The 133,390-nt window shown below is 42.9% G+C and overlaps 5 protein-coding genes across 10 annotated transcripts; 3 read left to right on the top strand and 2 right to left on the bottom strand.

The window, feature by feature from the left end:
• Nucleotides 1-5,129: 5,129 nt before the first annotated feature.
• SPMIP11 (sperm microtubule inner protein 11) lies at nucleotides 5,130-18,143 on the bottom strand (the record flags this gene model as incomplete). The annotated part of the gene is made up of 4 exons (XM_083352441.1): nucleotides 5,130-5,323; nucleotides 9,819-9,963; nucleotides 11,005-11,145; nucleotides 18,059-18,143. 4 exons carry the CDS (start codon nucleotides 18,141-18,143, stop codon nucleotides 5,275-5,277), a joined length of 420 nt encoding a protein of 139 aa, XP_083208567.1. The 3' UTR covers nucleotides 5,130-5,274.
• Nucleotides 18,144-19,550: 1,407 nt separating this feature from the next.
• On the top strand, nucleotides 19,551-32,406 carry CCNT1 (cyclin T1; the record flags this gene model as incomplete). Of its 4 annotated transcripts, none has more annotated exons than XM_083352434.1 (9): nucleotides 19,551-19,795; nucleotides 20,763-20,844; nucleotides 21,633-21,761; nucleotides 22,508-22,568; nucleotides 23,705-23,767; nucleotides 24,554-24,599; nucleotides 27,533-27,696; nucleotides 27,958-28,028; nucleotides 29,012-32,406. In XM_083352434.1, 9 exons carry the CDS (start codon nucleotides 19,551-19,553, stop codon nucleotides 30,374-30,376), a joined length of 2,226 nt encoding a protein of 741 aa, XP_083208560.1. The 4 variants fall into 4 exon arrangements, with proteins under 4 accessions (XP_083208560.1, XP_083208563.1, XP_083208561.1 ...); XM_083352435.1 differs by having other exon boundaries at nucleotides 19,652-19,795; nucleotides 20,714-20,844; XM_083352437.1 differs by lacking the exons at nucleotides 27,533-27,696; nucleotides 27,958-28,028; nucleotides 29,012-32,406 and having other exon boundaries at nucleotides 19,618-19,795; nucleotides 24,554-24,603.
• A 4,434-nt stretch (nucleotides 32,407-36,840) lies between these two features.
• KANSL2 (KAT8 regulatory NSL complex subunit 2) lies at nucleotides 36,841-54,298 on the top strand. 2 transcript variants are annotated; one of them, XM_083352440.1, is made up of 10 exons: nucleotides 36,841-37,161; nucleotides 38,040-38,298; nucleotides 42,373-42,551; nucleotides 43,844-43,958; nucleotides 45,017-45,180; nucleotides 46,207-46,373; nucleotides 46,747-46,843; nucleotides 50,355-50,608; nucleotides 52,829-53,059; nucleotides 53,668-54,298. In XM_083352440.1, the coding sequence occupies exons 2-10, from the start codon at nucleotides 38,048-38,050 to the stop codon at nucleotides 53,764-53,766; spliced, it is 1,557 nt and encodes a 518-aa protein (XP_083208566.1). In that variant the 5' UTR covers nucleotides 36,841-37,161; nucleotides 38,040-38,047; the 3' UTR covers nucleotides 53,767-54,298. The 2 variants fall into 2 exon arrangements, with proteins under 2 accessions (XP_083208566.1, XP_083208565.1); XM_083352439.1 differs by lacking the exon at nucleotides 36,841-37,161 and having other exon boundaries at nucleotides 37,746-38,298.
• A 5,049-nt stretch (nucleotides 54,299-59,347) lies between these two features.
• Nucleotides 59,348-112,348, top strand: NCKAP5L (NCK associated protein 5 like). The gene is made up of 13 exons (XM_083356167.1): nucleotides 59,348-59,475; nucleotides 95,467-95,536; nucleotides 96,042-96,146; nucleotides 97,177-97,245; nucleotides 97,339-97,377; nucleotides 100,172-100,285; nucleotides 100,745-100,858; nucleotides 103,665-105,766; nucleotides 106,554-106,716; nucleotides 106,813-106,891; nucleotides 108,212-108,529; nucleotides 109,445-109,584; nucleotides 110,759-112,348. The coding sequence occupies exons 3-13, from the start codon at nucleotides 96,048-96,050 to the stop codon at nucleotides 110,993-110,995; spliced, it is 3,474 nt and encodes a 1,157-aa protein (XP_083212293.1). The 5' UTR covers nucleotides 59,348-59,475; nucleotides 95,467-95,536; nucleotides 96,042-96,047; the 3' UTR covers nucleotides 110,996-112,348.
• Nucleotides 112,349-114,485: 2,137 nt separating this feature from the next.
• Nucleotides 114,486-132,002, bottom strand: TMBIM6 (transmembrane BAX inhibitor motif containing 6). 2 transcript variants are annotated; one of them, XM_083354449.1, is made up of 10 exons: nucleotides 131,863-132,002; nucleotides 123,548-123,648; nucleotides 121,478-121,586; nucleotides 119,930-120,050; nucleotides 119,320-119,368; nucleotides 118,971-119,068; nucleotides 118,779-118,858; nucleotides 117,522-117,622; nucleotides 117,091-117,163; nucleotides 114,486-115,971 (listed from the first exon to the last, which is right to left on the bottom strand). In XM_083354449.1, the coding sequence occupies exons 2-10, from the start codon at nucleotides 123,601-123,603 to the stop codon at nucleotides 115,948-115,950; spliced, it is 711 nt and encodes a 236-aa protein (XP_083210575.1). In that variant the 5' UTR covers nucleotides 123,604-123,648; nucleotides 131,863-132,002; the 3' UTR covers nucleotides 114,486-115,947. The 2 variants fall into 2 exon arrangements, with proteins under 2 accessions (XP_083210575.1, XP_083210576.1); XM_083354450.1 differs by lacking the exon at nucleotides 131,863-132,002 and adding an exon at nucleotides 123,764-123,921.
• Between the last annotated feature and the right edge of the window lie 1,388 nt (nucleotides 132,003-133,390).

The raw sequence follows: 133,390 nt of genomic DNA, 5'->3' as shown, positions 1-133,390 counted from the left end.
TTTAAGGCAGTTATTTAACAGTGAGTACAGGTGAAAAATTAAATAGTTTGTGATAATTTGCTAATTGGAACAGCTGGCTTTCAATCTTTGCTGACATCAAAGGCTGAATTAACTGGTCCTGTATGGAGAAGAAGCTCACCAAAGCAGGAAGGTATGTTAGACATGTGACCTCCATCACATTATCTCAGATGTACACACTAGCTTCATGCTAAGACCTAGAGTGACTTGTTAACTTTTAGCTGAACATGTTTGTGAACCAAGGGTATTTTTGGCTTGCAATCTGTAATTTAAGACTTAGTGCTATATGTGAAGCCAGACAATTTTAGTTTATTCAAAAACTGATTAAGGAAGTTAAGATTTAATTTAATATGTGATCCCATCCACACCTGGTTTCTTGTTTTTCACATATATCCTACTTGGAGACATACAGGAACTCAATCCCTAACCACATATTGCATTCATACATAAGCCTTTCACCCATTACCATCCATGGGATATGTTTGCACCACACACCTACCTTAGTTATTGAATTAGCCCTCGCGGTACACTGGATTATTAACCAATTGGGTTAGGTTAGCACCACATGCTGTCACAAAACTTGATTATGTGATATAGGAATATAGCCAGCCGTACCAAAAGGCTGAAAAATAGCTTTTATCTGTTGGCTATTAGGCTTTTAAATGAGACATAATCTTATGCAGAATTGACTTGGGAGGCCGGTGTGTGGTGTAGTTGGTTCACATGGTGTGGTAGGATGGAGGGTTTGTTGTCACTGTGTGTTGGGGGGAGAGAGCAGGGGGGGGGAGGCTCAGCTAATCTCAATGTACACATGTTGTACTTTGACAATAAAGGTTTATTATTATTATTATTATTATTATTATTATTATCAAATTGCTGTTGACTCTTAGCAGCAACATAGATTTTCTCCATGATGATATATCCTCAAACTTTATATCTTCCAATATTGAGCCTCAAAATTAAGGTTAAAATGAGCAAAGCTTAAAGTGCAACTGCACCTGTTACATCTTTACCCACCTTGGTTGTGCTCAGTGTAAATACAGCCATTGTGATTAAGCTGTAGAATGATATTTTATGACAATAGTGAAGACTTTCAAAAACTGACTGCAGCTGCAGCAACAGCAAGGATTCTTTAAAATCCTGACTATTCACAGAACATAATTTTCCATTTTATAACTTATTAACCTTTAAAACATTACAATTAATGCTTGATTATTAACAATGGGGTATAACTTACTAGTACATAGTGCCAGGATTTATGTCTTGCTACAATTTCTAGGTCCTAAATATTGCTGTATACAAATCCTGACTTCCCTGACTCTTTAATTTAGCAGTATCTAGATAGCTGCTGGTTTCCCATTCTCTTAGCCATTCTTCAGTGTGGGTCCTTAAATTTTAAATTTTAAACCAAATTTTAAACCCGCTCGGGGTTTGTGTGAAAGCCCTAATAAGCAGGCATATACATAGAATGAAGGCTACTGCTAAGCTTGTAAGCCGCCCTGAGTCTTCGGAGAAGGGCGGGATATAAATGGAATTAAAATAAATAAAATAAATAAAAATAAATTATTCGTCTGAGTTGCAATTTTCAAGCATTCCAACTATCCTAAACCCTGAAAGGGTTTAATATGCTGGTTTCATAATGTCCAAATGGAAGAAGTGCACACTTTTTTGCAGTGCAGTACTGATGGTCACAAATATGTCTTTTTTAGTTAACATTTGCTCCTAAATATCACCATTAAATCTAGCTGTCATTCTAGTCATAGCCAACAGTGTCCATTAAACCCAGTTATTTAAAGTTGTTTATAATAAAGATGTCAGTCAAAAAACACACATAGCATCTATTTAGACCATGATAAAATATTGAGTTGTGAAGGAATGTCTCCACTCCACTCTTAGACATTTGAAAGAAGTCCCAAGTACATGACGAATGTAATATCTATATAGAATATTTATGTAACAAGCTAGTGTAGGAGCATGGCTGAATCCATAGGATGAAGGATTGGAGGCCTCAAACCCCACAGACAAGCTCTGGGTCTAAATGTCCTAATTCTACATCCTGCTTGGTTGTTATCTTTTTCTCATGTCCTCCCCACTAATCCTAATGTATGAATTAGTGATCATACAGCCTATACTCTGATTGGAAAATAACAGGAAAATATAGTAGATAAAAAAGAGAAATTCCACAGTATCCTATCTTCAGCCTATAATGTTGAAGCTGAGCTGAGTGAATGCATATTGCTGTATTGGAGATTGGCTGGCAACAAAGGTGGAAAATTGTGATAGCAAATTGGTGTTAATTAATATTTTCTGTAATGGAAATTCAGAAAGACCCATCGGTGGGAATGTTACCTGTATTTTAAAATCTTTCAATTCCCTATTCCACATTCTATAACTTAACCTTTGTCCTTTGATATTAAACTAAATCACACTTTGTTTTCACTGAAAGCAACATGAAAAGTCATTAACACACCAGTACTTTCTGTACCTATGTAGCAATATCCGCTCTGGAGGGCTTAAACTTTTTCAGGGTGCAGAACCTGCTAATTCAAAAATAACTAAATCCTGGAACCATTAATTAAAAAGCAAACTTCCCTGTTTCCCCGAAAATGAGACCTACTCCAAAAATGAGACCTATCTTGATTTTTGGGGTTGGGCCTAATATAAATCCTACCCCCAAAATAAGCCCTACTTAAAAACCCCGCCCACTCCATCCCACAATAGGTTTTTTGGCAGGCCAGATTGTGTGCCTCCCCACCCCACCATCTTGTCTGCTGCCGGTGCTGCCACTGCGAGATGGCCTGAACATTAAGACAACCAGGGCCAGAGGCAAGTAGAGGCTGCCTCTTTTCTATCCCTGCCCTGGATTGGGGAATCCAGTGGGCAGGCGGGCATGGGGACTGGCCGGGGCCTCAACCATCAGCTTCTCTTTCACCCTCACCCAAGGTCAGGTTGGCTGTTGCGGGAGGCTCGTCCCGCATATGCGACAGAGCTGGAGGATGCGGCTGGGCCACGCTTCCCGTGACGGCTAACCTGACCTTCGGCAAGCTGGATTGCTTCAGCTGTGAGGAGCCTGGCCTAAGGTTTCCATCGCCCAGGCTTCTTTAAGCTGATGGGAACTGCGGCCCACCGCAGCTGAAGAGTTTAGCTGAGCCACAAAATTGAACACACCTGCAAAGCAGTGGTGTGCTCCAAGCAAAGAAGCTGTGTGAGCTTTGAGGGTGCGAGTGTATTTCCATGGCTCATGTGCAGAATTCACACTGTGCCTTCCCACTGGTGTTCAAGGAGGCTAAATACAAATCACTTTTTTGAAAAAGAGAGATTACAATATTGATGATGAATGTAAATGAAAAGGCAGTTTCCAAAGCCTTCTTCTCTCACCAAGGGAAACCTGAGTCACCTGTGGGGCAGGGCGCCGGCCGGGCTGGGCCTTGTGGTGAAAAAGTAAGACATCCCCCGAAAATAAGCCCTAATGGGTCTTTTGGACCAAAAATAAATATAAGACTTGTTTTCAGGGAAACACAGTTGTAGTGATAAAAACGTGGTTGTATTCAAGTGAATTCCCACCCACCACCTTTAATCTCTTATGGAAACCCTATCAACTTTTTATAGAATACTGTTTGAAAAACCCTGATCTACTCAGCCTTAGCTGACTACTTGTGGGGTTGGTTCTGGTAGACCTTGAAAGGGAGATTACCAAGATATTATATGGTTGTTGGATTGATTGGGAAAATAATCCAAAAGAAGGTAGGGACAAATAATGTCTATATTGTTGCCAAGACAATGAAATGGATGAGTTGATGAAGTCATCAGGAACTGAGCTTGATTCAAATGAGTATTTGGGATTGGGTGATATTATCTGTGATATTATGGGGAGAATTGATAATTTTGAGCATGGTTACCTGCTCATTAAAATACAATGAATATTGTTGTTGTTGTTAGCTGTGAAGTCATGTCTGACCCATCGCGACCCCATGGACAACGTTCCTCCAGGCCTTCCTGTCCTCTACCATCTTCTGGAGTCCATTTAAGCTCACGCCTACTGCTTCAGTGACTCCATCCAGCCACCTCATTCTCTGTCGTCACCTTCTTCTATTGCCCTCAATCTTTCCCAGCATTAGGCTCTTCTCCAGTGAGTCCTTCCTTCTCATTAGGTGGCCAAAGTATTTGAGTTTTAGCTTCAGGATCTGGCCTTCTAAAGAGCAGTCAGGGTTGATCTCCTCTAGGACTGACCGGTTTGATCGCCTTGCAGTCCAAGGGACTCGCAGGAGTCTTCTCCAGCACCATAGTTCAAAGGCCTCAATTCTTTGGCGCTCAGCCTTTCTTATGGTCCAACTTTCACTGCCATACATTGCAAACAATGAATATAGGACCCATCTAATACCTCTATTCTGCCAGGTAGAGACTGTACCTTTAGTCCAAGGGTGTCAAACTGGCGGCCCACAGGCAACACACATAGGCTACACCCACCCTGGTTCTGTAAAGGCAAAAAAACATCATGATGTCACGATACATCACGTGATGCGATCAGGTTTGACATCCGTGCTTTAGTCAATAGTGCAGATTAGGGCTTCTGAGCTAAAAGACTTTTAAACATTAATGAGCAGAACATGCAAACACAGCCATTAGAAGGCAAGGGCAATGTGAGACTGCAATTTGACTATCTAAAGATGGTCTCCCCGCGAAATGATTTTACACCCAAGTTTACTTTTCTTGTTAATACCAAATGGACTTAGTAGTCATGGGGAAGCAAGTGTCTGGCTGTCAGCAGGTTGGCTCAACAGAGTAAACCAGAAATAAGCAAAGCAGAGAGAATGGTCTGATCTTTTTGAAACCTTTTAAAACTCGCCATCCACATTTCTACCTTAAAACGTTTGATGGGGCCTTAAAACGGTTTTCCTGTACCATTTTTTTTTGTTTTTCTATTAAAATGTTTTAACCCTGCCATCAATATTTAAGTGTATGCATTTTAAGCCACTGAGAATCATCACCCTACGATGGGGGCATAAGTTTGATAAATGATAAGTAAATAATAAGGATCATTGCTGTAATGAGTGATGTGCTACTGTGTAAATGAAAATGTCTTCTAATGCAGGACTGAGGCTGGATTGTTTTCTGCTCTAGTTTATTGAAACACCAAAAAAAGGTCTCCTTCTCCCTTTCACAGGAGAGACAGAGAGAGAACAAACTTGTCAATTCCACATTATTTATCCAGTCAAGGGGCTCTCCTGCTTCTTTTTAGGCTTCAGGAACCTTCACTCAGAACAGGCTGAAGAGAGGATCAGTGACTGCCATGTAGTCTATAAACCTACAGCCGAAAAATAAATGGAACTGTTAATTCCCTTTTCCTGTTCTTAGTTTAGAATCCTCAAAGTGCAAGTTTCACAGAACGAAATATAACAGTGCCAAGAGAATTTGTTCTGTAGAATATCTCTGTACTTGTATTTTTTTTTTTTAAAACTTAACACTGAGCAATGAAAATCATATTTGGGCTAATAAAAAGGAAGACAGTATCCCACAAGTCAATCCCATCCAAAGAGGACAAGTGATTTCATAGGCAGGGCATCCTTGTAGTGGGTCATAAGAATGAATGACCACAGTTTAATAAGGAAGGATGAATGACCACAACACAGAGGTAGGTGCCGGAGCACCCGTAACTTCGAAAAGGGGTCATAAGTAGGTTCTGGGAGGAGGATCCGTCATAACTTCAAATGATAACTAAGCAAGGACTACCTACCTGTACACAATTACAGAATACACTTAAATTGTAGGCTAGAATAACTACATCAACTACATGAGACTGTCCCAGAATTAAAGGGCTTCCAATCATTTGCAGTAAAGCTGAGAGAATAACCTTGCTTTCATGCTTTTAAAAGGAAACTAGACTTCTTGCCTCGTAACTGCAAAGCTAGAACTCTCACAAAACCAACATTGCTTATGTACATACTTACAACTAGTTGACAAGATTCATATGAGCGTTTGTACTTTGGTAAACAAAGAGAAGTGCTGATTTAAATGTACTATATTTTGCTATTGCTTAAGGCGAATATTGGATGATATAACACCTCGGCTCCTGATTCCTTAAACCTACATTCACAAACCCGAGCCGCCAACCTCACCGCAAGGACGAAGCGCTTCCTCGCAGGCGCGGTACCTCTTTAAGGGCTCACGGGTGTCATGTGATTTCCTAACCCTCGCCGCTGCCCCAACTCGGACCGCTCCGACTTGCTGAGCCGCTGGAGTCGGATCCGGACGAAAGGTGCCCGGTGCCAGCAGCTGTTCGTTCATTTGCTACGGTAAGACATACTGGACCGTATTCCGCTTCTCCGGAGTAGATATTTACCCCCTTAAGATACCTTGCATGGACAGCTGATGAGACGGGAGTCATGAGGTCTCAGAAACAATGCCACCCCCTCCATTTTTGCAGAGCCTCTAGCTCACCGTAGCATGATGAAAAGTGCACGTGTATGTCTACGTACACACGCACGAGAATATCGTGACGGGAAACCAGATTTGCAAGCTATTCGGCATGACCTATGCCCCCTGGCGGTCCTTCCGCGCAGGTGCGCTTAATGGCCGTTTTTTGACGGTCCGATTTAACAAAACAAAATTGTTGCCGGTTTTGGCTGCTTAGAAGGAGTACTTTTGAATTTCTTGGTTGTGAGAAGAATCGGGCATAATTATAGGGGTTGGGAATAGCTGATCTGACGTGCTTCTTTTCCCCCCCAATCTCCCTTCCTTGAATTCAGACATACAGCCCCTGGCTACAATCCAGGAAAAATGCTGCCTTGTATACATTTTCCCACTTAGGCTGTGTTCATACATGCTGAGTAATGAATTGATTGTACGATACAGTATATTAAGCTAAATTTGGTCAATTTTAACTTTTGCTAGGGTTTGGTGGAGGTTTTTTGGTCATTTGCCATGTTGTGCAAACCCAGACTTTTTCATTAGTTTATGGTCTTATCTAAACTTGGAAAATGGGTTAAATAGATTATGTGAATGTAGGTTTAAGGAATCAAGCGGTTATATCATCCAACATTAGCCTTAAGCAATAGCAAAATATAGTACATTTAAATCAGTATTGCTCTTTGTTTACCAAAGTACAAATGCTCATATAAATCTTTTTCAACTAGTTGTAAGTATGTATATAAACAATGTTGGTTTTGTGAGAGTTCTAGCTTTGCAGTTACGAGGCAAGAAGTCTAGTTTCCTTTTAAAAGCATGAAAGCAAGGTTATTCTCTCAGCTTTCCTGCAAAAGATTGGAAGCCCTTTAATTCTGGGACAGTCTCATGTAGTTGATGTAGTTATTCTAGCCTACAATTTAAGTGTATTCTGTAGTTGTGTACAGGTAGTCCTTGCTTAGTTATCATTTGAAGTTATTTTATTTTTTTTATTTTATTTTAATTCCATTTATATCCCGCCCTTCTCCGAAGACTCAGAGCGGCTTACAAGCTTAGCAGTAGCCTTCATTCTATGTATATGCCTGCTTATTAGGGCTTTCACACCCCCGCCAAGCGGCATTATTACAAAGTCAGCTTAATTGCCCCCAACAATCTGGGTCCTCATTTTACCTACCTCGGAAGGATGGAAGGCTGAGTCAACCTTGAGCCTGGTGGGACGCGAACCTGCACTAATTGCAGGCAGCTGGTGTTACTTAAGGAGGCATCAGCCCACTGCTCCACCAAGGCTCTAAGTTGGATCCTCCTCCCAGAACCTACTTTGAAGTTATGGGTGCTCCGGCACCTACCTCTGTGTTGTGGTCATTCATCCTTCCTTATTAAACTGTGGTCATTCATTCTTATGACCGACTACAAGGATGCTGCAGCATCTGCCCTGCCTACCTTCCTCCCCTTATTGTGCCTTGCTAGGTCCCTGCAGAACCTGCGCCTGTTTTCTCTCCTCACTGAGTCCACTCAGGTCTTGGACCTTTCCCCCAGTTTCTGTCACCCATCACATACTTACCTTTTGAAGATCTCCGCACCTCACGTTGGGGAAGGAAGGCAGGCCATTCCGTCCCTCAACGTCACTGGACCATGTTTGAAAAGTAAGTGCACGAAAAGTGATGGTGGGTGGGGAGGAAGATATGGGGCCCAGCAGAGGGGGAAACAGGCCAAAGGCCTACAGGGACCTGGTGGAGGTGGGGAAAGTCCTGTGGGGATCTGGAGGAGTGGGATAGTAGGGCTGTGGTGACCCCGAGGGATGGAAGCGTCTCTAGGAGTGGGGCAGGCCTGAGGCAGGCAGGCCTGCTCCTGCACTAGGCCTCCCAGGGCCTCCCCCTCTCCTGAGACACTCTGCTTAATGACCACAAGGGAGAGTAGGGAGTGGGGCTCATCTAGTGAGGTGAACTTTCTTAACAACCATCACAACAGGTGGCCATAATGAGCAGGGTCCATTAGTCCTAGGTCAAGGAATACCTGTATCTTTTGAGAATAAATGTTTATGGTATCTTCTAAAGCAGGGGTCTGCAACCTGTGAGCCGCAGCCCAGTGTGGGCCATCGGGCTGCAGGAATGGTTGGTGAGTGTACGCACTGCCACCAGTGTCACGCGGGTACTAGCGGCCCGTTTGCAGATGTGCCGGAGGGGCTAGTGCCGCCACCATGCGTGCACCTGCTTGTGCATGTGCGCACGCACACATTTCCCTGCTCCTCCCTTTCCCTCCGGGCCGCCAACCCGGAACGGTTGGGGAGCTCTATTCTAAAGCATAAGCTCACAGATAAACCGGTCACAATTCCTCTTTTTCTCATTTTTAACTGGCGGACAGTCTAATAGGGATAAGAGAAAGATATTTAGTCAGAGGGCTATTAGGCTAAGAAAAGCATTTCACGGATATGCAGTCAATGAATTGCCTACTGTATATAAGACTTCTTGTTGCAGCACAAGAAGCATTTAGTCCCAAAGATGCTTTTTCAAAAGGCAGGTGGACTTTCTAGGGTTTTTTTCCTTGAAAACCAAAATAAACCAAGAAAGCACCTTTGGGACAACTATGACCTGGATGATTGAAAATTTCCATAGATAAGAAGCATTTAGTTACTCCTGCATGTGTGACAGGATAAGCAGCAGTCTGAATCTGGTCTCTTCTCAGTACATATCTCTTAATTTGAGCATCTCGGTCCAACTAAAGGCAAATCTGAAATTGCTACTTCGGTGCAGAAAGTTATTGTCCTTTTAATTACATATACTTGCTAATTTCACTTTGCCACTACATTACCAGTTTGGAACAACTTACACTGACTTTGGATACATTTGTCTCAATTGTAATTTTTACCCAAATAGAAACGATATGGGTTTTTTTGGCCTTTCTTACCTATTTGGTCTTTTACCCTACCTTTGTCGATAATTCACTCTCTAAACATAACCATAGCACTGAAAATGGGCCTTCATGCTTCTGATAAAAATAGATTTACCATCACAAGAAATATATTACTTGTTAAAAAAAAACCTGCACAACACACATAAACGACACCCCCCCCTCCCCCAAGTCTGGAGGTGAAGATTTTTCTAGTCTTTGTGCAACTGTTTAATTGGGAGGGAAAACCTAGTCTTTCTTCCTAGTGAATTAAAACAAGATGCACGGCTCAGTATGTTCAAGTTATCTCTTTCCTGTCTGCTCGCTGATAAACTTAAGCTTACCAGTACCATGGCCTTGACTCTTAACTAGATGTCTCTAAAAAATGTGTGAAGAGCAATAATAAATCACATATTATACTGAAACAGTTTCAGATGAAGGGAAGGAAGTTAAGATTGCCCATTTTAGACTAGATGGAAGAACTAATTCTTTGCTGTTCACTGGACGCTTACTTGGTCATGGGACTCCGCATCAGTGGGTGCCTTGGCACCTTTATCCAAGGTAATGTGTCTTCTGGCTTGATTGATGAATTCTTGGGCTGCCACCAACCAATATCTTGCCCACAAGTCAGTGGTACCCTGTATTCTTGATTGGGGTCTACAAAAGAGATTAAGCCTTCTGATTGCTTGGAAAAGGCCTAAACACTGTAGGCAAGGCAAGGTAGGATCTCTAAACAAAACTGCCTTTGACCAAGCATGGGTTTATTTATTTAAAGCAGCCTTCTCCCTCCTCCTATTTCTTATTTAACTACTTTATTCCCTGGAAACCCAGGGCTGTTCTTTCCTGTATTCTGCCAGACTTGCTAGACCTAGTATGGCATCATTAATACTTTCCTAGTATTAATGGTGATCGTTTCATTTTTTTCAAATAGTTGGCTAAGAATTAGTATTCAACCTGGTATCTATGGGTAGCTTTAAAAGATGAGAGCGGCTGGTTGGCCTTTTCTGGTTTGGAAGCTAAGAATAGTCAGGTTAGTATTTGGATAAGAAACTACCAGAAAATAGGAGTAGTATGGAGGGAAATGGTGGTAAACAATTTTCATTTCTCTGCTATGAATACGTCATGAAGTCACCAGGAATTGAGCTCAGCTCAAAGAAGACTTATTTCTAGGCTATTGCAGCTGATTGTTAAATTAATTATTTAATGATCAATTAATTGGAAATGAATGTCAATGTGAAGGTTTTTGCCTCTTTCCCACATTGCACAAATAGCTGGCAGTGAATACAGAAGGACTGAGCTACAAGAAGGACTTTTGGGACTTGCTCTCCTCATCCACTACAGGAAACCCAGGGACCATCTGGTTTTCTTCTGGTTCAGTCTACATTGTCTCCTATCATGCTCTTGAACTATGTTGTCTCTGTCCACACTGTTGCTCTTAACCCAAAAGACTTGAAGTATATTGTAAATTGTGAGTAGGGTCACCCCTCTGCAATGTATTCCCTGGGGGAACAGGGAACCAGCAGCCTTACAGATATTATGGGGTTCTTTCAACCATGGCCAATAAGCTGCACGATTACAAATGATACCAGTTGTGATTAAACTTCTGACGAATCATAGGTTCCTCTGTTCCTGCTGTGAGTATTTCTGCATTTACTGAAACTTTGATTTAAACCTGACTCTTGGTGCTTCTTCACCTACATTTCTTGAGCCTCTTCTGTTTGATAGCCTCTTGATATTTCTGATGGCTACCCTGGTGTTCAGTGTCGTCATTGTATCCAAATTGTCCTATGGGTGGGAGCTTTGGGTAGAAAAGTTCCAATTTTGGAGGGATTGTTCCCACTGGAGATGGACAGAAAAAAATGTCACTCCATAAGAAAGCTATTCCCAGACAAGATTCAGAGCAAATTATACAAATATATATATTTTTTACTATTCATACCCGTGTTTTCCCCAAAATAAGACTGACCCTGAAAATAAGCCCTAGCTTTATTTTTGGGGATGAGTCTAATATAAGTCCTACCCCAAAAATAAGTATGGGGAGGATCGGCATGGCCAGCACAAGAGGCAGTGAGCGCGTGGGGAACGATGGTGTCTGACAGCACCCGCCGGCCCCTTGGCGCAGTGCAGGTAAATCCGAGGGCAGAGGCAGAGGTGGGGGGAAGGCAGGTGATGCTGACATGCTGCACGGCTACCTGGCTCACGGGAGGCTCACAGAAGGCTTGCACAGTAGCATCGGCAGCAGGCGGAGGCACAGGGGGAAGCGGGTGATCCCGCCCTGGGACGCAGTGGGTGGCACATCAGGATCGCCTGCCTCCCACCATGCCTCTGCCTCCGCCTGCTGTCAGTGCCGCTGTGCAAGCCTCCCGTGAGCCAGGCAGCCACGCAGCACATCTGGATTGCTTGCCTTTCCCCCCCCCCAATTTCTCTGTCTGGTTCCAGTGCATACTTTTTGCCCAGAGGGAGACTGGAAGCTTCGTCTGCTTGCAAATTGCTCCATTTCAAAACGCCCCATTTGCAGGTAGATGAAGTTTCCAGTCTCTGTCATTTCTCCATCTGGGCGGAAAGTACATCTGCCCTGGGAAGCCCTGTAAGCCATTGTGGCCACGGGCAAGCAGATAGTGGGCGAGCGCAGGCGGGCAGCTGCAAAATAAGACATCTCCTGAAAATAAGATCTAATGGGTCTTTTGGTCCCCCCAAAAATATATTAGGCCGTGTTATTTTCAGGGTAACATGGTAATACTTCAACAATGTTGAAGTTGCAGTATATAATACAGGTAGTCCTCGAGTTATGAATGCAATGGAATCTGCCCATTCCATTCATAACTCAGTAAATTCAAGGGAGTGAATCTTGTACCTCGAATGAGATCACTCCCTGCTCATTAAGACCCACACGGCTCGGTAAGTGCACATGAAGTATCTCAGGGTTGAGAAGGCCATGGGGGTGTGTGCTAGTGACGGAACAGGCCCCCAAGGTCTCCCCGACCCACTAAGATACCTCATGCTTCCCCCTCCTTTCTTGCCGCACCTGACTCACTCACCTTGAAAAGATCCATCTCCTCTCTGCCATGGTGCCTGCTTTTGAGGGACAGGAGAGTCAATGGAAGCTCCTAGGTGCCGCAATATTGCACACATTCAGGCACCAATCCTCTTTTGCAGCAAATGGATGCCTGAAATCTCGCACTGTTTGCAGTGTCTGCCTCCTACTCCCCCCACCTCTGGAGCCACATGGCCGCTGCCCCCAGAATGAAGGCCAGGGGAGGCTTGTGTGTGCCTCCGGAGGTTGGTTCCAGGCCTCAGAGGCCTCTTCTCGGTCACTGCCGCCCGGAACGGAGGAGAGGAGTTGGGGGCAGGAGCAGGAAACAGGCACTGCAAACACCTTTTGCATAGAGAATAAAAGTTTCTGAATTCTGTGATTTGGCACAACTTCAAACACTTACATGAGATCACAGACTCCAGAAACTTTCATTATCGGCATAAAAAGCATTTTCAAGCCATCTCTCCTCTCCCTCAAAGGGAAAGAAACCGTGGCAGAGAGGATTTTTGCAAGGTGAATCTGGCACGGTAGGAAGGGAGGGCAAAGTAGTTGTGGGGAGCGGGGGGGAATAGGGTGAATGTTGCAGAGCCTCTGCGTTGGTTGTTCGTATGGGCGAACGATTGCCATGGTGCTGCATGATTCGTGATTTGTGGACTAGCTCATAAGCACTAGGGGGTGCTTGTCACATAACTTTAAATGGGCATTAAGTGAACCCTCATAACTCAGGGATTACCTGTACCCAGGGCTTTTTTTCTCATAGAACTCTCAGAATAGTGTTCTGGCACCTTTTTTTTGCAAAAAAAAAAGCCGCCTCTGAAAGCATATTGCAGGGCTAGGCAGTCTTGGCCCTTTTTTATGACTCGTGGACTTCAACTCCCAGAAATCCTGAGTCAGCTATGCTGAGGGGAAAGGGAGAGGTTTCCAAGCTGAGCCATGCTGGCTCATGAATTCTGGGAGTTGAAGTCCTTGAGTCATAAAAGAGCCTACACTAGAGGAGGACATTAAAATTATTTACAGGGTTACTTCTTTAGGAACTAAACTTTTAGAGTCTAAAACAGCTAACTAAAAAAAGCCAGCAGGAAAGAACCTCACATTTTTCATCTGCTTCTGTCTTTTGGAAGGTAAAATTAGATAACAAAATAATCTATTTCCTATGTTAACATCTCTACAATGAAATCAATAAAGGTAACAGGAAAGAAATGAGAAACATTTTTCTCAATGTAATATGTTTAATTTAGCTGATGCTAGGAAAAAAATAATATCTTTTGTACATACTCTTGAAAACTATTTTGAATCTAACCATCTATTACAAGTAAACCACTTTAAATTAAACAATTCTTAAGAATGAAATATTCTTAATTTGGACTTTACTTTTACTGTTTGGACTGTTGTGTGTTTTGAAAAATAGATTATTTAGAATCTAGTTATGTTGCACTTCAGTCTTTAAATAATTAACCTAGTATATACATAACAATATATGATGTTTTCCATGGTGAGCTTAACATCAATAACAACATTTATTTTAAAAGGCTAAAATAATTTCTAGTGGTATTATCTGTACATTAAAATTTTGTTTAGTTACAATCTTTCACTTTTCACATTCTGGAAAAGCAGTGGTCATGTATCCTAGCAAAAGATGTTACATATGTGCATAAGCGTAGTCAGTACCATATGCCTTTTTAAAAATATCAGACATACAAAGAAAAAAAAATAAGTCCAAAATATCTGTATTACATCCAGAAATGCCAACTTTGCAACCAATATTTCTCACCCATAACTATGGCACCCTAAGGATACCTGCATACATGCAAATACTTCTCTGGGATCAGTAACGCAGCAGGGATTGCTTTTTCCTTCCAGTAACAGATTGCTGGGAAAAATACCAAACATGGCCTTAAGAATTCCAACGTTTGTTACAAATTTTTCTGGATGTGGTTAGAAAGAGGCCTAGAAATGCCAGCACAAATACATCACACTTGCTGAATGTGCACACACAACTAATTACAATCTTCAATTATATGTGATATATCCAGGGCTTTTTTCCCCATAGAACGCTCAGAACGGCGTTCCGGCACCTTTTTTTGCACACACACACAAAAAAAGCTGAAGGAAACTGTTCCAGAGAGCCAAATTCTCCTCAGGCAGCCAGGTTGCAGAGCAGCAGAATGCATTGCAGTGACAGGCCTTCAGATGGCTCAAATCGAAGGAAATGCGATCTGTACAGGCTAATTTAAAAGTGGGAGGGTAAGAAGGGCTGAGTGTGAACAGGTTGCTTAGCAACTTGCTTAAACAGTCTCTGTAACTTCCAGCTCCTTGTGCCTTGCCTTTTTTAAGCTGGGAAGTTGAAAAAAGGCTAAAAAGAAGGCAATAGAGTGCTATCAAGGAAAATGCCAGCAGACGTTTAGGGAACCTTTATTTTTCATACACTGTTCAAATTTTGTTTTAAAGCCATGGTGATACACAATCAAATGTAGTCCTTTTTTTAATCCCAAAGCATCTGTTCGTTAAATACAGTATAACAAAGTTTTGGATGATGGAATTATTTTTTATCTAAGGATAATTAATGATAACAGCTCTTAAATCTGTTATTTTGTTTTATTTTTCCACAAAAATTTGTATAATTTGCATTTGCATTCATTTACAAATAGAATATGTTGTTAAAATGTATTGGTGTTGAAATAATTAGTGCACACATATACCAAAAACCATTTTATTGCATTTGGCAATTGTACTAAAAAAACAATTTCATTGTCAACCAATATAATTCATTTAATTTGAAATCAAGTGAAAAATTGATTTAAATTATTTTATCAAAACAAATTAATGGCAATTCTTTTATAAGAAGTTGCCTCAAACAAAATGAGTTTGACATGCCTGCTCTAGATAGTTGAATGCTCCAAAATAAATTGTAGACCAGGCCTGTACATGCAGCCTACCAAGGACCCTTGGACAGAGCACAGACTTTTTTTTTTTAAAAAGTAATAAAATCACCACCACTGCCCTGAAAGTCATGTTGCCTAGTGCCTCCATGGCTTACCATGACCACGAACTCCAACACTGTAGATGCTCCTCTAGTCACCAAATCATTGATTAGCCCACCAGCATTCCTTTGCAGACCACAAGATTTTTAATTTATCAGTGTGGGCCTTTCCCTTCTACAAGTTGCACAGACCTCTTCTAGATTTTCCTCTTGCCTTTCCCAGTTAACTCTTTGGTCTGTCACTGAGCAAGAATTGACTTTGTAGGGAAGCATATTATCATTTGATGTATATTTAACATATGTTCTACCTTTATTTACCCATTATATAATATTTGTATGCAATCCACATAGCGAGGTTTGGGGCAACTTACAATATTTTTAAAATCATAAGATTAAAACATAAAAGCAGGGCTTTTTTCTCATAGAACGCTCAGAATGGCGTTCTGGCACCCTTTTTTGCACACACACAAAAAGAAGCTTTTGCACAAGCTATACTACTCCCTCTATTGGCTTTCAAAAGCCTATTGGCTTTCGAAAGCCAATAGGAATTGCTGCTGAGCGTGCCAAAAGACCTGGCTGGCAAACGTTGCACCGGCAAATTGTCTGCAGCGAACGCGAGTTGGCAGGAACTTTGCATCCCTCCCTGCTGCCCAACTACACCATCTCAACTAGGTAAGAGAGGACAAGGAGTGGGAGGTGGGTTCTGTGGAGTCCATGTGTACTCCTTCCTTGTGCTCACCTGTGTCAGCCAGGCTGGTGGCCTACCTGGTGCTGGACCTGTGCCACTGTCACCTCGCCCTGCATGCCTAAGTGGCCACCCTGCATCGCCTGGTCTGCCCCGCCTCCGCCGCCTGCCCCGCGCAGCCCCGCCATATAGAGCGGGCCTCGCTGCTCCCACAGCACCAGCCGCGCCGGCCCCAGGGGGCAGCCCGCCACCAACACCCCTCACACCCGTGACCGCAGCAGTGCCCCCCCGCCCCCCTGCACCCACCAAGATGAGAGTTCTGGCACCTTTTTTTTTTTAGAAAAAAAGCACTGCCTGTACCATTTCTTAAAGTAAGAATATTAATAAGAGACTGGAAAATCTGTTTATACCACTACTCAGATTACTGTTAACTTTTTAAAGGCATTTTTAAATGTTAATTTATAAAATAAAGACCACAGTATCATTATGGCAGTAACAACTTTTGGAATGCATATAACAGAAATAGAGCTGTACTAGTTAATATTCATATTTTAGTCTGAAGCCTAATCTAGATATTTACTCTTCAGATGTTTCTGGATGCAATATTCCAGATTGCAGTGGCGGAAAATACACCTGAAAAATTTCCTGTGTGCAACTGCAATTTTGAGGCAAACTCATGAGTTGAGGGGAAATACTGGTTAAAATCCTTTTCCCTTTCCCCTAGACTTCCAGTTGCAGGATTTTAAAAACTATAATTATTTAGTCATGCTGTTCCACATGTACATAAAATAGTAATATTCAAATTGGGGGTTAATTAACATGATCCACTATAGATTAGCCACTTTTATTGCTGGTCCATGTAGTATCAATTTCATTGAATAAAGCCACTTGTCTGACAGACTTATAATCTAAAATTTCACATTTTTTTCTGAGATGTATATAGAATAGAATATCCTTATTGTCATTGTGTAACTCACAACTAAAGTGCTGTCCACAGTCCACACTAAACACAGATAAAAATCACAAATAAGAACACACATTATATACACACATCTTTCACATTCTATTCACCATTTCACTGCCCCTAATATTGCACTTCAATGTTGCACTATAGCAGGGGTGTCAAACTCAGTTTCATTGAGGGCCACATCAGCATTGCGGTTGCCCTCAAGGGGCCGGGTGGGTATGGCCTGGATGGGCGTGGCCTACTAGGTGGGCATAGCTAGAGTGCATATGGCCTGGGTGGGCGTGGCCAGCTCTACATCGTTAGCATCAAGGGTGCCTATGGGGGCCTGGACAGGAGTGGGACAGATCTGAGGGTCTCTGGCAGAAGGAGGGTCTCTGGGCCAGGGCCAAGGCAGTGGGGGCCGTTCCCTCACTGTTTCCAGGATGGCTTCGCGGGCCACATGAAACCACTTCGCGGACCGGATCCGGCCCCTGGGCCTTGTGTTTGACATGTCTGCACTATAGTATACTGTTATATATAATATGGTTACAGCTCTGGGAAAAATATTTTTCACCCTATCTGTCTTTTTGTTTTCCTGTACCGTTTGCCAGATGCTAATAATTCAAAAAAAAGAATGTCTGGGATGAGTCTTTAAGAATATTTTGAGCTTTCCTAAGACAACGGGAACTGTACAGTTCGTCTGGGGGGGGAGGAGAGGGCAGCCAATAATCCTCTGGGCAATGGTAATGATCCTCCTTTTTACACCAGTACAAATGTGGAAGGTAGCTATAGTTACTAGCAATAGCAACATATTCACAATTAAAAACTGAAATCTGTGTTGAAGAATGAAACTCATCCACTTTCTCGTTCACTAAAAATATCAGTGCACAGATGTATGTATAAGTGTGTGTGTGTACATGTAGTATTAAATAGTAGAACTGTGGTTCTGGGAATTAATGATACATTGTCTGATCTGAATGTAATAATTTTGTAAACGATGGTTATATTGCTTTAAATTTTGAAGGGTGCACAGGTATGCATGCAGAATAACAGCTCTTAATAAATCCTAAGACAAACTTTCTAACTTTATTTAGATAATGTCCTTACCTGGCACGTCATATTTTGGTAATGATAGTTTTTTATCACGAAAGGGATCCTGAGGACCTAGAAAAGTTAATCCAAAGAAAGCCATTACCTGAGCTTTGTTTTAGTACTTAGATTCAACTGTATCCAACTGCAATGTTCTATTTCCTGGCATCTGAAGCATGTTTGCTTTGTTACCATGGTGATATACTGCTGAACTTAGTACATTACCTAAGCAAGCAGTTCGTGATGCCTTAAGGCAATATAATCTGATATAATTTAAGAAATTATGTATTTTGGAACTCCATTCCCCATTGTTGTGTCATCAACTTGCACTTATTTGCATACAGCATCAAAGGATGAACAAAAATACTCCCAGCTGATTTAAGGTTGATCATATTTGTTTTGCTTGCCAGTTGGCAACACCTAACCAGCCTTGGCTGATCTCAGAAAAGTTAAGCAAGGTTGGGCCTGGTCAGTCACTGGAAGAAAGGTTACCAAGAAATTCTGAGTCTGCGGGCAAGACTAAGCATCTTGGAAAAAGACAGTAGCAACTAGTTTCATAATGTTTCACGTTCTGTCTTGAGGGAATCTTTATTTGACTGTATTAAATATCCAATAACCTGAAAGCTGAATCCAGTCAGCTTGTGCAGGAGTCTCTGGAGCAAGTCAATGCTAGGTAAAGGTAAAGGTTCCCCCGCACATGCGTGCTAGTCGTTTCTGACTCTAGGGGCCGGTGCTCATCTCCGTTTCACAGCCGAAGTGGCAGCGCTTGTCCGAAGATGTCTCCGTGGTCATGTGGCCGGCATGACTAAATGCCAAAGGCGCACAGAACGCTGTTACCTTCCCACCGTAGTGGTCCCTATTTTTCTGCTTGCATTTTCACATGCTTTCGAACTGCTAGGTTGGCAGAAGCTGGGACGAGTAATAGGCGCTCACTGTTACGCGGCACTCGGGATTCGACCCGCCAAACTGCCGACCTTCTGATCGACAAGCTCAGTGTCCTAACCCACTGAGCCACCGTGTCCCTTAAGTCAATGCTACCAACTGCCAAAATCTAATCAAAGTTTGTCCAAACCAGCTCAAATCTAGGATTCTGCTGTATGCAGCCATCTTCTGATTCTATCACAGCAACAATGGCTGCCAAATCTCATTGAAATCTGGGTCTTTATGTCCACTGAGTTTTAAAACTCTTTTTAAGAGCCCAAAGGTTACAAAATAATAATAGGTGAGCTCATCCAGAAAATGTTATGGGGCTAGTTATTGAGCAAAGCATAGAGAATAGGGAAGTGGGGGACAGAAAACAAAAACTGGCTGAATATTATAACGACGAAGGGTTTTTTTTTTCTTTTTTTTCCTCGCCAAACCAATAGCCGTCAACGACGAAGAAAAGACTGATCGCCTACAAACGAACTGGGCAAGCCAAAACCGGAAGCTCGGTATGCAGACTCCACCCCCTGCTGTGTGCTGGGAAGGAAGTGCGCGCGCGGCGGCGGATTTAGACGCGATCACGTGAATGTTGGCCGGTGTGTGCGTGTGCGTGCCTTCTCCAGCGCATGCGCTGTTGTCGACGGCGGCGGCGACGGCCATCATGGCGGTATCTAGCGCGGCGGCTGCGGGAGGTGGAAGACGCTGGTATTTCACCCGAGAGCAGCTCGCTCGGAGTCCGTCCTGGCGCTTAGGACTCGACCCGGACAAGGAGTTATCGTACCGGCAGCAGGCAGCTAACCTGCTTCAGGATATGGGCCAGCGCCTCAATGTGTATCCCTTCGGCAACTAGGCCGCGCCTCAGTAGGGATTGGGCTGGGTTAGGGTTACGGAAAGAGGACTAGGCCCGCCGGAGATTCTCGTAAACACCTTGGGTGCCTGTTAGGTTTAAGCTTACCGGGAACGGGGGGAATCGAAGTGTTAAGAGAGACAGGTATCGCGGTCGTCGCTCTGTAGGCAGGGAAGTGCTTATATGGCTGGAGCGCCTTAGGCCGAAGGAGCTTGACTTGGAAGTGCTTAAACAGAGAGGTTTGCTCGGTGGTTGTGGAATGTTAAACGCACATGTTGTGTGCAGGGTTTTGGGATGTTGTTACGGTTTAGGTTGAAGGAGAGGCTCTGAAGTGGGTCTTAATTGATGTGCAAAAAGCGCAAGAGACCAGTTAGTAACACGTTACTACCAGGCATTTGTCTGCGTGTTGCATTATTTAGATAACGTAATTTTGAAATTTGATGTGTGAGGTGGGAGGAAAAAGTGAGCCATCTTTCCCCCGTGTGTTTGGTTTGAACACTCATATTAATTTGCTTTTGAGCCTCATTTTTTTTCCAGCCGTATTGGTATTTTAACAGTTTGGCTGAACAAATTTTGAAGTCTGTAATGCAAAGCTTAGTTCAACTTTTTAAATTTAGGAAGCTTAATGTGAAAATATTTGCAGGGTTTATATTTATATATATAATATAATATTGTAACTGTAACGTACGGTCTTAAAATATTTACGTAGAGTCAGAGTCTCTGTGTAAATCCAGAAGATGGTAGAGGACAGGAAGGCCTGGAGGAATGTTGTCCATGGGTCCGACAGGAGCAACTAACAACAACATGTATAGTTTTACTCAAAAATCAGTTCTATTCTTGGTTTAGTTTAAGAAAGTCAACTTTTATAATACTTAGCTTTCACATAACCTTTCCTTAAGAAGAATCGTGCACTATTAAATTTTAACATCTTCCTTAATGATGAACCATTAGTTCTCAACTGACTATTAATACTGCAATTGTTTATATGCATCGATTCTACATGGTTCAGTCCTTTACCCACTTTCATAGAAATGTAAGTATGTTAACAGTTTGTGTTTCTCAGCTGGAGTTCTGAATGGATTTATTGTGTGTGTGTGTGTGTGTAATATGGAAGCAGTAGAACTTTTAATAGTTGAACAAATATTCTGTGAAGTCTTCAGAAATGGATTCCATCAAATTTATGCTTAGCTCTACATGCTTACAAGCGATAATGAGGTTCTTTATTTTAAAAAAAGAGGCTTTCAAGGAAACAATTATAAACAATGCTACTTTAGAATATAACAATAACAATGGGCAAACAATATGTGACAAATTTTCAGGCATTACTGATAAAATGCTAGAGCACTGACACTTTAATTGGATGCCTGACAAATTTACTTTCTGAGGAAACATCTTAAACTCTCAGCTGAGAATGATTGGTTTATGGTTTCCGATAAATAGTTCGTAATAAACCTGCATATTCTGACTTCAGACTTTAGCTGGATTTGTGCAAATGTTGTTACTAAGATTTATTTTGTAAGATTTTATGTTCTTTAAGATTATATTTTGTGATCCTCATTCAGTAATCAACATATGCTCACAAAATTATGCTCACAGTGCATTTTTATAACTTGTCCTAATAACTTTCCTAAGGAGAAAAAAAAAGTTTGCAGACCAAAAAGGTGCTAATTTAAATTCAGAGTGATGAAACATTCCTAATTCAGCTGTTTTTCACCCTTGGTTCTAACATATATGTTTCTTTTCCTTTGCACATTTGAGAGTAGTGTGATTTGCTATTTGAAAGATGGTATGGTATATTTAATACATTTCTTCTCCATAAAGGCTGTGGCACCAGCTGCCCTTTTCCTGGCAGCCAAGGTGGAAGAGCAACCTCGAAAATTAGAGCATGTCATCAAGGTTACACATGCCTGTCTACATCCTCTGGAAGCTGCTCCTGATACACGGAGTGAGGTAAGTAGTTAAACTTCTGTGAAAGATGTACTGTGCACAATAAATCACGCAGAAAGAACAAATCCTGGCAGTGCAAATCCACCATGCTTCATTTTATTGAGAATGCTACAGCCACCTTGAAATACAATTGAATAATTTTCAGAATAAGAGTATTTAACAGTTGAATACAGAAAAAAGAGTTACTGCTCTTGGTGCATAGTACAGAAAGCTCTTGGTTTTGTAAGCCAAATTGCTCGTCTGTCCTGTGTGTTCTGGTCAGTGTGTTGAGGAAAGCTTGGTGTGTAGCACAGCTTGCATTGAGGAATGGATGTTGCCTGCCAGGATCATACTCTTATGGTGATATAGAAGTTGATTTGTGAAATCCAGTTATTTTTACTGTTCAAATAAAAAGATTGTTAAGCACATTGTTTCAGTTCTTATACCACAGCCCTTCCTCACAGGACCAGCACATCTAACCTTGCCAACAAGGGGGAAGCTTTATTTTAAAGCTAAATTGTAACAAAAAGGCAATTTTGAGCATGTGCTACAAGACAGTTTCAACAGTAGCAGTATGCAGTCAGCAACTTGTGTGTGTGCATTCAGTGCTCTTTCCCCTGGAAATGGGACATTTGTGCGCATTTTCTCCAGCAGAGATGTAATAAAGATTCCCCCTTGATGTTTTTGCCTCCTCAAGAGAGTGTTAGAAATATGCAGGCTTAATACAGAGTGCCTCATCACAAGTAACCTGCCTGTCCTCTCAACCCCAGGCTTACCTGCAACAAGCCCAAGACCTGGTCATTCTAGAGAGCATAATACTGCAGACCCTGGGTAAGTTTTCCAAGCGGACGGGCTGCTTCATGAATCTCAGACCCAGGAATGTTCCGCAGAATGGAGAGACTCTAACCCAACCCCAGTCTTCTTCACAGCTGACCAATATGGGAAGCCATCAGTCCAGGCGACGGTCCTTGTCATAATGGCCAGTTTATGACTTGTTTATGTTTTGAGTGAATATATTAATACAACTATGTGTGCAAACAGGATTTTGTTTTAACAGGATTTATATCCTTTAGGTTCCAGGCATTGTACTCTGGATTGAAGTCTTAGCAGCTTGAGAGTCTAATGTTTCAACTGTATCACTATATCAGATAATCCAGGATAGGAAATGAATACCCTGATAAATTATTATACATTATTAATGTTAAGCTTTTGCTGCATCTTAAATGTAATTATTTGAAAGGTTTTTAGCAGTTAAAATGGTATTTTTTGCACCTTTGATAGTTGATAAGCTTGCCATTATAAAATGGTAAATATGTATTCCTACTGTTTGCTGTTATATGCAAAATGCATTTCTATTACTGTTGAGCAAGACATTCTGACTTTGTCTATATAACATGTAAGCATGTTAATCCTAGCTGTGAACTGTAATGTATGAAACAGGTTAAAGATATTTTGTCATAGATGCTTAACAACTGTGTTGGCCAGTATGGACATAATTTATAAACTTGTATCCTGTTAATTTGCAGGAAGAAAGAATATTAGTTTCTTTGTATATTTTCCTTTAACAAGAGTAAAAGCTCTTCTAAGAACAAACTTAAAATTGATTAAAAATTATTCTAAGAGTAAAGCACTTGCTTGGGTTATTAAAGTGAGCAGAAAAACAAGTAGTTGCTAGAATTTTATCCTATAATTCAGAATTCAGGATCAATTTTAGAATAATTGAATGTGTGTCAGTATTTTTACCAGGAAATTTAATACTGCAGAAACTTGCAATATCTGTTGCATTCTTGTGCTAGATAATTGATGTATTTGAGCCCAGGAGATGTCCTGTATGCATCTAAGCACAGAGCGGTATTAATTGACTGGAGGAACAATCTACTTTGCCTCCCAGGATCAGAGATATGCATGGTATGTAGAATTACAAGCAAGTTATATCCACGTTCTAAACATTTCCTTTTTTCTTCTAGGATTTGAAATCACCATAGATCATCCTCATACTCATGTGGTGAAGTGCACACAGCTAGTTCGAGGTATGTTCCAAATGTGTGATTTTTGCTTAGACAACATACATGTAGAAATGGTTGTTTACTAGCTCAGAAATTATTTCTATGAATATATTTCCTCGGTAAAGAACGTCATGTTAAAAAGAAAATAGAAGAGACTGTTACTGTACTAAATGCATGACTTTTGCATGTCTAGAGGATCAAAGAGTTTCAAAATGAAAATACCAATGTCAGCCTTTGTAGCCGAAAGGTTATACTCAAGCTGTGCACAGCATTCTGTACAGAATGCTTTGCAGTTGTCTTCCCATGTATGGGCATGCACAGGTGTTTTGCTGGTAATTTAATGGGAGGATTGCCTATGCTTGCACATTTATAAGGAGGCAATCCAAGTAGCAATTTTAATGCTTTGAAGCAGGCTTTGCTCTTTTTTAGAAACATCCTTTTTGAATGCTTTGGACAGCTGTAATAATAATACACATCTTAAAGACTATACAGTATATGGTGCTCACAGCTTCCTCTGACCAGAACTGCAAAGAATATATTTTCTGTCCTTTTGAAAAACAGTACCATTTCCATGTCTAAATAATATTTTGAGAAGTCCAACATGACTCCTTATCCAAGGCCAGAAAAAGCTGGAAATCTTTTTCCTGTCCTCACATGACAGGATCTTGCCCGTTGTAATAATTCCCCTATTCAATAACCCCAGAGTTTCCACAAAAAGTTCCCCAATCTTAGTTGTAGAATCAGAGAAAATCGATAATATGCTACACCTTTAAGTATTGGCAAATTTAACTTGTGACTTTTCTCTTTCAGCCAGCAAGGATCTAGCACAAACTTCCTACTTCATGGCTACCAACAGGTAGATGTTGAGAATTCAGATTTTTGTTTTATTTGGAAATGTTTTTGTTAAATTATTGCAAAAAAAATTGAAACAATATGCCACATTTAGAGTGCATTCTTTGATATCAGAACAGTAGATTTCTTTAAAATTGTTTTTTAGTTTGAATTTCAGAACAGGAATGTACAAAATATTATAAATGAGCACACATACTGCTAGTCCATCTATGACCAATTCTCTATTGTGACTATAATGGGGAGAAATAGTTTTTTTTTTAAATTTTGTTTTTTTTAAATAGTCCGTCCTGCTTGCCTAAAAAAAATCCTTATTTCTTGTAAATGAGATTTTGAGCTACCAGTTATTAAGGAATTAATTACCGGTTTGTAGAATATATTATCATGGTTTAATTAAGCATGCTTTGCTATGCAAACAAAGACTATAGATTCATGAATTAATTTATCAAGTACAAGCACCTAAATTGGTGCTTATTTATTTTCACCAGCGATAGTTTTCTGTATTGTTCAATCCTGTGGAGGAATATTAAATCTCATGTTCATTTCTCTTTCTAGTCTTCAAAATTAGAAAATAAAGACAGTGAATCCAAAAAATCCAATGCAAAATGGGTTTGATCTTGATTAGACTATTATAGCTTTTTTTTTTAAAGAGAAGCACATCTTCAGTGCTTTTTCCAGATATGGTAGCCTATTTCCTATGGCACATATTAGTAAAGTTTAGTTCTTGACTTACAATGGCAGTTGGAATTGAAGTATCCCATCGCTAAGTGATGCAATCATAAATTGCACTCCTGGTTCCCATTGTTAACTGAATCTCATGGTTGTTATATGAGGCAAATTCTTGCTTGCTTCCTACAAACAAAGTCAGTGGGGAAGCCAACTGAAAGTTGTAATCCTAGGCCATCAGGCAGCTAAGTAGTTGCTGCCAAGTGGGGGGGAGGGACTAAGGAAGTGAGTGAAGGATGCTATATGGGCCAGGGTGTGACATGCTAAACAAGAGTCATGGGTCAGGGAGGTCATGAGAGATTGTGAGAATGGAGGTGTGAGTGTGGAAGGGACTTTGACCTTCCCTGCAGGCTTCCCCAGTGACTTTAGGGAAGCCAGCAGAAAAGGTTTCAAATGTAATCATGGGGTGCTTGACAATTGATCGTAAGTTTGAACAAGTTGTCAAGCATCCAGATTGTGATCACGTGACCATGGGGGGGGGTATTAAGATGGCTGGAACTTTTGAGGTCAGGTTGTAGCCATCATTCATCTGTTGTAACCTGGAAGGGTTGCCCTGGTCTTAGCTCAAGATCTGGCTGTACGTACATATTTGTGGCTGGTGTATTTGCATGAGCATGTTTGGATTAAATGTTTCTACTTAGAAGTTAGAGAATGACGATTAAAAATGATAAGTAAAGCTATTTTTGAAAGAACCATCCAGAATTTTTTAATAGCAAATTGTTACCTTAAGTTATATATTTTTTTATCTTATATTTTTTAAACCTTTTGAGTATTTGTATTTAATCACTGGGATATTTGTACCCCTTTTAGATTTTGTTGGATCAGCTACTGCTGAATTTAGCAATACTAGCTGTATTTTATGCACATTTGTAAAGAAGTGCCTAAACACTGGTTCTGGCTAAGAAGTGAACAAACCTAAAGTATTTTTAATTACGCTACACAGAGGATTAAAAGAAAGTAAGGATCTCATTGTTTATTTTAAAAAATAGTTAAGAGAAAACTTTTAACATGTATGGTGCCTCATGAAATGCAAGAGGCCAAAGAGGTCCATTGTCCTTCCTGCTGTAAATTGAAAGGACTTAGTTCTGTTTCTGATTGCTTGCTGCCTAACAGTTAATATATTGATGCATAGAACAGTAATAATATACAACAATATAAAATCTGTCTTTTCCAGTTAATAACAAAATGTAGGTCCGGTGGATGCATTGTATGCAAGATATGCAATCTGATTACTAGTTAGCAGTGTTAGAAAGTTGTTTTTTATAGGAGGAAGGCTTTGGGCTATCATTATGGATGGGCTTTAGAACTTGTATACTCCATCCCAGGCTCCTTGCAAATTTTCATCATAGCAAGTAGTATGAATAGATACTGATCTGTAATTTAAATATTTTTGGAGGGGCTTCTTTTTGCCCAATACTCATCATTTGCACATTTTTGCCATGCACACATTAATCTCCTGAAGGATTTTATGGATTATAAATGTCATGTGAACATTGCCAGGTCCTGCCAGCATATTTTGCCTCATGATATTTCTGAGTCCAGTTCCTTGTAGGTCAGACATGTCAAACTTGCGAAGTCATGTGACATCGTGCAACATATTGGGACGGTTATGCCATTGCCAGCAATGGTGTGGGCGCAGCTTCCACATGACACGTCCGGCCTGCAGGCCGGCACTTTTACACCCCTGTTGTAGGTTGTTGGGAAATCTTTGTTTGAATCTTGTTGGAATAGGAACTAGTGGAAATACACAAACACCTGTTTTAGTTGATTTAGGGCTTGAGTTGGATTTAAAATCAGCTGTACTTAGTAGTCTGATTCAAAATTTGCTGTTGTCGGTGATCAGTTTAACTACTAAAAGAGGGATTTGTTGTAAAGAGCAAATTGTTCAGATTTTTTTCCTAGGGTTATATTCGAGTATTGTTGTACAACCCAATTTGTAACTTTGGAGTTCATTCCATTGCATTTCATGAAGATCATGTAGGTGTCCTGGAGCTCCAGGCTGACAGAAGCTCTTGGAAAACCTTGTGGGAAAAGGCTGAATTAGAATTATTGTGCAAGGCAAGCTTGACCTTGCAGGATAATAATAAAAAAAATTAAAGCTGAGGGATGCCTAATTCCTGCAGTGTCTGTCCAGCGGGCGGTTGTATGTGCGGCTGCTGTTCAAGCTTGGGAGCTTACAGCTTTCTGTTTCTCTCCCCCTGCTGGTGATGTCAGCCTTCACCTAACAACCTTCAGCCTGCAGTACACCCCTCCCGTTGTGGCCTGCGTCTGCATCCACTTGGCCTGTAAGTGGTCCAACTGGGAGATCCCAGTCTCCACGGACGGGAAGCACTGGTGGGAGTACGTTGATGCCACTGTAACTCTGGAACTCTTGGATGGTAAGTTTGGAGCAAGGTCAAATACGTTCTATGCCCAATAAGAGGTACTCCATTAACTTACTATTTTATTTCTGACTTCTTTATCAAGGTTTCTAGCATGACCGTAAAGAAATGGGATGAATTTTGTAAACTGAACCCGTACTATTAGGCTTTGGACTGCTCTGTTTTTTGCTGACAAGGATGGACATTGAAATATGCTCCTGTAGAATTTGCTGTAGTACTATGCTGCTTACAAGCTTTATTCTTGTGTTTGTGTTACAGAATTAACTCATGAATTCCTTCAAATCCTTGAGAAAACTCCTAATCGACTGAAACGAATCAGGAATTGGCGGGTAAGATGCTTTGCCCACTTTGTGCTTCTCTTTGATGAGAATGTTGAAAGAAAACTGTTGCTTGGAGAGTACTAAGCTACAGCCAGGAAACCTCTGCCTCTTTCATGTTTATAGCTTTATAACTGGGATTAACCCAGATATACATTCATAAACATCTTGAGGCACCTATCAATTTCCAGTACAAATTTAAAAATTCACCGCATTGTCTGGGATCATTTCAAGTATAGAGCTCTGGCTTTCAGAAATCAACTATCGTATTTCACTACAAGATATCTGTGTTCCACATGAGCTCAGAACCAGTGTAAGGAAAAAAGTACCTATGATGGCTAGTTTCCACCCAAGGCTATGCAAAAAAAGAAAAAAAAAAGAAAAAAAATCCACAAAAAGAATCTTCATCTACTAAACATAGAGCGGGAGAGCAATAAAATTTTGGAGAGCTATGGGAATAAAAGAGTTTAGGAAAAAGAAAGCAAACAGAGAGAAATAGCCAGAAAGAGGAAAACCCATGAAATGCTATTAAGTAATTATTTTTCTGTAATAGTGATGTGGGATGATTCCAACATTTTGTGATAGGCCACACAGCCCACAACATTTACATTGTGGTACAAACCACGATGCTAGGGAAGTATTCTATAAGAGCAGTGGATCGAAAAAGGATTTTGAGAACACCAAAACTTTATTTAAAATACTGAGGAATAGAGGGTTTTAGAAGGAAGATTTTGAGGACGAACATCATAGTACAGAATCAGCCTTCTGAACTGATAAAGTAGATATGACAGTTCTTATTATTTGTTAATGGCATTTTTCTAAAATAACAACTGTCTTTTCATCATGGTGTGTCTTATCAATAACGTGCATTAAAAATGAACTCTGTATGGTACTTCAGCAAAACATGGCAGTGCACGCCTATACAGTATTCCTTTCTAGGGATATTGTAGGGCTGAAAGAGATTAGTTTACCAGTTTTGAATGCTTTCATTTTAGGCCTGTCAAGCAGCCAACAAATCGAAGACGGATGACCAAAGTGAGGATGGTGGCCTCTCGGAACAGACAATCCTCAGCATGATCTCTAGAAGTGCATCAGACACGACTATTGCAGGCCTGATGAGCATGTCAACGTCTTCAACCACTGGAGTTGCTGCTTCCCTTCCAGCCACAGGAGGAGATTCTCCAGGGGAACTAGGTAGCACAGATCTTTCATCAGACAGCTGGATGGCTCAGCATTCTTTGCATAAACTAGAGACCAGCCACAGAGCTAATGACATTTCTGCCAATCCCGATCATCTACATCACGATAGCGGCAGTGGTGGCTCTTTTGTTAAGCAAAACATCAAAAGTGTGCCACTCGCAAAAGTTTCATTAAAGGAATACCGGGCCAAACATGCTGAGGAGTTGGCTGCACAGAAACGCCAGCTAGAGAACATGGAGGCAAACGTGCGTTCTCAATATGCTTATGCTGCTCAGAACTTGCTTGTACAGCAGCAACGTGAACGGGATGTGCAGCAGGAGAACAACTCTTCTCCAATTATCCTGAAAATTCCTCTAGGCAACAATTCAGATGGTTCTGAACGGCTTCCTACCGAAAAAGCTGATAAGCCCCCATCTACGCTTAGAGTCCGGTTGCCTGCCCCAGGAGACAAGCCTATTGCTTCTTCCAAACAAGATGATATAAAAGTGCGCATTAAGGTGCCGGCTCCCATGGAACGACACAGCCTGTCTGATGAAAACAGTGGCAAGAGCAGGGGAGAGCACAAGGAAAAGCATAAGATCCATTCTAACCACCACCACCATCATAACCATCATTCTCACAAACACTCGCACGGGCAACCTGTCGTCAACGCCAAGCGTCCAGGGGATCCCAAGCATGCAAACCCAACTGGCATTGTGTCACACAAGGGTTATGTCTCAAATTGTTCCTCCCGTAAGAGACCCCTTTCTGAGGAGACAGCGGGTACAGTTCACGAACACCAGCCCAAAATCAGTAAGGGTTCTAAGGGGCCTGCTGTGCCCTTTCCGTTCCCTCAGCATTCTGGCCACAGCCTGGAAGCAGCTGGTCTATCTTTTGCGCAGGCTAACAAAGCCAGAGGGGCTCATGGAAAACTGGACAAGAGCACTGCTGGGGCCAATGGGCATAACATGAACCAATCCATTGACTATCAAGATACAGTGAACATGCTGCACTCCCTGCTCAGTGCCCAGGGCATGCAACCCACCCAGTCATCCAATTTTGACTTTGTGCATCATTATGGTGAATATTTGAACCCCAGGGCTGCTGCAAGTGTTGATAAGCCACGGCCACCCCCACTCCCATCAGAACCTCCCCCTCCTTTACCACCACTCCCAAAGTGATAGTTTTAACTACTGAGGTTCTACAAAAAAATGCTCATAGTAATCTCCACTGCCTTGTGTGAATGCCCTTTCCCCTTTTTAAAAGAAAACATTTTTATTATTAGTAGGAGAACATAAGTCCTTGAAACTGTGAAAAGATACTCTCTTCTTTTTCCATGTGCATCCCCACCCCCTTTTCAGTTCTTCTGGGTGGTGAAATTTTTCCTATTAAGGCCAGCTGTCAACTTCAGAGATGAGGGTGGGCTTGAATGTCATCCACCCGATAGGAAATGGCGCAGGACTATTTAAATTGATCGTCTCTCTCCTTTTCTTAAAAAAGAGGATTTTAAAAAATAATTTAAAATAAGTTATATGTTAAGTGTTTATTTTATTTTTCTAAGGTGGATAAAGGAAGGGAGTTATAGCAGAAATGGAAATGGAAAAGGGCATGTGAGTTCTGTCTACTTGCAGTCGTTAATGTGTCTTGTCCCATCGAAGTTGCCTCCACCTAAACAAAGGCAGTGAAGGTTGAGAGACACATGTACTGAATATAAGTAAAGTAGAAAATGGAAGTGGTAAAGCAGTTTTTTTTTTCCAGTTTCTCCTTACTTAGATTTGTGATTCTTCATCATTAAGTAAATGGAGACAAGATACAAACCTAAATTTCCAAAGAGTGGTGGATTTGGAAATGTTAGTTAAGTTGCTAACTTTTTTCAGTCCTTCCTCCTGATCAAGGATAATTTAGGAGTGAACTTCACTTCCTTCTTGACCACACTGCTTCTTTAGTGGTGCCGTTACTATGTTTGCCATTTCAGTCTTTGTTTCAGTATTTGTCTCGCTGGAAAACAAATAGCTAACATGACTTAACCATTAAAAAATTTCATGGAACTATATTTCAGTGATGGGCAGAACTGCATGCTAGTGCACAAACTTGAGAGTGCCTTCAAAAAAAAACAATGTTGCATTAGTATAGTTGGGAAAATGTGTGTTTCAGCAGAGCAGGAGGAAGTGGAAGAGGCTGACAGCCTATGAACGTTAGAGCAGTAATCGTGATTCTGGGATGCTTTATATTATATCTTAAATACATTATGGAATATGAGATTTTCACATTTTGTCAAAAAGGATAAAAAGATACAAAGATGACAAATGAATCAGGCAAATTTGGAGAACAGAGCAAAGATTGCAAGCCTGCGGTCGGTCTTCCAGATGTTATACTTCCCAGTATCCATTGCAATTTTTCATGATAGTATGGGCTCCTGGAAATTACAGCTTGCCAATATCTAGAAGGTCTATAAGAGAGAAGAAAATTGAATGAAAGTAGGGTGAAGATCTCCTGTGAATATAAAGATATTGATACAAAAATAGCCAGTTTGAAGGTCCCCTGAATTGGTTTATAAATGTTGGTGTAACGTTCTGAACTTGTAGCATACTACTACTGGTATGCTAAAAATGGGGCTAGCATTTAAACATGGACATATATTATGTTTCTGTAGATCAGATAAGAATATTTTAATTCTACGAAATCAGCCTTGGTTTCTAATCCAGCATTTGGACGAAGTATTTGGAGTGAGTGGTCTTAAATCTCAACTTTCTTTTTAGTCTTTTAATATAGTCCCCTTGTTCCACGAGTCATTTCAGGATATTCCTACTGTTGTGAAGTGAATTCCAAATTGAAATATGAGGGACTGTGTGACTTAAAAAGGGTTTGTTATTCAAAACGGATTACCCTAGTATATATCAACAGAGGCCCAATCCAGTATGTTCAATAGAGTACGAGCTGTGGCCTCTGTAATGTCATGTGAGTGAAGTTAATTGCTGCTGGTTTCAGATGATGCATCATGTTTAAAATAAAGACACTCATCTGCTTGTTTTTGCCAAAGTATTTTCTCTGAATTTGGAATAATTATTTTCCCACCACCTTTGGATTTCTGAAGCAATGGTGTCTATTGATGCAAACTTTGGCCTAGTTTTGTGTAATGTTTCAGAAACTTTCTAATCCCTGGCTCATTTTTATTACTATTCCACGTTTCAATAAATGTACTGTCTCCGCATTTAGTTTGTTCCTTGTGAAATTTCTTGCTAATATTTGAATTTATTAGGAAAAGTCTATACAAAGGTATTTGGGACAGTAACAGCAGTATTCTGAATCTATAAATCTCATTTATTTCCTAGTTATTTACACTGAGATATAAAAGCAAACAATAGCAATTACAATAGCAAACAATAGCAATTATTTAAAAACAAACCACAACGGATATGAACAAAAGAAAGTAAAGAGCCAAGTAGGAAAGGAAAAATAACTTTGTGGCATGATAAAAAACATAGACCGAATTTAGTAGACTCAGATGTTCATATTTTCAGATTTTAGATCATAATTTGTCAGTTGAAAACTGCAGGTTATCTTGCTGTTACAACAGTAATCCTTCATTTACTGTGCTTACTAGAAGTTCCTTATCCATGGAAATGAATGTGGCAGTTACATAAGAGTAATGTATCCTAAACTGTCTAAATCAGGGCTTTTCAACCAGTGGTACGGGTACTAGCTGTGGTACATTGGCACCTGGCAGGTGGTACGCAACCATCCTAGAAGCGCAGATCAGCTGGAATGTTGCAGCATCTCCAAGGTCTTGTGATTTACATTCAAATGCTTGGCAACTGATTCATATTTATGACGGTCACATTGTCCCAAGGTCATGGGAAGTGATCAAAACCTGCTGTAACCACCCAGCAGACGGAGAATAAAAACCAAACACCACCCACCCCTCCCCCATTGCCAATCCTCAACAGAAATGCTCACAACAATGAAAACCTCGGACAGGAGGAAGAGCGCTGCTGGGCGGGCAGGCAGGTGTCTTGCTCGGCTGTGGCTTGGGGGGCACTTTTTTCAGCGCCATTCTAACTTCAAACAGTCACTAGGGCCTGTTGTAAGTTGAGGACTACCTGTACTTCACTTTTTTCCTTTTTGGGGGGGTCATCAAGTTTTTGATACCTTGCTGGGTGACTGGTGGTACTCGCATGTTCCCATATCCTAAAAGTGGTACTCATAAAATTTTCCCCAAATTTCACAATACTCTGACTCTGTCTTATCTTTAATTATCATTGTTAAATCTATTCATTTTTGCGCATTCCATTATATTCCTGATCACCTCTTCTTCTGGACGAGCTTTCAGTACCTTCCAGTTTTGTGCAAACACAATCCTAGCTGCAGTGGTTATATAAATAATCAAGTATGTTCTCTTTGCTATATTTCTCTGGTAAAATACCCAACAGGAATATTTCTGGTCTTAATTCTATACGTTGTATTATCTTTTCTATCCATGATTTGATTATGTTCTAATAGGTTTTAGCTTCTGCACACGTCCACCACATATGATAGAAAGAGCCTGGTATTTGATGGCATTTCCAACATTCCATAGATCTGTCCTTAAACATTTTAGCTAGTTTTTCTGGAGACATATGCCATCTGTAGAACATCTTGTACATATTTTCTTTATACGCTGTTGCCATTGTCAGTTTATAGTTTCTTTCCCACAATTGCTGCCATCTATCTAATTCAATCGTATATCCAAAATTTCTTGACCATTTTATCATTGACTCCTTAACTTGCTCCTCCTCTAATTCCCTATATAATAAGTAGCTATACATTTTTTAATCCATTTTTCTTCAGTTGCCGTATTTCATCTAACTCTGTTCTCCCCAAATTAAAACCATCTATTTTAGCATCTTTTTCATATCTAGATTGTATTTGCGTTCTCATGTACCAATCCATCTTTACTCCTTTTATCCTAAAAGTGGTACAATGGGTGAAAAGGTTGAAAAGCCCTGGTCTAAATCAGAGGTCCCCAACCTTTTGGGCACCAGGGATGGTTCTATGTAGTTTTTTTCGCGCACCATAGGATGCATGGTTTTGTGTGCTGCCTGCATCCCACAGATGGGGCTTTGCTTGTTTGTGCTGACCAGTTGCTGGTATGCCGCGGCCTGGTACTGGTCCATAGACCGGGGGTTGGGGACCCCTGGTTCATCTCTTGGTTCTTATGCTTAAAAAGAAGCTATTGTTTTGATCAGCTGACATTTTATAGGCTTGCTTGAAATATCACATTCAGTAATCCATGGTTTGTATATTGTATGGGTATGCACCTGCATGTGTCAACTACAATACTTAGAGTTATAAATACAGTATGTAAATTTATAATGGACTTGCAAAACCATAATTATGTGTATGCAGAAAGAAAAGGTCAGGGGAGCTTTCTCGGTCACACACATAATATGAAAAAGCAGCAGCAGATTTTGAGAATAGTACCAACTTCTTTCTGCATTTGCAGTTGAGCAACTGTCTGTTTAGTCCTAAAATAAAATGCAGAGTCCATGTAACTCATACTGGACTGCAAGGAAAGAAAGTTTTCCTAGCCTGGCACTGTCTACGTTTTGATCTGCATTCTTGGAATTCCCATGTTGGTTATACTGGCTGGCCATTTTCAAAATTGCATTCTGGTTTTTTAAAGGGATTTGACTGAACAATGACTTTTACAAAACACTTAAGTTCCTCTCTATCTACCTTGAATTTTCAGCAGGCATTATCCATGCCTTTAAAATATACATCCAATTCTGTCAAACCTTCCTGGTGGTGTTGACATTTTCAAGGCAAAATGCTGCACATACTTCAGGCAACTGAACAGGGACTGGGCTCCTGTCTTTCTAGCCAAGTGTTCTGACTTGTCATTGCTTGCATAGCAGAACACTGCCTTTGAAGATGTTAGCTACAGTTGCTGGTGAAATATTAGGAAATCTGTTTTCTCGATTATGGTCACTAAAACCTGAAGCCCAACAGATACCAAGCCATGAAAGCCTACAACTAGTATACCATACATTAACTTCAAAAGTTAATGGTATAGCTTGGATTTCAAGGTAACTGAATTTATTCTGCTTATCATTTTCTGGTGTTCTTTGCTCTCACCTGAGCTGCAAAATGCATAGCCGCAATTCATTGTTTTCCTAAACTTCTGAACTCTGGTAATTCAGACTATGATTTATAGTTAATGAACTACCAAGATTTGTACAGGTCAGCAATGTAAAGGATAGGATAATACCTAGACATAGTCTGCAATTTTTAATGCAGAGTAATGCCACTTGGGGGTGGTAATGTGCATTACAGGTTGTTCCCAACTTATGACAATTGGGACCTGGAATTGCGGTCAATAAGCAATACAGTCATTAAATGAGTCATGTGAGTGGACCCACTTTTACAACCATTTTAACCAAGGTCATTAAGAGAATCCAGCTTCCCCAATTAACTTTGCTTGTTGGAATTCAGCTGGGAAGGCTGCAAATTGCAATCACATGACTGCAAGATGTTGTAACCCTCCTAAATATGGGCTGGTTACCAGGTGCCCAAATTGTAATTGGCTGGGGATGGTGTGACAGTTGTAACTTGGTTGAAGGTACTTTTTCTGAGGTCTTGTAACTTTGAACCATCATTAACCAAACTCATAAATTAAGCATTATTTGCATATGGTTCAGTATGTAGTTTTGATTAGTGAATATTTGGAACTAACAAGGACCAAACACTGGTGATCTGCAAAAATTGTCAAAAGGATACTTTGCACTAGAAGGTATATCTGCAGAAAGGGTACTTTGGAAAAAATGTGTTTCCCAAGTTTTAAAAAACTAACTGGCTTCAGGAATCCAGCCAAAACTCTTCAAAGAACGGAAGGATGGAATAATTAAGCTTTCAATCCTGTACAATTAAAGAAGAAAGCTATTGTAAATCTTAATTACTGCAACTCCAAATTCCCCTCACTGCATTTTGAAAATACTGTCAAGATATGTTTCTTTTAATCCCTTATCCTTTTCTCCAGTGGTTTTCATACTATGTGAGACCACATAACCAAGTTAAAGTTGTGCTGGCAAAGCTAGGCACAGCACTCCAAATATCAACAGTTGTTGGCTGAAGAACTTTGCATTTTTAACTTATGGAAAAGAGTAACAAGTGAAAGTGAATGAAGGGATTGATACATTTCTATTATTTGCATGCAGGCAAATTAATCTCGTATTGATATGCCCCAACTGTGGCCCCTGCTGTTTGAAGATTAAGAAGGGATGATAGTATGGTAACAAATAATTGAAAGGCATTGAAAAATTTAAGGAACTGAATGCCACCTGACTTTAGGAGGTGCAAGGAAATAAAGGGAGTTTTACAAGAACACTTGGTAAATCTATTCTCTATTATCATGTCATACAGAGTATGGAATAATGGGCTTAAATTATAGGAAGCGGATTTCAATTAAATACCATAAACTTGTCAATATTAAGAATGGCGTGACAGAGAAACAAAGGTTCCTCTTTTAAAAGAAATGTTTTGAGTTTGTCCTGGCAAAGCCATGGAGATTCCATTAATTTATCTTACACGTGTTTCAGCAGTTCCAGCTCCATGAGATGGAATCCTCGCTTCCTGTACTTTAAATTCTGTCCCGCTCGAGTAGAATACCAAACTTAAGTTGTTTAAAGCTGGTCTATTTCACATTAACCCTCAAAGTAGCTTACGCCATAAAACAGTCAAGATATTTTAAATCGGGATCATTAAAAAAAAAAAAACCTTTAAAAGCCCGACGCCCTTCGGACTCTCTCCAACGCTTTCCTAACTGAGGAAATCCAGAGCAGTTCTGACCGCCTTCTTCCGCCCCACCCCCTCCACCGGCTCGAATGACATTTCCTTTACCCAATCCCGTTCCGGGCTACGTCATCTCCGGATTGGCTGGCGATAGCGAGCTCGAGGCCCTGGTGGTGGGAGCCGGAGCGCGAGGAGGAAGGTAAGATGGCGGCGGCGGCTGCTGCTGCTGCGCTGAGCAAAAAAAAAAAAAAAAAAAAAAGTGAGGGCGGATTTGGGGCTTTTTTTCCCCCCTCTTCCTTCTCTCCTCACCCCCCCCAAAGCTGGCTTTTCCTCTCGCTCTTGCCAAACGGCTCCGCGGGAAAAGAAGCAGTAGGCGTGGGGGGAATGGTATACGGCAGAGGGACCGGAGTGCCTTCAGGGGGAGAAGGGAGAAGTGCCTTCCCGTTTGGGTTGGGGAAGGCTTCGCCCCCGCGTGTCTGAATTAAGCGAAGCTCTCGAAGCGCAAAGAACAGAAGGCGGCGGCGGCGGAGGAGGAGGAGGAGGAGGGACTTTTAATCCCTTTTAGGGTAAAGAGGGAACGTGTTTTGTGTGAACTTTAAAACGATAGTCTTGGGAAGACTCTCCATCGTTTCTCCCCAGCATTCCACGATCCTCGACATTGTATAAAGAGCTCCTGTCTGGTATTTAGTCGCAGGAGCCGCAGCTGCTGAAGCGGTTAAAAAGGGAGGGTGGGGGTTAAATGCGGGGTGGTGGTGGTGGAGGGAACAAGGAAATGCCTAGCCGCCAATTGAAGAAATGGGACGGGAGAAGAGGAAAAAGGTCGCAAGAGTCTGTTTACATTTCTTGCCTTTTCGGGTTCTGGTCCGGGTAGCGTCCAGTAAATCCACGGATTGCCGGTAGCTGTGTAAGTCTTGAAATACAGAATCTGGCGTGATTCAAGGTTTGATCAAGCTGAAAGCTTGATAGTCAGAAGGAAAATGAAATAACCTTGGGGGGAGGGAACAAAGGGATTTTATAGTAGCAGAAGTGACTTTTTTTTTTACTTATGTCAAATCTGTAGTAACATGTTCCTTACAGGCACTGGCATGAATAGAATTCGCATTCATGTTTTGCCTTCAAGTCGGGGGCAGCTCACTCCTGTGCCAAGGCCGCAAGAAACCTTGTCCTGTGCCTTTGCTCACCGTCCATGCTCTCAGCCTCGTTTGGAAGGACTCGAGTTCTGCATCAAGCATATCCTTGAAGACAGGAATGCACCCTTCAAGCAGTGCAGCTATATTTCCACTAAGAATGGCAGGAGGTGCCCAAATGCAGCTCCCAAGCCAGAGAAGAAAGATGGGTATGCATTCTGTATGTTCATATTATCTATAGAGATGAGCTGAAATTTTGTCTTCTCTCTTCCTCAGCCTTTGGAGCAGATCATGCCACTTTATATATCATAGGTCTAATGAAAATAATAAGAGTACCGTATGCACAGAATAATTGTGGAATATCTTAAAGTTACATTCATGCAATTATATCATCCTGTGTCAAGACTATATGCCAACCATTTGTATTGTGTTCGCAGATTTTTTTTTTTGCAGAACATTAACCGAAAAGAGTTGCATGCTAAAATATACAAAAAAGATTTCAGATTCAATCTGGTATCTCCAAGGAAATTTGAGGAAGGATGAAGGTAGGGAATGCTCTTGAAAAACAATGCCAGTCAGGAAATATGGTACCTAAATAGATGAGCAATGTCTGTATTTCACATGAGGCAGCTTTCTTTGTTCTAAAGCAAGGATCCTCAAGCTTTGCAGTGGGGGGGAGGAGAGATGGGATGGTTACGCACAAGCGGCAGATGAGCGTGTTTGCGTGGCCCAGTTCCAAATGGATCATGGTCCAGGGGTTGGGGACCTCTGCTCTAAAGAACATTTTCATGTTTTAGAGTTCTTAATTCCAGAGCCTCTGCTGCTTAAAAATAAGGAGTTGTCACATGCCCATGTATAATTTTGAGGTGGTTGGACAGTTGTACACGCTTCCTCCCAAAACATCCAAAGTCAAGTTTGTCTTGTAGACCTAGCTCAGTGCTAATCACAGGCTTAAAGATTGGTACAAATTTAATGGTTAACTGATTAAATGTTCTATGTTGTATACTATTCATTTTAAATAAACTAGTGTTATTCCTAAAGAAATATTTCTATCCAAGTTCTAAATTATTAAACATTTAAAACTTTAGTCTTTGTTTTTCAAAGCCTTTGGGTTGATGTGTAGAACTACTGTACAGAGTTCTTTGAGAAATGCAGTGAAAGTTACAAAACTAATTGAAGCCTGGTAAATGAAGAGATTAAAAATAATTAGAAATAATAAAAAAAACATTACAAAGGAATTTAAACTGACTGTTTTCACTTGCTGGCTACAAGAAGGAAGAAAGGAAAAATATGATGATAGTTTCAAAATTCTCTTAGTATAGCCAAATCAATGACTCATTCTAGAGATGTCTGTTTCCCGACATGGCTCAACTTAAAAGGTTGAGAGTTAAATTGACATTCTTTAAAAAGTTCTTTGAAAAATCTAAATGCAGTCCTAAAGCATTGTTTAGAATACAATTATATAGACTTAGATGAAATTTTTGCACTTGTGTGGGAACAAACACCAAGGGACTTCCAAGTTGAAAGGATTAGCTTGTGACATCACAGTTGCCTGGGGGACACACAGTTGGGAGCTCCTTTCACATTCCTGGCTGGAGCAAAGGATGAGAGGACTCACCCCACCCAATGGCACCACTTAGCACTCGGGTTTCAAACACAGGCTTGCTAACCTCAAACCCAGTGTCCTAATCATGAGAGCCCTCATGCACCTAGATGAAATAATAATTAGAAAAGGTATAGAGCATTTATTTAAATTATTAGGTTAAATTTATATCCTGCATTTTGTACAGAAATTTAAAACAGCATACAAAATTCTATTTTTGCCAACAAGAATCATGTTTGGTAGGTTGGGCCAAAAAAACTCTGGAATGTGATTGTTCCATGGCTGAGAATTAAAGCAAAGCGTATGCTCTGGATTATGGAATAAAGAATGATGGATGTCATTTACTTGTGCCAGTTTCACTTATTTCACAGCAAATTGGGATTCTTTGGGGAAAAATGGAGAGATCCCAATACTTCTGGCTGTGTCTGAAATTTGTTTAGCTTTAAATTCTGAGTCATAAGCCTTTGTTTATGCATTCTCCTTTGCCCTTTACTCTCCACAATCATGAGGAATAAACGAGAAACGTATATTTCCATTTTAAGTAATGGTTAAAAACATTTCATTAAATCACTGTTTGTTTGAAACTTGCTCATTTAAAAGTTTTGCTAGTCTAATCCAATGTTAGCAATAATGGAATGGATTCTTGGGTCATGTAACAACAACACGAACAAGGTCCTATTAGTGGAATGTAGACACCTTGATAAATGTTTGTGATGGTGTATGTGATTCTCAGACATTGTTGAAATCTGGTTCCTGTCAGTGCACACCTGTGTTGACCATTGTTGAAGGAAAATGGGAATCCCAGTCAATAGTGTCTGGAAAGCCACAAACATCTCAAGTTCAAGTAGCACACGTTAAATATGAAAGTACTGTATAGATTTCTAAGTTTACAGCTTTCTTAGAAGAGACTAGGCCTGAAGACTTCAATATTATAGACCTTTAAGTATAATGTGTGTTTTTTTGAGAACTAGAGCATGTTAATAATCCAAACTGAAGACCTTTAGATGTATTGGGATCATTATAGAAGTATAGACCCAAGACATTTAAAGGGCATCCACTTAGGGAAGGCTACTTATAAGAAGAGTGTATATTTTTTTTTGTTTTGAAGGAATTATGTTTAGCAATTTGGAAAGCACTGTTTGTTGTTCCTTTTCTAATTTGTACCATATAGCGGTTCCCTTCATTTTGGTTCCTTTTTTCCCAGATGCTTAAGGACAACATCAGAATTGCCTGCTTCAATGTTTAATCATAATTCTACATTTCACACACTCTTATGAGTGCTTTGTTTAAATTTGAACTCCCAATGCACTAGTCTCATTATGGAATCCTTGCCTTTGGCCTACAAGGAAAAAGACTCCTTACGTTTTGCTTGCTGACAACTTTAAAGGATGTTAAATGCTTTAGAGCAGTGGTCATCAACCTTTCCACCTTGGTGACCCGGCCGGGGGGGGGGGAGTGAGTGGGAGGTGCACGTGCACAGCTCCATTGATGTGAGCAGTTGGCACACCCACTCCAGTTGCATGAATGGAGCTTCACACATGAGTGGAGGGCACTTCCGTTCACACACGAAGCTCCAGTCCTGTGAGTGGAGGGTGCTGACGTGCGAAGCTCCATTCTCGAGAATGGAGTTTTGCACCTCTGTTCGTGCGAGTGGAACTGTGTGTGTGCACTTGCCTGCTGGACTTGCGCAAGTGGAGCTTCTCGCGCACACTTGCCATTGTTGTGCAGCCTGGTTTCGAACAGGCTACAGCCCGGGGGTTGGGGACCCCTGCTTTAGAATGAAGTGGTGGCTTCCACTGAAATTCCATCAGTTCTCATGAAAGCCTTGAGAACACATGCAGACTTGAGTTAGGAAGTAAGATTAGCAGATGCCTCTACCAGACGTCTCCCTGCCCCCAAAGGAAAGAAAAGGTTTTCCCGATCATGGTCCTAAGTTGTGAGAGCTGTAAATTGAGTAACCAATATGACTGGTCCAATTTTATGACCTTTTTGTAGCAGTTGTTAAGCAAATGCTGTAGTCATTAAGTGAATCGGTGGTTTGCTGTGGCCAGTTTTGCCAAAAATGTGAAATAAATGATTTTGGCAAAAGTGATGTAAAACATGGTCACATGACTGGAATGCTACAATCAGCCATAAATGTTCATGTGACCGTGGGGGGCCTCGGCTGTCAGAACTTTGGAACTGGGACGTAGGTACCCCAAGGAGATCCTTGTAACTTCAAATGGTCACAAATCAAGGACTAGCAATAAAAGCCATATATTACTGCTATGAAAGTACAATAGTATTCCTATTGCAATAGTACTGCACCATAGTATAAAAGACTGTACTTTAATGTAAAAATCTTTTTCTGTTAAAAGGAAATGGGTAGTAGGGAATCTGTTAGACAGCTATAAATGATTTGGGAAGAACTTAGATTGATTTCATCAAGGGGAAGAAAACAGATGAAACTGAGATAAAGGCAGTCTAGCCCAGTAGGAGAAGGAAGCAAAGAAATTAGGACTGAGATGAGCATGTCAGCAGGAGAGATTAGGGCTACAACACTCAAACTGAGCAACTTCCAGGTATACTCACTTTTATTGATTCCTACATGTTGCTTTAAACTGTATGGAAGCCAGGTGTTTCTTTGTTAGATATTTTGAAAATTACAATGCATAACTTATTATTTCGCCTCTCTACCTAGTGTGTCATTCTGTGCTGAACATGCTCGCAGAAATGTGTTGGCCTTGCAGGCTCAGATGAAGAAGTCTAATCCTAGTCCCGTGAGAGAGTCTCTTCTCTGTCAGCTGAGTTCCTATGCGAAGACGGAGCAGGGCTCTCAAACTGTAGAAAATAACCGTAGTGAGGGCAACAGGATATTGGGTAAGCAGAAGAGATGATAATGTTATCTTGGGTATTTTTTATTCTTTTAAAATTAGATGCAAAGGTTGAATTTTATGTAGCTCGGTCATATTCTAACAAACCTCTTTCAATATGTAGTTTAAAACAGAGGTCCCCAACCTTTTGGGCACCAGGAACCGGTTCCATGGAGAAAGGTTTTTCCGTGGACCAGAGAGTGCGTGGTTTTGTGTGTTGCCTGTATCCCATGGATGGTGCTTTGCTTGTTTGTGTGGACTGGTTGCTGGCATGCCGCAGCCTAGTACCGGTCCATGGACCAGGGGTTGGGGACTCCTGGTTTAAAACAAAGCAATCCAGACAAAAAAATGGAAACAGATAATGTTCAGTTTCACTCAGTACTAGGTTAAAATGCTTTTAATTACATGAGTTTATTTCCCTTTACTGATTTTTAATAATAGGTTCAGCTTAAATATCTTGGGAAGCCCCAGATTTATATTTTAGCAAGGGGCATTGACTCTGCATTCAGAAGTCATAGAATATACATATTTTGTTGTTTTGTTTACACTGTTTAATTTATTGCTGTAGAGGGAAGTTACATTTAACATATACATTTACTGATGAATCCTATAAATTATGTGGACCATTTGCAGAGTAATATGAACACTAGGTATGTCCTGTATCAGAAGATGGCATCCTGTGCTTTGGTTTGTTTTTACAGAGATCTCAGTCCTAATTTGAGAGCTCTCTGCAACTAGCCAAACTCAGTTTTCTGAAAAGAATTTGCTGTCCCTGTAGGTAGTTGGATGAAGAATGGAAGAAATTTAAAATATTAAGTTGATAATGGATGCAGCATATACTGCATAGTTAAAAATTAAATGTGGAGGTGATTTGGAATTTGTTAACTGTCTTTGTGGCTTATACTTTAAAAAACCTCAACCGCATAAGAATCTATTCCCTCTGCCAAATAAGATGACCAAATAAATATGTTGGTGATGGTAGTAGGATTTTCCTTACCAAATCAAGGTTAAATTATAGATGTATTGGTCTGACATTTAGGCCCAGAAGTAAATGGAAAAGTGAAGTTTTCCAATGATGCTCTAGTGATTAGTTTTAATGCAGTTTAAGATTAAATTAGTAATTTATGGATATTCTTTTGTTCTGATTGATGGTCATGCTTATATCAGCATATAGAAGTGCGTGTTCACGTGAAACTTTCACTCCGGTAGCTCTGTTTTAGTTTATATTGATGACATTACACTAATTTTACTAAAGGATGTAGACTGTCAACATATTTTTCTTCTCTTTTATTTTTCCAGATGAAGACAGCTGGAGTGATGGAGAGCAGGAGCCTTTTACTGTGGATCAGACATGGAGAGGTGATCCTGATAGTGAAGCAGATAGCATTGATAGTGACCAAGAAGATCCTTTAAAGTAAGTGTCTTGAGTGAGATGTGAACTATGGCTGCAGAGATGTGCAGTAGAGATAGAGTTCATTTCCCAAAAAAATTATTTGAGCATCTATTGAATATGAGTTTTCAAAGACAGAGTTATTGCTTTAGCATGATCCTTACTCCCCCAGAACAATTTAGGTCATTCTTCCCAGCATCAATCTTGACTAGTTCTCTTTTTAGGAGCACCCGAATAATTGATGTTGGGGTATATAGATGGGAAGCTTCTGGGCCTTCAAATGTTCTTAAACTACTAAGTGCAGTATCCCCTATCATTTGACCTACTGACTGATGGTTGAAAGTTGTGGTTAATAGCATGTAGAGGACCTAAGTTTCATCACTCCTACTTTGTCCATAAAAAACCAGCCTGTACTCATAAATACACATTTTGAATATGTTCACCATTACCAATAAAAGCAAATTAATGCTGACCATTAATCTACATCTAAATGTTTTGTTTGGCCTGTCCCTGTTTTCTGGGTCACTTATGAAAAGTATATTAGTCCATAACTTCTTCATTTATGACTTTATTTTTGGCCCCAATAAAGTTTAAAATATTTCCATGTGTCTTGTGGAGTTATTCCACATATGTAATTTGCCATATGTTCTGGTGTGCAACTAAACAGCAACTGGGTAATGTATCAACTACATTTTACACTAACTGAAAATTATAAGCAGTTGTTGAGAGTATGCCTTGTAGAATGCATTTTTGAAGGCTGTCATCTCATATTTTCTCATCCTTTAAAGTGTGTGAAAATATTTCAGATAGTTACTTGTACCTAGGACAGCAACGTGAGCTGTAGAGGTGTAGCCCCGTAAGCGCTTGAGGGAACTCCAGGAGATATTGTGTTGAACTTCCTCAAGTTAGCCTTTTGGTTTCAAAATGTTTTGCATTAAATATTCCCTGTTGAAGGTCACAGGTCTTGCTGATTGATTTCTTTGCTTTTAAATAGCTTACTTTTGTTACCTGACACTGCTTTAGGTGATTCTCCATGTTAATGATTAGAGAGGATGAGTTGTGATTGGATCCTGTTTGTGCAGACATGCTGGTGTGTATACGGCTGAGGAGGTGGCACTGATCATGCGAGAAAAACTGATCCGGCTACAGTCTCTGTATATTGATCAGTTCAAACGGCTTCAGCACCTTCTGAAAGAGAAGAAGCGCCGGTATTTGCACAGCCGGAAGGTGGAACATGAAGCCATAGGTAAATGGCTACAACTCTGAACATAAGCTGAAGACATCACAAAATCTGGTGTGAAATTAATTAGAGCAGCCATCAGAAGCAGTTTACCAAGAGCTTAGAGACTACTTTTTTGTAGATATATCTTGATTTTTCTTGCCTGTTAATATTTACTTGAAGTGGTACTTGTTAAGGATAATGTTCAGATTAATTAGTCCTCTTCAGGATTTGAGCATCATCTGTTCCTAAAAATAGAACTGCATTGTAGCCATGAGTGAGAGAGAGCTTCATATACCACATGTCTGAATTCAGAGATCTGTTGTAATCATTAAGATAATATATGGCTCCTATAATTAATGAAAATGTCATTATTTCATGATTTTTGGAAGAGGAAGCGTTTGCATAAATATAACTAGTCAGTTATCCTATGAGACTAGCTAAGGAAATATTTAATTGTTTCAAGTTATTTTAATTAGTTCTAACAAAGTCTTCCATGACCATAGCGCTGGAAGATGGTGTTTCCGCTAGATTGCAGCTTGGTTCTTTTTATCTTTTTAAAATCTCATGAAGTGCTACAGTTATTCTCAAGAGTAGTAGAACCTTACAGACATCGTAGTTTTGCAGAACAGGGATGGGCAGCATTTCGAGGGTTGTGGGACTCAAGGCAGCCTTCCAATCTGACCAATTCCCAACCTCAAAATTCTTCCAAAATGGGCTAGCGTTAGATCCCAAAGGAGCTATTTTAGGCCTTAAGGTTAAGAGGGGTAGGGGGTGGAGAGAGTGTGTAATGGAAGTAGGAAACCTAAAATTGAAAATCATACTTCTGAAATACAACAATACAAAGTGGGCTGGAGGAAAGCTTCAGGCTGCTCATCCCTGCAGTAGAATTATGGTGATCGTTTTGTATTTCTTCTCTGAAGCAACAATCAAATCTGTAACAACTGAGCTAAAGCAGTTTCTCTCCCAAAGCAGAAACTCACAGAAGAACTCTTTTGAGTAGAAAGGTATAGTACTTTAATTCCCTGAGGATGCATTGTTAATGTCTTCCAGGTAGCAGTCTCCTGACAGGCCCAGAGGGTCTTCTGTCTAAAGAACGTGAAAACTTGAAGCGGTTGAAATATTTGAGGCGTTACCGACAACGCTATGGTGTGGAGGCTCTTTTACATCGGCAGCTGAAGGAACGCAGAATGCTCGCTACAGAGGGTGCTGGACAGCAGGTAATTGAGTGACTTGCTTCTCCGTTTGGTCCAGTGGTGGTAGAAAGTGTGTGCCTGATTGTTTTATGAAAGCAAAGTATAAAAATGGAAGTTACTCTGATTTCCAGGTATGTGCAAGCTCTGTGCCATGTGCAGAATTCAAAACCAAGCGTTTTCAAGGTAACATCCATTTGGGAAGAGTAACATTCCTTCACGATGAGGCGCTTTTTAGCGTGCTTTCTATGCTATGAATAAATTCAGTCTGTTGTGTGATTATGAAAACACATAAGCAGTTGGCGTGTATATTTCAGAAGCTGATGTATGACTGAAATAATTCCTGTTAAAACAGTGGCTTCTCTAAAAGATTGTCTTGTGTTTGGTTTGTATCCTCCAGGCACACACTACCCGTTCTAGCCAGAGGTGTTTGGCCTTTGTAGAAGATGTTCGATGTTCCAACCAGTCTCTCCCAATGACAAGACATTGCCTTATTCGTATCCTTTTTCTCTCCAGTGTTAGTATTAATGTTGTTGTTAGCTGCGAAGTCGTGTCCGACCCATCGTGACCCCGTGGACAACGTTCCTCCAGGCCTTCCTGTCCTCTACCATCTTCTGGAGTCCATTTAAGCTCACGCCTACTGCTTCAGTGACTCCATCCAGCCACCTCATTCTCTGTCGTCCCCTTCTTCTCTTGCCCTCAATCTTTCCCAGCATTAGGCTCTTCTCCAGTGAGTCCTTCCTTCTCATTAGGTGGCCAAAGTATTTGAGTTTTAGCTTCAGGATCTGGCCTTCTAAAGAGCAGTCAGGGTTGATCTCCTCTAGGACTGACCGGTTTGATCGCTTTGCAGTCCAAGGGACTCACAAGAGTCTTCTCCAGCACCACAGTTCAAAGGCCTCAATTCTTCGGTGCTCAGCCTTTCTTATGGTACAACTTTCACTGCCATACATTGCAACTGGGAAGACCATAGTATTAATACTTGTCACAATTAGACCTTTGCATTTTTTAAACTTAATGTCTTAATTTTTTTAACAAAATAATCTTTAATCTTAAAAATAAAACATTTAAAAAATTAAAAGTACAAATTAAGAGGAAAAAAATCATTTTATGTTTATGAATAGTCACTGGTTTACCAATGTATTCACTAAGATACAAGTTGTCTTAAGATAGTATCTATTCTGATTACAGAATCTCTGCCTTAGTAACACACGTTGCTGCATCCTTTAATTGGTAGAAAATGTCTTCTCCAGAGCAGATCGCACATTTATGACACATCATTCCTCTGATGTTTGGAATATTTCTTAATATCATTTTTTTGCCACCATCCAGGTTTGATACAAACTCAGTTCCTGATAAACAGTCAAATTCTAAAGCTTTGATATGTGATCTTTGGTGCTGGATGGGGTTTTATTGCCCCAGAGAGACCCACTGCACAACCTGGGGATCCTACTACACTCTTGGCTCTGCTCAAGGAGCAGAGGACAGCCATGGCTAGGAGAACCTTTGTACAGTTTCACGTGCACCAACTGTGCCCCTTCCTGGACCGTGAGGCTGCACTCATTGTCACTCACGCCCTGGTAACCTCCAGAATGGATCATTGCAACGTGCTGTACCTGGGGCTGGTCTTGAAGAGCACCTAGGAGCTTCACCTGGTGCAGAATGTGGCTGTGTGGACAGTTATTTATGTGTTTATTAATCAAATTTATATAGCTGACCATTTCCCAAGTGACTTATACAATGTTAGTGTATATCTCTAGGATGGCACATGTTGCTCTTCTGTTCCATGAGCTACATTGCCTGTCAGTTTGCTTGATGCAATTCAAGATGCTGGTTTTGATCTTTAAATTTCTATATGGCATGGGACCGGGCTTTTTGAGGGCCATCTCTTCCTGGTTACATTTACCCATCCCAGGTCAAGCAGAACAGGTATGTTCTGGGTTCTTTCTCTTAAGGAGTTCCATCTGGTGGGAATCAGGAAACATGTCTTTGCTGTGCCCCCACAGCCCCCCCCCACCATTCTTTGGAACTTCGTTCCCCTTGTGTTCAAATTAGCTCCATCCTTGCTAGCCTTTTGGAAAACCCAAATGTAGTTCTTCCATCAACGCTGAGAATCCCATACTAAACCTGCAAGTGGCTATATTAGGCTAAGTGACTGTCCTCCCACTCTCTTGGATTTTCATGTCTTTAATATTTATTTTTATTTATATTTAATGTTTCTTGAATTGTTATATGGTTTTAATTGGTATGATGTTGTCAGATGGGCAGCTATATAAATTTGGCAAATAATAACAATATAACAAACGTTTAAATGTAAGATTTAAAGATGTTCCCATAAGTCTACTATACATTAATATATTACCCCCAAAAGTCACTAAATGGTCATATGACCATTTCACATTTCTTAGACCTCCAGCATAAAAAATACATTCTTTGAGGAGTTCAATGCATTCTACATGCAATTTCATGATGACTCGGTCTTAATCCCAAAATCCCTGTACAGTATACCATTTTAACATTTTAGGGACCTCAAGTAACTACTGTGGCTTTTTGGGAATTTCCAGTTCTTTAGTCCATGTTTGAATTGTCCCAGAAATGTCCACTTTAAAAATATTCTGATAGAGATATATTTTAGGTGTTATTTCTGTAATGTATTCTATCAAGCAATGAAGCAACTCAGATGACCGTGAGGCAGCCAAAACATCTGGTCCATATTGACCTGTTAGAACATCCTTAAGCTGAAGATATCTCCAATGTTGCCAATAGGGAAGACCAAATTTAAGTTGGGAAAATCCTTAAAATTGTCATTATATAATACAAAGGTACTTCAGTACTGTACTCAACTGTTTAAGAATTCATTGAATTTGGTACTCAATGCATTTTGAAGCAAAAATCTTGTCCTGGTACTCATCTTTCTCCAGCTACTCGATGTGCAAGGTAAAACTTGCTAGCACCAGCTGATTTGTGACTCGCGATGGAAATAAAGGGTCAAGGTAAGTCATGTGGTTTGCTTGGTATTCATTGTTTTTAAGTACTCGTTGTGCCTCCCGGAACGAATTATCAGACGAATATCAAGGTACCACTGTAACTGATCTAAAGCCATAATCCCAGCTTCCACCAAACTCATCAGTAAAATGATTTTCCACCAATTCTTAAAGTAGATTTTTTTTGCCCAAAGTGTAAGGTATTCATGAGTATTATCAAAACTCAGTTTATGTCCCAATATGGCCCAAAGATTTCTCACCGCTCAGTTTAACACTCTTGTGCTTTTCTTGGCCCTGAATCAAGGCTGGTGGCTTCTTGTAGCCTCTGGTTTCAAACAGGAGCCCAAAGAAGTGACTTCCGATGGTCTGTTGGCTGTTCCATAGCTTCAGCATTAAACTGGAACAGTCAATTCAGTTGGAAGCAACAATAAAACCTCACTAAATTACAGTCAAGCCAGAGCCTGAAATAAAACCAAGTTGTTTGGATCACTTCAGTCACGTGTGTGAATGTATATGAAAAAGGGCTCTTCTAAAAGGCTTAATGTTAACTTTTAAGCCAGCAAAAAGTAATATTTAGAATTCACTGTTCTAGTCGGAAGCTTGTGGACTGAGCTCAGTTGTGTTGTAAATTTAAATTTTTTTGCAGGAAATTACATTTTCAGTTACCTATTCATGTATAAATGTTGATAGTAAAAAATTCAACATGTCTGTGCACTTTAGACACCCATTTTTATTTTGAAGTTATAGAACAGAATCAGTCCATTAATATAGAACAATACCCCAGTTCTAAATCAAAGTTGATTTTTATTATTGGTTACCGGATTACATTTATGTATACAGAGCTCATATTTAACTCCAATATTTTCTCTCTCAAGATTCTCCAAGGAAAAAAAGTATTAAAGTTCCCCTTTATTTCCCTAGTTTATTTATAGTACATTTCCAAGGTCGGATGACTTACCTAAAGGTCTGCTTTTTACACCTACTATGTATTGCAAATTTTGCCAAATTTCCTTGACTTCATCTTCAGATATTTGCCAGGACACCAATCAGCTCCTATTTAAATTGTGCCAAGGGTCAGAAGATGCACCCTGCAGCAAACCAGTGCCTGTAAACCTTTCTGAAAATCCCTGCTGCCCGCTCCACCTACAGCTACCACCTCAGATGTATATTCCTGAACAGGTACTGTGTGTTCCTGAAGAACTGGACACCGCCTCCACGGATCTCTACTTGAGTGCAGCTGAACTTCGCCCCACAGAGAGTTTGCCACTGGAGTTCAGTGATGTAAGTATCTTATGAGGCACTGCAGAGAATTTTTGGGCATGAGGCTATATATATCAAGGGATATAGAGAAAATGTGAATACTTATTTATATCAAACTTAATGATATGAGAGAGACTGAAAGCAAGAGAGATGTAGACAAGAAAAGTAAGATAATCAAGAGTTACAGAATGAAATTGTCATTTTTCTATTCATCCAGTGTGTAAAACACCAACAGGAAAAGAAGACTACACTCTCAATGTGTAACATGGCTTTTCTGAATATATGGTTCAGTTCTTAGTGATTTCCCATAGGCAGTGAGAGTTAATGTTTCTAATGATACTGTACAATAACAGGTTGGCCACTTACTGTGTGAAAGCCCTAATAAGCAGGCATATACATAGAATGAAGGCTACTGCTAAGCTTGTAAGCCGCCCTGAGTCTTCGGAGAAGGGCGGGATATAAATGGAATTAAAATAAAATAATAAAATAAAATACTATTGTATCACATTTCCTATCCCCTTTATAATTCTTTAAAGTGATTCGACTCGTAATAGTATTCAGTTGGAAAGGGCTGAAGAGGGGTATTTTAGAATATCTTTGGAAAATGAGATTTATTAAAATTCGCATCTTGGAATTCTTAAAACTATTCATGAAGAGTGCATTTTTATTACAGGTAGTCCTCGACTTACCACAGTTGAGCCCAAAATTTATGTTGCTTATGTTGTTCATTTAGGTGAATTTTGCCCCATTTTATGACCTTTCTTGCCATGGTTGTTAAGTGAATCATTGCACTTAGTACATGGTTGTAAATCTGGCTTCCCATTGACTTTGTCAGTAAGTAGCAGAAAGTGATCACATGACCCTGGGACACTGCAATTATTATACATATGAGTCTTGCCAAGCTTCTGAATTTTCATCACGTGACCATGGGAATGCTGCAACGGTTGTGTGATAAACGGTCATAAGTCACTTTTTTCACTTCTGTTCAATGCTTCAATCACTGAATGAACTGTTGTAAGTGGAGGACTGCCTGTAGTTTAATAGAGTGCTTCATATTTGTCCTAATAGGAAGACATTTATCATCTGCCCAATCATTTTAAAATATCTTCCTAGATCAGGCATGTCAAACTGCTGGGCTGTGGGCCGGATGCATCACACCGAAACAGCGCCCACCCCATTGCTGGCAATGGGGAAAAAGTCACGAAATATCGCGCAACATCATGTGACATCGCAAGTTTGACATACCTGTCCTAGATAAAAGCCACATGTCTTTTTGAGGCAATCTTCTGGAGTACCTTTTTTTTAATTAAAATCCATTTCATTATAAAGTGCTGTCTAATCAGTAAATGCACCTGGCATCTGAGTACTTTGAAAGCCTTGCTCAACAAACTGACTGCTCTGGATCTATAAATACCCCTTTTAATTTCATCTCACTTTTTTTAATAGGGAAACAGAGGCATACCCTCTTAAGACAGCAAGCCTACCCAGCAAACCTACCTGTATTAACAGACTACAGGTAGTCCTTCATTTACAATCACAATAGAACCCAAAATTTCTGTTGCTAAGCAAGGCAATTGTTAAGTGATTAATTTTGCACTATTTTGCAACCATTTTGCCAGAGTTAAGTGAATCACTACTGGAATAGTTAACTGAATCATACGATTATTAAGCAAATCTGTTTTCCCCCATTGACTTTGCTTGTTGAAAGCTGGCTGGGAATGTTACAGATCCTGGGACAGTGCAACTGTCATAAAACACGTGCTAGTTGCCTAGCATCCAAATTTTGATCATCTGACCATGGGGATGCTGCAATGATCATAAGTGTGAAAACTGATCATAAGTCGCTTTTTTCAGTGCTGTTGTAACTTTGAATAGTTGCTAAACGAATGGTTGTAAGTCGAGGACTACCTGTATAGGATTATTTAGATAAGGATCCCACAGTATCTTTATCCAAAGTTTAGAACTAGCACCTGCTGTATTAATAGGTTGTCATTTCTTACAGGGGAAGCCTACTTCTATCATTTTAGTGTCTTATCATTTTAGAAATTCTAGATGAATTTCAGTCAGACTGCTTAAAAATCAAATTATTTCATCCTTTTTAATTGAAAAGTTTTGGGGCTTATTCTTATGCCTTCCTATGGTGTATGTACATACAAAAATTGATTGGGAGGGAGAAAAAAACCCGAGCGGCATGCAGTGTTCCCCCAACCCCAAATGGGCTTCTTCGTTATTCTCTGATAGGATTTGGATGTTGTCGGGGACGGCATGCAGTGTCCCCCTTCTCCTCTGCTTGCTGATGCTTCCGCTGCCCTCGAGAGCCAGCTGAGCAAAAACATGGCTGAAGCTCCCATAATTGTCTGCTCAGATGAAGAATCTATTCGACAAGGATTTCCAACACAGGCAGGAAGGGGAGGTTTCCCCAGACAAATTACACCTCTTACATCAGAACCTCCACAGGAACGATCAGCGCAGGTACTGTGCTAGCTTTGGAGGATCTCTTCTGGTGGGCTGCTTTTGTTTTACGAGTAGCTACCTCGTCGCTAAGTGTTACTGTTAGAACAGATTATTCTATAAAGGCCTCCTTGAAAAAAAGCCAGCAAGCATTTTCATATACACAGGTGGATCATTAAAGAGAACAAGGAGCCGGTTTTGTTTGCCAAGGGGATTAGCCATCTGCTCGCTGCATGGGTTGGGGGAAAGTTTGAGGAAAGGATCATTACCTCCCTTCCCCGCTCCCTCTCCCCCCCCAAAAAAAACAGCACAGCATAGTTAGTAGCATGGGGAGGGTTAGCAACTAGCAGGTGGTGGAAGCCTTTGAATTGCCAGTGTTTCAGTTGGTAAACAAGCAATTTCTCTTCAAATGTCTACTCAGCTGCTTTATTTGTTGACTTGCTTAGAGCATAGACAAATTTTGCAAACAGATTGTATGTCTGTGAATCCTTATTTTCATAACATCCACAAAGAAAAAAAACCATCGATATCTGGTTGAATTCTTTTTTAGTTGGTTAATGTTATTAATATGATTGCAATTTGTATTATCATTATGAAAATTACAGGATCAATTATCTTATCTCTATTAGAATACACATCATCCTGTGACAAGTGGATCAAGGCTGGAGGAGAGTAAGAAAGAGGAACCCTCAACCAATGGGAATTCAGAACCAGCTGCTATCAACTGAGAGAAAAGATTGTCTGATAAAGCATCTGCTGCTCTTGAACTCCTTTTGGCTTCCAGTGTTTTGCCATCTCTTATTAAATCTTGCCCAGATTTAATGTCTCATCTGGAAAACCACGTGAGAGGCAGCTTTAGCATGTTTGAGTGACTTTTTTCAATCTCGTTCAGGGAATGCCTTTTGATTTCCGGTATAAATGGAGAGAAAACATAGGAAATCTTAATGTTCAATTAATACAAAAAGCAAAAGCCTCTGCCTTATACATAGTCATAGGCCCTGATAAGAGGAAACGGCTTAGAGTATTTTCCATAGTTGAATTATTGGGAGTGTATTTGAAGTCACAGGCTGAGCCATGCTAAAAGCAGAACTTTTTATTATCTGTACTGTACACTAGCCTGTTGATGTATAAATGTGCACATAGCTGGGTTTTTTCTCTTTTCCTTTAGCACTGAAGCTCGTATAGGCAATTTTCCATTTCTACATTGTAATGTGTACAAATCCCTTGTAGTATGAAAATAAAAATACTGGATACATTTTACAGCTTGCTCTTCTAATCTTGCAAAGTAATTAGTTCCTTTGCCGAGCACTCTAGGGAAAAGAAATTGAAGAGCCAATTTAAAAATGATCCGTTTCCTGAGTAGAAACAGGAAACAGACAGCAAACAAAATACTGCGTATCTTGCAGTATCAGAGGAAGACAAAACTAGTTTCTTTGTTCTCTTTTGATGCAAACTTGAAACACGTCAAATCTTGCCAATATTACTTACACGCTCCTTTTCGTTACATCCAATATTGGGAAACCTTTAGGTTGTGATGAAGGGCACGGATGGAAAATCAGCAAAGTTTCCCCAAAGTATTGATTCTGTGCCTTAACATCCAAAAGCTTATATTTGTTCCTCTGCCTTCAAGTGGAAGCTAATGTTACAAACTGTGAAAATCTTTGATTACTTTTTCCCGAATGAATACTGTGCAAAATCGTTCACATTCAGACTGTCTACCGGTAGTTCTCAACTTACAAGCACAATTGAGATGGGAATGCATTGCTAAGCTCCATTGCCAAGTGATGCAGTTGCAGTGTCACATGACCGCCTCACTTAGCAATAGTAAGAAAGCCATGTTTGGCAGCAGCTGTCTCTGCAAAAGGGGGTTGGGTATGCTTGGTCAGCTGCAGTAGCAGAAAGAAAGCAGAAAGGAGGGGCAAAAAAGGGCGTAGATGGGAGGGAGATAGGCAGATGGGAGATAGATATGGGGAATTGAAACACCCCTGCTATTTTAAGTGTGGATAGGCTGCCAAGTGCCCAAATTTTGATCATGTGACTGAAGGGGCTGCAATGGTCCTAACTTCAGGTGCCATTCACTGCTGCTGTAACTAAATAGTAACTGAACAAATAGTCATAACTACCTATAGCTTGCAATGAGCTCTTTTGGAAATGTTCCAAGTTCAAAAACACTCTTCCCAGCTCAACATATTTCCAGGGTGGTTTAAGCAGCCAGTTTCAGCAGAGGTGACTGAAATTTGAAATGAGGGAAATTTGAAGCATTTTTCATAGTGCTATAGTCACTCCCTAGCATTAGGTCCTTGTCCAAAGAAACATGCTTATGTTTGCTTTGTAAGTTATCATCACTGCCTCAGTAGATAGCTGCCATGTATACATACAGTACACACCCTATCCATTCTGTATGGTACATTATTATTTCCAAAGCATTCCTAAATGCTGCTTCACCTTTAACTGCATGTATAGCTTTATATATTTCTAATTCCTTTGAGAAAAACTAATGTGTTTGCTTAGCAACATGTTTGTTCTTTGTGATCAGTACTGTCATTCAGCAATGTCTGACTTGTAGCTAGATGCCGAAATTTTGGTGGACTGTCTTTTCACCAACATATTAATGAACTTTGGTCAGGTGAGAGGAACTCTGTTTAAACATGCAATGGCAAACCACCGATTTTGGCAAAGATTTTGGCAAGTATCAATAAAGTATAATAGTACCATTATACTCCTTGCAGACAGCTGGCCATTTGCATTCTTTTAGAGCAGACATGTCAAACTCGCGACGTCACATGAAGTCGCGAGACGTATCCGGACTGTTGCCATTGCTGGCAATGGGGTGGGCGTAGCTTCCGGATGACGCGTCTGGCCCATGGGCTGGCAGTTTGACACCCCTGTTTTAGAGAGTTGTTGATGCCACCTGGAGGCTTACCTGTGTCATCAGGATCACCTGAGTATTAGAAATAGGTGTAGAACTTTCTTGGAATTGTTGAAAAGACTGTGTTGTAGACTGAAGATAGATGATATATCCCTCCCACTCTGATGTAGATATGACATCATCTATCTACAATCTACAACAGCCCTTTCAACAGTTCCAAGAAGGCTGCACAACACAATGTCAAACTCGCTGGGTCAAGTGATGTGTCGGGACGTATGGTGACTTTTTTGCATTGCGGGACCTGGAGTGGGCGCGGCCTCTACATGATGCAACTGGCCTGCGGGCTGGCAGCTTCACACCCCTGCTCCACACCCATTTGCACTACTCAGGTGACCCTGAGGCACAGATAAGCCTCCAGGTGGCATCAATGACTTTCTAAAAGAATGCAAATGACCAACTGACTACAAGGAGTATATAACCCTTCCATTCCCCACCATTCAGTCAGAGCTGAAGAAGTTTCTTGGATGAGAAGCAAAATGTCTTCAAAGAAAAACAAGAAAGTCCAGTTGCCTCATGAAAAAGGATCTTTGGGATAACTATGACCTAGATGACTGAGAATCTCCATAGACTATGCCTTTAAGGTGAATCAGCAGGGGTGCAAAGACTGTGCCCACTTTTACAGGTAGGACTTTTAACAAGAGTTCAATTTGTAGGAATCAGACAGCAGCTTTACAGTATTTGTGTTTAATGAAAACTTCAATATGTTGACTGCCATGTAGTGGTCATCTGGATTTTTGCATTCCAGGTATGATAGTGTTCCAATAACGTAGGGGTTGCCACAAAGAAGAGGGAGTCAAACTATTCTCCAAAGCACCTAAGGGCAGGACAAGAAGGAATGGATGAGTAGGAAGTCAGCATCCCCCTTGGAGAAGGAAATATTTGGGGGATATTTTAAAAAAGGCAGAATATTATATTTCCCCAAAGAAATAATAGAAAATCTTAGACAGAAACCAACCCCCTCTCCCTGCCCAAAGCAGAAACCACCTCTGTAGAAATGCATATTTGATCATCCTATTCAGAAAGACTGGGACCAGGAACCTTGGAGCTGATGGGATTAGAAAGACAAAGACCCCTAAAAATCTAGATCCCCCACATAAAATCTAGACGTGACCTTTAGGACATAATAGGATTAACTTACCACCACTAGAATACCAAAAGGGCATAGTGAACCACAGGTCAAAGTTCATTGCACAGGAAGAGCCTCCAATACAATGCCACAGGAACAACTCCAAACACAAAGCCCAAAGAAGGTATAAAAACCCACCACTCCAGCTCCATTTTGTCAGCCACCTCAGAAACACATGCTGTGTCACTGAAGTTTCTGGAAACTCAATAAACTGGATCTTCTTTCCTAAAGCAGTCTCCACTTTCTTATTCCCAGCTTGGACTGGACCTGAAGATTTTTCTTTCAACAGATGGAAACTAATCAAGAGAGAAGCAACTTAGAACTAAGAAGAAATAGATGTGTGTTTTGAATATTAGATTCTGTTATGAATTGAGATAAGGGAAACTTTGATTACCTAAAAGCCTGTTAATTATAAATATCAAATGTTAAATTGGAATATTGATGGGAAACTAAAAATTGGGGAAAGATCAATAACAGGACATTGATTATCTATTAAGATTGAATGTAAAAGTAATTGATATGTAATTTAAGGTAAAAATTATTGATAAATGTAATAATGATGTTTTTACTTAGTTGATATAATAAGAACTGTATTAGCTTAGATAGGAGATAGGAGATATTAAGGGAAAAAGAGGAAATATTTGATGCTGTAACTTGAGATTTGTACTAAAGATTTTTGTATGTTATTGAACTATTGATTAAATACTTTTTAAATACTTAAATACTTAAAATTGGAAAATTAATAAAATATTATTTTTTAAAAAAGAACTAAGAAGAAATTTCCTGACAGAACAATCAGTGGAACAACTTGCCTCCAGAAGTTGTGAATGCTCCAACACTGGACGTTTTTAAGAAGAAATTGGACAACCATTTGTCTGAAATGGTATAGGGCAGTGATGGCGAAGCTTTTAGAGTATAGGGCAGTGATGGCGAAGCTTTTAGAGACTGAGTGCCCAAACTGTAACCCAAAACCCACTTATATATCTTCGGGTGCCAGGTGGGCGTGGCCGTGGTGGTAACGGCAGACTGGGTGGGACTAAAAAGTTCAATCAAATCAATTCTAACTTTGCAAGATCTTTTTTTTCCCTGCAAGAAGTTGAAATTGAACCTTTTTTTTTTGCATATGGCGGCGGAGGCCTAAAGCAACAAGGTTTTATAAAACCCAGCTGAAGGCCTAGGACTGGGACGAGGGCACGTGTGGCCACAGAGAGGGCTCTGCGTGCCACCTGTGGCATGTGTGCCATAGGTTCACCACCATGGGCATAGGGTTTCCTGCCTGAGCAGGGGGCTGGACTAGAAGACCTCCAAGGTCCCTTCCAGCTCCTATTCTATTCTATTCTATTCTATTCTATTATTCTATTCTATTCTATTCTATTCTATTCTATTCTATTCTATTCTATTCTATTCTATTGTCATGGATGTTTTTGCTCTGACATCTATTCTATTCTATTCCACCTAGCAAAGACTCAACAGGGCCCTCTTAATTATGCTGCACTCTTAACCTCAGTGGGAAAAAGCTATAGTCTCATTTCCTTAAAAAGGAAATATCTAATCACAGCCTGAAAAGTGAATCATGAGATCTTGCTGCAGTGTCTTTTATGAGAACAAGTCAGAGCTGGTCATGGTTTAGGACTCAATATATTGAACTAGGATAGATACATTTGCAAAATCATGTTAAACCTAGGTTAGCATTAGCATGTTGTGTGAATATCGACCATAACTCAGAGAAAAAATTGCAAACCTACATTGAAAAGACCCATGTGGTCTCTAGAATCTCAGCTCTTTTCTTTTAACCTTGTAACAGTTCATCCCAAAACTTGGTACTCAAGTCCCTTATTACTATATTAACAGTATGGCAGTTTAAAGAATGAAAAGATTGGCGGCCCAAGAAATTAAGAAATCTCCAGAGAAGGCTCCTCCCTGGGAGGGAAAAACAGATTCAAGCTGAGCATAATAGCAGTAAACTGAAAAGCTAACCAGCACCTCAGCCCCTTGCTTGTCCCTTCCAACGTGTCAAGACTCTCTCCTCTCACAGCAATGCCGTCGCCGGCGCTGTCGCTACCGCCATCGTGGCGCTACTGGCCCTTTACTAGGCCTGGAGCAGCCGGAGGAGCGGTGATGTTGGTGCTGCCGCTCAATGAGAAACATCTGGCGCCAAGTAAGCTTGGACCAGGCACCCATTGGCTGTCGCGGGTCAGCATGCAGGGAGGAGTCCCGCCGTTTTAGAGCCATGACATCACTTTCTTCAGAAGCGGCCTTTGGAAGCGAGAAACCCGGGAGAGATCGCCGCGGTGGCTGCGGGAAACGCCGCGAGGCGCCTGCGGAGAGATCTCCGCTGTTTCGGTGGCACTAAGCCCCGTTTGCCACCAGTAGTACCGCAGGGTGAGTTGCGATGGAGAGGCGTCCGCTCCCTTCGCTGCTCTGCGGCTCCTTCCGGAGCTTCCCCTCCCACCGGGGCTCTCTCCTGTAGGCCGATTGCGTTGCCGGGGGATGGGGCGGGGAACCCGATGTTCACCCGCTGCGCCAGATCCTCACTGTCTCGCGCTGGGGGCCGCCCCCGAGCGCCGAGCTTGTCCCTGGCACTCCGGTTGAGTTGCAGCGCAGGGGCCGAAGCCGGAAGGGGGGGGGTTGAGCTGCTTGATTAATTTGAAGTGAAGGAAATACAGTCTCTCCATCCAGGAATTACTCTAAAGTAGGGACGCGGTGGCTCAGTGGGTTAGGACACTGAGCTTGTTGATCAGAAGGTCGGCAGTTTGGCGGGTTGAATCCTGAGTGCCGTAACAGAGTGAGCGCCTGTTACTCGTCCCAGCTTCTGCTAACCTAGCAGTTCGAAAGCACGTAAAAATGCAAGTAGAAAAATAAGGACCACTATGGTGGGAAGGTAACAGCGTTCTGTGCGCCTTTGGCGTCTAGTCATGCTGGCCACATGACCACGGAGACGTCCTCGGACAAGCGTTGGCTCTTCGGCTTTGAAACGGAGATGAGCACCGGCCCCTAGAGTCGGAAACGACTAGCACGCATGTGCAGGGGAACCTTTACCTTTACCTTTTTAGGGAAGGCTAGTTTGTAATTATGGGCCTTGTAGGAATCCAATCAGCTGAGTTATTGTGGCAAGCCACGAGTGCAGAGTTGGGGCTAATGCAGATGCAGCAGAACCGGTGGATACATTCACAACGATACGTTTGTCTGCGGTTGACTCGGTCCAGTTGCTTGGATTCGCAAGATATACTGAACGGTAAACTCACGCGCTGGGTGAGCACTCCACGCAAAATTAACACGTGGTTGGTTAGCTGGAGTTCAGCGTGTTGTGCGAATGCAATTTCTGCAAGGTTTAAGTGGCGCTCTCGCTGGAAGTCGTTTTGCGTATCTGCTTAGAAAGCAGTCCTCCTGGATGGGTTTGTTTGAATAATGTCGCATTCAGCCATGATTTTAAACCGTGGCTTGTGGATAAGCAACAATTGGCTGCGTTCGCTCACGGCGCTAAGCTTTAAGAAGGCTTCGGCTTAGCGATGATCCCAGTGGTGGAGTTCAGAGGGACTTGATTCCGTAGAGGCGGCACATAAGACAGACGAGCAGCTAAATGTTGCGATCTATGGGACTGCCTTAATAATAAGTTGGAAGGGACCTTGGAGGTCATCTAGCCCAACCCCCTGCTCAGGCAGGAAACCCTATACCATTTCAGACAAATGGCTGGCCAGTCTCTTCTTAAAAACTTCCAGTGTTGGAGCATTCACTGCTTCTGGAGGCAGGTTGTTCCACTGGTTAATTGTTCTAACTGTCAGGAAGTTTCTCCTTAGTTCTAGGTTGCTTCTCTCCTTGACTAGTTTCCATCCGTTGCTTCTTGTCCTGCTTTCAGGTGCTTTGGAGAGTAGCTTGACTCCCTTTTCTTTGTGGCAGCCCCTGAGATATTGGAACACTGCTATCATGTCACCCCTCACCCTTCTCTTCATTAAACTACACATACCCAATTCCAGCAACCATTCCCTATATGTTTTAGCCTCCAGTCCCCCAATCATCTTTGTTGCTCTTCTCTGTACTCTTTCTAGAGTGTCGACATCTTTTTTACATCGTGGTGACCAAAACTGGATGCAGTATTCCAGGTGTGGCCTTACCAAGGCATTGTAAAGTGGTATTAGTAGTTCACGTGATCTTGATTCTATCCCTCTGTTAATGCAGCCTAGCACTGTGTTGGCTTTTTTGGCAGCTGCAGCACACTGCTGGCTCATATTGAAGTGAATGTCCACTAGGACTCCGAGATCTCTCTCACAGTTGCTACTATTGAGCAAGGTACCACCTATACCAGGGGTCAGCAACCTGAAACAGTGAAAGAGCCACTCGGAACCAGTTCCCTCACAAAAGGAAAAACTGGGAGCCGCAAAAAATGTGTGCACATGCACATACATGCGCACATGCGCAGAACAGGGTTTGAAGAGTGAAGCCAAGGCGAGATATGCACCTACCCTGCATATTTGAATTGATTGGTTGAACTTTTTAGTCCCACTTTTTTGGGGGGGGACTGCACATGGCAGAGGACTGGGAGCCACAGGAGACGGCTGAAAGAGCCGCATGCGGCTCCAGAGCCGCGGGTTGCAGACCTGTGACCTATACTATAGCTGTGCATTTGATTTTTCCTGCCTAAATGTAGAACCTTACTTTTTCACCATTGAATTTCATTTTGTTAGATAGTGCCCAGTGTTTGAGTCTGTCCAGATCCTCCTGTATCTTAAGCCTATCTTCTGGAGTGTTGGCTATTCCTGCCAGCTTGGTGTCATCTGCAAATTTGATGACTTCCCCATCTATCCCCTTGCTTAAGAAAAGAAGGAAAGATCCTGTTCCGATGAGTTTATGGGACGTGTTGTAGGGCTATGATTCATTTTAGACACTTGAATTTTATGTTATGTGGCGTTTTAATGGATTACTGTTTTTATGAACTTTACAGGCTTTTTAAAAAATTGTCTCTGAGGCGACCGAATCTTGGATAGGGAGGTTATTTGACTGCGATAAACATGTTAAGGTTATCATATGGGTATTTTTACGAGCAATTCTGCAGTTCCGCAGTTCCGCTTCTATTTCTGCTTTTTCCTTCCAGCCACTTTTATGTGCAGAGCCAGTGGGTGGATTTCCCCGTGGCAATGCAACTCCTTCCCTTGGAAGCCCAAGGACGCGCGCTCCTTTCCTCTCTCATCTGCCTCGCGCTGGGGAAAGGGCTCGATCCTCCTGACCTGAAGTTAAGCCCAATCTGCGCGCTGCTCCAGGTGGTCTTCGGAAGGTCGTGGGTTTTCGTTTTTTGGTAAATACGCCTAGCAAAATAGTAACCGAGCACGCGCGGGGTGGGTGGGGAGAAGAAAAAAAAATCAGGTTTGGATTTAACAGAAACCTTTGAGTAAACTGAATCCACTAGTCATTTGCACTCCAGCACAGCAGCTTGTTTGGGTTTCCAGGGATTCGGTATCCGCCCCGCTGCTGCTGCTTCTAATCCTGAAATGATCCTAAACATACAGATCAGAATTCTTTCCATTTCTGGTCTTCTGAAATGGCTTTCCTGGCTAAGATTTGACACGAGTTTCCTTTGCTGAAAGGTGTTCTGATAGGTAGCAGGGCACACTCTTTGCCCCTTTGCAGGCCTCTTCGAAGAAAATTAGCTGGCGATCTCCAGGGCAGTGGTTGCCTTTACATAACATGCTCAGCCGTAAACCACAATAGCTGGATCTGCACATCACGTTAAGCTAAAACCAAAGGAACCTCACTGGATGCACCAGCATAGCACACTAGGCCAAACTGCCAGTTAGCTGGTGGCTGTAAGCAATGAATGAACTCAGCCAGAGTGTTAGGCTCAGGTTGTTGTAAAAAATGCACAGGGGAATTGAGTTAATGAAATCATTCAATTAACTACAGGCAGGATTTTGTGTGACCATAGCCAGTAAGTTGTAGTATGTTTTGTTACCTCATCACTGAAGCCTTTGTTTACTCTGTTTTGAACCCAGCCAGTGAATTCTATTAAACTTATTAAGATCTGTCCACCTGCCTCTGTTTTTCCATATGCGAAATGCCTGTAATGTGCGTGAGAGAGATTATAAATGCCTAACTTCTTGTTTTATACAGATGAAGTTTGAAGGGTTTGTATGTACAGATTCTCTTTTGATAGCCATAAGATGTACAGGTAGTCCTTGACTTACAACAGTTCATTTAGTGACCATTCAAAGTTACAACAGCACTGAAAAAAGTGACTTATGACCGCTTTCACACTTACGGCTGTTCCATCCTTCCCTTGGTCACATGATCAAAATTCAGATGCTTGGCAAGTGGTTCATATTTACAAAGGTTGCAGTGTCCTTTGCAACCTTCTAACAAGCAAAGTCCATGGGGAAGCCAGATTCACTTAACAACCATGTTACAAACTTAACAAATGCAATGATTCACTTAACTGTAGCAAAAAGTCATAAAATGGGGCAAGGTCACTTAACAAATGTTTCACTTAGCAACTTAAATGGTGGGCTCAATTGTGGTCATAACGTGAGGACTACCTGTAGTGACAGGCGTTTTTTGTTGAGCAGATGATAAGGATAGGGAGGCTGTAGGGGTAGAGAGGAAATACTGTATGTAAAGCATATCCTTATGTTCGTGATAAGTTTTTCAAATGGGCTATGATGTGAGTTTTTACTTTTGTAAAACAGTTTGTGTCCATCTGTACTTGACACAAAACTATTACAGAGTGTTTGCATTTCTCTGTATACCCTATATTTATTTTCTGCATCTGATAGATCAGAAATCTCACAGAGTTATGGAAAATTTATGCTCTGATCTGCCAATTTGAAAAGTGCTCCCCAATTTCTTTTTGCAGCCTGAACTAACATGGTTATCCATTGGGAATTTGATTCCAGCTGACTCATTAGCCATTTCAATTGGACTCTGGTTTTGCTACTCAGCCCATGAGTTGTGAATAAGTTATGAATTGTTGTAATGATATGTGTAAATGACCTGGGGAAATGGGGAAGAGCCACAGCTAAGGCACAAAAGGCAGCTTAGCTCTCAAAAGAAATATGGGCATGGCAAAAGGGTCTCAAAAAGGATCCTCCCTGCTTTCTTGAGCTTTAAAGGTGATAGGAGACAAATGTATGCTCAGATTTGCAAGATTGATGTCAGCCTAGCAAGGTAGTCCAGGCAGGAAGCGTGACCAGATGGACTAATTCTACTTTAAGGATATATTAACACAGGGCTTTTCAACCAGTGGTACGGGTACCACTTGTGGTACATTGGCAACTGGCAGGTGGTATGCAACCATCCTAGAAAAGTGGTAGCGGGGGAGGGGAATGAGCTGAACCGGTGGTAGCACCGCAGAAGCCTGAGCAAGAGATGGCTGGAGATGCAGGGCTGTCAGGGCTCAGTGGAAGTGCCAGGATCAGCACTGAGCTCCAGCTTCTTCTGCTGAGGCCAGAAGAAGCGCCGATCAGCTGGAATGTTGCAGCATCTCCAGGGTCTTGTGATTTACATTCAGATGCTTGGCAACTGATTCATATTTATGACGGTCACAGTGTCCCAGGGTCATGTAAGGTGACCAAAACCTGCTGCAACCACCCAGCAGACGGGGGGAATAAAAACCAAACACCCCCCACTCCACCCCCGCTGACAATCCTCAACAGAAATGCTCACAACAATGAAAACCTCAGACAGGAGGAAGAGCGCCGCCAGGCAGGCAGGCAGGTGTCTTGCTCGGCTGTGGCTTGGGGGGGCATTTTTTTCAGTGCCATTGTAACTTCAGTCACTAAGCAAACTGTTGTAAGTCAAGGACCACCTGTACTTCATCACTTTTTTCCTTTTTTCTTTTTTTTTGGTCATCAAGTTTTTGACACCTTGTTAGGCAACTGGTGGTACTCGGATGTTGCCATATCCTAAAAGTGGTAGAATGGGTGAAAAGGTTGAAAAGCCGTGCATTAACAGAATCTTGCAAGTATATCTCTTCCCCACTTACCTTTACAGTTGAAGAAACTAGGGAGGGTCCCGTCTGAGCTGCTTGTCCAATCCACATTCTGATGTTCCTCCTATTGTTCCCCCGGCTGGGTCTCTTCCCCACCTGCCAAGGTCATTCTCACATATCTTTATAACTTTGGAGGGCTGAAATATATAGGTGGCAGAACTTGTCTTTGTAATCCGGTTGCAAGACTGTATATCTTCTCCAGTTAATGCAAGCACTACCCATAAGCTGTAGTGTAGAAATAATTTCTGCGCATATTGTTGAAGAAGAAAACCCATTTCACTTCTTCACTTGTTTCATTTAAGAAGTATAAATAGGTTTCCAAGTTGAGTATGTGGATGACTATTGTGTCTTCCCCCAACTATGCCGAGGTGTCAGTCATGATTCTTTTCAAACTGAACATCTAGGATCCATGTGAGTGACGAGTGGCCATTTGAGGCATGCACCACTTCAGCCTTGCCTTGCCTCATCTCACCTGCTTCATCGAGAGTCAAAAACTGAGCTCAGTTTTTAGCTGGGTTGCTGTCCTGTAATATGAGTGCAGCCATTTTGTAGGTGGGAATCAGATTTGCTGGAGAGTTGCCAATTATATTGTCTCTTCTAAAATCCTTGTTTGAAATAAGCTCTGGGTAAGTGCAGGTAGTCCTTCAAGTGTAGGTAGTCTTTCACTTACAACAACTCGTTTAGTGACCGTTCAAACTTACAGCAGCACTGAAAAAGGTGTCTTATTACTGTTTTTCACATGACCATTGAAGCATTCCCCATGGTCACATGATCAAAATTCAAATGCTTGGCAGCTGGTTTATATGTATGGTGGTTGCAGTGCCCCAGAGTCATCTGATCATCTTTTGCAACCTTCTGACAAAGTCAGTGAAGATGCCAGATTCATCCTGTTGCAAACTTAACAACTGCAGTGATTCACTTAACAATTGTGGCAAGAAAGATCATAAAATGGGGCAAAACTTACTTAACAACTGTTTCGCTTAGCAACAGAAATTTTGGGCTCAATTGTTGTAAGTTGAGGACTATCTATAAATTTGTATGATGTCTTGGCCATATCCTGCAGGTTTTGAAGGCTGGCCCCCACTCCAAAATATATTGGAGTATTATCTATGTACTATCTAGTATTATATGTATTATCTAGTGCAGGGTTGTCAAAATGCCGGCCCACGGGCCAGATGCGTCACGCAGAAGCCGCGGCCACCCCATTGCCAGCAATGGCAAAACTGTCCCGATACGTTGCACGACGTCACGTGATGTCGCAAGTTTGACATGTCTGATCTAGTGGGTGCATACAGACAATCTGTATAATGGCTGTAAAAGTAAAAGCCGTGGTATGTAGTTAATGTCCTCTTTTCACCTTGAAAGTTTGGTTCTGGGAGCTCATCTTGATGAGAGAAATGGTTCTAATCCATTTCCCTGCTTGGAACTGCTGGATCCCACTTGGCCACATTTGATTCTGAGTTTCCGTTTTAGCATGATCATGTGTGCCTCAAGGCAGAAGTCTTTCAGCTTTCAGAAGTCTGTCCTGTAATATTTCAAACAAGGATTTTAGAAGAGACAATATAATTGGCAACTCTCCAGCAAATCTGATTCCCACCTACAAAATGGCTGCACTCATATTACAGGACAGCAGAAGTCTTTCAGCTTTCAGAAGTCTTTCAGCTTTCAGAAGTCTTTCAGCTGTGCCTCAAGGCAGAAGTCAGGACTGCCTCCTGTTATTCCTGAGGATTCAGAAATAGTAATTTTCCTAGAGGGAGTTGAAGTGAGTGTGGGTGAATGCAAGATTTTTTAACAGGAACAGGGGGACAGAGGAGATGTGAAGGGGGCAACCAAGTGATTTGAATAGTTATAGTGAGGGAAAGGTTGAGGGCAAGAGAAGAAGGGGACGACAGAGAATGAGGTGGCTGGATGGAGTCACTGAAGCAGTAGGCGTGAGCTTAAATGGACTCCAGAAGATGGTAGAGGACAGGAAGGCCTGGAGGAACGTTGTCCATGGGGTCGCGATGGGTCGGACACGACTTCGCAATTAACAACAGTGAGGGAATAAGAACTCTTACAGAATAATAATTTTAAGATTCACAAAGGAACGTGTTCTTACAGTTACTATCAAGAAGCTCTTCAATGGTCAAAGTCTGGGAAAACCTGCACCTGTCAAAACTATTCCTTTCTTGCGCTTGCTATGGAAATATACAGTAGGGGCAAGAAACCATGAGCGTCTATAAGGTGGAACCGAGCGGGTTTATTAATTTATTAAATTTTTATGCTACCCATCTCCCCTGCAAGGCGACTCGTAACAGTACATCCCTGCTATTTGAGGCTTATTTTGAGGAGTCTCTTTTAAAACCAAGTTCTGTATTTCAGGGGAAGTGCAGTTCGTGTTATGGTGCCCGTAGGGCTCTTGAAACCCCTGGTTTCTCTGCTGAATACGGAGAAGAAAGGGAGGATATTCCAGGGAGGTCTTAGTTTTTCTCTCCCACAAGGCTGCTGCCTGGCCAGCTGCCAATCCAGTGCCTTAGTCTGTGACCTCGTTTTCTCAGTGGCATCTGCCAGGGATGGAGGGTTTTTTCCTCCATCCGTGCCTTGCCTGCAGTGGGCCCAGAAGACCACCGTTTCCTGCAGGAATTGGGTGTCCTGGGTCTTGTGATCCCAGGAGCAGCCCTCCAACTTTACATTCTCCGGATGGGTTGAACTGCAATTCCCTTAAGTAAGCGAGGGCAGCGATCTGCCTGAAATCCCAGGCGCAGTCCTTTGTTTCTCCACAAGAGCAATTGCAGAGGGACCTTGGGAATTAATTTTCTTTCTAACCAAGCCTCTCGCACAGCCTCTTAGTGACAAGCACCAAAGTAAGCTTTCTCTTTCCCAGAAGGCTTGAAAGGCTGAGCTTCTCTGGGAAGAAGAAAACTCGGATGCTACGATGGTGTTGCCTCCTTTTTGTTGCAACCGAGACAGTAGAATCCAGGGACAAAGAGAGGTTTACAGAAGAGACTTTCCTGTCGTTCCACCCACCCCCTCCAGAAATCTGGACTCTTTCTCCTTTTCCTTTTAGTTACTACAGATAGTCCTTGACTTATTATTATCAAGACCATCCTAAAGTAGGTCATGTGACTGTGCCCGGATTTTATGCCTTTTTTTGTGGCAGTCATAAAGCGAATGCTGCACTGGTTAAGGGAATGCTACAGTTATTAAATAACCCATTGTCACCATGGGGAGTTTTTTTTGCCAGAAACTAGAATGCCAGAACAGGAGTGAATTCCAGAATGCCAATTTCTAGGGGGGGGGAAATGTCAATTGTGGCCAAATGACTATAGGACATTCCATATGACCACAAATACAGGCCAGTTGCCAAGCATCAAAATCTGGTTGTGTGACTATGGAGAACGTTGGATGATGGAACTTGAAATCCTGATCTTAAGTCACTTTTTCCGGTCCATGGTAACTTTAAATGGTTGCTGAGTGACCAGTTATAAGTTGAGGGCTACTGTATCAGGGCCATAGTTAGGCTTTATTTTATTTAATCAATTTCTCTATTACTTCCTACACAAGTGTATTTGGAAACTCTTTAACAAATATGATCTACTGTTTTGTCATTTTCCATGTAAAAACTGCTGTGCAGAAAAGATAAGCTCCTAATTTTCAGTTTTCCTGACCCGATAAGATTGGGAAAAAATGAATCGAAAACAGGGATCTGTGCAGAGATGCAACGAGCATCTGATTTTGAAATGCAATATTCTACTATATTTTTTCACTGAGAGGTCACCCAACAGCAACTCATTTTAGCAGAACAATCGGATCCAAGGATGAGCTAATTAGAAGGAGGTAAAGATGTCCACAAATGCTGTGGGCAACTTCCTCTGCACGTAAATATTGTGAGTTGTATTTGTATTTAAACATTTATTTGCAACCATGGGTTTTAGCAAAAGTCAAATAAAATTACAGCAGTCCACCCCAGTTTGATACATCCCCTCTAATGTTAACAGCAATGTTTGTCAGTATGTGTTTTCCTATCTTCCCTGTAGCCATTGCAAACAATGCAACTGTTACTGTGAGTTTACTAAAGGTCTTACTTAATTAGTTCACTTCTTGTAGCATGTGGATTCGATGTGTGGCTCTGAATTGAGATGAAGCTGGGTGCCTGGTTGTTCCTTTCAGCTAGAGTTTAGACTCCATCCTGTCTGGTAAGATCAATTTAGGAGGCCCACCAGTGGAGTCATGTGCTGTTTACTTAGTTGTTTAAGCTGTTCCACAAACAACCTCTCTTTGGACTCAGCTTATAAATTGGTTGTCTTGTGGATCACAGCCATTGAAAAAGTGGAGAAAGAAATTCTCTTTTCCCCTTTGATTAAGTCTTTGGACCTTGTGCCCCCCTCTTTCTTCTCAGCTTCCTTATCCTGATACCCACTGAAATTGTTGGTTGGGGGAGACACAAGGGCACTTTCTTGCCATTGTTCTCTTCACAATTGCTGGCTTTCCTTTTCCTTACAGACAGCATCTCACTTCCCCCATTCTTTGGTTGATGTGGTGCCATTTCCTGCCATTACTGTAGGGTCGGGAGAGGGAAAATGGGATGGGGGAGGTGGATCTTTGAATAACAAGGATCAAAACTTTGGATTAATTCAACTGAAACTAGTGCGGGAGGCAAGCCGGGCTGTTGGTTGAGCAGTAGGCTCCAATCCACTTCAGTGTCGGTAATAGGAGAAGATAGAAATACAGTAGCCAACACTTAATTCCTAAAGCTGGTAGGGCTGTGATTCCAGCCAGCACTAATTCCTAATATCACAGCATGACTACCTACCTAATCAATATTAGAGGTCATATGGGTTAAACTTTTATTGATAGGAGGCATGCTGTCTATAAGAAAGCCAGTTTGCTGTAGTGATTAAGGCAACAGGATAAAAATGGAGAGGAGACTCTTGAGGTCTAGTCCCACGTTTGGCGTGAACCAGTTGGGTGAACCAGGCTGTTTGAAGACTGAAGAGGCTGACATTGCCACAACTCTAGCGCAGAGGTCCCCAACCTTTTGGGCACCAGGCACCGGTTCCATGGAGAGAGGTTTTTCTGCATGGTTTTGTGTGCTGGCTGCATCCCATGGATGGGGCTTGTGCTTGTTTGTGTGGACCGGTTGCTGGTATGCTTCGGCTTGGTATCAGTCCACGGACCAGGGGTTGGGGACCCCTGCTCTAGCGGAAACTGCAACTAGATAATCAAGTTAATTTGGTTCAGTGTAACAGGTTAGATGTTCCTTGGTCTATAGGTGATGGAATTTGGAAAGGTGAAGATGAAACAGCATTGAGCTTGACTTTTTTGCTCGAGCAATCTTGTTTATGCCTTAATTAAAAAAAATACAGGTAGTCCTTGACCTACCAGAGTCCAAAATTTCTGTTGCTAAGTGAGACACTTGTGAAGTGAGTTTTGCCCCATTTGATGACCTTTCTTGCCACACTTGTTAAGTGAATCACTGCAGTTGTTAAATTAGTAACACAGTTGTTAAGTGAATCTGGCTTGGACTTTGACTTTGTTTTTCAGAAAGTCACAAAAGGTGATCACATGACCCTGGGACACTAATCATCGTAACTGTGAGTCAGTTGCCAGGTGTCTGAATTTTGATCATATCACCATGGGGATGCTGCACTGCTGTGAAAAACGGTCATAGGTAATTTTTTTCAGTGCCTTTGTGTCTTCGAACGGTCAATAAATGAACTGTTGTAAGTCGAGGACTATCTGTAGTGACCCAGTTTGAGAAAGGGAAAAGGAAAAAGGAAAGGACCTCTGATCTCCTTGGCTGTACCAGGGACTAGATAGCTTCGTCAGGGTGTGGATCTACTAACAATCTTCCCTTGTGTTGAGTGTTAATGATCTTGGATCCTTTCCCAGCCAAACAGAATGAAAACTCTGGAACTCAAGGCAGCAGCTTAGGGAGCCATCTTTAAGATATATGCTGTCTCCCTGGACGGGAATCTAAGCTCAATATTGAAACAAGATACTTAAAATGTACAGTGTGCAAATGCAGTGGTCTGATGATGATATTGCTATTATCCAGACTGGTGTTCGAGCTGAAAGGATGGATTGGAATGTGTTGAGCTGATCATCGCGTCCTCTCTCCAATTGTTTTCATTATGATATTAATATGGAATAATGGTGGGGAAATCTTTCCCAGCAGTGTGGTACTATAGAGAGGTTTTCTTCAGCCTGGCCCTTCTAGATGTGCTGGTCTCTAAGGATGTCAGGGTTGTAGTCCAGCATCATCTGGGCCTGGGGCATGCCTGTCGCAGTACATACTGGCTCCCTCCAGACAAGAGTAGGTTCTTTTTTTCACACACATACATATCCCTTGTGACTGTATATGTCACAAGGGGCAAGTGCTATGGTAGAATATTTGCTTTATAGGCAAAAAAATAAAAATAAAAATCCCAGCAAGTTCAACTCCTGGTGTCTTCAGGAAGGGCTGGGAAAGAACGATGTCTGGAGAATGTTGCACTTGGTAATGAAAATGGGTAGGCAACATCAGATTTTGTACTTTGGCCCCCATCAGCTCAATTATCCTGCTTTACTGGTAAGGGTGGTCAGGATTGTCCATCTCCTGCCCTGCCTTCCTAGGCAATGCTGCCCTAATTCAGTGCAGGTTAGTTCCTAAGCAGCCTCTTGCTTTTCACTCATTTTCTTTGGGCCTGCGTGAATACTTCCCCTGAGTTTAAATGTTGGGCAAATCGTGTGGATTGGAACTCTGTCTTGATGAAAGTCAGTGTTGCCTTCCTCCACGAATAAGTATGTGATCCCTTATGCACAGGAATTGCCCCTTGTTGGGCTCTGTGTTTTTATTCTATTATATTAAGAATACATAATTGCTTTAGGTTTTGATTTTTTTTCCTAATTCTTCTCTATTGCCGTTTTCTTCTTCTTCTTCCATTCAACCAGAGACTTGGAGACTGCCTGGACAAATCCCTACAATTTTCTTGGCAATTTTTTTCAGAAATAGTTTGCCATTGCCTCCTTCCTAGGCAGGACTAGGATTCAGGGTGTGCAGGTTTCTAGCTTGATGCCTTAACCATTACACCAAACTGTCTCTGTCTCTCCCATCATCCCATGAACCATGACTAAACTTGTTCGATGAATGTGGAACTTTAACTGAGAATTGTCTCATGTGCCTAAAATTCTCTTTCCATGAGTTTTACCACTTTTTTCTCGAAATATGGCTTTGCTTCCTGAGGCTATAGCTAAGAAATATCATGCTCCTTTTGAACTCGACAATGATTCTACCTACCTACCTGCCTACCTACATATCTATCATACCTACTGTTTGTAGGTATCACACATCTATCTATCTATCCATCCATCCATCCATTATCTATCTATCTATCTATCTATCTATCTATCTATCTATCTATCTATCTATCTATCTATCATCTCTATCTATCATCTCTATCATCTCTATCTAAATTATCTCTATCATATCTCTATCTATCTATCTATCTATCTATCTATCTATCTATCTATCTATCTATCTATCTATCTATCTATATCTGTGTATCATCTCATTCAACTTACATGGCTGTCCACTCATCCACAATTATTGGTGGCTAGCAACCAACTAAAACACTGAATATACCACAGACAATAAGAAGAAAAATACAGTTAGTCTTCAACTTCCAACCACAACTGAGCTCAAAATGTATGTTGCTGAGTTTTGCCCCATTTTGCGACCTTTCTTGCCGCAGTTTGTTAAGTGAATCATTGCAGTTGTTAAATTAGTAACCCCGTTGTTAAGTGAATCTGGCTTCCCCATTGATTTTGCTTGTCAAAAAGTCACAAAAGCTGTTCACATGATCCCGGGGAATTGCAACCGTCCTAAATATGAACCAGTTGCCAAAATCCAAATTTTGATCGTGTGACCGTGAGGATGCTGCAGTAGTCATGAGTATGAAAAATGGTCACTTTTTTCAATGCCGCAACTTTGAATGGTCACTAAATGAGCTGTATGCCAGATGCAGCCGCTGTATCTATAACTAATCATCTTTGTAGGCAATCCCATAAGCCATTAAAGCAGGCTCACCTAACCTCCTGGCCCAGTGCCTGGAAGGGATGGGTCTTCAAAGCCTTACAAAAAGGGATATCCGAGTTCAGTTCCTGGTCATCCAGAATGCCCAGGATTCAACTGATTCTCCGATGTGGTTCAGATAAATGATTAATCTTGTCTTCTACCAAGGGGAAGGGATGCGGGGAGGACAAGGCAGATGTGGGTTAACTTGAGCTCTCTGGAGGAAAGGCAGGATAAAACTGGTGATTAAATAAATCGTAAAGCTGATCATCAAATGTGGTACAGATTGCTTATCCTTTAACATTCGTGATGAAATGGTGGAAGGTTAAGGACCGGCATGGAGAAGATTTGTTTGGCTCCTGCAATGTACTTGCTATATAGCCTTCGTCAAGCCCCTGTTCTTGGCTGCCTCCCAAATTCCTCTTTAATATAAAGATAACAGGGATCCGGTGGGATATGGCACATAAGAGCCTTTGGCTGTGTGAAAATGCTATAAAAAAAGCCAGACATCAAGTTTCTTATCCCATGCTTTTACTCAGAGTGGTAGGTGGATAATCATGTGAGAATAAAATGATTAAGGGCCTTATGTGTGAGAGACACACACTCATTCCTTGTCTGCAATTTTCCCCTTTCTGCTCAGTACGGAGACACGGCAATTGTGACCAGTTGCAGCTATAAATAAACAGATGTATGCCAGCCTGAGGCTCTACTGCTATTTTTGCTGCTGTAGTAGTTGTGGCTGGGTCTTCAGAGGACAAGAACATATGCTTTTGTTTTACTTCGCATCTTGACACAGTCGTATAATTTGAACGTGGGGCTGATTGCCCCATTCCAAGTGCATTGAGGGGGATGGGATCCATCTTAACTTTCTGTAGGTGGGATCCCAGTCTTTGAAATAAATAAGGCTGTTCTCTTTTATTGGGCTTGCTTTTTGACATCCTGCTGCTGTAAAATGGGCAGCAATCCTCTCTCTCTCTCTCTCTCTCTCTCTCTCTCTCTCTCTCTCTCTCTCTCTCTCTCCCTCCCTCCCTCCCTCCCTCCCTCCCTCCCTCTCCCCCCCTGTGTGTGTTTCTAAATTTGTGAATGATTCCATTGTATATTTGGCCAAATTTGGGACATGAGCTCTCTAAGCAGACAGTTTGGGCTTCCTGTTTAGTTAGAAACAGTACAGTATGATCCGTCTCCTGCCCCTGCTTTTTACTGCTTAAATATTAAAGTCATTCATTACTGTTTGGAAGAAGTTGCCTTTGGCTCTTGAATGACATGCACTGCTACATCCCACTTCTTGGAATGTGGCACCGTGTAAGACGAAAGAGGGAGTACAGCGGAAACCTGCAAAACTCATCACCTTGGGACATTCTGACGCGCAGCAGAAGTCAGGCAATAGCAAGTATAGCTGCCTGGAGAGGACTGAGCAAGATGCAAGCAACTGACTAACCACTGCTAGGCGTAAACTGAGAAAGAGAAAGAGAAAAGCTGCTGAGTGAGACGGCTGACAGTCTGAATCAGCACGGCATTTCTTACCTTGATGGAATGCTTCTCACAGCAAACTATGGCACCAGCAAGCCTTGAACAAAAAAGAATATGCGTGAATACATGATGGAAATGGAATTGAAGATTTACAAAAAAACATATTTATGATTCACACCAGAACATGTCAGGATGTGAAATGACATGAGAGGATTCTTTGTGTCCTCAGGGGATTTTGCTGAGTGCTATCCAAGGCTGGTGCATCCACCCTCCCAGTAGAAGGACTGCGTTTCTCAGCATCTGACAAACAGGCTAACAGTTCATTTATCTTACGTATATCGTGTGCTTGACAGCAGCATATGAATTTGCACACTGAAGTTGCAGTGGCGATGTCGGCTTCTATATAAAAGCGAAAGGTCACTCGGTACCTCCAGTTTTACTTGTCTTGAACGGTTCTTGAAAGATGTTTTAAGTCTTGCAGTGGAGAAACAGTTGATGATATGGCGAATGGCTGAACTAAGACATGATTTAGGGTCCTGTTTGTTGATTTATTTGACTTTTTAGGCTGCTCCATTTCCAATGATCTAAAGGGGTTTGCAAGTAGCATATGTGAACCAAGCCTCTCGCCAACCTATGGTTAAACACATGATGGCATGAACCCAATCCCAATCTTTAAATCCTCAAAAGAGGCTTGCTAGACATCATATGCCATAGACCAGGGGTGTCAAACTGCTGGCCCATGGGCTGGATGCGTCATGCCAAAACCGCGCCCACCCCAGCTCCAGCAATGGGGGAAAAGTCGCAATACGTTGCGACACATCCCGTGACGTTGCGAGCTTGACACCTTTGCCACAGATGGTACAAGACCATAAAGCAGGGATCCACAGCCCAGTACCAGGTCACGGCCCTTTGGGAACCAGGCTGTGCAAGCTGTAGGTCAACGTGAGTGCGCGAAGTTCATTTTGTGCAAGCAGCGGGAGCCCCTGTGAAACCATCCCCTCCGCCCCCCTGCCGCCACTGCCAGTCCACAGAACTGGAAAGGTTGGGGACTGCAGCCATAGACAGCAGCCTAATTCCCAGAACCCCATCCTCCTTATATGCATTTGCTATCAGTACAAAAAGCAGGATCACATATTTGTTCCAATCTGTTTGCATAAGGCTGGGTTCTGTGTGCAGACACTATATAATTCCATGTCAGGACTTGGAGAGCAGGACATTTTGCTAAGCACATTGATTTGTGCTTTAAATTGTAAGCCGCCCTGAGTCTTCGGAGAAGGGCGGGATCTAAATGGGATTAAAATAAAAAAATAAAAATAAAAATTTAATTCTGTGTAGCCCCTTGTACGGGTTGGATTTAGCCTCTTGATTCCCCTTTTTTTTGTTTAAATGTCTGCGGGGAAGGTGTGCATGTACATTGGGAACTCATTTTCAAATGGTATGGTGTCTACTTCTAAAACAACCCAAAACCTTATGGAAGAGAGCAAATTCTTGATGACTTGTGCTTAAACGAAAGATGCTGCCTGGCTCTTTGTTCAGGCTTCAGCTCAGACACAGCATTTCCAGCCATGAAGTGTTCATTCTTTAATTTTTCTCTCACTCTTTTCTCCCTTGGGCCTATTTCTGCACTGATTCTGGTTCAAATTATCTGGATTAGTCATTTAAAAATATGTGTGTGTATATTATGCTTCGCTTGCTGAACATCTGTGATTTTTTTTTAAGTTGCCAAACTTGTGGCATCAAAACCCATGGGCTGTATCCCACAGAGGGCCTAGGTGCATAGTGCTTTGAATATAATTCCAATTTGGTAATGACAGAAATTCAGGCTGGTCAAAGCTTCTTTCTCAGTATACATTTGGCCTTATTCTGTCATTTGCTGTCTTTCTCTCCACTTTTATCTGCCCATAACCCTTGTACAATATTAATAGATGTTTTTGGGGGCTTGAGAAGTGTGGAAGCAACAAACTCACCTGGCTCTAATTATCCCATTGCTCCTTCCCACCGGCTAACCTGCAAGGTATTTTTTTCTCACCTTGTCAGTCCATGTGGATATTTTTTAAAAATCTATAAGCAAACGGGAGAGCAGCTTTGGCATCTTTGGTGCTCTTTGAGCTTGGTTGTTTGTTTGCAGACATTGCATTATCCAACTAGGTCAGGGCTTTTCAACCAGTGGTACGGGTACCACCTGTGGTACATTGGCACCTGGCAGGTGGTACGCGTCCATCCTAGAAAAGTGGTAGTGGGTGAGGGGAATGAGCTGAACCAGTGGCAGCACCGTGAGAGATAGCTGGAGCGGCAGGGCTGTCAGGGCTCAGCGGAAGCGCCGGGATCAGCGCCAGGCTCCAGCTGGAGCTCGGCGTTGATCCTGGCGCTTCTGCTGAGCCCAGAAGAAGCGCTGATCAGCTGGAATATTGCAGCATCTCCAGGGTCTTGAGATTTACATTCAGATGCTTGGCAACTGATTCATTTTTTCAGTGCCATTGTAACTTCGAACAGTCACTAAGCGAACTGTTGTAAGTCGAGGACTACCTGTACTTCATCACTTTTTTCCTTTTTTTTTGTCATCACGTTTTTGACACCTTGCTAGGCGACTGGTGGTACTCGGACGTTGCCATATCCTAAAAGTGGTACAATGGGTGAAAAGGTTGAAAAGCCCTGAACTAGGTAACATCATCTGTGGCAGTGAGTGTGGAATTTGTTCCTTGTTTAGGTACAGTAGCTTGCCCTGCCTGTGTTGGTGGGGCAGTGGTTGTTCCTTGATTAGTGTATTTGTCTGTTTGATTGTTTGTCTCCCTGGTAGTTCCTTGATTGGGATATTGTACATCTCTCGGTATTCAGTTGTAGGCAGCTTCCCACAACTGAAATTCAAGAGGCAGGAGAACGATTAAACTTGTGGAAAAAGGTGGCTACATTTTGTGTTTTTTCATCATATCTGAAAATAAGCTTGGCTGAGATGAATACCATCTTGTTCCTTATTATATTACAGAGCCCAGAAAAAGAACCTATTCATAAACTGTGTACTTTTGCCTCCCACATTCTCTTGATATTCCTGCTCCTGGGGCCGAAGCACAGAACATTAGCAGAGCCCCAACTCACCAACTCCCATAATAGAAGCGAAGCCACACTGATAATAGATTTTTCTATTTTTGTGGGGGATCTCTAGGGAATACCAGGGCTATAGATAATTCAAGGAAGATGATAAAACATATTTGAAGATGGCAGTGGCGAACTGCTTCAATTAATAAAGGGAGTTTTTACCTTTCCTGTTGGGGCTGCCATTTCTCCCATCCCTCGCTGTTCTACGGTGTGTTTCAATTAGGAGGCATAAAGGGAACTAGCAGATCTCCTAAGCCAAATGTGGCCAATGACTTCTCCAAAATAGCATGGGCAATCTAAAGTAGAACAGGAAAGCTGGTCTTTTTACGGAATTGCGATTTTACAGAATCAGGAGGGAAATTGGGGTTCGTGTATTTCTGGAAATCTTGTTTAATCCATTTCTGCAAAGAGGACATTGTTCTCTGCTCCCGTGCCTATGCCAGATGGCTGTGTGTACCCATATTCCGTCTCCCTGCCCAACATTGCAGTGAGGACTGGAACGATGGGGAGGATGGATTCTCCATGACAAACTCCGGGGCTGTCTCTTGAGAGTGTATCTGACCCCATGCTCAAAGTAAGCCTCTTAAGAACATGGTTTGAAGAACAAAACAAAACCAGCCCCAGCTTCCACCTCAAACAAAATTCCAGCCTAATTTTGAATCAGCATGTCTAGCTTAGCATGACATGGAAAGAATGAATGTGCTTGGGACAGCAGAAAATCAGTGTAAATTTTCCAAGAGCTCTTCGTAGCTTGCTAACCAGTCTAGGGGACAATATTAGTTGTATCCTAGCAGCAAAACTTACTGGCACATCTCTGTCTACCTTCAGTCTGTATGCCTCTAACATACCGGGGGTGGGTGGGGGGAGAACGTTCTGAGAACTGCCGGTTTGAAACTATGAATTCTCCTAATTCAGCAATTTTTCTTTGTTCCTCTTGCAATTTCTCGCTGAGGAAATCTTTAAAAGCTGACCTTTTAAGGTTTGTCCCTTGCTGTTCAATTCCCGCTGTATGAAATCACAAGGAACCCCACCCCTCTGTATCTTAGTATGATTTTTTTTAAAGAACATTCCTCGCCTGCTTCTTCCCATTTTTCTTGGTTCTGTGGTCAGCAAATTGATTTGAAAGTTAAGAGCTTGAAAATCACCATCTTAATCTTTCTGCCAAGATTTTAGAGAAGAGGAAAAGAGTAAGACCACCCTGTCCTTCAGCCCAGAAGATGCAGCAGGTGGAGAACCTGCTACACAATTGTTTTAAAGGTTAACGAAATGGGCGAAGAAAAGGCTCTAGTGTACCTCAGAGAAAAAGAGCAGTGTGCAAAAATAGTTGGTGTAGGAAGGTGTGCGTGTGGAGCCTAGACCAGACATGTCAAACACAAGGCCCGGGGGCCAGATCTGGCTGCGAAGTGGTTTCATGTGGCCCGCAAAGCCATCTTGGAAACAGTGAGGGAACGGCCCCCACTGCCTTGGCCCTGGCCCAGAGACCCTCATTCCGCCAGAGACCCTCAGATCTGTCCCACTGCTGCCCAGGCCTCCATAGGCACCCTTGATGCGAACGATGTAGAGCTGGCCACGCCCACCCAGTAGGCCATACGCACTCTAGCCACGCCCACCCAGTAGACCACGCTCACCCGGCCCCCTGAGGGCAACCGCAATGCTGATGCGGCCCTCAATGAAATTGAGTTTGACACCCCTGGCCTAGACCTACTAACAGTGTCACTGTTGCTCATGTATTCAACTCAACAGATGGCAGTATGGTTAGCAAGCAGTGTTGTTTTCCCATAAGAGGTAAACATTAACATTCCAACAGGTAAACAAAACATTATTATTGGGCAGTCTGTATTCTATTTCACCAACAAGCTGGGAACTTTGTTTCTTCCAAATCTTGATCTAGATGGCATCTAATAATCTCACTTGGTTTTTTTATTAGTTTTATTCATTTATAACATAAAATGTGAAAATAGAAAAGCAAATAGTAGGGGACAACAGTAGAAAAAGGGAAAACAAAAAAGGTGTGAAGAAAGGGAATGGAAGAAACAAAAGGCATTGACTTCCGACTCTCTCTGTTGCAGTAAAATCAGACATTAAAATCAGATCTCAACTTTTTACATTTCTATAGTAGTGTGCAGTAGCCATTTCTGTATTGGCAAATGGCTAAATGGTAAATGGTAAAACCCAAAATCATAATATCACTTTTTTCCACCTCAAGCACAAAGTCCAGAAGTGGTTTCCAAGTAGAAACAAAAGTACTTATGTTCTTTTCCTTTATCAGCACAATCAATTTGGCCATCTCTGCTAATTCCATCAGTTTTTGTAACCATTCGTCCACGGTAGGAATCGAGGCATCCTTCCACTTTTGTGCATAGAGCAATCTTGCTGCCGTCACCATATATAAAATCAGAATTTCATTTTTTCCCCAGTTCTCTTTCCATTAGACCCAGAAGGAAAGTTTCTGGTTCAATCTTTATGTTCACTTTAAGAATTTTCTGCATTAATGTATGAATCCTACACCAATATTTCTTTGCTTATCACATGTCCAACATAAATGATAAAAAGTCCCTTCTTTACATTTGCATTTCCAACGTTCATTTGAAATACCTTTTTACATTCTATCTAGATAACTTATCTGGTGTTAAATACCAGTGATACATCATTTTGTAAAAAAATTCTTCTAACTTAGAATTTAATGTGAATTTTAAGCCCTTTATCCACATATTCTCCCATTGTTCAAACATCACTTTATACCCAAAATTCCCTGCCCACTGGATCATACAGTGTTTTACATGTTCATTTTCCAAATTCAATTTTAATAATGTTTAATAGACCCTGGCAATTATATGATCATCACTACCACATAGTAGGATTTCCAATTCATTTTTAGCAAACTCAAAACCATGGCCTTTTTTGTCTAGTTGAAATCTTTCCTTCATTTGTTGATACGTAAACCAGTAACAAGCGTGACATTCTAATTCTTCCCTAGGTTTGAAGATGAGGGTCTCCAGAATTGAAAGATACTGTTTTACCATATGTCCACCAGTCTGGCTTCACCACCATTTCTTTTCTAAAAAAAAGCTTTTTGGGGAACACCCATAGGGGCAATTTTGTAAAAAAAACCCCTTGTTTTATATTTATTCCAAACTCTTAATATGGCGTAACAAATCTGTTGGATGGCCATATTATTGGTGAAAGCAACCTTAAAGCGAAAGGATGATGTCTGGTAAAATTTAAAAGCATTCATCCTATTCAAATTAATAAGTCTTAAATAATACTTAACTTTTCTAACATCCCTTTTAATCTAATTAAAAGAATCCTGGTGAGATCTTTTAGAATTGCATTAGGCAGGCTTCTTACTAAGTATAACTATTCCTCTCTGTTTTGGAAAATGGTAAGTTACAATAAGCTAACATGCGATGGTGTTTCTCTGACAGGATATTCAATATTTTGGGGGGGGGGAAATGGTAGTCCTAAGCTAGTACACTATGCATCTGTTAAGCATACCCCAAAGATCCGCTTTTAAGCCCGAAAGAGCAGTGCCCCAAACAGGCTAGGTGTGAGTGTTTACAGAACAAAATGTCTAGCAATATAGCATGTGCAGACATGATCTATTCCCAAACTCTGTGTTATCACCAGTTAAAAATATTATGGTGTCTGTAATGTTCTGGAGTTACTTAAAGCTATTGTTAATGTTAATAGAGAACTTCAGGCATTCTTACCAATGTGTTACTTTACATATTTCTTGTCTCAGCTTCAGAGGGCTCTAGAGAAAGTGGATTATTTGCACCTTTTGTATCCTGAGTTCAGGTAGGGACACTGTAAGGATACGGCCTTATTTATGATTTTGGATGGACTCTGGAGGGATCAGGAAAGAGATGGTGTGACTGTCTTGATCCTTCTGGATCTCTCAGGGGTTTCAGGGATTGAGAGTGGGAGGCACTGTTTTGGAGTGATTCTTCCCCTTTCTCCATAGCTATTTCCGGTCAGTGTTTGTGTGGGTCTAGCTTTATTTAGTTCCTCACAATGTGCAACACCTCAGGGCTTGGGTGTCTCACTGTCCCTCTTCAAATATCTGTGTGAAAACCATCCAGAGCTGGTATGCAATTTGGAGGTCCTCCTGAATTTGTGGCTTCTACTCAAAGAGCAGGTGGCCGTCGTGTTTAGGGAGCTTTGAACAGATACAATTCTTGCACCACTTGCACCACTCCTGGACTTTGTGGTCTTGCTCATGCTCATTCATGCTTTGGTTACTTCCTCTTGGAAATGCAATGTGCCTACATGGGGCTGCCCTTGAAGACTATCAGGAAATTACAAGTGGTGCAGAATGCTGCAACTCACACAATGCTGGACACCCCTTGGTTTACTCATGATACACAACTGCTATGTGAGCTGTTCCAGCTCCCAGTTTCTTTCTGGGCATAATTTAAGGTTCTGGTTATTACCTTTAGAGCCCTACATGGCAGAAAGCCAAGTTATTTGTAGCGCTACCTCTCCTGAAGGTATCGCTTGCTGTGCTAGGCCGGACAGGATAGGCACACCCCGAGTCCCATCCTTTAAGTGTTGTTATTTAATGAGACCTCGGAAGTGTGCCTTTTCTATAGCAGTACTGCCCTGTGAACACCCTTCTTCTGGGGATCTAGCAGAACTCCTATGCTTTTAGCCTTCTCAAAAGCCGTAAAGGGCTGGCTTTTCCCCCAGGGACTGGGGTAGTGTCTAGAGATTGATGAATTGGAGATGAGGGGCCAGGCTGCTATTTTTCTTTTCTTGATTTTATTATTGTTGGGAGCTGCCAAGATTTGGGTTTTACAAGATGGGCAGCCATATAAATCTTTTAAATAAATAAATGTCAAAGCAAATTAGTTAAGACTAAGCTGTTTTAATAAATGGTATTTATTCTTTTTAATTGTTTTTTCCTAAAAGCTAATTATATTTGTGTGAAGGTTTGCATGCTATTTTCAGCAAAGCATTAGCCTAATAAATTGTTATGATTATTTCCTGTGATAAATTCTCCAGATCAACCATATTCTGCTTCTTTTTTTTTTACATTAAACGGCTTTTTTACCAACATAAAAATAATGATTTTAGAGCTGCTGCTGCTGCTTGATTTAGAATACTTGTACAAATCTGCAAAGAAGCCAAGAATTCCCATCGGTGTGTGGAAATGTCTGAATTACAATTTAGGTAACATAGGGAAAGTTGAGTCTCTGTTCAATTGCTCTAAATCAGTGGTTCCCAACCAGGGGGGCAAGAGGACATTCCAGGGGGTGCGAAAACTTGGGTTTTCAAAATTATAGTGTATATGCATAATTCGTTGCTGTTATTTCAAACTTTTGTAAGGGGTGCAAGAATATATCAGAAGCGTTCTAGGGGTGCGGGGTATAGAAAAGGTTGGGAACTACTGCTCTAAATAGAAAGCGTGATCAGAATTTTTCTAGTGGGATTTTCAAATTAAAGCAGTAATACTATTTCATTATTTCTCTGTATCTGCAAGATAGATATTTATTTGATTGCATTGCTCTCCTTGTTGTTGTTGTTGTTAGTTGCGAAGTCGTGTCCGACCCATCGCGACCCTATGGACAATGTTCCTCCAGGCCTTCCTGTCCTCTACCATCTTCTGGAGTCCATCTAAGCTCACGCCTACTGCTTCAGTGACTCCATCCAGCCACCTCATTCTCTGTCGTCCCCTTCTTCTATTGCCCTCAATCTTTCCCAGCATTAGGCTCTTCTCCAGTGAGTCCTTCCTTCTCATTAGGTGGCCAAAGTATTTGAGTTTTAGCTTCAGGATCTGGCCTTCTAAAGAGCAGTCAGGGTTGATCTCCTCTAGGACTGACCGGTTTGATCGCCTTGCAGTCCAAGGAACTCGCAGGAGTCTTCTCCAGCACCATAGTTCAAAGGCTTCAATTCTTTGGCGCTCAGCCTTTCTTATGGTCCAGCTTTCACTGCCATACATTGCAACTGGGAAGACCATAGCCTTGACTATACGGATTTTTGTTGACAGGGTGATGTCTCTGCTTTTTAGTGTGCTGTCTAGATTTGCCATGGCTTTCCTCCCAAGGAGCAAGCGTCTTTTAATTTCTTGGCTACAGTCCCCATCTGCAGTGATCTTGGAGCCAAGGAAAATAAAATCTGTCACTACCTCCATTTCTTCCCCATCTATTTGCCAGGAATTGAGAGGGCCAGATGCCATGATCTTGGTTTTCTTAATGTTTAGTTTCAACCCAAGTTTTGCACTCTCCTTCTTCACCCGCAACACCAGGCTCTTTAGTTCTTCTTCACTTTCTGCCATTAGAGTGGTATCATCTGCATATCTTAGGTTGTTGATGTTTCTTCCGGCAATCTTAATTCCAACTTTTGATTCATCTAGCCCTGCCTTTCTCATGATGTGCTCTGCATATAAGTTAAATAGGCAAGGCGACAGTATACAGCCTTGCCGGACTCCTTTCCCAATTTTGAACCAATCAGTGGTTCCGTGTCCAGTTCTCACTGTTGCTTCTTGGCCCGCATATAGATTTCTCAAGAGACAAATAAGATGTTCTGGTACTCCCATCTCTTTAAGGACTTGCCACAGTTTGTTATGATCCACACAATCAAAGGCTTTAGCATAGTCAATGAAGCAGAAGTAGATGTTTTTCTGGAACTCCCTAGCTTTCTCCATGATCCAGCGTATGTTAGCAATTTGATCTCTAGTTCCTCTGCCTCTTCGAAATCCTGCCTGTACTTCTGGTAGTTCTCGATCCACATACTGCTGGAGTCTAGCTTGTAGAATTTTAAGCATAACTTTACTAGCATGAGAAATGAGTGCAATGGTGCGATAGTTTGAACATTCTTTGGCACTGCCTTTCTTTGGAATTGGAATGTAAACTGATCTTTTCCAATCCTGTGGCCACTGTTGAGTTTTCCAAATTTGCTGGCAAATTGAGTGTAGCACTTTTACTGCATCGTCTTTTAAGATTTTGAATAGCTCAGCTGGAATACTGTCACCTCCACTAGCTTTGTTGTTGCTCAGCTTTTCTAAGGCCCACTTCACTTCACATTCTAGGATGTCTGGCTCGAGGTCAGTGACCACCTCATTGTGATTATCAGGGACGTTAAGCTCATTCTTGTATAATTCTTCTGTGTAATTTTGCCACCTCTTCTTAATCTCTTCTGCCTCTGTTAGGTCCCTGCCATTTTGGTCCTTTATCATGCCCATTTTTGCATGAAACGTTCCTTTCATCTCTCCAATTTTCTTGAAAAGATCTCTGGTCCTCCCTATTCTATTGTTTTCTTCTATTTCTTTGCATTGTTCATTTAAGAAGGCATTCTTATCTCTTCTAGCTATTCTTTGGAATTCTGCATTCAATTGGGCATATCTATGTTTTTCTCCCTTGCCTTTCGCTTCCCTCCTTTCCTCAGCTATTTGCAAAGCTTCCTCAGACAGCCATTTTGCTTTCTTGCATTTCTTTTTCTTTGGGATGGTTTTGGTTGCTACCTGTTGTACAATGTTGCGAACCTCTATCCATAGTTCTTCAGGCACTCTGTCTATCAGATCTAATTCCTTAAATCTATTTGTCACCTCTACTGTATATTCAACAGGAATATGATTTAATTCATACCTGACTGGCCTAGCGCTTTTCCCTACTTTCTTTAATTTAAGCCTAAACTTTGCAACAAGAAGCTCATGGTCTGAGCCACAGTCAGCTCCTGGTCTTGTTTTTACTGACTGTATAGAGCTTCTCCATCTTTGGCTGCAGAGCATATAGTCAATCTGATTTCTGTGTTGACCGTCTGGTGATGTCCATGTGTAAAGCCGTCTCTTGGGTTGTTGGAAAAGAGTGTTTGCTATGACCATCGTATTCTCTTGACAAAATTCTATCAGCCTGTGCCCTGCTTCATTTTGTACTCCAAGGCCAAACTTGCCTGTTATTCCAGTTATCTTTTGGCTTCCTACTTTAGCATTCCAATCCCCCATGATGATAAGGACATCATTTCTGGGTGTTAGTTCTATAAGGTGCTGTAGGGCTTCATAGAACCGGTCAATTTCATCCTCTTCAGCACTGGTGGTTGGGGCATAGACTTGGACTACTGTGATATTGAATGGTTTGCCTTGGATTCGAACTGAGATCATTCTGTCATTTTGAGGATTGTATCCCAGTATTGCTTTTCCTATTTTTTTATTGACTATGAAGGCTACTCCATTTCTTCTGAGGGATTCTTGCCCACAGTAGTATACCTGATGGTCATCTGAATTAAATTCACCCATTCCTGTCCATTTTAGTTCGCTGATACCTAAGATGTCAATGTTTAGTCTTGTCATCTCTTGTTTGACCACGTCCAGCTTTCCTTGATTCATGGATCTTACATTCCAGGTTCCTATGGAGAAAAAATCTTTACAGCATCGGACTTTCCTTTCACCACCAGACATATCCACAGCTGAGCGTCCTTTCGGCTTTGGCCCAGTCGCTTCATTCTTTCTGGCGCTACTAGTACTAGCCCTCTGCTCTTCCCCAGTAGCATGTTGGACGCCTTCCGACCTGAGGGGCTCATCTTCCAGCGTCATATCGTTTTGCCTTTTGGTACTGTCCATAGGGTTTTCATGGCAAAGATACTGGAGTGGGTTGCCATTTCCTCTCCTCTCCTACATTTCTACTAATTGCTTAAGATGGCAGCCTGTACAGGTTTGATGCCCGAGCAACCGCTTTATCTGGTACAGGCAGTCCTTGCCTTATGACCACAGTTGTTAAGTGAGTTGTACCCAATTTTACAACTTTTTTTGCTGCTTTAAGCATATCACCTTTTCCCATTAACTTTTCTTGCTGGAAGCCAGCTGGGAACATTATAAATGGCAATCACGTGACCCCCAAGATGCCTCAGCCATTGTAAATAAATGCTGAATGCAAAGCAACCAAATTTTGATCACGTAATTGTGGCGATGCTGCGTTGGTTATAAGAACAAGAACTGGTGGCAAGTTGCATTTTTCAGTGCCATGGTAACTTTGAATGGTTAGTAAATGAATGAATGATTGTTAAGTCAAGGATTACCAGTATATTTGGCAACAAGAGACCTATGACCCACATATCCAGTTGAGTAGGGACTGGAATTTGACCTTCTTGGTTCCAATACAACACCTTGTCTATTATACTTCTCTCTCTTTCCAGCTGCCAATATTTGTAGATATTTAAAATTACTGATGAAATGTAAAACATAATTTAATTGGGCTAAAATAGTCTTTTATTTTAAAAATGAAATGATGTTTTGGCGTCTTCCCTGGTTATTTTTGAAAAGAGCAGGTTTTATGAGAGAGAAACCTTTCAAAAGAAAGGTCTAAGGTGAAAATTGCTTTAGAAAATAGTTAATTGTTCAATCTCCTATACCAGAGGTGTCAGACTGCCGGCCTGCGGGCTGGATGCATATGCCAAAACTGCGCCTACTCTAGCTCCAGCAATGGGGAAACAGTCACAATATATTGAGACACGTGACGTGACATTGTGAGTTTGACACCCCTGTCCTATGCAAAAAGTAATTTCTTTATGTAATCTAATGTGCTTGTATATGCTTTACTAAGAAATAGTTTAAATTGAGTTCATTGATTGTAATTAACTGCTGCCACCTTATATTATTGCATAAATGGGCACAAAAATGCATTGCCTGAATTACAGTAAGCTATCGTGGTTTGCTTAGATTTGGTTCTACATAATTTATAACCTTAGCTATGGTTTCTTGTTTAATGTTACCTGTGAACCAGGCCACTCCAGGTTTGTTCACATGATACAGCTGCTGTAGTTACAGTTTAGCCATCAAAACTTTCCAAATGGTGAGGCTTTAAAGCACCTGCCTATGATATAGGGTGCAGTGTCTACTTTTAGATAGAATAACTTAAGAAAAGCCATGATATGTAGTTTATGCCTTTAATAAACCATGGTTCCAATGCCATGATTGCTTTAATGTGGCTCATTAAGATAGATGAACCAGATACAAGATGTATGTACTACTGCAATTTTTCTTTACATAACAGAAGTTCTGTTTCCCCGAAAATAAGACCCAGTCTTATATTTTTTTGCCTCCAAAAGAGGCACCAGGTGTTATTTTGGGGGGATGTCTTACCTTAGGACCACTGCTGCCAGGCCTCCCACACACCAAAACCTGTCATGCCACTGCCTGAGTTCTGCAGCCGCTTGTGGCTGCATGCCTTGTGAAGCATTGTGCCACTGCTGCCACTTGCTGCAGAAGGCCGTGAGGCTCGGCGTGGTGAAACATGTGGCGTCCTGCCACGAGTGGCAGCACCGATGCAATTGGCATGATGTGCCACATGGCCTCCTGCCGCGAGCAGCGCAGTCAGTGCGACAAGCCACGCAGCATCCTGCCGCAGCGGTGCAAGAAGCGCGATGTGCAGTTGCTGTGACAAACCTTGTGGCCTCCTGCCACAACTGACGGTAGCAGCACAATGCATCCTGTGGCATGCAGCCACAAGCAGCCGCAGAACTTGGGCAGCAGCGCAACAGGTGTTGGAGTATGCAGCACTCCTAAGGTAAGCCAGTGCGGGGTGTGTGGGGCAGCTCCACCCCCCGACTCTACCTTGATTTTTTACATGTGCGCCTCGCCCCAAAACTAGGGCTTATATTTGGGGTAGGGATTATATTGGGTGTACATGTAAAAAATCAAGCTAGGGCTTATTTTCGGGATATGTCTTATTTTGGGGAAACACAGTAATTTCCAGAGTGGTGATTCTATTTTTCTTAGTACTTAAGAATATTGTACTGTAGATCCCAGATTAATCTTGTATTTGTTTCATTACCTTGCTCCATTTTAATTACTCTTCTGTATCTGGATGAGTAAAGAAAATCAGAATTAGGCGTGGTTGGCAACATCAGATTTGTAAAACCCTAGTGTCCACACTTTGGCCAAAGAGGACAGAGTCAATATCAAAAAAGGAATTGTTGCTTTGAACATGGAGTCATAGCATCTACATGGATCTGGGAAGTTAGGGACAAGCAAATCTTTTTTATTTATTTATTTATTTATTTTTATTACATTTATATCCCGCCCTTCTCCGAAGACTCAGGGCGGCCCAAATGGTTGCTAAGATAAGTGCTACTGCTCTTTTACATGGAGGCTTCTTTCACACCTTCCCATCATGGTCACCAAATAGTTTTAGAAAAACAGGAGTTGCAGCTGCAAAAGTGTGAAGGATCAAACTAAAGATCTCTCACACATGCGTGGCTTTCCTGTCTCCAAATTCCTGCTTGTCTCTCTCTTAGCAAACATTAGTGGTGTGGAGAGTTCAAACCCTTTTCCATTGCAGGGTGTAATTCGTTGTGCTGTATCATCCTAGTTCTAAGCATGCAAATGTAGAGTAGATCCCCCTGCTCTCAATAGGTCTTTCTATGTAAGCATAAATGGGATTGCAATCTTCAAATTGTAAGGTTGAGAATAGTACTTATAAAAATGTTTACTGAAAAGGAAACAAGGAAAGGACTTCCCAGGCACCTTCTCTCAAAGATTTCCACCCCATTCTCCCTCTTGAGTTTTTGCAGCATCCTCCTCCTCCCTATCCACAAGCCAGCAGAGGCCTAGCCCTTGGAAAAGCCGCAAAGACTTAACTTTTCTCACAAGCATTGGGGTAGGGTGAAGCTGAGCCCAGAAAGGGCTTTTGGGGAAGATGTATGGTAGTTGTGGATGCCAAGAGTTTGCTGTAATGGATTTTATGCTTTTATTGTGCTTAATGCTTTTACTGCTGGTTTGCAAGCCACCCAGGGTTATGTTGCATAAGGGCAGCTATAACTGAAAGCAGAAAATTGAGCAGGATCATCTCTATTTCCACAGTAGATTTTTGAAATCCACAACTGCAGAGTAAGAACAGAATATTTCCAATGGAGGGAAACCGTTGAGAAAGGGAACTGGGGCTTCCCATTCCTCTCCTTTAAGGGCCCCTGATTCCAGAGTGTCCTTGTGACTAAAGAGCAGATTGCATAAGGGTAAAATGGATTCATTTTTTCAGGTTTGAGGCCATTGTTAAACAACAGGCCACAGGGCTAGGAATGGGAAACGTGACCTTGGGGATCTTAGATGTCCTTTGGAAGACTGCCCTAAGATGTCAGCCATGTTTGCTGATGATCTTATTTGGGGGAAAACACATAGCGAGGATCCCCAGGAATTTACCTCAGAAACTATTTGCTAGATTGGGAAAATGTTGCCCTTCACCATATGAGCAACTCCTTATAGGAGTTTGTTCTCCAAAGGTTCAAACCTGAACAGAAACATGTATGTGGGTGGGTGGAAATATCTGGATTAACTGCCGCTCGACTTTGCAATCTGATTTGTGTGGAATCCTGCATTTTCCCCCCCCCACACACACACATGTATTATGAGCATAATCATCCTTAATTCTGAAAGCGGCTGCATTTATCCACCCTCAACACCCCCACCCCCACCCCGCTTTGCAGCCCTCTCGGCAAAGCTGCTCGGGTAGTTCGCCCTCCCTTCTCTTCCCTCGGTAGTGGAAATCCCCCTTCAGCCAGATGGGCTGCGAAAAAGGATGGGTGGGGGGCGGAGGGTCTGGGCTGAGATGGGCCGCGCTGAGGTGGGGAGACGGATAAGGCGGAGCTCCGAGCCGTAGTTTCCTTCTGCCTCCGCCTCCACCACCCAACAATAGCAGGCCCCGAGTCGGGCCGTGTCGCGGGAGGATGCGCCAAAGGTACCGGGGCCTCAGCGGCGTAAGCGAGCTCAGGCTTGGTCCCCAGCCCACCGCCCGTCCCCGCTTTTAGGGGCAGGCGGAGGGGGGGACGAAGTTCAAGAGGGCTGGCGGAGAGGCTGAGGAAAAGGTTACTTGGGGGAGCTTAAAGGAGACGGCGGCTGGGAGGGGGGCGAGCGCTTTGGAAAATGTCGGGTGTCTGAAATGGAGCGCTAGCTGGGTAGCTGCTGCAGCAGGAGTCCTTCAGGGAGCCCGGGATAGGGGAAGGGTAGGGGAGCTGCCCCGACTTCGGAGCCATATAGTTTCGAGAGAGGAGGCACGTTTCCAAAGCTCTCCCGGAACCGGCAAGGAACGTGTGGATCGAGGAGCGTCGGGCGCGTGTAGGGCTTGCGGGAGAGGAGGACGTGTGGTTAGGATTGGAAGGCTGGTAGCGCTGTAGAGCTTGGAGGGGAGCGGCGGGGAAACACAGTCTGCGGGGTGGGGAGAAGCTTTTTTTTTTTTTTGTCTCTCGACGATCGCCCTGAAACTAGACTTGAGGACCTGGGCTGTGAAGTTCCACTGTTTGACGGGATGCATCTGTAGCAGAGGAGCGGGATCTCGAAGAAGGCTGTTGCAGAACGGCAATATCTTGAGATTTCCTCGCTCCTGCTGCAGGATGGCGTTGGTTCTTTAAAAAAACAAAAAGATCACTACAGTTGCATTTCTTTCTTCCTGGGGATTTAGATTGAAGTGACGCCCAGGTGTCTCCGTGTTCCCTACAGTCCATGAGATCTGTTTAGTCTCTTTGTGCCATGCATATAGAGGTTGGCCCTGCAGTTTCCCCTTTTTCCCTCCCGCTCCCCCCCCCCAAAATATCGGGAATGCAATGCAGCCAAGAAAATGTAGGCTTTTTCAGTATGCTAGATTTAAGTCTGCTGAATGCCCTTGACTGCTTAAGTAGCCTGGAGTAAGTGTCCTGCGAGCCCTTGGCGGGGCTAATAGGTGCAAAGACCAGCCAGGACTGCGTCCTGGCGTGCAGCAAAATGTGTAAGATGTATAAGACTGAGGAGGGTGTCTTTTTTTTGCAAGAGACTCTGGGAACTTGAAAGTTTGGGGAGTGGGGGGGAGAGGAAATGGGAAGCACTCTATTTGCAAGACAGAGGCTGCCTTTTTACAGGGAGCTTCTATTGCGGCTTATTGGACTATTACAAAGCCACTGTTGAATCAGGAATCCCAAATGACAGATTTCATTAATTCACTGTATGTCTCAGAGAATGTCACATATGTCAGTATGGTGGAAGTGTTGAAGGGGTCACAAGTGAAAAGCTGTGGTGTCAAGACACTCCTGAGCCAGCTTCAGCTTGATAAAGATTGGGAACTCCTATGTAATAGGGGACCTTCTTTTGCCAATCTAGTTTCCATCTGGTATATTGGGCTTGCGTTTCCTTTACAAAGATAAAAAACATGTTACTAGGGTTTTTTCTTTTGAGGGAGGGCAAAACTATTTACATTTTCTTTGTTGGAGCTCCAGTTAAGGTGGAATTCCCCCCCCCCCCCCAGTTCTCTTGCCTAAACCTGCTTGCCCTAGTTTTCTTCCAAGCTCAATCACATAATTCAGAGGTTTTTGATGCTGCCTTTAAAAAGCAGTATTCAAAGAGTTTATTGTTGTGTTGTTTTATGAAAATGTTAAAATATGTAGGATGATGCTTCTAGTTTCCGTAGGTAACTCCTGGGTTTTTCTCTCACCCAGTTGTTCTGAGGATTTTGGAAACTCTTCTGTCTCCCCTGGGCTGGAAAATAGTGAAAACTTCTGGGATGTGGATGCTAAGCATAAATTTCTGTGCTGGTTGACTGAACTAATTCACTCCTCTCTTGAGACTCCTTTTTCTTCAAGTTCCAGTACTGAGAGACAGCAAAAGAATTAATTATTACTCAGTTGTAATCAAAATGCCAAAACCAGTGAATGCATTGCAAGGAAAGTAGATTCTGTAAGCTTTGCTTTTTAAAATATGGTTAAGTCAGACACATTTTTAATATGGCCAAGATGATTTAAATATAAGCCGTTCTGAAAATAGATGCATTTTAATACCCTGGAGCAGTGTTTCTCAATCTGAGCAATTTTAAGATGTGTGGACTTCAACTCCCAGAATTCCTTAGCCAGCCATGGTTTTTAAAAATGCCAAGGTTGAAAACCCTGCCCTGGAGTGAAATTTGGGGACGAGATGGGATAACTGAATGGGGTCAGAGGGGAGAGAAGATGCTCACATGGATGATTTTTAATTAGTATCTTGCATATTTGTTCCCCAAAATCCAGAGCAGTTTTCTTGTGCGTTTTAAAATCATGCATTTTGCAGGGGAAATATGATGGTTGAACATACACACATCTACAACTTTCAAAGATTTTTTAAAAATTCTATTTGAAACTCTGAAAGGGTGAGGGCTGAATACCAATCCTGCATTGCATGTGTTTTATGTTCTCAAAGCTAAATTGAAATGCTGGCTGGGTTCTTCCTCCAGGGATAAAATTAGCGGAGACTGCATTTGTCTTCATCCTTTTATACTCTTCAGGGAATTATTCGACAATTTAGAGTAGAAAATGAATACAGTGATCTAACTTCTCCTTCAGACCACTCTGAAGTAATTTCTTCAGCAATTCTGTAATTGGAAAAAATTATTTGAGTTAGCTGGCTAACACCCCCCCCCTCATCCCAGACCTCCCCCCTGCCTTTTCCAATTATAGCCTTTGGGGTTCAAACAAATCTGGCAAAGTCCAGGTTGGAGTAGATTGAGCCATAGGATAAAAGATTCTTCTATCCTCTCTTTAATCTTGTTTCTTATTATAAACTTCCATGTAAGCGATTTGGGTTTTTTTTTTCCCAGAGGGGGAGCAAAAAAAATAATTCTAGATCTTTGAATTTCTCAAACTCCCATGTCACGTTCAGGTTCTCTTTCAGGTTCTCTAGCTTTTTTTTTTATAGGCAAGATCACTTCTCTCTATTCTTGTATTTTCATGAACCAAATTTGGGTCTCTTTATGAAAATGATACCTCAGCATTTGATTCGAATTTTGGTTTGCATTGCTAGTTTGGTTTCTGCCCATTCTTCTAAGGAGCTCAAAATGATTTTTATTCCAACTTTTTTATTTTGTCTTTCCAACAAATCTGTGGGGTAGGCTAGTCAGAGAAGCTACAGCTGCAACCACCACCACCACCACCGGTAAGCCTTAGGGCTATGTTGATTTACCTCCATTTTAAACCTTCACCTATTGGGCTGCATTTAGCAGCTTACTCTGTTTCTCAACTGTAGCAACTTCAAGATATGTAGACTTCAACTCTCAGAAGTTCCCAGCTGGTGTGGAAGCTGGCTGGAGAATTCTAGAAGTTGAAATCCACGTCTTAAAAGTTGCCAAGAGAGTGCTCTAAGGGATAAAGGAATTCATGTAACTTCAAAATTATCTTGGTCACTTCCTTTAGAAGCTCATTAACAAAACAAATCGCTGGTTAGATGAATGTTGTCTCTCTCAGTAGAACTTAGAGGTACCCTTGAATGTATAAACAAAGAGCAGTCATCCTATTTGGCTACTCACTGATAAACAGAGAAGTACATAGTTTTATTAGGTTTGTCATTTACAGTGGGAACATGGTATATGTGGGATTCACCAATAAATTCCAGATTTGTATTTATGCATTTGCAGGTTTTATATAAACCTCCAACATCAAATTCTGCATTGGTACTGCAAAGCCACAAACATGCTGGATGAAATACTCTGTTGCCTTCAGTACAGCGGTTTCTGGCTTGCTTTCCAATATCGTGGCAATCTTTCATAGCAATTTACAGCACTAATTCCCCCTTCCTAAATCTGACATTTAGCTGCTTAGAACCTTAGAATCCCCTGAAAATTACACACTTATCAAACTCTGCATAACTTGTTGTGCCTGAGAAAGCTGGATTTGGGAAAGTGTGTCAAATTACGGATCAAGTGTAAAACAAGATTAGGCGACTTTGGACACTGTCGTGGGTTCCTTTATGTACTGTATATACCCAAGTCAGTGGTTCCAAAATCCAAGAGAGCCAACACAACCACACAGGTCCTTAGGCAACACACACATAAGCACTCAAAGGCTAGTCCTCACTGCTCACTACTCCATTCCTTCCCACTTCTACTACATTACCGCTCCAACTACTACTTACAAGTCCTACCTCTGGAAATCAGTATATCTGCTTTATGCTGCTTTACAATGCATACACCTCCTTCCCTCTCTCTCACATACCAACATTCCCATTATGGATTAAACTAATCAGATGCCACAGGAGGAGCCTGCTCCTCCTAGGCTGAAAAAGCTCATTTTGGCTAGACATGAGCATTGTAGAAGCTCTGCTGGATTTGACATTGGTCCATCACCCCTGGATTCATTTTCTTCTCTCTGGTCAGACAGCTTGACCTGGGGAAGTTTGCAAACTGAACATAATGGATGATGAGAGCCTTGCTTCTTATCTTCAATGTATTACGGTAAAATCTGTCTCTGGTGGTAGAACAGGGCTCTTCAAACTTGGCTTTTTTACGACTTGTGGACTTCAACTCCCAGAATTCCTCAGACAGTGTGCCTGGCTAAGGAATTCTGGGAGTTGAAGTCCACAAGTCGTAAAAGGGCCAGGTTTGAAGACCCCTGTTGTAGAAGGTCTAATTTCAGTACTTCTGATTATCTTCTGGACTGCTCTGTTAACATGTCCTCTTTAAAAATAACCCCATCCTTTAAAAAAAAACAACTCAGTATCACCTGGGATGCTGCAGTAGTGAATGTTGTGGTTTGGTTGTTGCTTTCCTGATAGATGTTGGCTTGGGAGCAGAGGAATACTGGACGTAAATCTGTAAAGCCAAAGTCCTTCAAGGTGAACCAGCAGATTGGCCCCAGCTGCATCAAATGTTTTCCCATTCTTTTGTAAACTGAGCTCTAGCAACCGTCACAAGCATGGAATGAGACTACCATGGGGAAATCCTTGGAGGAAAAGGACTGTGGGGGTTGGATCTTTGTGTTTAAAAATAACTCTCGTTGCAGCTTTCTGCTGTTCACTTACATTGCCTGAATGCTGATATATCTCTTTAAGGCAACATTCCTTTGATGAAGGGTGCTCAGCCCTGAACTCTCTTTGCTTCTCTTTCAGGCAAAAGTGATGAAGGGAAGCCTGGAGGTTGGGCTTGTCATAGTGTCCATTACTGGGCCCTTGAAAAAAGGTAAGAAAAGGCTGGGAAATTGCTGGGCCAAGGCATTAGCTGGGGTCATACATCCATCATCCTGATATTGGGGTGGGTGGGGGGGTGGCCAAGCCACTCTCTGGACATCGCTTGCAGTCCATCCAATTGTAGCAAGATCAACTTGACTGAATTTTATTAGCACAGTTTTGTAGTACTTTATGAAAAAAATTAAAGGAGGGAAAGTGGAAACAAGACCTCTGGAGGCTTCAATTTCTCCCCCTCAACCCTTCAGATGGTCTTCTGCACCCTTTGGGATTATCGGGGGCTGAACTGTGACCCTAAAGCATGCTGTAAGCACAGATCATAACTCTGCCATCATTCCTGTCCATCCTTTCTGTTTGAGAAATCCCAGCTGTATCATCGGAGGCAGCTGGTAAATGGCCTTGCTGTAACACCGCCCCTCCCCTGCGAAATTGGGGGTGGGTCTTCTATTGTGGCAGGAGCATGAAACTTGGCACTCTTATGTGACTCTCTCTGCCCAAAGGAAACAATGTCTGAAATAGAGCTGCAAAGCAAGATGAAGCCGGAAGGGGATGGCCATGAGCCAAGGACACCCCAGGACCTTCTGCAGAGACTCCGGGAGCTAGAGGTACAAGGCCTCATCTTGTCTTGCTGATTTAAGGGGTTCTAGAGACCAGAGCACCAGCTGAATGAAAGGCTGACAGAAGAAGTGAATTGAGATCCCATTGCAAGCAATATGTTTCTTGGTGACTGCGTAGTATCTATTTCACTTGAATGGGAGCTGCCTCCCAGCATTGGCACATATAGATGGTCTTCAACTTAAAATCAGTTGCTTACTGACTGAAGTTTTGACAGACCTACCTGGGTGGTACTTACGACCTGGATTAGAAGTACTGAGTGCTTGAGTGCACTGGGGCACATTTGTAGTCATTTGCATCAACTCACTATCATGGGGCCACGATTTCTGATGGTTTTGCTGAAACCCAGCATTTATCTCGATTTTTCAGCAAAACTGTTAGCGAAGTATGGATTCACTGAGCAACCATGGAGTTTCATTACCATAACTCGAGGACTACCTGTACAGAAATGATGTGAATGTTATATGAGCCCCCTGGGGGAGCAGCTTTGCTCCCTTACTGTTACAAGCAAGAGTCGTTTACTCCCGATTCTCCAGAATTGGCACCCTTTTTCCAACATGGTGTACAGGGAAGGTAAAATACTCACACCAGACACATATAAGCCCAAGTGAATCCATTAGGTGAGTCAAGTCATGTGGATTCCTTTTCTGCCTCTTCCTAATGTGCGTTATATGCACTTTGCACAAACATTGTATTCTGGGTTTTTGAGGGGGGTACATGACACGTCTACAAGGGACGGGACAAGAATCTAGTTGGTCTGCAGCTCTGGCTTTTGAAGGGAGGTGCCAGCCATTGAACCTAGTTACCGTAGCCCCTCACTCTTTCCCCCTCGGCACAGGTAGAAAACATAGCTTTGCAATGCTGCAGAATAGGAATTTTTAAGGACGAGAAGTGGGGTGGAGCAGAGCAAAGAAGGAAAGCTGTCCATGTTTCATTTCTTTTCCCATATACCTCCTGGAGAAGAAACTTGAGGTCCTCATTTTTTTCACCAGCAAGCCTGACTCTTCTCTATGTCCTCAGGCAGAGAATTTGGCTTTGGTGCAAGCGAATGAGAACCAGCGGGAAACCTATGAACGCTGCCTGGATGAGGTACTGCTTTTCCTTCTCTTTCTCAGACAGCACCTTCGGATGGAGGCCTGGCTTCTCCCCTTGTGCTTAGACCTGTTTCTTCTTCTTCTGCAGGTAGCCAACCACGTGGTGCAAGCGCTGTTAAACCAAAAAGTGAGTCCGCCTCCAGGCTTGGTCTTTGGGGGGGTTGAAGGCCTCTTTAAAATTTTGACTGCTGTTAAAGTAGAACATGGCCAGGCACAAAATTCTGCAGAAAGCAGACTGGTGAAATTACTCCAGAGCAGGGGTCGGCAACCTGAAAAAGGAAAAGAGCCACTGGGAACCGGTTCCATCACACATAAAAAAAAGTGGGAGCCGCGTGCGTGTGTCCATGCACGCGCATGCACAAAAAACGTTTTACGCATGCGCAAGATGGGTTTTTCTTTCGCATGCGCGGACACGCATGGTTGCCATTTTTTTTTTATGTGTGATGGAACCGGTTCCCGGTTGCGCGACGGCGACGGCCAGTTTGCAGAGCTGCCGCCTTCGGCAGCCTACAAACATGCCGCAACAGCTTTCCCAAAGAGCGGTGCCGCTGCCCGTTTGCACGGAGGTGCGTGCGCACCTCTCCAAAGGTTTGGGGAGGTGCGCGCGCACCTCTCGTTCGGAGAGGTGCGCGTGCACCTCTCGGAATGGGCAGCGGCGCCGCTTGTTGGGAAAGCTGCTGCGGCCCGTTTGCAGAGCTGCCGCTTTTGGCAGCCTGCAAACGTGCCGCAGCAGCTTTCCCAAAGAGCGGCGCCGCTGCCCGTTCACGCGGAGGTGCACGCGCACCTCTTCAAAGGTTTGGGGAGGTGCGCGCACACCTCCGCCCATTCGTAGAGGTGCGCGCGCACCTCTCCAAATGGGCGGTGCCACTCTCCATTTGGAGAGGTGCACGCGCACCACTGCCCGTTCGAAGAGGTGCGTGCGCACCGGGCGGCTGGGAGCCGCAGGAGACGGCTCAAAGAGCCGCATGCGGCTCCGGAGCTGCGGGTTGCCGACCCGTGCTCCAGAGGCTTTGTCCCACTCTGTTTTTCCTAGGCCTGTTTCTCCCACTCACCCACCCACCGTTTCTCCTTTTTATTTCCCAAGAATGCCTTTACGGATTGCGGTGGCTTTTCTGAAGTTAAAGATATTAGCAACTATTCTTTTTCTTTAAAGCCGTGCAACTTTCCTGAAACATTTACGTTACCAAGCAAAGGAATGGTCTAGGCCAGGGGTAGGCAACCTCGGCTCTTTTATGGACTTCAACTCCCAGAATTCCTGAGTCAGCATAGCTGACTCTGGGAGTTGAAGTCCATGAGTCATAAAAGAGCCGAGGTTGCCTACCCCTAGTCTAGGCCCTTCGGTGCCTGCACTTACTGTATCCTGTGCTGGATTTCTTTAGGAGGAGAAGAAGGAACAAACAGAGCTCTTGTATATATTACGGGGTTAGGTTTTTTTATACAAGTCAGTGGTGACTTCTGGATAATGGAATTGTCTGTGATCTTTCTTCTTGGATTATGCACATTGTAACTGCTGAGTAAGAAGGGTCAGGCCTGCTTGTGCTCAAGGGAGAGGTGTTGGTACCACAATTAACCTCTGGATACTGTACTTAAAGAAAGGCAGGAGACCTATTAGAAACAATTAGAAAGTGCCTGTTGCTAGAAGTGTGAATTCTTCCACCAAACTCTTTCCTGTGATGGTGATATTCATACTGCCTTTTAGAGTAGTTGAAATGTTCCCGTTATTCCTCACAACTTTCTCAGATAGATCAGTGCTGCCTCTGTTCCAGATTAGGCCCCTTCTTAAGCTGGTGATAGGGATAAAAGCCGAATAAGGACTTTGTAATTCACTTAGGGTCAAAAGCAGAGTATTGCATGCATCCTTTCCTCTATTGTTGAGGTACAGATCTGAGCTCCTTGGCCTGTGGCCTTCCCCAGAAACCTTACACGCATCCGCCACAGACCTCTGCAACTGGTTTTAAAATTGTGATTAAAGAGAGAGGATGAAAGTGAGTGAGTAAGTTTGGTTGGAGGATAAATGTACTCTAATTCATTTTTTTTAATAATGAAGTCCCATTTAGGTTTTGGGCTCACTTTTTGGAATGGGAATATCAGAAGAGGCTTGACTACAAGTACAGCAAGTGTTCTCAAGAGTCAGAGATGAAAAAAATGCAATCTGGGATAGTATTCAGCCCACTAGTTTCCTTTGTGGCTCCCCCAAAATGGTTGGGCTGATATGACCCTCATTTTGTATTTTGTGTGATGGGGCGGGCGTGGGGCTAGAGGCAGAAGAGCTACCTTTAAGTCTTGCGGATAGTTAGAATGCTTCTCAAAAATCTCGAAATTCCCTCTGAACCAAGGACGTGGCTTAGCCCACTTTTGGAGTGCAGTTCTCATTGTTTCAAACAAAACCATGTGTAAACCTTGAGCTGATAGTAGTTGTGTATCCCTGATATAGATGAAGGACAGGCAGATAATAGATCTTAATTGCTTGGTATCGGTCATTGCGTTTGCCTCTGATTATTATTATTTTTTTTAGCTTAGCTCATTGTGCAAAGCTGCTTATTAATTTCGGGGGGGGGGATATTTCACTTGCATTTTTTGCATGCCAAACCTGTGTCCTGATCTGTATTCCCAGGCATCAGCAGAGATGGCTTCAGTACTATGTCTTTCTTCCTCCACTTCCTCCGCTACAGGTTTTGTCATGAGTGTCGGTGTCTGTTAAATATGATCAAACATTTATGCATGTCCTTAACCTGCGCTATTTGTGCAAGTCACAGGATTCAGGGTTCTTTGGGAGGGGATTTGTGTCCCTTGATGGCAAATGCTGATTACTCCCGAATCCACTCACCTAGAGGATTCCTGTGGGGAGGAGAGAAAAGCAAACAAGAGTTTATGCAGGTATTCTCTTGACTAGCTTACAGGTTTACCTCCTCTTTTCTCAGGATCTCCGTGAAGAATGCATAAAGCTGAAAAAACGGGTCTTTGACTTGGAACGGCAAAACCAGGCTCTCAGCGACCTTTTCCATCGAAAGCTGACTTCTGGGTCTCTCTCCCAGGTATTTCCTTTGCCTTCTACCTTCCTTCTTTCTTATGTGTAGACACGATTTGTTTGCGGGGTGGGTGGGCTACAGGCGACTGCATACAGAGAGCACCTTGGAATGATAGTGCTGGAAAGAAGATTGTTTATGTAGTCCAAATGCTTGGGGAAATTTTGCCTTTGCGGCTGGATCGTATTCTTCTCCGGTACCTTTATTTAGTACGTGAAGCCAAAATCTGGTTAGTCATAGGTTACCGAACAATTATAGTCACTTTGGGGGTATCTGAGCGCTAATAAACCTTGGTTAAAAGCAGGAGTGCTTTATCAGTGGGGCTGCTGGGTTCGCGTGTTTTTCCCAGCAGTGTGGAATTGCTAGAAGTACATTGCGTGCATGTGTGTGAAGGCGCTGTCGTTCAGGGTGTTTGCTCTCTGCAAGAGGTCTACTCGAGCCATTCGTTCTGTTAATTGTCTTCTTCAGACGCCAACCCATCCAGCTTCCTTGCTCTCCAGCCCGACCCCAATCTCCCAACCAGGCACAGTGGAGAAGCTCCCGGTTTCATTTCCCCTCGGACGGTGCCTCTTGCAGAGAGAGGTATGTTCCGTAATCCTTCGATTGTGTTCTGAACCAGCCCTCTTCTCGCACCCCTAATCAAAAGAAGAGTCTGGAAAGCGTCCAAGACCAAAAGGCTTCTGCCAAGTTTTAATTACACTGTTACAAAAATACAAGAGCTTGACTTCTCAAACGAAAAAGTTGCTTTCAGCAACCAGCCCCTCCCCAAACACTTCTTTTATAGAGAGCTCAGGGCGTGGTCTCCCTGTGCCTCCTCCCGAGGAGTCCCATAGCCTTTCTTTGTTTGTCCCTGCTCGTCTGCCTCCTGCGTCGGGCGTCCTTGAACAGGGCCAGCTGTGGGTCATCATCCTCCGCACTCTCGGGCTCACACAGCTGAGAAGAGGTTCCCGGCTGAGGACTCTGCAAAGCCTCCAAATCATCATCAGCCGGTTCGTTTCCCTCCTCCCCCACATCTGAGTCCTCCGATACATCGAACCCGGCTGTCGGACCCACAGGCTGGCCCTGAGTCACAACAGATTGCCCGTTCATTTTTGGATTGCCACCTGCAGGTGCAGGCTTGCTGATGCTTACTGCTGCATTGTTGGGCTACTCATACAGCTTTCCTATGCACGATGCTTTGTTAAATAGTTTAAGAAAGGGAGAGTCGTACATTTTTTGGAATGGGGCCCCAGAGCCATTAATTGATGCAGTGCTGCACAGCATAGATTGTTGATGTAGTAGACATCTTCATGACTCTTGACTCTCAAACCATTTGGGGCCAGTGGCGATTTTCTTTTCTTTCCCAAGGGTGGGGGGGGGGGCGAAAGAGGAAGATCAGAGTTACCAAAGGAGAACTGTTGCATTGTATGTAGGGAAGCGGAGGTGAGATTGTTCCTTCAAAACTGGTTTCAAAAGTTGGGTCAGTCAGATTTGTTTGATTGATTGATGGATTGATACATGTTTCTAAGGTCACCCAACTTGATAAGTTTGGGCAGCCTAATGAATTGAAAACAAAGTTATAAAATAACAAGCACAAATAGAAAGACAAGGTGGTCACCCCAGTACAGGGGTAGGCAACCTCAGCTCTTTTATGACTCATGGACTTCAATCGAGCTGACTCAGGAATTCTGGGAGTTGAAGTCCACGAGTCATAAAAGAGCCGAGGTTGCCTACCCTTGCCCCAGTAGAAGAAAAGTTCCACTAACTTCCCTGATTCAGATAGGGAGGCTGCAGAGGGGCATCTTCCTGGACTCGTGGTTCTTACTTGAACGGAAGCAGCAGCTGTGCCTAGGAGGGTCTTTGTACACTTCTGGGTTGCATGCCAGTTGTGCCTATTCCTGGCCTGGAAGGCCCTGCTTACTGTTGTTCTTGCCCTTGTGGCCTCCTGTTTGGACTACTCAGGGCTTTTTTTCTCATAGAACGCTCAGAACGGAGTTCTGGCACCTTTTTTGGATGGAACCTTGTAGGGTAGGCAAGGTGGGTTGTATGACATGTGTGAGTTCTGGCACCATTTTCTTTTACAAAAAAAGCACTGGGACTACTGCAATGCATTCTACGTGAGGCTGTCTTTAAGGAACTTTCAGAAGCTTCAACTGGTACAGAACGGGGCAGTGCAAGCAGTCAATGGTGCTTGTAGAGCAGGGGTCTTCAAACTTGGCCCTTGTATGACTTGTGGACTTCAACTCCCAGAATTCCTCAGCCAGGCACGCTGGCTGAGGAATTCTGGGAGTTGAAGTCCACAAGTCATACAAGGGCCAAGTTTGAAGACCCCTTTGCAGAGCTTTGTGAGCTGTATTGACTGCAGTGTGCTTCTGGGTGCAAGTCAAGGTGCTGGTTGTCACCTTTAAAGCCTTTCGTGGCCTGGGACCGAGTTACCTGAGAGACTGTCTCTCCCAGTTATTTCTACCCGTCTGATCTATTTGGACAGGACAGGCATGCTTTGGTTCTTTTTCTCCCTGTATTCAGAGATTAGGAAGGCTCTGACATTGTTGGCCTTTTCCATAAGGCACGAAAGGCCTGGTTCTCGCTGGGGCCCCCAATGTACGAAAGGGCCCATCTCTTGGCTGTGTTAGCGGATGTCAGTTTGATACTTTCCTCAGGGCTGTGCATTTTAATTTTTGTATTGTAGGTTGAAATAATCTACCCACCAAACAGGAAATGGCTTCTCCTGGTTTTTGTTGTTTTAAATAGTTTCTATGATTTTAATTGCAGCGTATGTTTCTGAATTGAGAGACGCCGAAGAAATGGTTTGCTGAGATGAGAGGCTATAAATTTTGATAAATATCAAAAATCAAAATCAAATAAATGAAATACATTTTATTTTTGATTTTTTGGGGGCAATTAAAACTGACTAAATAAATAACTACACGTAGGTATGCTATAGATGGCAGATGCAGGACTGTGATAGGAGGTAAGTGCCTTAAATTCATAGGCCTGGCTAAAGTCAGAATCTTCCTAGTTCAGCCCTCAGCATATCTTCTCTTTGGTAGCATCCATTCAGTGCATCCTTTAGCAAACTTTCATCACCACAGCCTGGATGGAATGCAAAACGTACCTGGAGAGAAGGAGATGGAATTCCTGCTTTTCCTGCCCGTTTTAGCCTCAATCCATTATGCTGCCGTTTAGAAATAATACTGAGCAGAAGGGGATGGAAAAATTCTTTCTCCGCTACTTCTGGGGAACTTTTGTCCGTTGTAGGAGTCTACATTAGCCTGGAATAAATCATTCGATCCTGTTGTAAATAAATCTGGGGACAGAAATAACAAATGGGACGTTGCGGTCGAAAGGGCAGAAATGGGCGTGGAAAGCTGGCCTTGTGACGTTTTTGTGCGTCCTGGTTGCCTTCCAGGTCACCTCTGAGGAGCGTGGTCTGGAAATGCCCGGATCCAGCGCCCGGTCTCTGGAGGCCCTCTCCCCTTTCCTGCGCAAGAAGGCTCAGATCCTGGAAGTGCTTCGTTCCCTGGAAGAGATGGACCCTCTGCTTGCCTTTCCTTCCCCTTGGAGAGACGCTGGGCAGCTGAGCTCTCCGGAAGGAGTGACGGCCGAAGCCTGGCCGTGTCTGCTGCTGGCTCAGGGCGAAGGGGTGCCTGGGCAGCCTCCCCTGAAAAGGGAGGGCAGCTCCTCCTCCTCCTCGGACGAGGCCGGGGAGCCCGATCCTGCAGAGAAAGGGCAGCCGGGGCAAGGGTTGCTGAGTGCGCTGGCCGAACACAAGCTAGAATTAGGCGAGGTGGAGACCTACCTGCGGCACGTCCTTCGGGAGGCTGGCGACAGCGCCCTGCTCAACGGGGAGCCCAGCGGACCGTGCTTGGCGGGCAGCCCCGAAGGACAGGCCAGGAGCTACAAGCACATCCAGGCCGTGAGTTGCCTAGAGGCTTTGGGGCCTCCCTCTCCCTGCAGGGAGCCAGCCTACCTCAGCCTCCTTCCGTCCGGCGAAGAGAAAGAGAAGTCTCGGCCAGGGCTGCCCATCCCCTCCCCCTCCAAGGTGCTCAAACTGCTGAAGATGCCACCGCCCCCGAGCCCTGCCGCCCTGCGCCTCAGCCCGCAGCTGACCCGCAGCTCCAAAATCCCCTGCCGCAGCAACACCTACGAGGTGTACCACTCCCCGACGCCTAGCTGCAAGGGCTCCCCCGACAGCCCTTTCCCCACGGACTCTGGCCTTGGAGGAGGACATCCCTCCCCCAAGGCCGGCCGACCTCTTGTTCCAGAATGCCCCCCAATCGCTCCCACGTTGCCAGACCCTTTTGGGTACCACAAACCCCACGAGTACGAGAACATCCTAGAGCTGACCCTCAGCACTGCCGTGAGCTCTCGGTCCCCCTCCTCCCGCGATACAAAACTGGACGGACCTGAGGCGCTCCTGCCTTCCTGCCGCTTGGCTCCCCTTCGGGCGGTGCCGCCTGGTGACGTCTCGCTGGAGCCCGGCCCTGCTGGCAGCCGGGAAAAGTCGGGCCCGGAGAGCAGGCGCTCGCCGCCTCTTTCCCGCAGGAACCCCGACAATTCCAAGAGAGGCGCGGGCGGCTCTGCCAAGCGGACGCTCGAGGTGGCAGCCAGCATGCCCTTCAAAGAGCGACTGACAGTGCTGGGGAGGTTAAAAGGGACGGAGGGGAAAGAGGGGCTGGGCTTTGAGAAGGGGAGAGCCCCCGCCCGGCCAGGGGAGCGTGGGGAAAGCCTTCCCGATGCCCACCCCAGGCTGGGCTCTGGGAGCAGCAGCCTCAAGCACCCAGAGCCTTGCCATGGGAATGAATCGACCCCTCGTTGCTACTCTTCCCATTCGGTGGGTTCCCGCGGCAACGACCCTGAGCACCAGGGCTCTAGGAATCGCTCCCTAGGGACGCCAGCAAACCGAAATCCCTCCAAACCCCTGCAACCTGGGAAGAATGCCAAGAGTCCCCACGGGAGCCCGACTAAGTTACCTTCCAAGTCCCCAACCAAGCCCCCTGCTCCAGAACCCAAGCCGTGCCTGCCCTCGGCCAAGGCCTCCAGCGGTTTTGGGCGCAAAAACCCCTCTGGCCCGGAGCAGGCCAAGGGCAAAGCTGGGCCGCCTGCCAGTATCGAAGAAAAGGTGATGAAAGGCATTGAAGAGAACGTCTTGCGAAGGCACAAAGGTGGGCCGGCTGCGGGAGAGACCAAGCAGAAGAATTCGAGTGGTCTTGCCAGTTGGTTTGGCCTGCGTAAGAGCAAGCTGCCTGCCCTCAGCCGGAGGCCGGAGGCTGCCAAAGCCAAGGAGAGCAAAGGCGTCTCACGCAAGCTGGAGTCCGAAAGCTTGAACATTTCCAAGCTCATGGAGAAGGCAGAGGACCTGCGCAAAGCCCTGGAGGAAGAGAAGGCCTACATCCATGGGCTGGCCTTGGACAAGCCTCGCTCCCACCCCTGTGACGCCGGACACAGCCAGCTCACCCTTATGTACCAGGAGGTGACTGCAGAGAACTTCATGCAGCAGCTGCTCAATAGGTAGGTCAGAGCAGATCAGAGGGTATCTGCCTGGAAGGGCTTAAAAGCACGTTGGTGAAGGCTGATCTCACCCTAAGAGGTGCCCTACTTAAGCTAGGATCAGCACTTTGTTTTGCAAACTCTGGGATCTAGATTTGCATAAAACAGGATTTCTGGCTGGGATCAAGGCTAGAGCCAGGGATGTGGTAAGAGCAAATGAACAGCTGTACAGATTGAGACTCTCTTTAGAGGGACTTCCCCCTTCCCCCCCCCTTTTTTTTTAATCTTTAAAACTTCACCAAATGCTGCCCCTTTGTTTCCAAGCTTTTTTCACATTCCTAAGGAGCTAAAATGTCCCCCCTGCCCTTTTGTTTTTAAATAGTTTTATCACCCTCAAGATTGCTAACAGGGTCCCAGATTCTGAATATCTGTGACCAGATATGATGTGCCCAGAGTTAAAACCAAGGAGCCTGACAGTGATTCTGATTTTTGGCTCTGAGGGATGAGAACTGGACTTAAGGAGTTCCATCTTAAGCTTTGCAACCCTTGTACTGAAAGTGGGCAAGTCCTCTAGATGTTTTGCCACTTTATTTCTCACCAAGCAAGCAAGGGCAGTGGGTGGGGCTTGTGGAAGTTGTAGTTGAAAACAGTATGAAGGACATCCATTTGCCTACCCCTGCGATGGTATTGAGGGAGGGCCCCAAGTCTCTTCCTACGAGATTTGTAGCTCTAACCTGCAGATCTTGCAAAACGGGTAAGGATTGAAAGAAAGTTAAGCTTTGGGGTACTGACCTCCACTGCACTGCAGGGTGGATGGGAAAGAGGCACCATGTGAGACTCATCTGGAGCAGAAGAACGAGCTACAGGGCCTGCAAAGAGGCCTGCGTGATGCCAAAGATCCCCGCCTTATCCGGCCGCCGCGCAATGGCATTGTTGGGCACCTCCATGCCTGTCCGGAGGCTCCAGACAAGGTGAGCGCTCTGTAGTGGGAGGGAGCGGTCTGAAGCCCCTCATCCGTGCCTCAGCTGCCGAAGGACTCACTCTTTCCTCCTTTGTCTCCCCTGTAGCTTCACGAAGCTGCCTTGCGGGAAGAGCTGCCGTCTGATGACAGCTTGGCTGAACTGGTAACCTCCCAGCACTTTGCCGGTGAGCTCCAAGGAAAGTTGAAGGGTTAGGCTGGGGGGGGGGCGGTGTTGAGCAAGGAGCTCTTATTTTAACTTAGCAGCAAGCATAGAATGGTCTCCTAGTCATTTGGGAGCCAGTACTGTTGAAATGCGGTAAAAAACAAACAATCAGATTTCTTCCACAAGGAGAATGAAGTCCTGTCAACGATATTCCCATGATTCCACACAAGCTTCCTTGAATTGTACTCCAGGTTTACACAGGAAATTGCTACCACAGAGAATTGCTTCCTAGCGAGGAAATGCATATCGTCTCTGTAGTGGAGTCTGGTGGCTTTGTTCCAATTATCGGATTATAAAAATGTGGGGTGGAATTTTTTTACTATGTAATGCAGCCTCTGCCACTTCATATCCTTTGAGCTGAATTAACGATTCCCATAATTTTCCATCAGTGCGATCAGTGCCAATGATATCGGAGAATTCTGGGAGTCAGAAGTTTAGAACAACTAGATGTTGACAGAACGTTAGACATTGAATATAAAAAGAACAATAATTAGGTAATGCTTGCTGACAACCCATTCTTCAGAGAGCATAGGTGTGGAAGAAAATCAGGTATTTTATGTAAATGTGCTTGGAAGCCCCGTTTCCTGGATTTTCTTCCTAGTAGTGGAAAGAAGACAGAAGGAAGTGCCCTGTTGAACTTTGGAAAAGGCAGCGAGGGCAGAATAACATGTTTTAGATCAGCAACATTTGTCCACAATTATAGCACCCACAACTCACCTACATTGTGGGCTGCTGAAATATATTTTTTTTTTAAAAAATCAAAATTTTCCCATATCTCAGGGAGCAGATGGTGGCTCATTCATTATTTGGGAATTTTTTGTATAACTGCTTAAATTTTAAAATGATGTTTGTATTTTTTTTATTGTGGAAAATCACATGGTGAATGCCCCCTGTCTTAAAAGGCGCCTGACCGTTGAATTACATCTCCCTGTCTTCTTGTTTTGCTTTTCCTCTAAAGCAGTGGTCCCCAACCGCTGGGTCGCAAGTCCATCCCCTTCCCCACCTCTGCCGCCACCACTGCCAGTCCGCAGAGCTGGAAAGGTTGGAGACTGCTGCTCTGAGGGAGCTTGGTTTGAAGACAGAGAGAATTCTAGGAGGTTTTTTTTTCTCCAGGCCATTGGCCGTGAAACCCGGCGTTCAACAATATTTGGAGAGTTACATGGTATCCACGCCCCTATAATGGCCCCAAATGTATACTGTTAAGCAGGTCATGAGATGGATTTCTGGAGGAGGTGTGGACTTTGGCTTCATCTCTCCTCATAGTTTTTGGTTATGTCCACAGTATGTAGCTCCTTGACACGGACTCTGGACAGTGGTATTGGCACATTCCCCCCTCCTGACTACTGCAGTGGGATGCCCTGCAAGAGTGTCCCGAAACTGAGACCTCGATTGGATCCTCCACCAGCAGGACCTCTCCCACCTCGAGGTCCCCCATCTGTCACCAGAGTACCCCGCAAAGCCCGAACGCTGGAAAGGGAGGTGCCAAGCACAGAGGACTTGATGGGGCCTAGCAAGCACCAAAGCATGCCAGCTTTCCATGGCATCTTAACCAGTGCAGAACCAGCCCTCAACCGCCATGATCGCAGAGGCTACCTGCAAGGTTTGTTCCATTTGAAAGAGATCTAACCCAAGAAGCTGTGTGTTGTCCTCTATGTTGGAGGTCTTTTCTGAAACCGTATATACGTGCACACATATTCCACAAGCAGATGTTTTGCTAATATTGTGCCTTTAACAGTGGAGGTCAACTGATCTCTTTGTACTGTTCTTCAGTATTTAAAGGGATCTTTTGGCTTAAGCTCTTAACGTGGGGTAGTTTTAAGATCAGGGTTATAAGTTGGTCAGAGGGGCACAGATTACAATTCTGACTTAGAAGAATCCATAGTTTTTCTTCTGTGAGACCATTTTCCATGCATGGAACTTAGAAAGCCAAACAGTCATATGCAATGAAAAGAATCAGGCAAATGTTGATTTGTGTATTTTAAGATGGGGTCCCCAACCCCCGGTCCGTGGACTGGCACGGGTCCCCGGCATGCCAGAAACAGGGCCATGCAAAGAAGCGAAGCCCCATCCACGGGATGCATGCAGCACGCAAAACCACACCCCCTCCAGTTCCCGGGAAAAAAACTTTCCACAGAACCAATCCCTGGTGCCCAAAAGGTTGGGGCCCACTGTTTTAAGATACTGAAGTGGTACAAAAAACCAGAAGGAAGACACTTTTAAGTCGTTCTGTCCTGGATAGAAAAATCAGAATGTTCTCCCTACTTTCTGAACATTTGTTGCCAATTTGGGCAGCTTATTTCAGCAGAAATGTCATTTGGAATCCTGTTCTGATGTGGATCAAATCATAAAATATTAAACCTAATGCTTTAAAATGTAGTTCTTTCAGCATTTAAAAGGAAGATGCAAAACGTTCACCCCTGACCCAGACTCTCATTGTTTCAGTTGTGTTGCTCCAAAGTAGATGTGAAGTTGGTTCCAGCTCACTGGTAATGACTTGCTGGTCTTCCTTACACAGATCTCTGCAGCGAAGCCAGCAATCCCCAGCGTATCCAACATGGCAAGAATTGGACTTTCCCTAATGCCAAAGCATCAGCGGGCATGGATCCCTTTCTCTGCTCTCCTGACAGGCTGGAAGAGCTCCACGGTTCTGCAATGGTAGGGGTCAGGGGATGAGTTTGAGGGAAGATGGAAGGCAACAGGCAGACAGATGCCACACTGCAAAAGGCCCAGAGAGATTTCAGACAGCCTTTGTGAAGCTAAGAGCCACTGTAGTAGCTTTTGATGTTTATCCACAAGGGTGTATGAAGATGGTAACCAGAACTGACAGATTTGTTGTTACATTAAGTACCTCACAGAAAGCTTTCCTTTCCTGAGCGGTTCTAGTCGTGCTAAGACATCTTTGCAAAATCAGGCAGTGGTTGATGCTGTGGGAAACATTTACCAACAGCAGCTCCTTCCTCTTTGTCCCAAAGCTATGGCTCCACTTTCAGCTTTTAGTGCAGGAGCAAGTTCACAACAGGATGAGGTTCTTTTAACATGCAAACAGGATATAAAATCCATAAATGAATGTTAAGTATGTTACCAACCATGGGTTATATATAAAAATGTGGGATAACAATCTAATCGTAATACAATATGTAAACAATTAGGCTGTTTTGGCTGCTGTGTTTCTGGGTTTTTCAGGAACTGAAGAGATGGGGGAGGGTGTTCCTCAATTAACTATGGTAATTTGAATCAGATTTTCCATCTCTGAAAAAAAAAATGCTATCCTAAAGTGCAATGTCATGTAGCCTTGCTGCTAGTTCCCGGTTACCATCGTTAAGTGAATCACCGCGGGATGTTAAACAAGGTCCTCGCGTGATCACTTTCGACTTACTGCTGGCCTACCCATTGACTTTGCTTGTGGGACGCCAATAGAGAAGGTCGCAAATTGTGATCATGGGAACTTTGGGACCCTGCAATAGTTGGAAATCTGGACCAGTTGCTGAGCACCTAGATCGCCATGTGACTGTGAGGACACTGAGCAGGCCAGTGTCATAGGCACCATTGGTTCACCACTTGTTCCAAGTTAAAATGATTGCTGAAAGAGTGACCATTAAATGAGGGACTACCTGGAAATGGAGAGTTAATTCCCCCCCCCCCTTGAGTTGAAAATACAAAATGCAGTTGTGGAACCTCATCCCTGCTATCTAGCCGCACCTTACGTGGCTCTCAGGAACCAAAAAAAACAAACAACCCAGAAACAAGGCAAAACACCAAGCAGGATGATCAGTCTTCCAGCTTTCTCTCCTGTTCAGCAGTTCTGTCTTCCTCCTTTCTGCTCCTGCAGGGCTCAACTTGTAATGTAGTTGAGAGAAGGCGGGCTTCCTCGGAGGGACCTCAGGCCTCCCCAGCCTTCAGCGCCAGCAGCAGCCGAACCCCCAGTGCTTCTGATGTGGGTGAAGAGGGCAGCACAGAAGCCTGTTCCAGGGATATGGGTCCAGAGGGCCAGCCAGGCCTGGAGAATTCGGAGTCCCTCAGTGACTCGCTCTACGACAGCTTATCCTCCTGTGGCAGTCAGGGCTGAGCCTCTCGAGGAAAAACGAGGGCATTGACTTCCTGGGTTGACACGGCCACCTGCTCCTCCTGCCTGGTGCTTTGAGGGCCGGGCCAGCACTTGCCCATAGGATCCCGCTTGATTCTTCTAAACCAAATCACGGCCTGCGGCAGAACGTAACCTGTCTTCCATACCAGCTCCCTGCCCGTTCTTAAGCAGGGAGATGGGACTTCTTCAGCAGGGCAGTAGACGGCTTGCCTGTTTAAAAACAGACAGAACGGAAAGAAAAGGTGGGCGGGAGGGCATGATGGGAAGTGGCTGTGGGCGTCTTCCTCCGGTTGAGTGGCATTGGATCAACTTGGGGGAGTGGTTGTTGCACATTAAGTAGTATCCCTTGGGTTAAAGCACTGCGAACGGGAGGGAGTCCCAATTTTGTCTCGCCAATCCGTTATGCAACTTGGTGGACTCGGAGGTGGAAGAAAAATGGAACCAAGGGTTGCTGTGGGTTCCAGGGTACACTAAGCAGAGCGCGTCACCCTCAAAGGGTGAGTGATTCCAATTCACAGATTGCACCACCAAAAGACTCCCTTGCCCTGACCTCCCTTTTGCAGGCTGGAAGGGGTGGTGCTAATGATGATGCCCTTGCCAGGGGAAGAATTTCCCATCCTTCTATCTATCCAAACTGCCCTCTTTTACCTCAACGGCAGTGCAGTGCTTGCCTTAGCAAATTACCGAAGCCCTTCCACCTCTTGACACTTAAAAAGCATGTGAGATTTTGCCAAAACCAGGACTCCCCTCCATTGGGACAGAGCAGTGAAGTGGGCCTTCCATCCATTTCTTTCAAGCATGTGGCTGCTGGTGGGAGGGGGGGGTGTACCAAACTAATGTCTAGGGGGTGTGGATGCTTGACAAGACGACCCCCCTCTTGAACAAGCATCTTAATGTGAGTAGGTTCACTTTTCTCTCATTATATTTCATCAAATGCCCCCCCCCGCCTTTTCCTTCCTTTCTCCCAAATCCAGTTGAAGGAACAAGAACCTCAGAGCTACTGTGTATCTGGGTTAGATAGCTTGGGGCCTTCGTTCCTTGCCCTTTTCTATGTAACCTTTTTTTTAAATAAAAAAATTAAGTTATTAATGCTGATCTGGTTTCCGTGCAGCTCAGCTTTCTCCAACCTTGTTTCTATGGGAGCTCTGTTAGTTCCCTAGATGGTGCTATTTTGCTGTGTACAGGCCCCCTCTCCTGTTGAGTGTCTCTTCGTTTTTTTTTTACATCAATATATTTTAAAATATTAAGATGTCTTTTGCTCCTTTTTTATTTATATAAGTTATTGTGAAATGAGTCTGTCTGTTGTCTTGAATCTCCTAGAAAATAAAAGGGGGTTAAAAAAAACCACACGTGTGGCTGAAATACTTGGGTGTTTGGAATGAACATGCGGAAGTTTCTCATGTTCAGCAGTGTGCAGCAGTCCAGATCTGAAGAGCAAAGTATGACTTGGCAAGTGTGGCTGGTGCATACATATAGCACCTCTTTGAGAACACATGAAGCCAAACGTATCTTCTTTTCCTAGGAACACATGCCAGTTGTGCGGGACAGCTGCGCAAGCCCAGGGAAATGGGTTGCTTTAAAGTGTTCCTAATGCATTCTGAATCGCATGTTATCCCTCGAGTTCAGATCTTTGCAGAGCCCTGTTGTGAGAAGCTAGCTTTGCTCTTTTTAGTAAGTGGCCTTTAGTCCAGGTAAAGCTAAGGCAGAGCTAAGGCCATTCTTGACGGCTGGGTTGCAGCTTATTTGCTTGTGCTAGAAATCTGTTCACTCAAGCTTCTAAAGCAGGGGTGTCAAACTGGACGCGTCACATGGAAGCCACTTCCACCCCATTGCAGTCAATGGCAAAACAGTCCATGGCAGCTGGCATCACATGACGTCGCAAGTTTGACATGTCTGTTCTAAAGCAGAGAATCCTTCAGCCTGCTTCCAGCAGAAAGGGGAGGCCATGACCTCATTCTGCACTTCAAAGTAATATTTCCTTTGATTCCCTAAATTGTCTCTTGTTCAGAAGTGAAGCTCTGCTGTTGGCAAGTAATCACAACACTGCTCACGTTTTCTTCTGCTTATTGGCCATCGTGAGATTGGCACTGCATAAGCCCGGTGCTCAGTTTGGTAAGGCGGCGCCATTTCTCTCTTTACAATTCTATACACACTTATCTAATGTGAATGTTATTTAAGTGCATATGTATTAATTTCTAATATATCTTTTATGACTCGTTCTTTTTCACCTGCGTTTTGTAAAAATGAGTTCCATTAGGCTTGTCCATACGAAGTCTACTCAAAAGTGGCAGCTTTGGAAATATTTTTTGGTCATAGAAAAGGCAGGGAGAAAGCATTTGCATTAACCAGTTGTCAGATTCCATGTACTAGTTAGGCAATTCAAGAGAACAGTATCCACTCAAAATTTCAGCTTTTTCGTCGTATTTACAGTGTGAGCTTAACTTTCCCTTACACTCCTCAGTGCATGCTTTCAGTGACAGTTGAATCCAAATCAGAAATGAAACAGCTATGCCTTAAGGCAGGGGTGTCAAACTGTCAGCCCACAGGCCGGTTGCATCATACGGAGGCCATGCCCACCCCAGCTCTGGCAATGCAAAAGAAGTCACGTCACATGACACAGCAAGTTTGACACTCATGCCTTAAGGGAAGAAACTAGGATTTTCCCAAAAGGATGCAAACAGGAAGCTTTCTTGTACTGAGGTTTCATCACATTACTAGATTAGCTGTGGATCTCCCAGATTTCTGAAAACAGCCTTTCTTGGCCTAATTGGAAATGCTAGGAATTGAATTCAGAATCTTTTCTATGTAGGTTGCACGTTTTACTACTGAGGTGTAGCATTCGCTGTGTAGTTCACGGGCATGGGTAGGAATGGGCAAACCTGCTGGTTTAAAGTACTTGAGCCACCAGCTTCCTACAGACTTAGGCTAATTGCAGAGATGTTGACATTTGCCCTAGATCACAGCTCTGTAATTAGCTTAAGTTTGCAAAAGGCAGGTTGCACTGGAAGGGGAACAAGAAACATCCAGGGACTCAACAGGAGTCCTACAAAAGCTTAAGCTTCCAGTGACGGCATTAAAAAAAGAAGGCTTGGCTCAATGGCGTTATTGTCAGAATGGCAAAAGGCCATTATTTTTTTTTCTGCTTCAGCGGCTCTGCAGATCCTTGGCACCGCCTAGTGATCTAATGGGTAAACAGCGTCACTGCATTGCACATCCCTTGCATCACCATCCAGTAAATGCCAAGCTTGGTGACCAAGGTTGCAAGCAGGTTGGTTTCCTTTGGAGACCTTTTCAACAACAACGTAACATAACAGCTGTTTGAGGTCTGAGCAAAGCAGGATTCTGAAGGGAAGATGGGATGCTCAAACAAGTTGAGTTTTCCTGAAGAGCTGAAATTCACTACCATAATTTAATTTCCAAGCAACCAGAAGATGATTGAAACAGTCTTGATGAAAATAAAACCGATACATGGTAAAGTTTGAGGATTTTTTAATATTTTTCCCATACAAAGCAAGACAATGTAAATTTTATTTGAATCAAAACACCTTTTTTGTTGTTGTTGTTCAAAAACCCTGTCTCTTCACAGTAGGAGGCTAAAGAATGCAGCCAGGGCTGGCCATCCAAAGAGCGACAGAGCTTACTCTATTAAACCCTGTTAGACAAGGTCTCTATGAAGTAGATTCTTGCAGTTTAGTTCTTGGCACTATTCCAAGGGGGGGAAGGAGGGATGAAGAACGGAGGAAGTAAAAAAAAAATTGTTTTCTCAAAGCAAGCAAAACTGGAGCCTGGCTTCAGATGCCAAGAAGAACAGGAGAAACATTTATCTGGTTAGCTGCAAGGAAAGCTTAATGGGCATGTAGAGGGAGCCATTTTTAATACCGAGTGCACCGATCCCAGTTTCTCCAGGATGTAGGAATACCATTCCCCTTATACAATATCCAGCCAATTCCCTCCAACCCATTTGCTGTAGGATTCATTCCCAGAGGTTTAAAGGGAAGAGGCAGCCACATGTCACCCTGGCATCTTGCTGACCAAGGTTGCTCAGTCCCATTAATAGTTCAAGGTACTGGGTTCATCCTCCTCAGGAAACTCAAATAATTAAATATCAGGAATGCAATTAAATCAGACCAGACCTTACCACACTGACATCTATCTAAAGACAAACACACAACAACCAAAAAAAAACCTGTCAGGAGTTGTTAAAAATTGAGATGAGTGCCAGACAAGAATTTCTCATTTGCACAATTTAGTTTTTGCTAACCAGCGGCAAAATGAAGGTGGGGGACCTAGCGTGATGGATCAGATCACAGTAGCTCTCCAATATGTTGGGAGTTTTCCAAACTGCAACTAGAGTTTGTAGTTTTGCATCTTTCTTCCCTCCCTCTCCCCTCCAGCCATCCTAGAGGAAGTAAGTTGAGCGACATCCATCTCTTTAAAACCCCTGTAGACGAGTCAGCCTTGTTATCAGGCAAATATTTCAACAGCAATTTCAGAGCATCATCAACACTGGCAAGAGGCAATTTCACCCCTGCTCTGCTCTCACTAAAATTTGAATGCAATCGGAGGTGAATAGAAAAAATGGAAGGGACTTAAGCTACCCCAGTGAAAACTGCCAGGTCATTGCCAACAATACAGATAAGAACTCGGCCTCTGATAATCAGAAGAGGGAAGTGGGATACTTGTTTATGTAGAAGTGGGGCAAAGCCAGACTCCAGCATTAGAATCAGCCAATTAGCTTTTTCAAGAGGCTCAAAAACCAAGAAAAAAATCCCAATTTCCACAAAGTATGAAAATGTCACAGATGCTTCTCATTCACACAGAAGAACCGGGGGCACCTTTAATGCAGATCAAGTTGGATGGAAGCAAGAAAGAAAGAGGAAAGGGGGGTGGGTGGGTAAGAAACCGGAATCTCCACGCAGGCATCTGGTTTTACTTTATTTTTCTTTTTTCTTCTTGTTCTGAAAGAAACAAAATTCCCTGTCAATGCTCTGAGCTCCTGGACACAATGACCTGGATTGGGATCCCATGCCAGTCAAAGAGACGTTTCCTGGCTTCTAGGTTAGAAGCAACGTACACCCAATTCTGCTAACCGATGGGAGAAATCGGCGATCGCTTGGATGAAAAGATGTGATGGACCAAGGCCATCTTAATTACTAAAGAACATTTTGTAACAACTGGCATTTGCTCACCTATATCACAGCTTGAAGTTCCCACCCACTCTCCCTTAATTCTTGCACAATTCTTTTTTTAAAATGTGCCATCCTGAAAATAGTAGGAAAGTACAAGTTGCAAAGTTTTTCCTTGTTGAATGAGCAAGCAATGAAGCCTGAAGCTAGGACGGGGCAGGGCGGTGGGGAAGAGGGACTTTGAAACATGGCTTTGGGACAAAGGTAGTAGTGTCTGTTTCCAGAATGGCCCAGCTGCCGTGGAAGATTTAATTTCACATTGATAACATGCCATCAGTTTTCCCTCTCACTACCTTGCATGGAGCCAAGCCTTCCTACTCCACAGTCCCTCCATCTTTGTTCCCTACTCTTAATAATCCTTCACCCCCAGACTGTCTTTCACTTCCTGCATAGCTCATTACGCATATGGACCAAGCTTTCCTTCGACTCATCTCTGAGGACTTATGCTTCAATGCATTATTCAGCTCTTTCTTTTTTCTGAACAATCTTACAGCTTATATTTTAAATATTTTTTTTTATTTTTTAAAAAAGGCCTCCCCCATTTTTTTGTAAAGCTTCCCCTTTCCTTTTTGGGCTGATATTTGATATATATAAGCCTACAGGAGGAGGTACCAGCTAAAAGCATTTACTATAATGGTCCTATTAATGTGCGGTAAAAAGAAAGAGTACGTGCTGAAAAGAAATGGGGGAATTCCAGGTAGGTTTGCTTAGAAAAGTCAGGCAAGAAGTCACTTGCTTTTACCAAGGAGAAGTAAGTTTCTCTCCCAAAGCATCTGCCTCTCAATGGAAACACCCTGCCCTTGAACTCTGATGGCTTCTTGCTTGTCTTGTGTGGGAAATGGTGCATCCTAAGGGATGTGCATCAGAGAGCCCCGTGCAATGCAGACCTACCTCGTTCATGCCCAAGATGACCATGAGCTCCCGGAAGATGTTAACAAAATCCAGGAAAAGATCCACGCAGTGCCTGGCACAAAGAGAAAAATGTTGTACATCGAGTTATATCCTAAAATTACAAACGGGAGGCTTTGCCAGAGCCTCTTCTCTGCCCTATTGTTTTATTCATAATCAACTATGTACCATTTTCTACCGTCAGAGTTCATTTGAGATTTTGCTTCCATTATTTAACTCTGGCTTTTTCTACCATGATGCTTTTAGCCTCCCTGCTTTCCTCCAAGCGAAGTCTCTCTTATTTTTGAACCCAAGAGAGAAGCTCATCCATGTCTCCTGTTTACTCTCCTCACTTGTAAATCCTTATCATATGTGGCAGCTCCTTCCTCTCCAACTCTCTTACATAGCCCTAGGCTTGTCACCAACACACTCACCAGATATAGTCCTTGTCTCCGTTCTCAGCCTTCTCAATGATGAGCTGAGTATCAAACAGCACAAAGCCACACATAACCATAAGTCCAATGTAGAGATTAGCCTGGAGGAAGAAGAAAGCCAATTAGATCAGGGGTCCCCAACCTACTAGCCAATGGGCCACAGGATAGGCTGACCAGTGTGTGCACACCCACCCACTCGCACTAGCGCTTGCAGACCCATTTGCGCCTGTTCATGGAGCTGGTGGTGGCTAGCCCCTGCACACATGCACAAATGGAGCCACTAGCATGTGTGCAAGTTGCACGGCTCGTCTGAGCATGCACGCAGGGGCTAGCAGCAGCTAGTGCCTATGCGCATGTGCAAACGTGGGCCGCTAGTGCCGTGCCTGGTTTCGCGGCCTGTTTGTGCATGCGTGCAGGGGTTAGTGGTAGCACCCAGCCCCTGTGCGCGTGCACAAAAAGGGTCACTAGCCCCGTGCAGGTTGTGTGGCCCATTTGCGCATGCGCACGGGACTAGCAGCAGCGGGTAGCGCCTGCACGCCTAGGCAAACGGGGCCGCTCGTGCTGTGTGGCTGCACGTGGCCCCGTTTGCACATGCATGCGTGCAAGTTTCCCAGCTGCTCCCTTTCCCTCTGGGCCGCCAGCTTGAAAAGGTTGGTGACTTCTGAATTAGACAAAATAACTCCAATGGCATAGGCTGGCCCTGCTGCAACCTACTAAGAGCCCAAAGTGATTCTGTGTCAGCCCCCAGCTTCAATATATTCAGAGCCAGATCTCTTCATGAATTAAAGGAGCAGAATTTGGTATCAAGCAATGAATTCATTATTCACAATGTCAGCATTAATTCCATTTTTGTTTCTGACAGTAACTTTCTAGTTATTGTGTGTATCTAAACATTGCATCCAATAAAGTACCTTCAGGGGGGGGAAAAAACCCCTTCAGAATACCTAAACCTCACAGAAGGTGCTTTCCAATGCCGGATGTTTCTGTATCATCAGATGTTTGGATAATTCCTCCTCTGCAGCCATAATTAAAGAATGTCATGCAAAATACTGCAATCTGCATACATCCTCAAATCTGTTACTCTAATGCAACACATCTTGCTCTTCTAATAATAAACTACAACGGAAGCTGGGAACATCTGAACAGCTGCTCCCAGCAGGCTTGCCAGTTCTATGTCCAAAAGGGCGGATTTGCTGCAGGGGCTTGTGTCGCTATCAGCTTTCAAGCTGACAGGCCCTGAAAACAGCAGCCACTCACTGTGAAGAGCCAAGTTGAGCCCAGGAAAATATTGATCAGGGAGAAGAGCAGCATCAAGAACAGGCCAGAGAAAAGGACGCCTGGAAAAAAAAGGGGTGGGGGTGGGAAAGCGGAAACACGATGAACAAAAATGAAGCCAGACTCTTCAAATAATAGTGGAGAATGGTTGCTGCTGCTGCAGCTGCTGCTTACCCCCTAGATACAAGTAGGCACGGCGCTTAGCAAAGAGAGCACTCAGGGAGAAGCAGCTGAAGATCACTGCTGTGCCCAGGAAAGCAGTTGGGATGATGCTGTAGGGAGGGAAGGGACAAGAATGAGTGCCTAAGGAGATGGATGGAAGGAAGGACTATGAACGTGCTGTGGAAATATTCGAAGGGCTTGACTTTTAAAGTCTCCGAAAGGATCTGGATGCTTCAATGGGAAGAGCTTAGTAACAGCCCCAAATGTGCCCCACGCCGTTACTAGTGAGCAGGATGTTTGCTTCTCACTTTCAAGGTGAACAAGTGGTAAAGGACAGAGCAGCTGCTGAGTTTCCCCTTACCTGGGGTTGATGGCAATGCACATCTCCAGCAGAGGGCCCAGGTTGACTCCTGGAAGAGGAATGCAGCAGCCTCAGAGACAAGTTTCTCCCTCGTGCGTTATGTACACACAATAATTTCCCCATTCGTTACATGAACATATTTAAAAGAAACGAGCTATGGAGTACACGGGCATCCCTTTCGTAAAAGACACAAGAGGTGCAAAATGTCACAGAAGTGACAAGGCGCCCTATGTCATTTCAGATATATTCACAAGGGAGGGAATCCCTCGTTTTATAGCATTCAGGGCTGCCTTCTTCCTTTGGGCTGCAAAAACCTTCTGGCTTCCTTTTCAGACACAGGACTACACAAGCGCCATTCGGCTGTAGTGTGATTATTAGGCAGCAGCATTAATGCATGAAGTAAACTCTGCCCAGTGCTTCCGCCGCCCCCCCCCCCAAAAAAAAATCATTGCCATCCTGCGAGGTCCTGTGACGGCCCTGATGGCCCAGTTTCATCCCTTACACAGCACATCTCCCAGCGAGAGGAAGCAGCTAAAAAAAGTCTTTCTTGCTTATGGAAACTCCACAGTTGCACATGCGTATCAACTCTCGCTTCTCCAGCCACACGTACCGGTGAGGAAAGCAAAGCCTGCCAGGATAGCCAGACGTTTCTCTTCGGTTTCTCGGCTGTGGGGTGTGGCCATCAACCAAATCATAAGGCCTAATGCTCCCAGGCCAGTCAGCAGTCCAAACTGCAAAACAAAGTGGGAAAGACGGAGATTAACACAGGCTGGTCAAAGGGAAAGAGCCAGTTCAGCCGAAGCTCATTTGCTGCATTTCCCACTCCTTTAAAGAAAATTCTGGTCATCGGAACTTGTTCCCTGTGCAGATTTTGAAGGGAAGCTAAGAATCGGCATTTTGCACTGCTGGTTTCTTAGAAGAGAAATTCTGTTGCTATTCAGTTTTTACTTAATCATGAATGCTTTCAATCTTAAATATTTTAATTAACACAGCTAGATTTTCGTGTTTCCCATTACTCTATGACAATTTTATAAGCCCCAGTGAAATCTGTAAACAATTCTGCTCTGCAAATAGGACATGAGGCCCAAAGATATTCCAAATCTGAAATGGATTCCAGAACACCGTTTTCAGAATTGAAACTTTTATTAACTACTGTAGGGCTTGGCTTTAAAGTAAACATTAACAAATGGTGGAGAAATTTTCACTCTTGCAGGACTCTGAGCAGGACTCGGGAACAATGCGTTAGCGGCGGGTTTTGGCTTGGCCAGCTGGATAAACCCTCTTTCTAAGTTTTTGTCTATGAACTTCTGTGTCTCCTCTAATTCTCATGGGCTCATGGAATACAGTTTGGGTTTGGGTAACTTCGCGCCTGGGTGGATCTCGATGGAGCACTCTGTGGGCCGACGAGGGGGCAGCTCATCAGATTTTTCCTCACTGAATACTTCAGCTAGGTTTCTATATTCCTCTGGGATGTCTTGCAACTCCTCTCCCCCCCCCCAACTGCTGCTTTCTCGGAGGGGCTTCCACTGGTTCGGGGTTGAGTTGGGGTCCTCGCTGCTTCTCCATTTGGGAACCTGAGTTCTCTTGTCCTCCAGTCCACCCGCAAGTTCCATTTGGATAGCCATGCCATGCCCACAAGAAAGGGGCATTCCATGCCAGGAGTCACTACAAATGCTATAGTCTCTACGTGATCCCCTATGGAGATTGGACTGGCAGTGTGGCAAGCGTCCCCCCTGCGATGCACCCATCTAATTGACCGAATGAGATTGGTTTCTTCAGCCTCACCGGAATTCCTAAATTCCCCACTAAGGTTGGGCTTATCTTACTGTCCCCACCTCTCACTTGAGTTTCACAAGAGAAACAAAAAGCTCTTTCAAACAGAAACAAAGACCTCTGCGTCTGTCTGAGAACATTTATTTATTTAGAGACTTTTTGTTAGGATATGTTTGGGGAAAGTTTTAAAGGCTTAAAATTTCACTGGATATGCCATCTAGTCATGAAGCACCAGTTGAGAACCACTCAAAAGGATATAGTCCTATTTATTTCCACAAGCTGGGATGTACTGTTTTGGAGCCTTCCTGCTGGCATTTAGCCCTCAATAACCAAGATGACCTTCAGTTTATATATCTGTCACAGAGAAATGCCTTAAAATTCTTACCTGCACCAGCTGAGTTACCACATTGAGATAAGCACCAGCTGCCGCTAGGAACATACATATTGCAAAGCTCGCATAGACCTTCTTCAGGTGCTGCTGAGTTGATGCAGAGCTATAAGGATGATGGAAGAAAATTCAGCTCTGTTATACAATGCTTAGAAGCACAGCAATTCCCAAATTGGCCATCTGCCAGTTCCTAGCCGTATCACAAACTGTACAGAGTCAATATTATCTAACCTGCTTCAGAAAAAGCTTACATTTTCTTGAACACCAGCATTAAGAATTCCTTACTTCAGAATTTCTAGTGCTGAAATACTACTTCCAGAGGGGACCAAGTATTTACCAAAGGTATGAAGGTTTTTAGGATGGTTAGAAAAACCTGAGGGGTCTGGTCGTGGAGAAATACAGTTTGAATGTACGGGGATGTACAGTTCTGACTTCCACAGCACATCAGTCTGGCAACAGGCTACAGAACAATATCATTTAAATCAGGAGCCATTTTGAATAGCCCTGCCCTCTTTGAAAAAGCAGACTGACTTGGACAAAATTTAAATGTCCTTGATCCAAATGTTTTTCCAGCCACAGTTTAAACAAAATTCCCCACGGACTTCAATAATCCAGCAATACTACTCACTAAATAGCTCCTTGAGATCATCTTACATTAAACATTTACTTGAACTGCCGTCACCTACAATTGTCTGCCCTAAGATCTGTAACTTGGATCCTCAATCTCTGGGGCTGGTGGCAAACTGGGAATTCTGAGAACATAGAATGAACACTTTCACAAAAAGCTACCATAAAGGACAAGCTCAGTCAACAACTCTTTATCACAGAGTAAACTAGTTAATTTCCCAGCCAGTCCAAGTTAACTTTTTCCATGTTTTTTTTACTGTAGTTTACTTGTATATTTCCTATTTAGATATTCCAGGGGGCGGGGAGACATCCATTTTAAGGTTCTACGAATATTACTGGGCTCCATGTTAAACCCACTGGCGTTACTGAAAAGAAATATGGGATAAGCCAGGATTTTACTCTGCAACGTGCAATCTGGTCACCAAGAAAAGCAACCGATGTACTGATAACCTGCACATTACATTTGTAACACAGGTTCTACAGAAAGCTGGGTAACGTCCACAGACATTTTAAAAGATGATAAGATCGGGCAAATCAGCAAAGCAGGATTTTAAGATTCAGTTCTATGCAGAATAGGGTCTCCTGAACTAGAGTTGTTCGGAAGCAGGTTTAGAAAGAGTTTCATCCTATTGGTAGGCATATGGAAATATTGTTTTCCTCATCGTGTTCAACCGGTAACTAGAGTAGATGATTTTAATCCATAGTCTTTTCTCAAGGAAGCAGAAAAAGTGAGGTGGTCTGGCTCCAGCGACCCAGGTCCTGTTGTGATTCAGTGTCAGCCTGTGGTTTCGGCAGCTGAGTCGGATGATTCTGAAGAGGAGGAGGAGGAGGGGTTTGGAGAGCCTTTGGTGTCAGAGGGAGGTTCTGATGCACTGCAGGACTCTCAGCCTGGCCCCTCCCGTCTTGTTCCTCCTCAGACTCAGCCGTGTGAGCACGAGGGATTGGAAGAAGACGATCCACAGCTAGCTCTGTTCAAGGACGCTAGGAGGCAATCTAGCAGAGCAGAACAGAGGAAGGCAATGAGGCAACTCAGGAGAAGGCAATGAGAAGCCATGCCTTGGGACTGCTGATAAAAGGGGAAGGTGTGGGAGGTGCTGGTTGCTGAAAGCAACCGTTTGAAGATCTTCTGCTAGAGTCCTGGTCTGTTATTCTTGTTTAACCTTTTGGTTTAAATCTTGTTTGAACTTTTTGTTTAACTTTTGTTTGAACTCTTTGTAAATAAATTTGGTTGGGTTTTTTCCAGCCTGTTGATTATAAAAAGGGGTTGTCCCTGACATTCAAACAGGGCTGGTCGTAGACTGGAACAGAACAGTTCCTGCCAGCCTTGTCACCATTTTCCACGGGTAATGGAGCCTACCTAACCTCACATCTCTGTTGCTAAACATCAAGAAAGAAATTAAATCCTCTCCCAATAAGATTAAGCTGGCAACGGGTACTCACATGTGAGAGAACTTGAAGAGGGCATCAAAATTTATGTTCCTGTTGAAAACATCCATAGCACTAGTTGGTGAGGAGCAATTCTCTACGTCAAAACACACAATCTGCAGAAAGGGAAAGGAAAGCCACTTCAAATGGAGAAGACCTAAACAGATTTTCCCCCCCAAGAATTGATCTGTTCCATCTCTATTTTCCTTCTTATAGAGAAGCTCTTCCCACCTGCTTGTTCAAGTCACATTAAGCAGCATCCTCATCCTCAGTGCATAGTGCAGTTTTAAAATGACATCAACTCCTTCCCCATTTACATCTTTTGTGGTGGCACTTCTGCAGAATTCTTAGGCTTTTTTCCTCTGAGTAAAAGGAACTTTAAATAATCAATTTAATCTGATTTTAGTCAGCGAGGAACAAAGCACAGCAATATCAGGAAACAGGGAAGTTAAAGCAATAGCTTAAAGGTCTAGCAAAAAAAGTACTGTATGCAGAAGCAGAAAACAGATTTTCCAGGTCCAAGGAAAAATACATTTGCTTCATCTGTGTACTAAGAAAACACATCTCTACACAGATTAATTTATATCCTTCTCTCTATGTAGACTTCTGTTTCCATCAATTAATTCAGTTTCCAGCTACAGTATAAAATATGCAATCCAGCAATACACACATTACCCAAAAGATACAGATACAAACTCCTGACGCATCACTGCTAAAAAGTGAGTCTTTCTACTTGAGACTCACCAGCTTGTTCAATATGTAACCCACAAGCTTCTTCCTCTTTGTCTGACTCTGAAAAATCTAGACACTGCAACCGGTTCACAGAAACCCAAACTGGCTTGGTGTATATGGTGCAATTATTGCAGGCTCTTGCAAGGCTAGTTAAAGCCTCCTAGAGGAATTGTGCTCACCTGGGAGCCTTACTTCACAACTCAGCAGCTGGAAAGCAAGATCATTAGCATCCTTAATGATCTTCCCAGGAAAGGATGGGGTGGAGTTAGAGGAAGGCAGCCCCCCCCCAAGCTTGAGAATCAAGACCAGTATGTTGTGTTATTCTCTAGGTGGGATTCCACCCCACTGTTCTGTAACAATACGCACAGGTATTTTGCTTACTCAAGGGAGCAGCATGAGCATTTTACTCAACAAGCATTTCTACCCTCCTCCATCCAAAGGGTATTCTTAACCAGTTGTTCTAACCTTATGGCGAAGAATGGAAGCTAACTGGAAACCAGTCCAGCGACTAAAGACTTATTTTCTGATAGGCAGGAAGATCCGGCTTGGCAAGGAGTTTGCACCATAGATTTGTATTTGCTAACAAGATGCACTAGTGTTAAATAAATGCCTTTAATCTTGTGAGAGATTAAATTCAGATCTCTGCCTTCTTATATTTCTCTACATTTACAAGGTCTTCACTTATCATACATGGGGGTTGGGGGGGGGAGGAGGAAATCACACCGGAAAGCTCCAAAAAGCAAGTCTGTCTTGAGGCATCAAAAGCCACGCTTTAAGATCAACTTGAATTGGAAAGGTGAACCTGAAAATTAAACAGCGTGTAATTTGGGTATTAGGTGCTTGTATTAGGGTAACATGATTCAACATCAGGGCATCAAAATAGGTCACACACAGAGTGGAGGAAACATTGTCTGCTCAGTACCCAGTTCTTCCAGATGCCAAAAACTATTCAAGGCAGAGGTTAAATAAGATCTGAGGATAGGGAAACACTTTGAAATGTAGATTTCTCCAATGGGAGGGAGACCCTCTGCAAAACAAAGCGTACAGCTGAAAACTATTCCAGAAGAGAGTATAAGTAAAGCGACGGCTTCTACACTACTGACACAACTGAAAAGTAAGGAGCAAAACAAGAAGCTGAAAGGCTCACTCAGGATTACTCTTAATAAGTATCCTTTATGTTTTTTTTTTAAAAAACCACCTTACACTTTCCCAGCAGCTTTAGCCACACAGCAGGAGTACCGGTAACTAATGGTTTTCATTAGTGTTCTCTGAGCCCACTTAGCCACAGAGAATATAGGAAAGAATTATTTCCATTTTTAGACTATTTGTTCACAGAAAGCCGTCCATTTATGGCTGTGCCTGAAATGGAATATTCTCTCTTTCATGCACGGACAAAACTCTCATAACACGTGTGTTTTGATTCATGCTTGGAACAATTAAAATGGCCATTGAAGGCTGCAACTTTTCAAGACAGAAGTGTTCAGCGTGCCCAACTCAAAATGTGATGCCACTCAAAATAGCCGAGATTTTTTTTTCATGCTTGCAACATTCAAAATGGCTGTTTTCAACTAAAAACATACTTGCAAACATCTTTACTTCCATTTATGACAGATGGAATCACTAGTTATCTATATCTGAGTTTTAAACATTTCTGGTTCCGCTCCCCAAGGACCTGACCAGCTCTGATTGAACATATACTTAGAATTAAACTGCTTTTTTTCTGTTCTGCAAAACCCCCTCCATCTTATTCTTAAACAATGCAAATTAATTTTCAATATAATGAAAATTAATTTGTATTGTTTAAAAACAAGATGGCTTCAATTATTTTGCAGGTCACAAAGAAATCTGAGAAAGTCAAAGGCCACACCTCACATTAACGTATTTTTCGTTCAGCACTAACATCAAATCCAGTAATGGGAAAATCACGAATCACAAACTCAGTTAACTGACAATGTACCATTATTTGGGAAAAGAAACCAGGGAAAAAGTGTTAGCGCAACATTGTAAGAGCTTGGTTAGCCTCAAAGGAATCTTGCCCTTAGTAAACAAAAAAGAGAGGCTGAGTACACAGTTGCATATAGTTCCAGGCCATTGCTCTATAAACTCTCCAAGGATTGCTTGAATGCAAAGAACCTCTGAAGTAGTATGGCACATTCAACAAAGAAGGGCTTACCCAATTAGCCGTCACAGATCAACCTTATTGCTCCTTCACCTAGACCAGACATGTCAAACACAAGGCCCGGGGGCCGGATCCGGCCCGCGAAGTGGTTTCATGTGGCCCGCGAAGCCATCCTGGAAACAGTGAGGGAACGGCCCCCACTGCCTTGGCCCTGGCCCAGAGACCCTTCTTCTGCCAGAGACCCTCAGATCTGTCCCACCCCTGCCCAGGCCCCCATAGGCACCCTTGATGCGAACGATGTAAAGCTGGCCACGCCCACCCAGTAGGCCATACGCACTCAGGCCATGCCCACCCAGTAGGCCACGCCCACCCTGGCCATACCCACCCGGCCCCCTGAGGGCAACTGCAATGCTGATGCGGCCCTCAATGAAATTGAGTTTGACACCCCTGACCTAGACCAAACAACTTCATCAAATGCTGAAAGTGTTAAGTAAAAGAAAATTTTCCTTAATTTTAAAAAGCTGTTTACTAGATTGGATGTTGGTTAAACAGCCCTATCGCAACTATTTGGAACAAAAGACCACGGATAAAATAGTAATATAAAAAATCTCCTTCCAATTTCTTACCAGAGGCTAGAGCATCTAAGACTCTTAACATTTAGAGCAGGGGTCTTCAAACTCGGCCCTTTTATGATTTGTGGACTTCAACTCCCAGAATTCCTCAGCCAGGCAATTCTGGGAGTTGAAGTCCACAAGTCATAAAAGGGCCAAGTTTGAAGACCCCAGATTTAGAGTTATACAACAAGCATTTTAGACATGAGGTTCTATGCAATATGCCTACAGAAAGAGGTTTTGTCAGTTTTAGAATGTTGACTAAGTACAAAGAATGTTGGGATTAATTCTCCTGTGTAAGCTGCAAGACTGTGGATGACTGAATTTGATGGCAAACCAAAAAACTGTCATTGGGAAGGAAAACAGTTTGGAAATACAGGAAGATGGTGGCACGTCCAGCAAAAAGAATCAGTTAACTGAAAGGAAAGGCTCCTACTTCATATTTCCATTTAGCTTTTGCAGATCCCAGCAGTATCCCAAAAACATCCCTCATATTTCTGTAAGTAGAGTCAGAAGTACTGCAATCTTATTAAATACTCTGAGGAAAGACCATGGTCACGTTCCTCCCCTGCCCAATATTTCTTTTGCCTTTAAAATCTGTCAGAGTCATAACTTTTGGATGATAAAAAAACTTAGGATGATAATTGCCTTTATACTAATATTTGTGAGCTAGTTGGTAGCTTGCTTGGATAAGGACAATCCAAAATAAACCATAAGACAATACTTAATAAACAGTACTGCAAAACACCAGGTTATGGGAATGCCGGCAGATAACACCCAGGGGTAGGGCCTTCTCAGTGGGTGCGCCTGCCCTTTGGAACCAGCTGCCCGTGGAGCTTAGGACTGCCCCCCCCGACCTTCGATCATTTCGCCGAGACCTGAAGACCTGGCTCTTCGAGCTTTCTGGCCCAGGCTGAGTTTTAATTGGGGTTTTATATGTTTTATATTTTTTCAGGGATTTAGTTTAAACTTTTTAATTGTTCTTAATTTTTGTATTGACGTTTTTTTTATGCCCTGTAAACCGCCCTGAGTCCTACGGGAAAGGGCAGTATATAAATTCAATAAAATTAAATTAAAATTAAATTAAATTTCTGTAAAACAGAACTCATACCACAACTGTACACTCAAATGATGAATATGAAGTGCTTATTATCTAACAGCATAGTTTGATCAAGAATGTTCTATGAAGCAACAATTAGAGCCTACATTTCAAGTCCAGAGCAGAACACATTCAACAAGTATATTGACTCTGCAATTCTACCTTAGCCACATACATCTGAAGAGACAACGTATTAGTATAACCCTAGAACTGGAAAGGAAATCCATTAAAGAATGCAAACAGGCTTGGCAGCACCACTGTAATTTAGGTTAAGGATCAGTTTGTCCTTGAGAGAGAAACCCAGAGCATTTTTAAAATAAATAACCAGAAATATTTAGCCACCCATATGAACTTTCATCCAAGGCTTAATATTTATTGATTTATTTATTCAATTTCTGTAGCTGCCGTCTCAAGCAAGTGACTCTGGCAGTGAATAATAAAACAAGCAATTACAATACAGGTAGTCCTCCACTGACATTTAGTGACCATTCAAAGTTACGGCATTGAAAAAAGTGACTTATGACTGCTTTTCCCACTTACAAGCACTGCGGCATTCCCTGTGGTCACATGATCAAAATTCAGACACTTGGCAATTGTCTCCTATTTATGATGGTTGCAATGTACTGGGGCCACGTGATCACCTTTTGAGACCTTCTGGCAAACAAAGTCCATGGGAATCCAGATTCCCTTAACAAATGCAATGGTTCACTTAACAACTATGGCAAGAAAAGTCATAAAATCAGGCAAAACTCACTTAACAAATGTTTCACTTAGCAACATAAATTTTGGGCTCAATTATAGTTATAAATCAAGGACTACCTGTGTAATACAAATTAAATATATACGGCAGTTGAGAAAAAAACATCACGGATATCAGTATAATCAGGAAACAGGACCCTTTACAACGTCCAGGCCTCAGGCCTAAGCACAAAGCTAGGTCTTCAAAGCCTAATGAAAAGGTCAATAGGGGTGAAGTTATCCTCAGTCCTGAGGGGAGAATGTTCCAGAGGACAAGGCCAATGCAAAGGCACACCTCCCAGTACCTCCCAGCTGACATTCCTTCGCTGATGAAATCCACAGTAAGCTCAATCTGCCAGACTGAATTTCTGTTACAACTCTACAAACATTTCCATATTCCATTATTATTCTCCACAAACAGGAACTTACTAATTATTAAAGACAGGGGAAGAGGGATGGAGGCAAGGGGTAGGCTGTCCCCCTTTTATAGCCTCTTCTATAAACAGCAGATCAATTCTCACAGCACCAAATTGCAAGAGAGAGAAATGTCACAGAATGAACCATGAATTTGTACATTCCTCTAAACACTACGACATCAGAAAACCAGCCACTTAGCTTTGAAGTATTGCACTGCAAGTCATCTCGTTACCACAGGAGTCTGTTGAGCTAGGCAGGAGAGACATCACAGGAAACTTCTATGACTAGTAATTTACACTGAAAAACTGCTCTGATCCTGTTTCACCTCCAAAGGGTTTATACCAAACATGTGACATTTGTGGAAGATTGTCAAAACTGGCCACAATTTTGCCAGTTTATCTGGGCAGGCGGAGAAACACTAAAGGTAAAAAGTTCATCCCAAGTCTTTTAATCGCTGTGTAGCAAACTATTTACCTTTAAAAACTCAATTTCTCATCAAAAGTCAGATCTATAGAGAAGTTGTCCCTGCCCTCCTTATAAATACTGTATCAGCTGAGTTTTTCTTAGCTCAGGCTAGTGGTCATACAGCAGGTTGTCTTTGCAAAATACTATCCAAAGCAGAATGCAAGGCACAGGCTTTACAACCTGACTCTCCCAAAGTGTGTGGAAGATGATCTAATTTAGTATCCAACTTGATGACCACAACTCATAACTGAAATTCAAGAAACATGCCAATGCTACTCTTGAAGTTTTGTAACAATTTGCACATAAAGCAGCATAAATTGAATAGAACCACCTAAAATGTCCACAGATATGAATATCTTTCAAGTACAATAATACTTGATAACAGAGTCCAGAGAGTCCAATCTAAACTGAAAGAGGCATAGGAAGGTTATTTCTGCCTATATTGTTCAGATTTCCTAATAGACATTGTGGTTTATATCTACTTGATATGGATCTTCTACCCTAGTATTGATTCTCCTTTGTTGCATGTGCCTTTTAATGCACATTTGTTTCAGAACATTTTCACAAATAAAGCATGATACAATTATGCCTTTCTCACTCCAAATATTCTCTAAATACATCAAATATATGACTTTCAGATGCACTTATAACTAGAAGCCATCAATATGATCAATGTTTATTAAAAAAAAACATATAGGGCATTAAGTTGGAGAAATTTGCTCTTGAGCTGCCTTATTCAATTTGGGTACCTATCAAGTACATGCTTTTCAATTCCCATAATTAGCAAGGCCATCACTAAGGATTCTGGGAACTAATGTACAGCTTCCAGGTCGAGGACAATTTCTGTATAGCACATATTTAAAATTCCAGCTAAGCTTCTATTCTGGTAAAAGGAAAACAAAAACTATACTGAAAAATATTCAGGACCATTATTTTCTGGGAGGTTCAGCCTCCACTCCTTCAAAAAATATTCCAACTCATCAAGCTGCTTCTCTGCTTGAAGAATCTCTCTAGATGTCTGGAGTTTTCATTTGAACTCACTGTCTGGTGGAAGCAAAAATCCAGGATGAAACATTGCTAATCAGGAGATGGTGAAGCCCTACTGAACGAGAGGGGAAATTTATGATGCCCGAAGACACAGAAACACCTTACTGGTTTCCTCTGGTGTCTTGTCTTCCTTCCCCTTTTGGAAGAAAAAAAAAATCCCCAACATTTGCATAAAACCTATTTTCCGTTTCCCGCACGACAGCAGAAGCAGGAAGGCAATCGCCCAAACAGCAAATACTTTCGGATAGGCAGGACCATCCTTGTTTAATTCAAGCTTTTTTACACTCCGAACAAGACATAGCGGGGAAAAAGCCCACGTCCCCCCCCCAAAAAAAATATGCTTCCTTCGCGCTAGACACGGAAAAGGGGGGGGGGGGGAGAAAAAAATCTGCGTTGCCGAACAGCGACAGATCTTTCAAGGAAAACCGAGAGAGATCAGACGACGTCGGTATTTTTAAACCGACGCTTCGGAAACCGAGTACTGTATACATTATTATTATTATTATTATTTTTGCCTTTTGCCGTCGTCGATCAGCCAGTAGGACGAGATCGGCGTCTCTCTCACGTCGGCTACACCATTTTAGGTGCGACGCGTGGAAGCCAAGAGCCAACAGCAGGCCGAGAGCTCTTCAGCAACACCCTCATTCCACGACGAGTGGGAGGAGGGCTGGGAGCATCCGAACTGCTTGGCCGGGGAAAGACCGAGAGGCCCTGGGAAACCCCGAAGGCCGGGATCTAATCGCCAAAGGCGGCCCTCTTGCCCAGATCGAGGAAAATCCCGCCCACCCACCCAACTGGGGGAGGGGAAGGAATTAGAGATCTCTATGACGTTCTCTCTCGGAACGCCGACGTAAGAATGGCTGAGCGGCCCGGCTGCACGAAGCAGGCCGGGAAAGGCTCGTTCGTCGCCGCTCCCCCCGCCGGGGGAAGAGGAAAGTCCGAAGGGGGAGGGGCAAGCCCGGGAAGACGGCGACACCTTCGGAGGAACCCCACAAAAAGAGGCCTCGGAGGCGAGAAGGGGCGGGAGGGGTGTGGGGGGGGGGATTCACAAGGTTGCCATAGGAACGGAACCCCGAAAGAGGCGGCCGAGCCGTCTTCTTACCCGCCACAGAGAAGGCGTCCCGTCACGGTTACAACAGCTGCTGCTCCTGTTCTGCTCGAACCGTACGTGTCTCTGGCCTCGAACGCCTCCGCCCCGCCTCTTATCTCCTCCCCACCTGCCATTGGTAGTTTCATCCTCAAGGTCCCGCCTACTGGTGTTTTTTTTTTCCCCGAAGACTTCTGCGTTCTTCTTCATTGGCTGAGAGGTGGCTCCCGTCCCATGCTATTGGTCCCGCGGCCGCGCCCAAGCAGCTGCTATTGGTTTATGCCGGACGAAGGAGCACATCATACACAGACGCACACACATACAGATGCGTACGTTCGCGACGTTCATTGGTTTCTTATTGGTAGGCGACGCCCATGATGAGGTGAGACTTTATTGGCCTTCTTCGCAAGCCCTCCTACCCCAGTAGCGGCGCGCGACCCCTAGCGGAAGGAGTGTAACATACAGAGTGCTGGCTACCACGCAACGCCATTAGGAGGAGTTTTAGTTGCGTCTGAACCATCCAAGCCTGGAGCGTAGCCTGCTGATAGAAGCCTCTCATTACAGGCAACGTGCACTGCCAAGCTGTCTATTATTGTAACAAATTTTCTGTCGCTCTAGATTTGCACAGAGCCGGACAAATGGACTCTTCACACTTCGAAAGCAAAAGCTGCAATACTGCATTTCCTTTCAAGCATTTGCTTAAAGCTATAGCATGGCGCTCTGCCGTTGACAACAATTAACTCAATGCTAGCACGTGGGAAAGTGTAATCTAAAACCATAATACTTTTAGTTACAAGATACTACAATCAGTACCTAACTGTGAAAATGAAATACAGGTAGTCCTCAACTTACAACAGTTCATTTAGTGACCGTTCAAAGTTAGAATGGAACTGAAAAAGTGACTCACGAGTAACGACTATTTTTCACACTTAAAACTGTAGTTGCAGTATCCCTATGGCCACATGATTAAAATTTGGATGCTTGGCAAGTGACTCATATTTATGACGGTTGCAGTGTCCTGGAGTCATGCGATCCCCTTTTGCTACCTTCTGAAGAGCAAAGTCAATGGGGAAGCCAGATTCAGTTCACAACCATAATTACTTAACAACTGCAGTGATTCATTTAACAACTGTGGCCCAAAAGGTCATAAAATGAGGCAAAATTCACTTGATAAATGTTTTACCTTGCAACAAAAATTTTGGGTTCAATTGTGGTAAATCACACACTACCTGTGCACATTACAGTTATTTTCAAAGTAATCTCTTCAAAGGAGATTAAAGTTTAAATACTAAAGGTGGATTACACAGAAGGCTAAGATCTGTCATTCTATTCTGCAGGACATGGCTGTTGAAAATTAGGAAAAACTGAAAAATAGTTGGATAGTTGAAGCTGGTGGCAGGCTCGTCACTAGCCATCTGTTGAGGATGCTTTAATTTTGATTCCTAAGCTTGGGCTTCATGACTCAAATGGCCTCTTCCAGCTCTATAATGCTTTGATTCTTGCATGTGGGATAATAAGGAGGAAGAGTCATACATTCCTATTT

Source organism: Vipera ursinii (assembly GCF_947247035.1).
Source record: "Vipera ursinii genome assembly, chromosome: 2".
Taxonomy (NCBI): Eukaryota; Metazoa; Chordata; class Lepidosauria; order Squamata; family Viperidae; genus Vipera; species Vipera ursinii.
The sequence above is the reverse complement of the archived record's forward strand: the minus strand, read 5'-3'. Positions and strand labels throughout refer to the sequence as shown.

Coding starts and splice junctions, on each gene's coding strand:
- NCKAP5L (XM_083356167.1), top strand. CDS start 96,048: ATGTCTGAAATAGAGCTGCAAAGCAAGATGAAGCCGGAAGGGGATGGC. Junction 97,246..97,338: donor ATGAACGCTGCCTGGATGAG/GTACTGCTTTTC, acceptor CTTCTTCTGCAG/GTAGCCAACCACGTGGTGCA. Junction 109,585..110,758: donor AGCTCCACGGTTCTGCAATG/GTAGGGGTCAGG, acceptor CTGCTCCTGCAG/GGCTCAACTTGTAATGTAGT.
- TMBIM6 (XM_083354449.1), bottom strand. CDS start 123,603: ATGGATGTTTTCAACAGGAACATAAATTTTGATGCCCTCTTCAAGTTC. Junction 119,069..119,319: donor TGCATTGCCATCAACCCCAG/GTAAGGGGAAAC, acceptor CCCTCCCTACAG/CATCATCCCAACTGCTTTCC. Junction 117,623..118,778: donor GCTCAACTTGGCTCTTCACA/GTGAGTGGCTGC, acceptor TTCTTCCTCCAG/GCTAATCTCTACATTGGACT.
- KANSL2 (XM_083352439.1), top strand. CDS start 38,027: ATGTTCCTTACAGGCACTGGCATGAATAGAATTCGCATTCATGTTTTG. Junction 46,374..46,746: donor CAGAGGGTGCTGGACAGCAG/GTAATTGAGTGA, acceptor TGTATCCTCCAG/GCACACACTACCCGTTCTAG. Junction 50,609..52,828: donor TGCCACTGGAGTTCAGTGAT/GTAAGTATCTTA, acceptor ATTCTCTGATAG/GATTTGGATGTTGTCGGGGA.